This window comes from Aristolochia californica, unplaced genomic scaffold (assembly GCF_029961685.1).
Source record: "Aristolochia californica isolate CCGP_79_NKW_82.1479 unplaced genomic scaffold, dmAriCali1.0.hap1 SCAF_4, whole genome shotgun sequence".
Classification (NCBI taxonomy): domain Eukaryota; kingdom Viridiplantae; phylum Streptophyta; class Magnoliopsida; order Piperales; family Aristolochiaceae; genus Aristolochia; species Aristolochia californica.
This window is the reverse complement of record NW_027182103.1, coordinates 41,430,528-41,570,995: the sequence shown is the minus strand read 5'-3', so window position 1 is coordinate 41,570,995 and position 140,468 is coordinate 41,430,528. Positions and strand designations below refer to the sequence as shown.

The window sequence follows — 140,468 nt, the reverse complement described above, 5'->3', positions numbered from 1 at the left end:
AGACATTGGACTGTGATAAAACATCAATTCCCTGACTGCATGCCATGCATAGTATTGCCATTGTAGGAGAATTTACGTGGCTCAACTGAGTCAGAAAGAAAGCCGGACCAAGAAATCCAATTGACTGCATGATCTTGCGAACTGTTGTAATAGATAGCCCTTGACTCACAAGTGTATCTGCTATCCAACCACCAACATTTGTAGCCAATGTCAACCGAGGAAGTACATAGAAAAACCCAGATTCTGTAAGGTTGAACTTCAAAACCTGGTTGTAGTATGTTGGCATCCATGTGAGAAGAATGAAAGTGCCACAATTGTGGCAAAAGTGAGAGATCAGTAGGACCCATACCAGGGCCTTGGACAGAATTAATCTCCATGGAATAGCTTAGACAAGCTCCTGAGAAACATTACCAGAGATCATCAGTTCTCTTTCTTCTGGCTGAAATGATGGATCCTCTCGGGGTGAACTATATGCCTTACTTAGCCATGCTGCAAACCAAATAGTTCCAAGAGAGCCAAAAGAGTAAAAGACTGATGGCCAACCAAATTTATGAAGCAGAAATGGTGAAAATGCCAACCCTGTGACAGAACCAAGGTACATTCCACTGTAAGCTAGAGCCAGGGATCTGCTTCTCTCAGCTACAGGAACCCATTTTGACAGAATATTATTCCTAGCAGGCATGGCAACACCCTCACCGATTCCCATGAAGGCACGAGTGGCAAGTAGGAAAGACAAACCAAGCTTAGCAGCTATAGGTGTAAAAACTATTGCAATTGACCACCAAACAACTCCAAATCCCAGTACAAGCTTGCCATCGACTGTGTCTGCCCATATTCCTCCAGCAAGTTGAGTCAGAAGGTAACCCCAAAAGAAAGACAACTGGATCAGGTCAACAGTAGCAGGATTCCCATTAAACTCAGCCGGCATGGAAAGGATAGTGATGCACATGTTTACGTTGTTCATATGGCTGAGCAGAAATGCCGAGAAACAGAGAATCACAATCACCCATCGCTTCGGAAATTGTTCTCACCAAGGAAGATGTATAGTTGTGTAATTACGTGTCTGTTTGTAAAATTGCAAGTCTTTTTCAATGGGGCTTTTGACATAAGTGACACCAACTGGTCGGAATGGCAGTACCAAATCAACATGTAAGATGCTAGATTTACCTGCTAACTGGATTAGGAACTGAACATTTGTAGGCATCTCCATCTTATAGTAATCAAACTCATATTCAACCAACTGCAAAGCTCCAGTTATTAGTCTGTTACTTTGATAATCTATTTTGGGTGCAAGGGTGGTTGTGTGTAGGTACTCCACAGTTAGGGTATACATTGTGAGAATGGCAAAATACTCTGGATCTCAAGATTAAGTTGGCTAACAAAAATTGCAACACTCTCAGCATTAAGACCACAAAGGTTCAATGACAACTTCCCCACAACAACAGAATCAACTCTAGCATGGACCCTGGATAGAAGATGCAACACCATGCATTGAGTTGCTACACGATCATTGCCAAGAACAAAAGTACGATGTCTAAGCAATGTTTCTCGAATCCCTCTTATCAAATTGGGTTTTGGCTCAGTGACATGTGAGCCAATAAGGAAATCCTAAAGAGCAAACTTTCGATGTATTAAACAATGCAGCTGTGGAACTTTACTAGGAGGCAAATGAGCCAAAGCCTCATCACAAAGGCCATCCATGAGCTTATCTGAATCAATCTTATGAACAACAAGCTCTGATCAAAAGTGAATACTCCAACGAACTCAACAACATCATTCAGCTTTAAATCACTTTCCAAAGAATCATATATCTTAACAAGACATGAAAAAGACTTTGTATTAAAATTAGGTACCATGGAGATGTCTACAGCATGACCATGAGAACCATGGGATGCTTGAAGTACCAGGGAAGGAAATTCCTCTTCCCGCTTCTTCTTGTAGTATAATGATGTATCATCGAGAACTATTTGATTCCATGTCAACAGATGAGACATCAGCAAATTTGTTAGTCCTCCAAGTTGGACCATCCTTGAAGGTGCCAACATAGAACTCACTACCGAGCATGTCTTGGGCATAATTTGCAAAATCCTTATATGAGTGGGGTGTGTTTTCAACTTTATGCAAACGTATCGTTTCTGTATTGAAATCATGCTTGTGCTCCTTATTCAAGATGAGATGCAATTCAAGGCGAGCAGCAAAATGCGCACGACATAAATCGAAGAAATATTTTTTCCCGTCCCCACAACAGAAATTTCGCTGCTGTTGACCGGTATCCCAAAATAGAGGTTGTTTTTCCCCAATTTTTACACCCCAAATCGAGGAATTTGAAGACTCACCTGTGATAGTCGTACTGTGCATAACAGAGGTTGTGTTGGCCCCAACCTTTAGCTTCTTGCCGAAGCTCGTAGGTCCGAATTTCTCCTCCGTCTGGCGCCATCGTTGATTCACTTTGTAGTCGATCGGAAGTATATAAACCGGTGACTATTCGAACAACTGGGGAAGATAAGCTTGCCGAGAAGCATGATTGAGCACGTAATTTCTGAAGAATGTGGTTGTACTAGCGTGAAGGACATGAGGGGTGGAATCAAGCGACCCCGAGGCGAATCCCCATTCATGAGGTTCTTCGTCGCTGCTTTGGCACTCAAGCTTGCTTCGGATTCCCAGTGTTTGGGCTGCGATTTAGGCATATTTCGGAAGATAGGGTTCCCAGAATTTTCTTCTTCCTCAACCCTAGCGTCCCCCTCCATTTTCGGAAATGGTGTGACTGCCGTTGAATGCCCGGCTCCCCGTGTTCAGAGTTCCTGATTCTGGATTGCGTCGCTGGAATTCCCAACTCGACACAACCCAACTCTGCATCTTCCGGAATGGCGACCTCTTGTTAGGAATTTTTTTTTTTTACTCTACTAGAATTCCAAAAGCCTTTTTGCCCTATAAGCCGCTGCGTTTGAGGTGTCAGGCTCGGCGACTTGAGGTCGGCCGATGAACAACAACGACTGTTCCTTTACGTCAACCTTCCTCTCTCGGATAATTTGACTGATTTTTGTGCATACTATTGCGACCTTCCTCTCCCTAATTATTTGACGGAGTGTTGCGCATACTGCGACAACCTTCCTCTCATCAACAATCCACGAATCGCTCATTGTTCAACTCCGACACCAAATGTTACACACCTAGTTAATATTACCTAAAAGACCGGCCTATTAGGAGCGGAATGCATAAGTACTTAACCCCAGGATCAAAGTCACCCAAGGCGGGATCGGGTGTGTAACAGTACACCCCCGTTGGGGGGGGGAGTCGACGTCCACGACGGCCCAACGCTAGCGACACTGGCCCGACCCACTTTGGACCTACCAGTAATTTAATTCGGCCTCTAGGTTGCCCCTTCCGCTAGCACAAGGTGTTTCTGTCGGGATTCGAACTCGCAACGTAGGTCTGGCTCTGATACCAAATGTTATGGTCCCAAAATTCCACAATGTGATTCGCAGGGAAACTTGAAGAAGAGAACGAAGAGGAGAAGAATCGTAGGGGAAAACAAGGAGGAGTGGAGATGGATTGACGACGATGGATAACCCGACTCTAAGGGAGTCCGTAACCTACGGCTCTTGAAGGGAGTCCGCAACCTAGGGTTCCAGGGGAACGCCGACCCTGGTTTGTTGAGGAGAACACATATCCTTTATAACTTTTTGCTTATCCCTTTCATTCCATGACGTCCCTTAAATAGGCTAATGCTTTCAACCTTCCAGAGAGAATTACAATTTTGCCCCTTTATGGCATTTAACATGAAAATAAACTAAATGATTACATAAGTAATTCAGTCAGTGTAATTGACTCAGCCATGGTCTCCCAGCCTGACTCGGCTCACTATTTAGTCCATAACATCGTCCTTTGAGTGATAAACATTACCCTTGTTAGTGATTAATATAACTATTTTATTCGAAATCCTTTCTGGTTGTTTCAACTCTTGTTTATCACCCATATTTTTTATTTTTTAAGAATTTGTGTCTAGTTGAGTACTTATCCTTAAGACACGCTGATGGAGGAGATAATTATAACAATTTTTTTTTCAAGTTGGGATCACAGACACTATCTTCTAGCTTGAGGGGGATGATATAAGGAGAAGTATGAAGGATGAGGTAGGTGACAAAATCTATCATGAAGAATTCCATGTGTTATGGTAATCAAATTTTATGTGAGTATATAAGTTAGGGGGAGTACTCTATAATATTTTTTTCTTGAAGACCAAAAATATTTTTCATTGCAAACTGAAGTTATAAACTCCAGCTTGAAGAGGAGTGTTGAGAGCAGGAATAGAAGAGTCTTACATGACTCTCACATTAAGAAATTTCATAGAGCAACAATTCATATGGTGGAGTCTTACAAGAGTCTCAAGGAAGGAAGCCCCTTAGAAGTGTCTCAGTTAAAAGGTCTTTTAGTTATTTTAGCCTTCTATTCATGTTCAACTGCTTAATTACTCTAGGATTTATCTTTAAGTGTTAGAGTTTGGGTGTGAATAGGACATGGGTAGTTTAATTGAAATCTGATTCTACTTGTTTCCTCTATTGTAAATAAAGGTTCGTTGTACCGAGTTACAATCAAGTCAGTGAATTATTTTTTTTTTCCAAAAATTTTACACACGAGAACTATTTGGTCCAATTTTAGGAGTATAATGATGGTTACACAAAGTTGTTAAGTTTGCCTAGTTGATGATAATACATTTTCGTGGTTGCATATGTGAATTTGAGACTATTGGGCAACTTGTAATATTAGTAATTGAGAATCATTTGAGAGGGAAGTATCCAACAATCATGCTTATTGCATGTGGTTTTGCATATGTTGTAGTTGGATGAGCCCAAGGACATGATTACTCTTGCATATGCCGTAGTTGGATTGAGTTCAAGAACGTTTGGATGCGGTTCTTTCATCTACTACATCAATGGTTTATATGGGATCCAACTATCATTCTTATAAATAAAAGAAACATGATTACTCTTGCATATGCCATATTTGGATCAAGTTCAAGGACACTTAGATGTGGTTCTTTCATCTATTACACCAATGGGTTATTATGGGTGATTATCAGAAAGGTTTGTTGAAGATTGTCACTAAAGAGTTCCCAAAAGTATTTTACATGATACATTGTGCTCAAATTTTTACGACAAATTGAAGGACAAGATTGTTTTAGTGGGTTGCATGTGCTTATGGACTGACTGAGTTTAATCAACTAATCGACTACATCAATGTAAAAATGATCAGGCAAGTCGATAAACTGAAAAAATCTCAAAGAATCATTAGGCAAACATGGTGTTTTTTTTCTTAGATATGACGTTTTGATGACAAATATATCAGGGTTACAATGCAATCTTGAAAAAAGCTCAAGCATTATCAACATTGTTGTTGGTTGAAAGGACAAGGAAGAAAGTCATATGACCCCATATGCAACATTAGAGATGTGTCGATGTAAGAGTGCAAGGTGGACATCATCACTCACCCCCTTAAGCAAAGAAGCATGTCCCACAATCACATGACCATTCATAGTCATTGTAAGTCTATGTGATGTGTACACATGTTTTGGAAGCAAGATCACTAAAAAGCCAAGACTTGAAATTATATAAGTTGTTGTTTAGTGTTCCAGTTGTACATGTTGTCATAGATACATGTTATGGCCACAATTGACTATAGAGAGGCAAGTTTATACAATTATTGTGGATCACTCTACTTTACTGATAGATATAGGAAAACTTATTTCATATCATCTATCCAACTCTAGACTATACACAAAGGTCCCTACCCATATAACAAGTAATTGAAGTACTCCCTCACTATAGAGGCAAATGGGAAGACCTTATATTCTATGGGAGTTTGAGGTTTGGAGATCAAAGTGATGTGTAACAAATGCAAATAAAGAGGGTGTAACCGTTGTATATGTAAGAATCCTCCTATACCGCCTAATGTCATTGGTCGTTCAACTCGAAATTAACCATTGAGAATTCATAGGTACTATCCACTTTATATTTTATTGTATTGCATGCGTCTATTGGGTTGTGCACTAGCTTTTCTCTTCATGTACAAATCAGGCTTGTCGACGAATGTACCATTTTTCATATGACTTGTAGGACAAATAATGAATCGAAGCCCACAATTGTATGTGTGTTCAATGTAAATGAAAGCTTGTAAAGTACACTATAATACAACTAACAATAATATTTTGATACACATTTATTTGGAGAGTCTTTTGTGAATAATATAGGAAGAGTTATTTTTTTGTAATAAACTTGGGAAACTCTGATAGTAAAGAAAATAGAAAAAGGGGAATGATTTTTTTGTGAAGGGTACACAAATACCATTTTTAGGTTTTTTATTCAATGAGTATTCACATTGTGTTAAAAAAAAATTTAGTTTTTGTAAACGGGAATTAACGCCTTACGCTGAGTTAGTCATACCCCCGTCCGATCTATGATATATTGACTATTGTTTTATTAAGAGTAGTTTGAAAATTTCACTATTGTAATACGGTTGCCCTAACTTTCTCTTTAAATTGGGGGGTGCCACTATTAGGGTTTTATAATCTTAATCCGAGGAGTATCTCGAGTTGCAGCCTGAGAGGTTAGAGAAAAATACTTCAACTTTCATCATTGCTTATAGTAAAGAAGAAAAAAAACAAAAGGAAAGAAAAAGTCGCCTACCTCCAATGGGGACTTATATTTTATAACTAGGACATTGCACCTGCTAATATAGCTTATTAGTTTCTAGTAAAAATACAATGACAAGATAAACGTTAAAACTTCATCACCATGAAATAAACCAAGATTGGCAAATGCACTTTAGGTACAACGATGATAATTTAAAGCCGGAAATTTGGACCGCAAACACATCAAAATTCTCCAAAGATTCGAAGCCTAAAAATTTTAAAAACCTTCCATGAAGTGCATCAGTTTATGACAAAGAAAAAAAAAAGGGAAAAAATCAAGTTAAACAAATGTTCGCTGTTTAATGAAAGCTTGTTTCTAGCCTCAAATGACAATCCGATTAATTATGTTTCGTTGATTTCCGGTATGAGAAAAAACATGGCAAAGAACCGAGAGAGAGTGTACGAGAGGAAATTTAAGCAGACACAGACAATCCATAAGAACTAGGAAGAAGAGGATATTAGGGGCTTTATCGTCTCAAAATTACGACAGTGTCAATTTGGCATCTTTCATGGAAGAATCATTAATTTTAGCATTTAGTAATCGATAATCGGTAATTTTTTCTAAAATTATGTTCGACACTTACCTGCCTTTCGTCCTCAGCAGCTGATAAGATATTTCCCGCTTGCCAGCTTATAGCTCCTCTGCATTTCTATTAGGGCTGCCGGATGCTCACGACCCTTACAGATTCCTTGTTAGTTTTGTTGTCTCGAGCCTCATGTTGTTTTCCGTCTCTCCTTGCAACTGAGTATCGTTCGGAGCTCACTGTCCTGGAAAAATGGCTGCACTAAGTGCCGTTTCAATATGCCCCTGCAGTCTTTCATGTCGATCAAAAACTAGAAAGTTTTTCGTTTCATACTCCCTTGGAACTTCTACCAGTACAGGTTCTCATATTTTCTTCATTTTCTCTCATTCATTCTTTTCTAGTTTTCATTATTTTGTTAAAAATCAACATTCTGAGTTTGAATTTCCGTTAAAGGTTTCGGGGTTTGTCTTGGTATTGGGTGTAAAATGTTGTTAGTATGAAGCTAGAGTTACATGTTTATTGTGTTCGAGGGTCAACTTGTCCAGCCGCGGTTTCTGGTTACGTTTCTACTCATGTTGGCTTACATGTTTATGGGCTGCTAATTGAAGCATATTAGTTTCTGGGGAGTAAGAAAAGTATATTTTGTAAATCAGAGCTTATTAGTTATTGGGGGAGTAGGGAATGCATGTTTTGTTCATCAGAAATTAAAATTCCTGTTTTATCTCTTCTTATCAATATATCTCTTCTTATCAATTTAAAAGTTTTAATAAAATAATAAAAATATTACTGAGAAAGATTACTTTGATATATATTCCTGAAAAAATAACTTGGATGAGGTTTTGCGTCAGTGTCATTCATGCAGTGACCCAAATTTTTGTTGCATCAACAGCTGTTTCTAAACCATAATTTATGATCTTGCTGCTAGAACTGTTATAACTGGTATCGCTTTGCATTACTTTTAAGGGCTGTTTCAGTCATCTCGAAAGTGGCCATTGATATAGACATCCACAAACAAGTGTTGACTACCAAACGGTGTCCACTGGCTTAGACATCCTATGAACCAAATTTTGTGGAGAACTGGAACCTAAATCCATCCAGTGGATTTTTGAATGTTCAGTGTATTTATTGGGGGCATGGTTTCGAAGCTCACTTGGCATAGAAAGAGTTGAAGAAGAATCTTTTTGTTTGGGAGGGTGTCCTCTCTGCAAGAACCGTAGTTCATTATCATCATCTTTGTTAGTCAAGAAAATCATGAGCTTAATCTCTACTTCTGTTTCTAACTGTTTCTTTATGTATAGCATAACAGTGATCAAAATTGTTATAGGTAAACCTGGGTCAAAAGTACCTCGCAAACGATCTGGAAGATTGGAAGGTTCTGGAAAAAGTATGGAGGATTCAGTGAAACGTAAAATGGAGCAGTTTTATGAAGGATCAGATGGGCCACCACTTCGAGTTCTTCCTATTGGTGGGCTTGGAGAAATTGGGATGAATTGCATGCTTGTTGGACATAAAGATCGTTATATTCTGATAGATGCTGGTGTCATGTTTCCAGAGTGAGTCTTGATAATTGCTGGTGCAGTTTTGACATATAAATATAATTATAACTTTAGATCCTATGATGTATTCTCCGTTTATTTTGCATTTGCATTTGAAAAATCCAGCAAATTAATATTTCCCTTTAAGATAATTTCTTATATGAAGAGGTCATCAGATATTATAATGGAAAGCTCTGTGACTGATTTCATCTCTAATTTTTTATTTTTGAAAACATTTTAAATGGGATTTCCATCTTTTGTTGATCTTTCCTTGCATGTGTTTCAGCTATGATGAGCTTGGCGTCCAGAAAATTATACCTGATACAACATTCATCAAAAGATGGAGTCATAAAATTGAAGCAGTTATTATAACACATGGTCATGAAGATCACATCGGTGCGTTGCCTTGGGTAACGTTTTCTTTCCACTTGTTCTAACCATACTTCTTATTTTATGCTTACGAAGATTTCTATCAGTGAAATTAGTTTAATATGTGTTTGTCCTTTTTCTCATCTGTGAGCTGACATACAGATGCTGCTCTTGTATAGGTCATCCCTGCATTGGATTCTAATACTCCCATATTTGCCTCATCCTTCACCATGGAGGTACTGCTTTAGAAGTTGTTCTTTTCATTCTTTAGATAACAAAAAGCATCATCTTAAAAAAAGAAAAAGGAAATGACAAAGAAATTAGAAGGTTAAAGAACCCACTTGTTTATGAGGTCTATAATTACTGAATTGTCATTTGCGTTGGGAGTGCCCATTTATATCCTGGTATTCATTTTGGAAAGGTGACAATCCATTATCATTTTGTTACAGCTGATCAAAAAGCGGTTGAAGGAGTTTGGAATTTTTGTTCAGTCTAGGCTTAAGGTATTTAGAATCAGGAAGAAGTTCCTTGCTGGGCCATTTGAAGTTGAACCAATTAGAGTGACCCATTCTATTCCTGACTGCTGTGGATTGGTGCTTCGCTGCAGCGATGGTACAATTCTTCACACTGGGGACTGGAAGGTAAGTGATGCTTATATAATATTACTTTTATTGTTCTAATATAAATCTTATAACCTGCATCATGCCTGTTGTGTTGTTGCAGATCGATGAGTCACCATTGGATGGAAAAATGTTTGACCGTGAGGTATTAGAACAACTCTCAAAAGAAGGGGTTACATTGGTAAGTCTTGGGGATTGATCTTGTTATCTGTCTTCAATTTCTTTAGTTTACTCATGTCTAAGTAGGTTCCATGAGGAAGGATGAAACTCACACCTACAAGAATTTGTGTTTTGGGATATATTGAGACTAACATTAGCTTTCCAACTTTGGTGGAATATGATGGACATTCTCTCTTACATAAAATTTTACCGATTTTTTTATTGGGGATGGCTTATTTCACTTTTTAATTTGTGAACAAGTATGTAAGTTTTTTATTCTTGTTATTTTTCTTTAAGTTATGGTATTGTCTTTTTTGTATCAGTTAATTTCAATGAAGTCTTAGTAATTTTCTTTGCAGATGATGAGTGATTCAACAAATATACTTTCACCTGGAAGATCTGTTAGTGAAAAGGTTGTGGCTGATGCACTGTTGCATCATATTTCTGCTGTCAAAGGAAGGGTGATAACCACTCAGTTTGCATCCAACATACATCGTCTAGGAAGCGTTAAGGCTGCAGCTGATTTAACTGGCCGAAAGATGGTGAGTGCTTATTACTGATTTATCTATAAGCAATGATTTGGGTATTTGCTGAAGTTTCTTTATATCTTTTGCCAATTGTATTAGGTATTTGTTGGCATGTCACTACGAACATACTTGGATGCTGCTTGGAAGGACGGAAAGGCACCAATAGACCCATCTACTCTGGTATAACATGTTATACATCCATACTTGGAACTTTTCCTTTCATTTGTTACCATTTTTAGCCTCAGGATTTAGTTTCAGTCACTTTTCTACTTATTTTTTTATTGTTTGTGTTGACTAGAACAATGATTGTACGTAACGATATGATATGGGCCCCCAGGGCAGTGTTACATATTTTTTTGTTGTGTAGGTGAAAGTGGAAGATATTGATGCTTATGCCCCAAAAGATTTGCTGATAGTCACAACAGGCTCTCAGGTTAGTTAGTTTGAAGTGATTATCACATTTTTTGAGTCACTATTTGATTCTGTGGTATTGTGTCAGGCAGAACCACGTGCTGCTCTGAACCTCGCTTCATATGGTAGTAGTCATTCCCTTAAGCTGAGCAAGGAGGATGTCATTTTATATTCTGCGAAGGTAGTTTCTGATTGAATTTTGGTACCAATATTTTCTCTAGCTCGTCTGTTCCTGTGAAACATTTGGCCAATCTACCAGTCTCCGGTCAAAGTTGGTAACTGGCATTGTGTTCTTTTATCTTATAGGTGATTCCTGGAAATGAGAACCGGGTGATGAAAATGTTTAACCGCATTGCAGAGCTTGGCCCTACATTAGTAATGGGTAAGAATGAGGGGCTTCACACATCCGGTCATGCTTATCGTGGGGAACTGGTAAGTTGGCACTTTGTTTCTACACACTTTTACTTTTTGTATAAGACATCATTCTCAGAACCATTGCTTTTATATCTGAGGGCTTGTCATGGTCAGAAATATTGCAAATCTCTTACAAAGATTCCTCAGATAACAATCCCCTTATACTAATCTGTTCAGGAACACGTAAATTTTAGTTTCCTATAAGATGCCATTCAGAATAAATAATGCATTATTGATGATGATAGTGTACATTCAAAAATATGATGAGGACTTTCAAATTTTTTTTCATTGTACACATTTGATTCACTTGAAATACTTCAGGCAACATAAGAATACGTATTTTATTCGTGCCAATCATTGCATCATTTGAGCTGTTTTGAACTGAAACTGTTGGCAGTTGAATCATGCTGTAGATATATTTGCAAAACTTTTCTTGATTTATAAGCAATTTTCCTCATATCTTGAAAAAAAGAAAAACAAGTGCTTGATAGTATTTTCAAGTAAATCTTTTTTTTTTTAAACTTTCTTTTTCTCGTCTGAAATGCATTCGTTTTTGTATTGGATACTTTCCTTAAATTTAATTCTATTTTGAAGGAGGAGGTGCTTAAAATAGTGAAGCCACAACATTTTTTACCCATCCATGGTGAGCTTCTTTTCCTTAAAGAGCACGAACTACTTGGAAAGTCAACTGGCATCCGCCATACTACTGTAAGTTTTGCTTGTTGTGTTCTACTTGATTCAAATTGTATGCAGTGCCTTGATTGAATATATTTGGTGGTATCTCTCTTTTTTTATAAAAAATTTTCCCTGTTCTGTTAGTTTTCGTGTATTCATATGATAACAAATTTATGTCTTAGCTTCTTTTCAGTGTATTGATGTCGTTCTAGATGTACATAAAAGAAAAATATAGAATAAAATGAGTGATAATTGATTGCCTCAGCGTGTTAATTTACTCTCCAAACTGTTGCAGAGATTATGCCTTCTGATAATTTGTTATCCTATACTACCTGATAATTGACGCAAATTATCTGGACTTCATGTCACACATGCAGGTGATTAAGAATGGAGAAATGCTTGGAGTTTCACATCTGAGAAACAGAAGAGTTTTGTCAAATGGTTTTGCTGTTCTAGGAAAAGAAAGTTTACAAGTCAGTTACTCCAATTATCTTTCTTTATTTACTTTCAGACGGTCTTGTGAGAAACATTTCGTAACTTTTGAGTCAATGACAGCTAATGTACAGTGATGGTGATAAAGCATTTGGCACGTCTGCAGAACTTTGTCTAGATGAGAGATTGAGAATAGCAGCTGATGGAATTATTGTTGTCAGGTACATGCCTTGTGTATTTGGTTAAGTAAATTTTTTTCTTTTTATTACAAATTGATATTTGTCATTTCCTAACAGTATGGAAATTATGCGCCCTCAAAGTCTTAATGGTTCATCTGACACTCCCCTCAAAGGGAAAATAAAAATTACCACACGTTGCCTATGGCTGGACAAAGGGAAGCTTTTGGATGCGCTACATAAAGCTGCACATGCTGCTCTATCTAGCTGCCCTGTAAACTGCCCCTTGACACACATGGAGAGAACTGTGTCAGAAATGTTGAGGAAGTTGGTTAGGAAATATAGTAGTAAAAGACCTGAAGTCATTGCAGTTGCTATGGAGAACACAGCTAGTGTTCTTACTGATGAATTGAAGGGTAGAATACTTGGAAAGAGTGATGGTGATTCTAGGCTACGTGCTATAAATAAATTGGACAGTTCTCGCCAGATGAAGAAAAAATCAATGAAGAAGCATGAGGACCAGCCAGGAGAAGAATCTAGAGGTATAAACTCCACTTTGCTGCCAATGTTCTTCTAATGTTGAATTCTGAAGTTTGCTTGTGGAAATTTTCCATATAAAAATTAGAAATAATTTTTTATTGCAAAAAACAGAGTTCATTGCTATCTGAGCTTTACACAGCATTGCATATTCTGTTAGTCTCTCAGAGCAGAGTATAGATGCAAATTACATATGCATTCAGATTAAAAACAGGACTTTATGGTTATTGTTATTAATCTTATTATTATAATAATAATAATAATAATAATAATAATAATAATAACAACAACAACAACAACTACTATTATTATTCTTATTTTTGTTATTATCATTATCAAGAGTAATGTTTCAGGATTTTAATATTTTGAAATTTATTGTGAAAACAAATATGAAAACGTTGAAGTTACATATTTGAGAAACTATGAGAAGGAATAGAATTCTCAAAAAAAAAAAAAATCTTTTGAAAGTAAAATGTCTCAAAACTGCTTCTGAGTAAGTTTTTATGGTCTCCTCTGGCCGAAAATTGTGGATGATGTGTAAGATCCTATGAATACCATTCTTTAGCTGTATTTGTTCGTTTTGTATTTGCCTGAGGTAATTTGGGTCTGTTCTATCCTAAAATAGGAGGCTTATTTTGCATTTTTAAGTTTGGGATCTTCAAACCCAAAGTAGGTTTGGGACCTTCAAAACACAAAGTAGGTTTGGGACTTAGATCAAAGATACCCTCTCTCACGCCCAGGACCAGTACAACAGAAGCAAACAGGCCTGGACATAGGTCACATGGGCAGGTTATAAAGCACTTCTACTGACTACAACTTCCTGTATCTTCCAAATCCAATGTAATAGACATATAAATAGGTCTGCTAGGAACAGATGAACAGGGCGCATAACAGATAAAAATTGGGCATGGTGCAACCACAGTAAAGTGGTAGATAATTTGAGGAGGCTACTTCCCAACTAGTAAGTTCAGAATTTTCCAAACTGTCTGTAGGCGATAATTTTTGTATTTATCTTATACCACATATCTCTGCTGATGTGTATGCTATTCCGTGATCTTATTTTCTCTCTTTTTTTTTTCCTTTTTTCTTGAAATTTTTTTATATGCTTTTATTGAAATATGCTTGATAGCATCAGATTCTACAAGGATTGATTTCTTGATCTTACTTGAAATCTCTAATTGTTGCTTAGAGCAACCTAATTATGGTAGAAGCTTCTTTCTTTCATAATTAAGCCATATGTGCTCAATTTTTTCTGTACAGGTGGTCATTTTCAATTATTACCGGAGGAGGATGACACCACCACAAGTTCTCATGCAGAGGCTTCATCATCATTAGATTCATCAGAATCAGTTGATCTATGGGATCCTCTTAGAGCCCTCTCACTTGCTGGGTCAGCAAAAGGTGAAAATGGAACTGTCCTGGAAAAACATCTAGAACTCACTGCAAGTGAGAACGAGAGCAGCAGTGATGATGAAGTTGCTGAGTCACAAAAATCTCTGCAGACATCATCCAAATCTGTAAAGAGAAACAAGTGGAAGCCTGAAGAGGTGAAGAAGTTAATCGAGTTACGAGGTCAACTGGATAGTAGATTTCAGGTAGTGAAAGGCCGCATGGTTCTATGGGAAGAGATATCTGTGAAAATGCTCGAGTATGGGATAAATCGAAGTCCTGCCCAGTGCAAATCTTTGTGGGCTTCACTAATTCAAAAATATGAGGTTTGAGCTCTTGGATGGTTTCTCCTGTTTTTGCTGATAAAAAATATGATTGTTTCTCCTTCTGGTAGCTCTTTTTTCTGTATCTATGAACATTACTGAGTAATTATTGCTTCATTCATTTGTGATGGTGCAGGAGAGTAAAGCTGGCAAGAGAGGCAAGAAAGCCTGGCCTTATTTTGATGACATGAATAATGTCTTGGTTGGTCATCAGGAATTGTTGAAATGAACAGAAAGAAGAGTCACTGATGCTCCATATTTTTTCTTGATGAGTTCGTCCAGCTCTGAAGGCCAGTTCACAAGATGAATCAAAATCTGAATGCCCTCCTTCTATTATATGTTCATGGCAGGTTTGCACAAGCATAAGCTGTTAGCGTAAATCAGATAATCAAAACCTGGTTTGGAGATGGCAAACGGGGCGGCGCTGCAAGTGTCATGTCACAGTAGACTTAAACGTGATTTGTATTTTTTATGAAACGTTTTCTGATAGTATACTTATTTACTTTATAATTCTAATGCAGTTGGGGATTGACGATTTTACCGATTATTTACAAAGTCTCTTTTATTTTATTTTTTGCAATGGATGATTTAATTTGAAGATGCGTTGTAAATATAAATTAATCATATATTTTATGACTGATTCAGAGAACGGTCGTCCCTCCCTCTCGCTGTTGCCCAGACAAAAAATAAAAATTTCGGCGGGAGGAGTTACCGTTTCTCCGGGAGCTTTGGCAGGATGTTGAGCCGGGAGTTTCACCAGAGGAGCTCGAAGTTTAGCCGGGGAAGAAGATCGAAGAACGCAGGAACGGGAAAAAGTGAGAGAGAAAAAGAAGGCGCCGTGCTGGCAGTCAGGGCTGAGTTGGCCCGTTGACAGGTCCAGAGTGAAAGACGGCCTTTGACATTAGTGGTATTTTTAATCGTTTTCGCTATTTGGTTTGCCTGGACAAAAGTGAACAGAAAAGCGAAAACACATTGTGGGGCCCACTCCGAGGCACAAAGTGGCACGTTTGCTATTTAAGAGTGGAAAAGTAAGCTTACTGGCCAGAGTTAACGACCAGCAACTTAAACGGTGGCATTTTTTGTAGTTTATTTGTGAAACAGGGGCAATAGCTTTGAAGCTCATCACCGTGGTACGAGAGTAAACTATAAAGATCCCAACTCTCCTCTTTCCCAAACCCTCTTTCTCGCTCCCTTCAAACGAGTAACGCCCCTCGGCCCTCACCAGAGGAACCAAACCAGAAGCGTAGCAACTCCGCCGCCATGGCCGGACTCTGCCACTTGCGCAGGCCTGCGTCCTCTGCGGTTAGGAAGCTCCGCCTCGGCCTATCCCCTACCAGATCCTTCGGAGCCGCTGCTCTTCAGTACGATTACGAGTATGACTACGATTACGAAGAGGAGGAGCGTATGCGCGGGCCTTCCAAGGATCGGCCTCGGCTAGGGCCGAGGGCGGATGCCTGCGGGACCATTCCTGCCCGGGGCCTACAATGGGTTCTCATCGGCACTCCGGGAGCACAGAAACACGTCTGCGCTCAGAGGCTATCCAAGCTATTAGAAGTTCCGCATATTTCTATGGGGAGTCTCGTGCGCCAGGAGCTTAATCCTCGATCTTCTCTCTATAAGAAGGTATTTGTACACTCTCTCTATCTCTATTTCTACTTTTCTCTTGGTTCTTGAGTAGCTTCTAGTTCCACCTTTTCACCGCTGTCGTCTCTGATAACTTTCCTTAAAAAACTGTTTCGCTCTAATTGGTTGATTTTTTTTCGATTCTTGAGGAGCGAAATTGTTTTGAAATTACTCGCCATTTTTCACAATTTGCGTTTCATTTTTAACCCTTCCATTTTCTCTATCATCATTTTCAATTAATTGTTCCAGCATTTGGCATGAATACGGCGATGTTTACCTTTTAGGCTTCGACTAAAGCCTAATTGAAGAGACTTTGCCGCGTCGTCCTTGTTATTATCTGCCTCTTATTTTATTTCCCAAATTTATTTTATCTGTTTCTTTGGATTCATAGTGATGGTGATATCGTCTATGCAGTTCTTCTATAAAAGTTCTTTTAGCACTATTTACGCTTATTTCGGAAAGTTCTAATTTTCCTTTACTTATTTCCAACTTCTAACTGCATTTCCACTTTTTTTTCGGGGTTTCTCCTCTGACTCCGTTAACGGGCTACTCTTGTTTTATTTCTTTGGCATTTCTGGTTGCTTTCACCCTAATGGGCCGTGATCGTCCATGTCTTAGTCAACATGCCTAGTGCAGCCATCTTTTGCGCTCACCTGCATGACGTCTCTCAAAATTGAAGCCTGTAACCGTGTGATTACTAGTATTTATAATCCCCATTGTTCTTATGTCGATTAATTCTCTAAATGAAAATACCTGCGATTGGTTTATTTGCTGAATTTGTACGTGAGTTAGCGGTTTAGTGCATATCAACATGTCGTGATGACCAAAAATTTGTCAAATCACTGTTATCCTCCCATTTTGCCAGATTGCGAGTGCAGTCAATGAGGGGAAGCTTGTTCCAGAAGATGTAATCTTTGGACTGTTGTCCGAGAGGCTCGAAGAACGGCACTATAGAGGCGAAACGGGATTCATTCTGGATGGAATTCCTCGAACCAGGACTCAAGCTGTAAGTTATAAATCCGACATATTACGTTGATTCTGAGATGCGGTGTTGCTTTACGAGTCCACGCTGGCGACGGGAGTTGTGATTGCTTGTGTTGTTCTATTTGCAGGAGATACTTGATCAGATTGTTGATATCGATCTTGTTGTGAATTTTAAATGCGAGGAATGTATGTTTGGCGGTGGTGGTGTATGTTCGCTTTGTGGGCATTCTTTCAACATGGGTGCTCTCAACCCATCCTTACACCATTCTCACCTGAAACCTTCTGCTGTATTTTCGAAAGAGCAAGATGCTGTTAAGGAAAAGCTCAGAATCTACGCTGAAGAGGTATTTCCTCAAGGGGCAAACAGCAAATATTCTTCAAGGAGAAACTTTGTTAATTTGTTTTATATTGAAAAAGTCTACTCTGTTGCCATGAAATAGTCTATCCTCAGGAACCCGTGCATTTCAAATCCTTTCAGAAAGAACTGAAGGAGACGTCTAATCCCGTAATTGTTTTCTTTGCAGAGCAAGCCGTTGGAAGATTACTACAGGAAGCAAAGGAAACTGCTGGATTTCAAGGTGGCAGGGGCGCCCGGGGAAACCTGGCAAGGCCTGCTTCATGCGTTGCACCTCCAGCACATGGACGCCGGCACTACCTCGCAGAAGTTGACAGCGTAATGCGTCTACTCCCTCATGTTTTTGCATTATATTGTTGTTAGTGTAGGAGAACTGCTCAAGTCGCAAGGACGCGGTGGTTTTCTACTTGTAGTTTGCTGTATTCTTACGCATCGAAGGCCTATCGGTCTTCCGAGTTTCTGTTGCATGTAGGCGATTTTGAGGAACCTAGTTTTTGTAATGTGATTTCAGTAATGAAACGAGGTGGAGACAGATCTGTCTCTTCGTCTGTAATCGCTACTCTCGCCGCACTCTCTTTTGTGACTTCAAATATTATTTATTACATCTAAAGAAACTTTGGATTCACTACCCACACTTGGGTTGTTTCTTGAGTCGTCTCTCGTTCAGGGTAGTTCAAGTTCATATGGACCGACTTTTGGGTGTTTCTTTCCTGATCCAGTTAGTGAGCCTCACAAGCTTATCAAATTTACGTTTTATAAATTTCTTAAACAATAATTACTCTGGCCTGCTTTGTGCATTCAACTACCACAATCGGTCTCGTTGAATGGCAACAGGATACTAATATATACAATTTGATACGTCAACCTTGATGAACGCTGCGGTACCTGCACTTCCTATATGTTCAATTCTTATACAGGAGGTGGGAGTAAGTATCTAGCCAGTTAGGTCAAGCTGAATTTGCTCAAATTTCAGCACATAAATTGCAGATTCTATGAGCCAATGCTTTATAAAGAATTCTTTTTTTTTCCTCTCCTTCTCCTTTTGTTTTCCAGTATCAGAATGAAGCCCGAAGCTCTAGTATGGATGTGGTTAGTATGAAAGGAGGATTCAAACAATAAAGCCCTCTTCTTCATAATGCAAGTGGTAGATTCAATAATATTTGAGAAGATTGGCTTCACTCAAACAACAAAAGAAGCCTCGGATACCCCATATCGAGAGGGCTCAAGAGCTTCGGCTTCAGAATCTCATACGGTAATTCAAGCTCTTGCAACAAGAAGACGGAGTCCATCTCTAATTTCTTGAATTGTCAATTAATTGAAGGCCAATGGTGAAAAGGTCTCAAAATAGCATATCATAAAGAAAGCTTTACAACCACTCAGAGCTAGGATTCAAATATAATCATAATCGACATCACAGTTGAAGATTTTGTCTCAGCTCTCAGTTAACAAAGCTGATGGGTCTCTCTGTAAGTGCATCATGAGTAAAGCCTCTTGGTAAAAATAGAGTTGACAGTCGAGGAGGCGTTGTAGAGTCAGTCAGTTGCTATTTTAAGGTGATAGAAATAAGTCATCTAACTCAGCTCTCAGTTAACAAAGCTGATGGGTCTCTCTGTAAGTGCATCATGAGTAAAGCCTCTTGGTAAAAATAGAGTTGACAGTCGAGGAGGCGTTGTAGAGTCAGTCAGTTGCTATTTTAAGGTGATAGAAATAAGTCATCTAACTCAGCTCTCAGTTAACAAAGCTGATGGGTCTCTCTGTAAGTGCATCATGAGTAAAGCCTCTTGGTAAAAATAGAGTTGACAGTCGAGGAGGCGTTGTAGAGTCGGTCAGTTGCTATTTTAAGGTGATAGAAATAAGTCATCTAACTCAAGAAAGACCAAAGGCAAAAGAAGCATAGACAAGAGAGCATCTAAACTATTGAGGATTTATATTTGTTTTTCCTTTTCTTTTGCCAAACAAATACTTAAGACTTTAGGTCCATAACATATTAAATTTATACCTAAATAATCATTAATAAATTTATCAAGTTATATATGGCATATTATATATCATAATATTTTTTTGTATTTTTATTTTTTTTTGTATTTTTAAAATTTATTTCTAGCCTAGAAAGATCAGGGTCAACCCGGCCAGCTGACTAAGATGAATTGACTCAACTAGCCGACTCAGAATCTCATCTGTGCAGTCATGGTTCTTACACTAATAGGTTTTATTTTTATATTTCATTTTCTTCTATCAAACAAGTAATTAGACTTCGACCTTCAATACACTAAGTTTACGCCTCAGAAATAATTACAATATTTATTTACATATAACATATTATAATATCAAATTAAAGATATTTTCCTATTTTTGGCTATTTTTTATTTGTTAAGATTTCATTTCTGGCAGAATCGCCATGTAGAATGATAAGTGTGGATTCAAGCACACAACTCGAGCTGAGTCCACCTGACTCGCCCAATCCGACAGGTATCCCGAATTGGGTCCTGACCCCGAGTAGCAAAACCCTATTTTGGGGAAGGGATCTTCGTGCCCCAGTAGAACCAACATTCTCTACAATATTGGGCTTGTTAGCTGTTTGATGGAGCAGCCACGTAACAATTGGGAAGTAGATGTCACTTCTAGTTATGCCTCAGCTTTGGATCATGATACTTCTCTTGGCCCTTCAGTTAGCAACAAACGGTTGCCTTATCCACAATAGAAGCTAAATATATTATGGCTGTCTACTGTGCTAGATTCTTGCACTTTGAAGGACACTGGACACGAAGTTTAGAACCTTCGAAGAAGACTTACCAATGGAGATTTTTCAGAGGGGAGAGCCTAAGGAGAATGCAAAAGATAAAGCGATATCAAGATATGTACAGCTAGCCTATTCCCCATCTCTCCATAACTCTCGGAGGAGGTGAAATCGTACTGCATTGCTGCAGCTGTTTTGTGTTGCCTTCAGACTCCTTGGTGTTGATGTAGAAGACTGCCGACTATCAACAATTATGGATTTCAAGGGCATGTCTAATTCCTCTAGTTCATCATCGCTACTTGTCTGACCTCTATGGAGCAGAGAGACAACCGCGGTTGATGGGGGCAAATAGACAATTGGTGCTGCACTGCAAGGAAAATGTCTAATTGACTCGTCCTCGGCCTCGAGTTGATCCTCCTATAGTTTGAACATTGAACCATTTGCTTAAAGGAGATGAGAGAGGAAAGAGAGAGAGAGAGAGAGAGAAGGAAATGAGAGAGAGAGGACCTCTGAATCCAGTGCCTCAAGCAAATTTTCGGGGATAGGGTCTGGACAGAACTCGTCAGGGACAAAAGTATTGAGAACCCGCTTGAGCAAGAATGCACCAAATGTAGGACAAACCTTCCAGATAATTGACAAATTCAAATTTTACAATCAATTTTGACAGAAAATTTAGAAGTGACTACTAGTTAAATGATTAGCAAAGAGCACTTGAAAGGAGTAACTGTGGTGACAAACCTCTGTCCTGATGGAGCTGTCAAACAGCAGGTCCTTCGGGAGCATCAATAGGTCACTCAAGGCATTAAGGAGACGAAAAGATTTAAAAGTGGTTGATGGATCCTCTCTGTCGTCAGTTTCATTCTCACCATCAGGAAAGTCATCCGCATCCAATCCAAACAAGTCAGTCAGCCATCTCGACCAGTTGCCTACCTAGATGATTAAAGATGCAAGAGTGTGTCAATCCGATGCAAGTGCATAATACCTATTTAGTGTATACAAAGACTACTCCAGAATAAGAAGATGACAAGCATACAGCATTCTTCAGCTGTGCACCAGCACCGAAACTTGTTCTTCCTGCTGAAATAGGAAGAACCTTAGAATTGCTGATTGGATCAGAGACTGGGTCTGTTGGAATCTCATCATCTGATTCACGCAGAATTGCATTGAACATAGCAACATCCAACCTAGCCACACATTGTTCCATAACCTGGCATAGAATCCAAATATTCACATGGTCCACAAAGGTGCAAAACCAAAAACTTCATATATGAGATATGAATATTCTGACTCATACCAATTTAGCCAGCTCAGGCAAGCAGCCACATTCATGACCAGCAGCTCTAACTGGACAAATTCTTTCATAGGCATCCTTAAAAGCTCTCTTCCAGTGATTAATACAGAAAATGTCCTGCTGTTGATTACCTAAACTATTTTTCCTAGAAAAACCTTGCTTTGAAGGGAAACCTCTTTGTTGTTTACTTTCATCCCCAACCACTGACTGCATATGAGGAGTCAAAGACTGAAAAGGACAGGAAACAGGCACTTGAGATAAGAATTTCTAAGTAACATAAATGTTTTAAAAAAGCAACAGTTAAAAAGGTTAACCTGCCACCACACAGATTCAATGATTAGAGAGAACATCCATGTTTCAATCTTTTCCAGTGCACTGATAAAAGTTTGTGCATCTTCCCACTTCTCCAACTCTGGGGAAAAAAGTTTCTGGGCCTTCTTACAGGAAGTTGATTCCTTCCATGCCAGTGGGGAAGACTTCTCCTCTCTGCTCCTACCAATACCATTCTCTTTGGGATAAGATCCAACTGAAACTGGATGAGATGAGGCCCCTGTGACCTCAGTAATAATCGCTCTCAGAACAAGTGAATTTGACAACCAGAAAGTCAACCTACATCCCACAATTCAATCAGCTTATTTAAAATCAATTTGCCATTTGTTAGTGTAAATAGAGGAACAAATAAAAGTTTTTTTAGAAAAAGGTGTGAGGGATGCTGAAGAGAACAATCATCTCATATACATGGTACAGAATCAGAGAGTACATGGAGATGCACATAATGAATGTATACCTTGGGACATCATTTCCACATGCTTTTGCCACGAAAACTAAACCTGAGACAGCACTTTTAGCCGCACTGGCTCTCCTTTCTCTTGACAACTGTTTAGAAGCATGAATATACAACCTTGAAAGGTGCCGGGCTGGAGCATGCATCTTCTGAGTTGAGCTTCCATGCTCTGCAACTATAGAATAAATGCTGAGCTCAAGAGAAGCGACTTCTCTCAACTCTGCCTCCAGTGATTCTATCTTATGCTCTAATTTTTGGATTTTGGCATCAGGAGTGTTTTGCATCTCTCTCTGGATCCTGTTAAATTTATCTGCTCCAAGTCTCTTACCTGCCCAGTCACCTTTTGTCCTATCAGTTAACAAACTTCTAGAGTGATTGTATGCCTCTCCAGCCATATCAGTTCCATTTACTTTCGAAAAATTCATGTTCTTAAGTTGATCATTGCTGAAAGTATTGCTCTGTACATTGAGACTTCTACAGCTCAATGCAAGTGGATCACCACCGGACGTGGCTGTCCTTCTGAGTCGATTGATTGGTGTTACTTCATCTGTTTCTAGTGTCACATGAGAAAAATTATCAGGGGACCTACTGTTTAGTAATTTCTCCCCTGCATTTTTCATTTCACCATGACAGTCATCAAGTTTTTCTTCAATATCCATTTGATGCATACTACTATTCATAGCTGGTTGCACTCCATTTGATGATACATTATAGTAATGTGCAACATGAGGATCCCCGTTTGAGGTTTCAACTTCACCCTTGTCACTACTAGTTTCATTTTCTTCTGCTGCAGGGGATCTTTGGTTTTCCTTAGCTTTGCTACTGCTCCCATCAATCTTTCCGTCAAGCACTTGGATCAGACTACTGCTGCTAGCGTGGTAGGTGGGTAAGCTTCCCTCAGGAACTTTGCTTACAGATGAACCATCATTTGTTTGTTGCCTTGAATCAGATGATAAATCTAATGATGGTGGTGGAGATAAGTTCTGGTTAGCAGCAGCGGATGCTGGCCTCATCACTGTTTCTGTGATTTCCTGTTCTGGATTTAATTCACTTCCGTTTTTGTTGCCTGCTTTACTCTCAATTGCTCCAGTTGGATTCTGTGTAAGACAGAGAGGAACAAAGGAAAGTTGCTCATTAAGAAGCTGTAAACCGTTCAACTAATCTAGAAACGTAACTAATAAAGAGAAATATAACCAACGCAAGACACCCAGGTTGAATGGTGAAGATAGAGAAGTTTCAGACAGGTGAAAAATTGATTCCTTGATAAGATGCACAGGGGGTATGGATTTTCAGATTTTGGATATAGTTGTGAATTTGGTAAAGTATATAATCTAAAAACCACTTTCAAATGTTTGAGTATGCATTATTAAAAAGCAATATTAGAGTATGCAAATAATAGCAGCCTCATAGAGTAACCGTCGATGAGTAGTTCAGAAATAGAAGTAAAACCGAGGTTCCATTAGAATATACAAGCAGCAAAATGCGGTTGCATTTTAGACCCTTCAATAACCACGCCAAAGACCAGTAGGCCAACCCAACATAGCAAATTTACATCTTCAATGAGAAGCAATGGTTAATGCACAAATTGTCAGGTGAATATTCGCATGATTAATATAGCAGTCCATTGCAGCTTGTTAGTGTGATGGAGTTTCAAGGGTATTAGAGTAATTGAAATAAATGGCCATATTTGTAATTTTCATGTATCTCTGCAATCAGCAATTAATAAAAGAGAATTAGGGGAAATTCACCCCTAATCTGGACTGCATGATACAGCCTTTCCCTCTCACTTCTTGGCTTCTTCTCTCTATCTTGAGACCTGTCCTGAATGAAAATCTTCAAAGCTTTTGTTTGAGGAGTCATGCTCCTTTGTATCTATAAACCACCCATTACTTTCAATAAAAAAGTTACTGATTTTATTTTTCACAAGAAAAGGAGAAAAAAAATCATGCAGAGTGTTTGTTCTCCAAAGCACAGGCCACACCCAAAAGATATTCATGTTTAATACATAAACAAAAATAAAATCAAAAGCCAATTTCAATATGTAGAGCCCTTGTATGCAATGAACTTGAAAATAAATAAATAAATAATGTGCAATGATGAAGATAAATTAAGCAAAGGAACTACATACTCGTTCCTGGATCCTACTAACATCCACAGTATCACTTTTGGATGGGGAGCTTCCAGTAGCATCAAAAGCCGATGATGAGATAGTCAGAGATGAATGTGATGACACATCCTCATCTGTAAAAGACGCAATTTCAGCTTGCTCCTCAGCATACTCTTCATTCATCAAGGCAGAAACTGACTCCTTAGCTCCCTTGTCTAAATTTGATTCTTCTGATAGATTCTCTGGCAATGAAGAGCCGTTCCTAGTCTTCTCAAGTGGTAAGATTTTCCCAAAGAGAACAGGTAGAGTTGTGTTTCTGTAGCTTCTCTTGCAATTCATTGGAGAGCTAAAGCTTACAGGTTGTTTCAGGATACCATAATCAGCAAGATCAATCGTGACATTCCCTAACAGCTGTCCTTTTGCAATTTTATCACGACGTGGCTCATACAAGTTTAACTCTAGACAGTTCCTCTGATATGTTCTCGGCTCCCCTCTTCTTGCAGGTACCTCTCGAGACAATGTAATGGCAAGATTTATGGATTCATTGAATTCAATTTTCCCTTCTCCCACTACAGACCCGATAGTGGGAACAACAGGGCCCAAAGTGCCGGAATTCTTTTCTCCATTTTCCCATTGTAGGATTACAGTGCGAAGAGATCTCAAAGACTGTGAAGGCGGCCACGGTTTAATTTCATAAATGTGGATGGCATAGTCGATTTGGACAGAAGTACCCTTTCTATTCCTTGTTCTCAACCCAAGAACCATCACTGGAAATATGGAGAAATACCGGGGTGGATCTTCCAAAATGAAGTTGAATGAGCTTAACTAAACAGCATCTGCCACAACCAAGAAGCCATTGCAAAAAGTCTGAGGACTAAATAATAAAGCAAAATTGACGAAAACAGACGAATAAATAGTAAAGGAAAAGAAGAAGAAAAAACAAGCATAAAAAGAAATGGATAATAATTCATCGATCGTCATTACAACATAGAGGAGAATTTTAGAAACTTTACAGGAAAATAACGGCAAACTGCAAAATAGGGTTTTCATCCTTGGTAATCAAAATAATCAGACTACACCTTTTAGAAAACAGTAAGAGGTCACCGTATACGAAGTTAGAGAAGGACACAAAACTCCAATGGCATCATGTCACGATCACATTCGAATCTCTTTCGCCGGGGAAAAAGAGGTTCAACATGGAAGTGGCAGCTGATCGTTAGTTTAGCTCAATAAAAGTCACCATTTGGTACTGAAAAATCAATCTGCCCTCTGGAAGCCGTACTGAAGAGTTCATTTATGAGGGAGTTCAGAATGGACAATAAATACAGAAAACGGATAAAAACACAAAAGCAACTCAGGCATTCGGCGCGAACTAAAAAATAAAAGAAAAAAGTTACGAAAATGGACTCATCCAAAAACACAAAAATCAAATCACAAAATTATCAAAATGCAACAGAGTAAAGAAATCAGAATTTTAAGAAAACCAGCTCATCTCCTTCCAATCCGAAAGTTAACAACTCAGCAACAATAAGCCAAAACTGCCTCCAAAACCGCTCTGCAGACACTTGAACATCCAAACTCTAGAAACGTTTTCAAGATGAAGCAGAACCAGACGATACAACAAATCAGCATAAAAATGACTTACCAAAGAGGAATTTCAAAGCGAGGAGTCTTTGCAGATATCAAACGATAAATGCAACAAGCAAGGAGTAAGATTTGAGACGTCATCCATTTTCGCCATGGATTAGAAAAGTGAAGTTGTAAAGAGAGAGAGAGAGAGAGGTGAGGAGACTATCTGACAAAAGTGAACCACAGAAAGCAAATTTTAATCATTTTTAGAGAGAGAATTAGGGAAAGCTCACCAGCTGTGTGCGATATTAGTCTCCCTACAGTCCTCGTTGGAGTGAGTATAAGGACCAGAGAAAATGTGATGGCGACTCACTCAACTCTCGTGTAGTTCTGCGATCGCCTCTCGTCTTCGTCTTCTCTGAATTTGTAATCCGCATTTCTGCAGTAAATATCATGGCTAATTTTCCTTTCGTTGGAAGAATCGCCCGACATCACGTCTGCTTAGCCGATTTCCGTCAAACAGAGAACACTCGTCAGCCTTCAACGGTCCCGAGATCCTCGCCGCACACGTTCCATTTGTCGGCGCATTCCCAAGAAAAGCCTACTCTCGCGAGCCCCAAATCAAGTCGTTCGAAACATGGGCTCCTGGGCCGAGGGTGCTGATTTTGACAACTCGTAAACAGGTGGGATTGAACAGTGATGACGTGGAATATAAGAATGATTGCACGGGACCAAAGGTTGAAGCTCCAAAAGTAGGAGAAAAATATAAGAGAAAAGGAAAAGATAGTTGAGGAGTCCACATCGCCTCTTTGAAAATGATGGCAAAGGCGGAAACGGGAATCTTGTTCAGAAATCTAATCTTTTATTGAATCTTCATATTGATGATCATTTCTATGCAACTTTTCATTGCCGAGTTGGGAGTCCGATCTCTCTCAGAGCTGGTAAGCCGCTGCGCGATTGAATTCCACACTTCCATTCCCTTGTTTTGCTTTTGCTTGGAGGAACGATGAAGTCCCACCATCATTCCGGTGTACGGCCGGTGGAGAAAATCGGACAACTGAAAAGATGCTGCGCCTGTTACTGACTGGTTAGTTAGGTGGTGGGTCGATACACACCAGCCACGGTAATGAGATCAACCACCGGAAGAAGTCTAATATTGTGGAGGTTGGAATGTAAGAATCCGACGAAGAACTCAGAACTCGACCCACCACCAAGTAAAATAAAACTGGAATGAGAAGATAAGTACGAAGTATAAAGGAGAAGATGTCGACGGAGGGGGGCGTGGAATTTTGTCGAACAGTGGTGGGAGAGTGGGACGACATGAAGGACAGCTTGCTTTATTCCGGTGACTCGAACAAGAGTGATTGTATCCATGGTATTTACTCCTCGAATTGATTCGTGACTCGAACAAGTCCAATTCGATTTGGACTGGGCAAGTCGAGTCATTGCCGATAGTCCTGGACAATCGTTTGAATAGTGAAGGCCAAAGATGAAGAATCAAAAGCCAGACCATTCGAATGATACTACAAACAAAAGCGCTCGGAGTAGTCAAGAATAAGAATTCTATTTCTATTATGAATTATTATTCACATCGTCGACTTAAACAAACTATGTACAGAGAGTTTAAGAGTGATTAATGGGATTACAAAATCACATAATTACAGGGATTTACAGAATATGTAATGAGAAGAAAGAATATATTTCTACATAAGGGAAAAATCTCAACACTCCCCCTTAAGTTGGTATATAGATATCACTCATGCCTAACTTGTCGAGACAATTGTAAAAAGCTACGTAAGACACTACCTTGGTCAACACGTCGACAAGTTGATTTTGAGATCTAACATGAGGGACTACAATGATTTTTGCTTCTAGTTTTTCCTTGATAAAATGTATATCAACTTGAACGTGTTTAGTTCTATCATGCTGGATTGGTTTATGAGAAATATCACATACTGCCTTACTATTACAATATAATTTCATAAGACTTGTTTGCTCAATGTGTAGTTCTTGTGTGAGATTCTTAATCCATAATAATTCACATATTGCCTAGGTCATTCCCCTGTACTCGGCTTCAACTGACAATCTAGCCACCACCTCTTGTTTCTTACTTCTCCAAGTGACCAAATTTTCACTTACAAATGTAAAGTATCCAAATGTAGATCCTCGATCCTCTATTGACCCAGCCTAATCAGCATCGGTATAACCTTCAATTTTCAAGTCGCCTTATTTTTTAAATAAAATTTCTTTCCCTGGATATGATTTCAAGTAGAGCAAGATACGGTTGACGACATTCATATGTTATTCACTTGGAGAGTGCATAAATTGACTAACCACACATAGGCTAAATGTAGTCTGATATGTACAAGATACATTAACCTCTCGACTAGTCTATGATAAAGTTCCTTATTAGCAGGTACTTGATTTGAATGTGTTCCTAGTTTTAGATTTTCTTCCATGGGAGTACTGACTGGACTACATGTTGTCATACCAGTTTCCTTCAACAAGTCTAAAGCATATTTTCGTTGAGATGGAAAAATTCCTTCCTTCAATCTTGACACTTCAATACCAAAAAAATATTTTAGGTAGCCAAGATCTTTCATTTCAAACTCTCTGGCAAGATGACTTTGCAATGCTTTCTTTTTTTCTAGATCATTCCACATTCTCATATCATCAACATACACAATAAGAGCTATGATGGCTTCCTTGTTAGATTTCAAGAAGAGAGTATGATCTGAGTTGCTTTGTTTGTATCCAATAGATTTGATAAAATTAGTGAACCTTCCAAACCACGCCCTCAAGGACTGCTTTAAACCATATAGGGACTTTCTCAGTTTACATACTTGTTTGCATCATTTGGTTTACATAATACATCCAGGAGGTAATACCATATATACTTCTTCTTGGAGATCTCCATGCAAAAATGCATTTTTAATATTAAACTAATATAAGGGCCTGTGAAGATTCATAACCAGAGATAGTAGAATTTGAACCATATTGATTTTGACCACTGGTGTGAATGTCTCCATGTAATCAATCCCATAGGTTTGAGTATATCCTTTGGCAACAAACCTTGTTTTGAACCTTTCAATGATTCCATCGGCTTTATATTTAATGGTAAATACCCACCTGCATCCGACTGGTGTCTTTACTACAGGTAGGTTAACCACTTCCCATGTTGAATTCTTTTGGAGGGACCTCATTTATTCATTCATAGCTTCTTTCCACTTGGGATATTTCAAGGCATTATGCACACTATTAGGAATAGATATAGCATATAATTAATTCACATATACTTCATTTGCCTTTGACAATCTATGATAAGACACAAAATTATGCATGGGATACTGAGATTTCAAGGTGAGAAGAGGTTCATAATTAACTCTAAGTTTTCCTTTTGTGGTTCGATGAGGTAGCACTCTTAGTTAAGTATACTGCAAAAATTCTAAAACTGCAACAAAAGCCTGTGAATTTTTTTTCTCTTTTTTGCTCCCTTATGTGTAGTCCTCGTTCTCTTACTTCAACTAGGTCTCTCTCGTTTTCCCTTTGGCTTCTCATAGCGTTTACATATTAAAAGGTTATTTGGTTTCTTTTGTAGTCATATGTTCGTTGCCTTGCTCAGCAGACAACTTCATTGATCTGATAATCTTCTCAATGGTGTTGACAAGGGCCTCCGGTATTTTCTGAAGTCTGTATTGTGTTTTTCAGCCATGTTTCTTGTACCTGTTTTTGTTGTTTTATCACATACATCCATGGAATAGTCATTGAAAATCATTAGCACTTCAACTTTCTCGCTGTATTGAACTTGGATTATTGTAACACTTCTCAAACAGAAGGACAAACACTCGGTGGACAAGGAAATTATGGATAGGAAATCAACATTTTCTACTGAGATAGTCATTCTCTATAACATTTTGATCCCTTGTTCTTATCTGGGTTTTTCAGTTTATGAGATATGGATGCTCAAAGTCATCTCTCTTGTATCTGCACTCCCCACGATAACTTGGGTTCTGATTAGCATTTTCACAATCTATTGCGAGAACAAAAGCTGGCCTCTAGTCCTCAAGTACTGGTGGTTCCTCTACTGTACTCTTGATACATTCTACATAGTCATTTTCTTACTCACCCATTTAAAATGGATTTCATTTCCAATCTCTTTCCATGTCCCAAAATTCTGCAACTTTGCCTCTCCTGTTTTCGATCTTTCTGTGCTTCAACCTTTTAAGTATGAATAGGAGAAGGAATCTCCAAGAAGTCACTAGCCTGTTACTCCAGACAGACAATGAAGACACCAGCAAAAATGCTTTTGACAATGCTGGAATTTGGAGTAGACTTACCTTCCGGTGGTTGAATCCACTGTTCAAAGTAGGTCAAAGGAGAAGCTAGAACTCAGCCATGTCCCCTTAGTTCCCAAACCATAAACTGTGCATAGTTCATTCTCTTCGTTACAAGATGTTATTCTCAAACAGAAAACTGAAGTTTCCTCCCTTCCTGATGCTCTGATCCAGTCCTGAAACCTTTGGTCATAAATGAAATTTTTGCAGGGACAAACACTCTTTCATCCTATTTGGGCCCTTTCCTAATAAATAACTTTGTGAACTTTTTATCTAGAAAAGATAATAGTTTGAGCTATTATTACGGTTACTTGCTTGCTTTCTTATATTTCGTTTCTAAGACAGTTGAATCACTTTCTCAAAGGCAGTGGTATTTTGGGACTCACCAATTGGTTATCAAAGTCTGACCAACTCTCATGGTTGCAATTTACACAAAGACTGTGTCAATATGTTGAGCAGCAGCAAAATCATAAACCTACTGAATGTGGATGTGGAGAGGATAGGAGACTTCCTCTGGTACATCCATGGCATTTGGCTGCTTCATGTTCAAGTTTATCTAGCTCTGATTATACTCTTAAGAAATCTTGGTGGTGTTGCACCACCTGCTGCCCTTTCACCATTGTTCTAGTCATGGTGAGCAATATCCCACTGGTCAATCTGCAAGAAAACCTTCATTCGAAGATCATGGAAGCAAAGGATTCCAGAATCAAAGCCACTTCAGAGACCCTAAAGTCCATGAGAATTTTGAAATTGCACTCATGGGAGACAACATATCTGAACAAGCTCCTCAAATTAAGAGAAATAGAAAGAAATTGGCTGAGAAGATTCCTTTACTCTTACTCAGCTATTGCTTTTCTATTTTGGGCTTCTCCAACACTACTTTCAGCTATTGCTTTTCTAGTGTCGTGCTTTCAGCCTTAGCTACTTTCCGAATTCTAAGAGAACCCATCTATAATCTTCCAGAACTGATCTCGATGATTACTGATCTCGATGATTGCTCAAACAAAAGTTTCAATTGAACGGGTATAAGAATTCATTAGAGAAAAAGATCAAAAAATGTTTGCAAAGCTGTAATGAGTTGGTTGTAAATTGATTAACGTGATTGTAGGAAACGGATTGTTTCCTTGATTTTAGGATCTAAATTGATCCTAAAATCAGTATGTAATGTATTATAAATTACCTCCTAAACGGAGAAGAATACATCGTCGGAAAATCATTCTTTGAATCTCTGTTATTATTTTTTGGTTCTCTCTGTTTTACATGGTATCAGAGCAGGAGAATTATACTCTTTTTTCCATCGCTGAAAGTCGGAGCTCAGTGCTCCCGTAATCGCCGAAGGAGGAAGCCGGAGAAAGAAAAAATCGTCGGAGTTGCAAAACTCTGTTTTTTTCTGCAACTCCGTATTCCGGCTGTCCCGAAGCCAAAAGGACATCGTCGACGACTGACGACGATCACTGAAGACCGAAGAGAACCACTGACGACGGTTCCACCTTCCCGTTATTACTGCCGATCACCACTGTCGCTGAGGGAAGCCAAATTGCCGAAAGAGAACAGAGTTCTCTTACGACGGTCCTGTAGCCGAAATCATGTCGCCGACGAGTGCCGACGAGCGCCGACGAGCGCCGACGAGTGCCGACGAGCGCCGACGAGCGCCGACGATGGCACCACCACCCTGTTGTCGCTACCAACCACCATCGTTGTCGAAGGAAGCCGACGCTCGGTTGCCGTTGCCGAAGACGAATGTAATTTTTTTTTTTTTTGAAACTTAGGAACTACTGTTCCTTTATTTTCCTGCTGACCAAACCGACCCAGACCGACGGGTCAACCGAATCGAACTGAACCGGGCTAAACTCGAACCGGATCGGACCAGCACTGGACCGGACCAGAATTGAATCAGCCCAGATCGTACCGAATCAGACCAGATCGAATCGGACTGGATTAGAAAAAAAATTCAGATCGATGGCCACCACTACAGGCGCATCCATCGAACTTATCCCATCACCACAGATTATAGTCTACCAAGACAATTCTGCGTTTCCAACTGGAATTATCCTCGATGAGACCAAATATTCATTATGGTCCCAACTCATAGAGATGCGAATTGGCACATGTAACAAAGCTGGATACCTCACCAGCGAAACAAAAAAACCAGCATCTGGCGATGCCAATCTTGGAGCATGGATTACTGAAAATCAAAGAGTCAAAAGTTGGCTTATTGACTCCATGAGTCCATTGCTCATGCAGCGATTTATTCGCCTCTCCACTGCCAAGGAGATATGGGAAGCAGTATCAAAAACGTTTTATGATGGATCGGATGAAACTTGTATATTTGAGCTGAACCAGAGATCTTTTTCTACCAAACAAAATGGTAGACCGTTATCCACGTACTACAATGAACTGGTTGCTATTTTCCAGGAGATTGATCATAGATATATATCTCAGGAAGGAACAGTCGAAGGGCTAATCCAGTTGCACTCTGCAATGGCTAGGCTTCGGGTTCATATTTTTCTCAGTGGGCTTGACTCCGAGTTTGATCAAGTTCGTGGAGAAATTTTGCGAAAAGACCCCAAACTTGATTCGGAGAGTACATATGCATATGTCAGACGCGAATATCAATAGAGACAGACAATGGGGAGCTATCGTCCAGTCTCAGAGAACTCGGTGATGTTGGTCAACCAAAATCGACAAGGATCATCAAGCAGCCGGAACCCTCAATCGTTTGGCAAAAGTAACAATCGTGTATGTATTCACTGCAGGAAAAAAAGACATTCACAACACCGGTGTTATGAGATTATTGGCTATCCGGAGTGGTGGGATTTCTCGAAAAGTCCCCGTAACAAGATTGTTGGGAAAACTATGGTGGCATCCATGGAAGATAATCAGGAGCTACCTACTGCAAATGTTGTCCATTTAGGTATTCTCGATAATGCATTAGTATTTTCTGTACATTCTAAGAATAGACCTTGGATTATTGATACAGGTGCATTCGATCACATGACAAGGGATCCCAGTCAGTTACAATCAATCCTACCTTCTCCACAATCTGTTATTTCAACAACCAATGGTAGTACTTCTCCTATTACTAGGGAAGGATTTGTTATATTATCCCATAATCTGACATTAGATATTGTCCTTGTGGTTCCCTCTCTTGAATATAAACTTTTGTCTGTTAGCCAAATTACTTCCACTCTTGCTTGTACTGTCACTTTTTGGCCCTCATTTTGTGTCTTTTAGGACATTCTAACCCGAAAGATTCTTGGTTATGGTGTTAGACGGGGCAAACTCTACTATTTGGAGTTGACAGAGAACGGGGGATCGAAAATCAGTCAGAAAAATCAAGCTAGCAGTGAAGATAATGCTCAAACAACTGTATGGTTATGACACCGACGATTAGGCCACCTTTCCTTTGGTTATCTTAAGAAATTGCGACCTCAAATTTTTTCAGGTTTGACTGATGTGCATTTTCATTGTGACACATGTGAATTGGCTAAAAGCCACCGTATTGCTTATTTACCGAGTTTGAATAAAAGTTTCGAACCTTTTGAGGTTATTCATTCTGATGTTTGGGGTCCAGCCAAGGTTCCCTCTATTTCTAGAGCTCGTTACTTTGTGACATTTATTGATGAATGCACTACAATGACTTGGGTATCTCTGCTTATCCAAAAGAATGATGTGTGTCTAGCATTTCAGAAATTCCATACAATATACATACTCAATACCAAAAGCAGATTCGTGTTTTGCAATCTAACAATGGTATTGAGTTTGTTAATGCTTCTCTCGAAAATTTTCTGACCACTCATGGAATTCGTCATCAGACTTCTTGCACCTATACTCCCCAACAGAATGGATTGGCAGAAAGAAAGAATAGACAACTTTTGGAAGTAGTGCTTGCCTCTCTCTTTGGCATGAACATGCCTCGATTTTATTGGGGCGAAGCTATCACATCTGCTGCCTACCTCATCAATCGAACACCTTCTAGAGTACTTGATTTTCAAACTCCTCTACACAAGCTGCAATCCCTGATTTCAATTCTCCATCTTTCGAATCTTGAACCCCGAATTTTTGGGTGTACCGCTTATGTTCATATCCCAAAGATCTTGCGAAATAAACTTGATCCATGTGCCAAGCAATGTGTATTTGTTGGCTACTCTGAATTTCAAAAAGGATATCGGTGTTATGATCCATACACCAACAAGCGCCATGTGACTCTAGATGTCTCCTTCCATGAATCAGTCCCTTATTATTCAGGGGGAGTTTCTTGGACATCTCTTCAGTGGGAGAGTTCAAATGAAGAGAATGTTCCACATGAAACTAACGGAGGTGTTGAGTTTATTGAGTTAGAAGCGGTGAATGTATTTTTCAAGTGTCATGATGTGCAACAAGACTGTGATTCAGTAATTTCACCTGAAGAATGTTCCTCCTCAGGTAAATACGAATCCTGTGTTTGATGAGTCTAATGAAACATGTCTTCCTACAGAAAACATAACCCCTAGATATCCACAAAGATTGAATAGGGGAGTTCCAAAAAGCAGTATGAACCTGATCTTGAAGCCAAAACCAAATACTCAATCAATAACTATGTCCTCCCATAGGTTGACTAAATCGTATGCATTTACTGTTGATCAATTATCCAGGGTTTCTATTCCTAGTAATGTGCAGGATGCATTAGCTGATCCAAAATGGAAAAAAACAATGAACGAAGAGATGGAGGCTCTACAAAAAAATGCCACTTGGGAACTTGTTCCCCAACCTAAAAGAGTAAAAACAATTGGATGTCGATTGGGTGTTCACATTGAAACTCACACTGGATGGACACATTGACAGATATAAAGTTCGGCTAGTTGCAAAGGGATATACGCAAAGGTATGGGATAGACTATTAGGATACTTTTGCACTAGTAGCTAAGATCAATACAATTCGTATTCTTATATCTATAACAGCAAATCGAGATTGGCCTATGCAACAATTTGACATTAAAAATGCCTTCCTCAATGGAGACTTAGAAGAAGAAGTCTACATGGAACTACCACCAGGCGTAAAAAGTGGTTTTTTGTCTCAAGGTGAAGTTTGTAAATTGAAGAAATCATTGTATGGGCTGAAACAGTCACCTAGAGCATGGTTTGGGAGATTCTCGGCTACAATGAAGGAGTTTGGTTATAAACAAAGTAACTCAGATCATACTTTGTTTATAAAACACAAAGAAGGAAAGGTAACAACATTAATTGTATATGTTGATGATATGGTTGTGACAGGAGATGACCCAAGTGAAATGCAAGCTTTACAGGAGTATTTAGCTACAAAATTCGAAATGAAGGATCTCGGATAACTTAAATATTTTTGGGGAATTGAAGTTGCAATATCGAAACATGGAGTCTTCCTTTCACAGTGAAAATATGTGTTGGATCTTCTAGCCGAAACCGGAATGCTTGACTGTAAACCAATAGAGACGCCCATGGAAATGCATCATAAACTCGGAATTCTTCCATATCAAATTCCAGCAGACAAAGGGCGTTATCAGCGATTAGTTGGAAGATTAATCTACATATCACACACAAGGCCCGATGTAGCATATGCAGTAAGCGTTGTGAGCCAGTTCATGCATGCACCAAGTGAAGGACATATGGAAGCAGTCTATCGGATCTTGAGATACTTAAAGAGTGCTCTAGGAAAAGGTTTGTTATTCTCAAAAAATGGTATCTCTAGTATTGAAGGGTATATAGATTCTAATTGGGCAGGTGATCAGACAACCAGAAGATCCATGTCGGGTTACTTTACTTTTGTGGAAGGGAATCTGGTCACTTGGAAAAGTAAAAAATAGAAGGTAGTATCACGATCAAGTGCTGGAGCTGAATTTCGAGACATGGCTCATGGTGTATGCGAGTTGTTATGGATAAAGAATATACTGAGGGATTTAGGGATGGAATACTCCAAACCGATGAATCTCCACTGTGATAACAAGGCAGCCATAGTCATTGCACAGAATCCGGTTCAACATGATCGCACTAAAAATGTTGAAGTTGATCGTCATTTCATCAAGGAGAACCTCGATGCAAAAATCATACAATTCTCCTTCATTCAATCTGAGAGTCAGCTAACTGATATGCTCACGAAGGCGGTATCAGGGAAGGCCTTTCATGGTATAATTGACAAGTTGGGCATGACCGATATCTATACACCAACTTGAGGGGGAGTGTTTGCAAAGCTGTAATGAGCTGGTTGTAAATTGATTAACGTGATTGTAGGAAACGGATTGTTTCCTTGATCTTGTAATTTATTCCTTGATTTTAGGATCTAAATTGATCCTAAAATCAATATGTTATGTATTATAAATTACCTCATAAACGGAGAAGAATACATCGTCGAAAAATCATTCTTTGAATCTCTGTTTTACAGAAAAGGTTGGCATGCAATTTCACTTCAGACATGCCTGATGTGACAGTTGACATTGAAGTTTGGGAGTATGAATTTCGGATTGAACATGAATAATCTGTGTTGATTCCTTTGACATGATACAAGAAAATCTAGATGATCAGAATAAAACCACCCAAAAATATTGGTCTAGTCCGCTTCCTGCCATTGGGTTGACCCAGATTGGGTCTCTGATTTCGGTCCGGTCTGTTCCCCTTCCTGCCATTGGATTGACCCGGTTTGGGTCTCTGATTATGGTCCGGTCCATTTTTTATTCACTAGTTGACCCGATTTGGGCCTTTGATCGTGGTTTGGTCCAAGTCTGGGTCGCTCGACAGAATAGACAAAATACGGACCTAAGTTAAGCAGAAGCAAAAAAAAAATTCTTCATACCTTCATCTTCTTCCTTGAGACGGTGCGGCTTCTTCTTCGCCGGTCGGGCTGGTGGTGCGATCTACTGGAAGGTCGAGCGGTGGCTCGGTTACAATAGTTGGCGATGTTCGAAAATTTCGCCAGACTTCTCTGACAACGGTTTTGTTCACAACGACGACAGACAGAGGGTGACTAGAGAAGAATTTTCTTCTTTGTTGGGCTGGTAGTGTTGTTTGCTGGAAGGCCGAGCGATGACTCGACTGTTCACAACGATATTCGGAAATCCTGACGGACTTCTCTAATGGCGGCTTTGTTCATCGTGATGACAGAGAAGAATACGGTGTTCAAGGTGAAACAGAGAGTTGCTGCTCTATTCTTCGATGACTGGAAGGAGAAGAAAAGAATTCTCACGGTGACGACGGATAAGAATATGGGAGCATAGAGAGCTGTTGCTATGATCTTCAGTGACTGGAAGGAGAAAAAAAAATTCTTTCTCTAATACCAAGTCGAGAATAAAACTTCAATTTCTGTCATATTTTCTTATTCACATCGTCTAACTTAAATAGTTGTTTTACAGATTGTGATAATCCATACACGGAAAGATTGAGAGAGATTACAGTGATTACAAGAACACATGGATTTGTCAGATTATAAGAATAAGGAAAGAAAATCAATCTATATATGGGAAAAAATCTCAAAAAATTTCAGTTCAAACAAACCCACAATTAAGATCACCAAACAGAGAAAAATCAGGAAAGGTCAGAAAGTTGCAATATGCGGGTCTATAGGATTTGGCAAATCAAGTTTTCTTTTGTAGCATTACTGGTGAGATTCTAAGAATTATTGGGCAAGAAATAAAGGTTTATGGATCGAGAGCTTATGTTCCACAAAGTGCTTGGATTAAAACCGGATTTGTTAGAGAAAATGTCTTATTTGGTGAGAAAATTGATGAAATCTTCAATGAGAAAGTTCTCAAAGGTTGTGCTTTCGATAAGGACATTGGAATGTGGCCGATGGAGATATGACAATGGTGGGAGAAAGAGGCATAAATCTGAGTGGAGGGCAGAAGCAACGAATTCAGTTGGCCAAGGCGGTCTACAGTAACTCAAATGTCTTTTTTATTGGATGATCCATTTAGTGTTGTTGATGCACAAACTAGAGCACATCTCTTCAAGGTAATATGATAGTTCACATTAGTTAATGATGGTCCACATATTATATATTGAAGCTAGGTCTGTATTTTTTGCAATCGAGGAAAAACTAAGGTGTAGTCAACCAATTAGGTTATTTTTTTTGGAGTACAAGAATGCCTATCACGATTATTGGTGAATAAGATTGTTATCTATGTCACTCATCAGCTTGAATTCCTGGATTTTTCAAATCTTGTATTGGTAAAGTTATTGCCTTGACACTATAAATGTCTCATTTCACCATGTAAATATATAGTTTTAAATGGTTATAGACTTATGGCTTCAAAGTTCTCTTTTTATGAATACTGGCTGAATTGAATTGAATATGTTTCTCAGTGACTAGTTGAGTTTCCCAATGATTCAAGCAAGTCTTTGGTGGTTTTTTGTTAGCTTCTATAAGAAGTCACTGAGCAATCCCTGAGTAATACTGACTAGGTATAAGTGGCTTTCACTGCTAGTTTCATATTTTGTATAAGAGAGCTACATCCTTTCCTCATGTCATGTGTAGGTAATGAGAGATGGTACAATTGTCCAATCTGGCAAGTACGAAGATCTGATCAAAGATACCAATGGTGAACTTGTCAGACAAATGGCATCATACAATCAATCTCTCAACCAAGTGACCTCACCGAAGAAAAATAACTTACTGAAATCTCCTTCACTTCAAGTTCAAGAATCAGAGTTGATCGAAGAAAAGCCTTGCACCATTGGCAATATCAATAATCTTTTAGAGAAAATCTGTGAAGAAGACACGAAAATAGGACGAGTAAAATGGAGTGTCTATTCAACTTTAATCAGTTCTGCCTATAAAGGACTTCTTGTTCCAATTATTCTTCTTTGCCAAGTCCTATTCCAAAGACTCCAAATAGGCAGCAATTACTGGATTGCTTGGGGGAGTGAGAAGGAAGGTAGAATGAGCAAAGAGAGCTTGATTAGTGTCTTTGTTTTGTTATATGTTGGTAATTCAATATTCATATTAGGAAGAACAGTTTTGCTTTCTACAGTTAGTCTTGAAACTGCACAAAGGCTCTTTTTCCAGTATGATTACATCTATTTTTGTTCTCCTATGTCATAATTTGATTCTACACCTTCTAGTTAAATTCTCAATAAGACATCTACTGATAAGTGCATTGTCGACACAAACATTCCATACAGGTTGGCAGGATTAGCATTTGTGCTAATACAACTATTGGCTATAGTTATTCTTATGTCCCAAGTGACTCGGTAGGTCTTCCTTCTGTTTGACATTATTCTAGCCATTTCCATTTGGTATCAGAACCTTTATGCATGCCTTAAAATTTTCCTAAAACACAGTACAAAGATCACTATGTACAAAGCTTAATCTGCGATCTCATGAACATTGGTATTTGTCAGTCATTTCAAATGTGTCAATTTATCTCTATTGGCCTTCTCATGTCTATAGTTGATGGTCATCTTGGTGTAGTTGTTGTTATTGTAGGCATACTTGTTGTTATCTCTATTGTTAATAGAGAATTTGTTATTATATTATATTTCTCTAATTTGTATCCACCTAAAGCAGTCGAATGATTTCAAATGTTTTGAACCATTTGCCTCTTCCTTTTTTATGGGGGGATGACCTATGATCTCTCTTGGATCTCCTCAAAAACTCTATGACCAACTTGAAGAATGCCAAAAATTTGTCTTTGACTAACTGAGTAGGGGAATCATACTCCAAAATTTTGCCTTCATCAAGCACTATAACAAGATCATTGTCAATTAAGGTAGGTATACAGTGGGCGACAGTGACTACAATGCAATTACTAGTGTTGAATTTATGGAAAAGAGAAATACTTCATTGACTTATTCATAATCAGAGTACATGAACCTCTATTTGTAGTAGAGGAAAGTAGTAGAATCCAATTACAATTAAACTACCTTTGTCCCAATTACACCCAAACTCTAACACTTAAAGATAAGTCCTAACATAATTAAATAACCCAATATAAATAGAAGACTAACATGACTAAAACACCTTTAAACTGAAACTCTACTATGAGACCCGTATCCATAATAATTCCGGCTCTGTAAGACTTTTTATTGTGTAAGACTCTTCATGCCACCTCACGTGATCATGGTGGGTCCCACTAGCTCGTGGTCATGGTGGGTCTATATCTTATGGGTTTGGGCCTATCTTCCAACACTCTTGAATTTGTGGATCTTCTTTGGTCGTGTGGACTTGGACCCATCTACTAACAACTAGTCTCTACTCGTATAGTCTTTTGAATCACATTATCTGTTTTTGTGTCCACAGATATTGGTGCTTCAGGGGGAGGATGATAACAGCGATAACCTTTCTGATGTTTAGCATAACCAACAAAGACACACTTGAGAGCTTGGGGTTCCAATTTATCTCTCAATGGCTTATGGAGATGAACAAAGGTTACACACCCAAAAACTCTAGGTGGCTGATTCGGCACAGTAGGTGAACTTATGGTTTCATGAAGAACACTTAAGGGAATCTGAAATTGTAACGTACTCGAGGGTATTCAGCTGATAAGATAAATTGCAGTTATGATGGCTTCACCCCAGTAACTAGCCGACATATTAGCTTCAAACAAGGAAGCACAAACAACCTCAAGAAGGTAGCGGTTCTTTCCCTCTGCAACCCCATTTTGTTGAGGGGTATACGGACAAGTAGTTTGATGAGTAATACCATGATCATGTAAATGTTCTTTCAGACCTTGATTAACAAATTCTCTACCATTGTCATTGCAGAGAGTTTGTATTGTAGAATGGTACTAAGTGGTTATCATTCTGTGAAATTATTTGAACAACGAATTAACTTCACTTTTTTATTTCATTAAGCAAATCCAAGTCATACAGGTGTGATCATCAATAAAGGAAATAAACCACCGTTTATCACTAAAAGAGGCTATATTTGTTGGACCCCATACATCAGAGTAGATAATCATAAAGGGTGTTGAACTCCTATTTATGCTTATTTGAAATGGAACATGATAGCTTTTAGCCAATTCACATACATCACACTTAAAATATGAAACATATAATCTAGCAAACAGTTTTGGAAACAATTTCTTTAAATAATCAGATGAGTGACCCAACCATTTATGCCATAACCAAATTTTAGAATCTACAGATTTATTCACGAAGAATGCTTGAGCTAACTGATGAGAACTATCTGGTTTTAGATCATGGTAATAGAGCTTCCCCCTTCTAGTACCGTAATTAATTATTTTTTGAGTTCAAATGTCCTTAAAAACACAAAGGTTAGGCCAAAAAATCACAATACAATGCAGAGTGTGAGTTATTTGAGCCACTGATAATAAATTATGATTGAGGGTTTGGAACAACTAATACAGAATCAAGACTATGATTTTTAGTGAGTACCATTTTTTGTACATACTATATGTTATTTAGATGGTTTCATAATTTTAACATGATGATTGTCAAAGGTCATATGATCAATAACACCAGAATCAATTATCCATTCACTATTTCTACTAGGAGTGGAAGTATTAAGAACCTTACTAGATGTAACAATTAAAACTGATGCATCCTCAGTCATGTGAGAGGTGAAAGGTTCTGCTACTGCAACGGAAACATGATTATTTGGTTTAGAGTTTTGTTTACGAGGCGATTTTGTAGGATCCCACCAATTTGGATACCCAATAAGTTCATCATGTAAGAGGTGAAGGGTTCTGCTACTGCAATGGAAACATGATTATTTGGTTTAGAGTTTTGTTTATGAGGCGATTTTGTAGGATCCCACCAATCTGGATACCCAATAAGTTCATAGCATCTTGTCTTTGTATGCCTAGTCTCACCACAGTGAGTACAAATACGCTCTTGTTTTACTGCTCCAATCTCATAGTTGCGATTCTAAGATCCTGATGCTCGATTTTGATCACTGGTAGGACCAGTTGGTCGAATTGTTTTAGGCTTAGCTCGATGTACCACTATTGCAAATGACTCAACACGATCAACTTCACCATTTAAAGTGGTTATGCGAATGGAGTCATGACGTACGTAAGCATAGGCTTCTTCAAGATCTAATATCGGGTCCTTTCTGAGAATTTCACCTTGGATTTGTTTGAATTCTGCATCCAATCCGTTTAAGAAAATGTGTACACGCAATATTTCAATGGATTTTCTATCGACGATAATATCATCAGGATCTTCCATTATAATCTTATCAAGATGATCAAGTTATTGGAAAATTTTCACAAGATCACCATAATATGTCGACAGAGGGTGACCAGTCTGTTTGGTGGAGAAATCTCTCTGATTTAATGAAAAAAGTTTTGATTCATATTACCCATCGTAGAAAGCTTTCGCCAAAGCATTCTATATTTCGCATGCGGTGGACAATCGACTATAGCGCTTAATAATATTTGGTGACATAGAGGTTAGCAACACTCCTTCACCTTTTGATTTTCAGCATACCACTTCGTATAGGAAGCATCAGTTTCTTGTGGGATTGGTGTTTTTCCTATAATATATTCAATCTTCTCACGTTCTGTAATTTGCATGTCCATCATCTGGGACCATACATCACAGTTAACTTCCATAAGAATAACGTTGGTTGTAAAACCAGAGTTTTCGAATTGAATATGAATAATTGGTGTTGATTCCTTCACTATGATGTAGGGAGATTGATATTGATCATAATAAATTAAAACACCTAAAGAACTGGTCTTGTTTGCTTCCTGCAGCTGAGTTGACCCAATTTGGGTCTCTAATTCTAGTCAGGTCTGCTACTGGGTTGACCCAGTTTTGAATCTCTGATTCTGATCCGGTCCGAGAACTGGTCCGATTTGCCTTTGGGTTGACCCAATTTTTTTTAGTTTTGGTCCGGTCAGAGTCCAGATCTGGAAATTTGGTCTGGTCCATTGGTGACCCGATTTTGGGTCTCGGTCCGGTCCGAGTCCAAATCGTGCTTGGTAGAAAAATAAAGGAACAGTAGTTCCTAAGTTAAGATAAAAATTAAAACGATCACCTTCGTCTTCTCTGTCGACGACGATTGTGTAGGTCGCTGGAAGGTGGTTTGGTGGCGGCTTTCGAGAGTCCCGCGAGAGTTCAGGGTGGTGGCGATTATGTGTTACGGTGACAATCGAGAGGAAAGAAAAAAAATGATTGCACCTTCTTCTTCTCGCGTCGGCGAAGGTGATTCGACTACAGTTCGTCTTGTTGGAGTTCGGGTGGCGGCGGTGATGAATACGAGAGCACTGAACAATGCTGTTTACAGGAACAAACTATTGCTCTATTCTTCGGTGATTGGAACTTCTCTGTCAGCCAGAGCAAAGAACAGAGAGTTGCTGCTCTGTTTTTTTTCTTCAGCGACTTCCGCTGACGAAGGAGATGAATACGGAAATGAATACAGGAGCACTGACTCTGATCTTCAACGGTTGGAAGGAGAAAAGAATTACCCCCTCTGATACCAAGTCGAGAATAAGACTTCAATTTCTATGATGAATTGTTATTCACATCGTCAACTTAAATAGCCATTTTACAAACTATACATGGAGAGTTTAAGAGTGATTAACGGGATTACAAAATCACATAATTACAGGATTTTACAGAATATATACTGAGAAGGAAATAATATATTTCTTCGTAAGGGAAGAAATCTCAACAGGATCAGCAAACACAATTGTCTCAATGTGTTCGAACAATGGCAACAAGAATTTTGATTTCTTTGTTCCAGTGACTTTGAGTCGTTTTAGTTGATGTATTTGAAATTTGTTCCACCTCCAGAAGCTTTAATGATATTTCTTTCTTATACTATTGTTGCCCACTCCCTGATTTCTTTCGATTTGGATTCTCTCACACAAAACTATAAATTTTATTTTCTATAAAAGAGAGGTACAATATTTTGTTGGAATACATTTGGACGGTAGTGAAGATGTTCAGCCAATTCATAGTTGTATAAAGTGAGTGCAAATTTGGTAAACTTTTCTGCAATTCTTTCTATGTAGTCCATATTTAGTAGAAAATTTGCTATAATTCATCTGAATTTGGCATCTTGATCTATTTAAGGCAAACTTTTGGTTTTTATCAGTAAAATCTAGGTGTCACACACAAAATATTATGAGACTTCTAAGATATGTAATTACTAAATCAAGATTCATCTTTCCTTTGTTAGGACATCGCAAAAGTTTCCTTACATCTTTTGCTCGATCGATATGAGGAAAGTATCTACAACATGCACTTGCTTCTTATCTCTTGCTTGAGGCACATGTTTAGAACTAGTTTAGTTTTCTAATTATATCTCTCAAATGTGGATCATATTCACCAACTTGGAATGAATTCTATTCTGTCATTGGCTACTAATCAATTGGTTCAATATGGCTAGCTCTCACCTCGGGTCCAACACTCAGTAATTAGTTCAATGTTTTGAAAAGTTAAAGGATCTTCTCTCAGTTCAGCAACAATAATTGATTACACTAGGCTCGTTATTTGCTAATTGTTGTCACTTTGATATAACTTGGACTCAGCTAGTTCAAAGAGCTGAGTTCTATAATAGCTCGTAAACACCGCAAAGGCAAGAAGAGTGTCTATGTAGAGGAGTTTGAATTACTCTAGAAGATAAAGCATATGATGGTGTTTATCGGCATGAAGACTGTTTATAAAGAGGAATTTGAATTACTTTAGATGATAAAGCACATGATGGCTGCCTGCCAATCAAACCTCCCCAAACAAGACTTTTACTCCCTTTATTGCGGCTACTACTATAATGGTTTAGGCTACTTTTCCATTTTGGATAATTGACTCTGGGTCTTTGAACACTTGACATAAACATATATAAACACAAGTCTTCTAGCCATTGGGAGGAAGATCGATCACTCATTGGGAGGGTGGTGATTCGTCCCTATTGACACTAGAAAAAGGGAGGAGAGGGTAGCTGATCCCATCGCCTTCCCATATGATTGTGGGAAATCCCACTCCTATCATAGAAAATGCAGAGGGGGAAGGGATCAAAGCTCTCCTCTCCCCCTTCTATGGCCAATGAGGGAAAGGCCTCTACCCTCCCTTTCTGCTGAACATAACTTCTCTGGTCCATATGTAAATGAAGATTGGGGGAAAATCTTCCCTCAAATTACCTTATATTTTTTAAAGTGATCACTGATGCTAGATCAATCGGAGGTTGAACTCGATTTAGCCAGGTTAAACAGAACCCAATCACCTGCCGTTGCAAATAAAACGAGCAATAGAACATATTTCAAATAGTCCTTTACATGTTTCACAACATGTAAGTTTGAACAACTGAAAAAAAATACTAAAAAGAGATAGAGACAGATCTGATTTTTGTCAAACCCATCGTCTACCTCCAGAAAAGCTTCCAAAAGATCCCGCAGGTGCGAAAGTGTTATTTGAATTTGGTTTAGCTTCTGAACATGCTTCCCTGCGTATGCTGTTCAGATCGCATGATTATTTGTTTATGCATTTATCTTCTTTATTCTAAATTTTTACTAACACAAATCCAGGTTAGTCAAAGTAGCAGTGGCATTTCGTATCATCTTGCATTACAAAAGCGAATTTTGTCAACAGAACCATTCCTACTATTAAATTTCCCTGTTGCAGTATATTGAATTATCATTCAGAAAAATTTCAGTTCAGTTGCTCTTCGGAGCTGTCAATGTAATCTTTGATTTAGAGTTTCATCAGAAGATTAAAGCTGTCACCACTCCGGCATTAAAAGATGTTTCAGGACTCTGGGGCATTTAGTAGAACGACTCCTAGGCTCGTCCTCGTGATATCATTAACGTGCCGATTCTGACTCGCGGTTCTTCTTCCATACCTGATTCTGGGTTCAGTGTTTCTGGCTCACTTCAACTGAAAAAGACAAAGATTTCCACTGTTCAATCTGATAATCAATCTTCGTGACTGTCTGACCTCCCTGAAGAACCCATTTTCAATGCGGAAGAGGCCAGGGAGTGTTTGGAAAAAACACAAATCACGGAAGGACTCCTTTTTCCTTTCTCCCGGACATACCCACCAGTCTCTCTCTCTTTCCTCTCTTTCTCTCTCTTTCTTTTCGCTTTGTAACGAATTACTACGCCCCTTTTTATCTCATCGACTTCTACCAGGTTGAATTGAAGCAGACGCAGAGCCGTGAAAGTTTTGACAAGAAAGGGGCGAGATCCACGACAGAGGTGTAAGCGAGAAACGCGTCGCACTCCTTGCATGAATTCAATGGTAAACTTAAATCCAAACAAAACAAAGATAAAAATCGAGAGAGATCGTATGTGGTACTCCATGCATGAATTCGAACGCCAGATGGAATATCCTTCTAGTAAGAACACGGAGACGATGCCACAGAGCCTCCCCTCTCTTTCACGATCTTCCGTTTCATTTTCTTTAATTTTCTCTTTTTCAACCCTCTAAAATCCAAAGACTCCAGACAAGAAACCTCGCCTTCAGCTGGATTTACAGAGTTTGCCGAGACAAAAACATTACCCTCACTGAATTTACGCGAGAAAAACAGGACATTTGATCTTGGCATCTTGCAGTCTGCGAAAGTTACCGATTAATTAATTGATCACAAATTTATTGGTTTCTAAAGTGGGAGAATGGTATTAAAATTTAAAATTATATATATATATATTATTTGAGAGAAAATAGTTTATTCTAATTTACTAAATTATTTTCCATCCTTAAATTTTTTAGCTTCTGATTAAAAATATAGAATGTAATATCTTTTTCCAAATAAGGGTATGTTAGTAATTTCACTACTGCAGTTGTGATGTGGCTCTTATTATTCACCCTTCCCTTCAGTCGCTCTGCCCCCTCCAGCAGTTGCGACTCTAACAACGCCGCTGGCCTCTTTTGCCTTCCGTTCCTCATATTTTTCTCTTTTGTGTTTTCTACTCACGCCTCGACGCTATCAGTTTGTTTTCTTGTTTTCTGTGGTGAAGAACAGGAGTAATGGCTCTCAAAACTCCTCTCACCTTTCAATCTCAGAAGCTCCCCTTTTTGGTTTTCCATTCGAGAACTAATATGAGATCTCCGAGGATTTACATGGCTTCGACGCTCAGCACCGAATCCAAGTGAGTGATCTTTTTCTCTTGTATGTTCTTGAACAGGGAATTTGATTCCTTTAGTCGGGTTGGCATTGATTTTGTTTTGTTGGCTGCTGTTCTGGGTCATTTGTTGAATTTGCATATCGTGTTTGTGTTGTTTATTGTTCTTTTTGTAATCTGCAATGGTTTTGAAGGTGGGTTTTGTTTTTTTTATCAAACGTGATGCTTTTCTTTTTCTCCTTTTCAAAATTAATGTAGGTTTGGGCTGCATGTTCTGGATTTACTGCAAAATGTCCTAATATGGGTTGATTTGATTTGGTTTTTTTGGAGTTTCATTAATTTTTTTCTGCGTATTTTTATTGTCTTAACTTTGTTTATTTTTTTATTTTTATCTTAGCTTTGTTCTTCTTGGTTTTTTGTTTTTTCTTCTGTCAAGTGTTTAGAGAGATTTTTATGGTGCCTTGGGGAGCTTTGTTTGTTTGATGGCTAAATATAACTTTTTTTTAAAAAAAATGGTTTGATTATTCGGTGCCATTTTTCTAATCTTGGTTGATTCTGCTTGGTTGTGATCCTTTTATATTTATTATAGAGAGATTTGGCTGATGCGGGTATGTGGTTTTTGTGTTTCTTGCTTTCGTGGAGGTTTGTTTGATTAGGTATATGATTTTTTGTGTTTCTTATGTTTCGGAGGTTATATTTTGTTGGGACAACCAGAGAATGAGTGAACATTACGTCAATTTTTTTATTTCCCTCACTTTTAATGCTTATTTCTCTCACGTTATCTGTTACTTTTTTCTTAGTCTCTGTCTCTTGCTTGTTCGTTAAACTAGTTTAATTTATTTAATTATGCAATGAAGATGATCGGTGGATGGACTTTTTTTTTTATATGGATTTTTGACGTTTCTAAGCGAACATTTATCGCGAACATTTATCCTTCATTGGCTTACAGATTTATAATATATATTTTTTTTTATCTTCCCTTCTGGTCAGTTTCCTGTAATAGTGGTTTTATCCATTTGGTGGTTGCTCGCGGCTCATGGTTCTTGTTTTACTTTTCTTTGTTTTCAATAGATTCCTTTGCCGTTTATATTGCTCATGGGCCACCTCGTAATTTTTTTTAATAAATAGTAAATAGGATTCAGTCAATAACCGCAGGAAGGTACAGGGAAATGCATGAACTCTTGTACATTTGATAATTTGGTCTTCCCAGAATTTGTTGGGAATTGGTTTGACTTGTTTACTTTTTAAACTCTTCGCCAGAGGAAGATACTATTTGTTTCCTTGAAGGAGTAGCTACGTGGGCTTAACTTTCCTTGCTATATGGCCTGGATTTGCTTGTGAAGTGAGTTATTCATGTTTCAAAGGGGTTTGTGGTTGTCCTGTTGATATGTGCTAGGCTTTATAGGTTTGGTGCCTTAGGATGATCCAGATATTCAAGCTGAATTTGGTAGAGTCCATTTTTCTGCTTTCCTTTTTGTTGTATAGGTAGTGTAAATTAAGTATAAAAAATATGAAAGGGAGTATTGCTAGCTCTAGCAATGGACTACAGCAGACACAAAGAAAAGTAGGAGATAGAATATATATTTCAGAGGAAAACAAGAAGAAACTTATACTGTTTATTGGTCATCTTTGTTGTACATTTAACCTATATTTAAAAATAATATTTTCAAATGAAACGAAGAGAAATTTGAAGTGTAATTCATATTGCATGGTTAATCACTGCACTAATTGGTTTTGGATTTGGTTGTGTGGTGGTCAGGTTAGCTTTTGTTTTTATCTAGATTGGAGTGTCACGATGGTTATTGTCTATGTATAGCTACATCATTGCCCAAAATTGATTTTATGTCGAACTTCGAAGTTGATGATGTCACTTATCGGAAACTGTTAGAATTCGATTATGATGTGGAATTCTTTTTTTTGGTTGAAACCATGTTGGTTTCTAGAATTAATACCTCTTTTGGTTGATTTTGCAATCTGTTAACTATTTTTTTGGAGTTAATAGCATTGCTAAAAGTTAATCTTTCATAGCCTGGGGCTGAATTGTTGTGCTTAGCAAAGCAATATTGTCAGGTGAAATAATGGGTATACGTAGAAGTGCAATATGTATTATGCAATTGTTCTGATGGCACTTCATAAAAAAAAAAAAAAAAATCTGTCAATTACATTTCATCTAGCATTTCCACTATTTGAGCTTGATATGGGAGCGTTTGAGCTTGATATGGGAGCGCTCAAGATGAAAGACAACTCACCCAGAAGCTTTGAAAAGTGAGCCTCAAGATTCTTTTGGTTGGAGATTCCGTAATTGTGTTTGTAGGTTTTAGTTCTAAAATGTTGTATAACTGTATAAAAATCTCTTGTAAGAAACATTCAAATAATACCTAAGGCTGTTTGGTCTAGTGGTATTCTCTTTACATCAGGTGCGTCAGGTCGCGAGTTCGAATCGCATCACGCCCCTCTCAAAAAAAAAAAAAAAAAACATTCAAATAGTTCTCTTTATGAGGAAGATATGGTTGCACTACTCATTAGTTTAAAATTTGGCTGTTTATTGGTGGACCGTTTCTGAGTTTCAATCCAATCCTCTCATGTTCCCCATTGGAGCCACCACTAATGAGGATCCTATGGTAGTAAGCTGTATACATGTTTTAATCAATTGTTGAAGGATCATGTCATGTATAACAACTTAATAAAATTAATAAGGTTGGTCTCTAATTTCTTGCTGCTTCATCATATAGATGCATATACTTCTTATTTAAATGTCTAACTGGTCCAATGGGTGGTTTTTTTAAATGCCCAATCTCTGAATGCATATTTCGTGTTTTCTTCGTAGGGAAGCAACAAATGTGAACAAATCCTTCAGTCCTCGTCGTGAGGTCCACGAACAGATTACCCATTCGATGTCACCACAAAAGATAGAAATATTTAAGTCCTTGGAAGGTTGGGCTGAAGAAACTATCCTACCTCTTCTTAAACCCGTCGAGCAAAGTTGGCAGCCACAGGATTTCTTGCCAGACCCTGCCTCAGAAGGGTTTATGGATCAGGTTCAGGAGCTGAGAGTGAGGTCAAGGGAGCTTCCAGATGACTATTTTGTGTGCTTGGTTGGAGATATGATAACTGAAGAAGCGCTTCCAACTTACCAGACCATGTTGAACACACTTGATGGGATCCGTGATGAAACTGGAGCAAGCCTCACACCTTGGGGAATCTGGACGAGGGCTTGGACTGCTGAAGAAAACAGGCATGGTGACCTTCTGAACAAGTATCTCTACCTGTCTGGTAGAGTAGATATGAAGCAAATAGAGAAGACAATTCAGTATCTGATTGGATCAGGAATGGTAAGAACATCAGGACTTGTTGCTGCTTGGTTTAATTTCTTATTGATTTACCATTACCTTCTTACTGGTATTATTCTCCGAAAATATTTGGGTATGGCACTTCTTACTGGTATTGTTATTCTTACTGATATCTTCTACTTTTATGTGTTTACTCCTTCTTCCTGGAGAACATCCAGTGCTTGAATTTATGTTATGGTTTTTGGTTGTTTAATTGATCATTGTAACGTTGAGATTCAATTTTGTGTTTTTGTGTTGTTAGGATCCAAAAACAGAGAACAACCCCTATCTTGGATTCGTATACACATCTTTCCAAGAGAGGGCAACTTCTATTTCCCATGGGAACACTGGCCGTCTTTCCAAGGAGTATGGGGACATACAGCTAGCGAAAGTCTGTGGGATCATTGCTGCTGATGAGAAACGCCATGAAAGAGCCTACACGACAATCATGGAGAAGCTCTTTGAGGTCGATCCAGATGAAGCAATGGTGGCATTTGCTGACATGATGAAGAAGAACATTTCAATGCCGGCCCACCTCATGTACGATGGCAGAGATGATAATCTCTTTGATAACTTCTCGGCAGTGGCCCAGCGGCTTGGAGTTTATACCGGCAGAGACTATGCAGACATTCTTGAGTTTCTTTTGGTGAGGTGGAATGTGGAGAAGGTAACAGGTTTGTCTGCAGAAGGTCGAAAAGCTCAAGAATATGTTTGTAATCTGGTGCCAAGGATCCGGAGGATCGTTGAGAGGACGGAGGCAAAAGTAAGGGGGAAGGAGGCAGCAGTCATTCCTTTCAGCTGGATTTTTGACAGACAAGTGAGGTTGTAAGCCCCGTTGTTTATCTTTTTGACTAGGCATTTAAAGATCCATCTGAATATCCATCCCCATTGAAGATTTTCTCTTGAAGCAGCCAATTGGTATGGTAGATAGTGGGTCTTCTATTTATGCATGTCTAGTCTTTCATTAGGTTTATTTTTCCTCTTTTTTGAGTGAGTGTAATGCCCCACAGTAAGGAGACTTTTATGTCAGAATGGGTTGCAGAAGTTGGTGTAATATGCAGGCTTACCATAATCTATCGTTCATCTCGTTTATCTATATCACTGGAGACAACATGCACCCTGTCTTATAAATCTTAAGACCGTTTTGAAGCCAAAGGATACATGGAATAGGAATCTATCCATCTGATACGGAATCTATATTGCATAAATTTCAATTGATAAACCAAATTTTAGGACTCTTCACAGCCATGTATGAGCTGACGACAATATTTCTGGGGTTCCATTGCCCTTGTGAATCTAGAAGCGTTGAGGACCAAAGATACCTTGCAACCCTTATAGCCATTTTCAACTTCTTTCAGTTTGCTAAAATGTTGGAGGTTAGCACCCAATCTCTAATAACCTTTGGCAATTAAAGAGATAAAAGTATATACTTATTACAAGTGCTCGTAAGAACTATAACGATCCTGTATCACTCTTCCCTTGATTAATACTATCTTATGTGTATGATCACCAATAGTACAACACCCCAATCAAATCATCACACTCACTTGAAAGAAAAAAAAAAAAGCAATTGGTTACTTCACAAATGTAAAAGAAAGAACTCACACTCACTTAAACTGGAATGGTTTGCTCCCTACTGCAGCAGGCATTGACACGATTGAATCCACACTCAAATTTCCGATCGAATGCATGGGTTTGTGTGTTCCACCCATCACATTCGTGCCGGAATCCTTCCCGGAGAACAACGAGCCTTTGCTCCATCTGATGGAACCGATGCTTTGGCCCAGTGCAAATGTCATCCGTTTCTTGGAGTCACTTCTCGGTGTCGACACCGATCTCTCGTTCAGGTTGCTATGGGCCCTCACCTTCGCCTTTGCCGACTCTGTTGGCACCATGTAGTTGGGCAATGTGAAGGGCGGGCAGCTCGTCAAGCTCTCGTCGTCTCTCAATGGTGTCCTCGGCGAGAACTCAGTCCCGCCGACTTTGTCACCGATGACATTCTTCAACGGTCTGGATCTCGGCATCGGAGACGATCTCAGTGATTTCGGCGTCCCGAACTCAATATACTCCAGGCCTGGTTTGGGAGTTTTTTGCTGGGTGGGGGTCCGGCTCGGAGTATGGGCCTTGGACGGAGTAGGCATGGCACGTACTGGAGTGTCCGCCGGTGCAGCAGTTGGCACGTGCCTCTCCACCCAGTTCCACCACCAGGGGTACCCCCCGGACCTGATCTCCATTAATGCAGCGTGGGCCGTTTTAGGAGAGGCCTTCCACAGCTGAAATTCATACGCATGTGTTAGAGAAAAGAAAGTGATCATGGATGCCGTCGATCACAGGAGCATACCTGGTGAGAGTAAGCATAAGCCAATTGCCTCTCTCTCTTGGTGACAGCTTCCACCTTCCTCTGCAGCCTCGCCTCCATTTCCTCTTTCGTCAGAATGCTGTCATCCCACTCTTGGTCCTGATCTTCCTTCTCGGACTGCAACAGAAGTTAGCAAGCCTTTTCAGTAGAGATGAAAGAAGATAACAGAAGAGAGAAAGTATCGGTTTCTTACATGAGGAGTTACACCCCTATTGCCCAAGTTACTGTCCCGATCCTTGTCACTCTTTTGTAGATTCTGGCGTTGCTGAGCCTGGCTTTCCATCATCTGTTCCCTCCGAGAATGAATTTGAGTCTGAACTCTAACAAGCAGTTGCATGCATTTCATGGCGTTCGTTGTCTGCCGCTTCACGCTCTGCCCTCTCATCACTCCCTGAAGCCTCACCAGACCCTTCAGGGCTCTGTAGCTCCTCCTGGCCTGTTCCATACTTTAACCATTAAAATCATCCACAAACAGAAACATAATAGCTACGCTTTTGTAAAAAAAAATAAAAAATCTCTTTATTCTTACCGAGTAACCCCTATACGCAGTTTGGATCCTGATGGCTGCGAGTACGTGGTGGAGATTAGGATTAGGTCCGAGACTGTAACTCGCTAGCTTGGGCTGATAAACCTTAAGGGGAGTAACGACTGGCTTCTCTGCCACTTTTCCGGTCAAGTCACGCTGGCTTTGGGGCTCCCTCGATGAGAAAGATGGCGTTCTTTGGTGGTCCCTCGAGGGCAGGTCACGCACCGTTTCGTTCTCCCTCTCTGCATCTCCAAGTATCTTCTCAATGCTGCTTGGTTCTCTGTAGAGAGGGATGAAGGAATTGGATTCTCCATGCTTTGATTTTCTTATTCCCCACTTCTTTCTATCCTTTAACGTTCTCTTATCCGCGCCCTGTGATCACAATACGGCAACAAATTATGAAAACTGTAATCTGCATGGTTTATGAACTGGTGAAATATTTGAAGGTTTCTGCTCCGACTTACATGGCCCAATTTCTCTCTGGAATTGGGTGCGAAAACCCTTTTTATTGCAGAAAACCAACTTCCTTTCTTACCCATGATCCGAGCATTACTATATCAAACCTGAAATATGTAACATAGGAGACGAGTTCGATCAATCGGAGAATCAGACTAAATTCAGCCTTTTGTTTTTCCCTTCAAGATTACTAGCTTGTATGAGAACTTGATCGATCTGATCAAAACATCCGTCTAATACATAGGAATGATAAATTCTAAAGGAAACTAAGAAACACAAGGGAAAAAACTATGTAGTACCTTTTCTCAGAGCTTCGAATTTCTACAGAAGCGAATTCTTCAGAAATAGGAGAAACGGTTCAGTTTGATGATCCGGTGAATCTGTCTGGATACCCAGAAATCAAATTATATCTTCTTGGATGGTTAATCAATGGACTCCAATAAAATTGCTTCCATGATAATCCACAACAAAGAAGAAAAACAGTTGGACAAACGAATCAGCACCCAAATCCCAATGTTTTTTTTCTAGCAAGATTGGCCATGGTTTTCATTAACCTCAACTAATAAAAATCTCGTTGAACAGAACTTCAGTTCAGGTTCATACGAACCATCGTAAACTTTTATCTTAATTACCAACACAAGATAAAAAAAATTCCCAAGTCATCAAAGAAAAAAAAAGAAGACAAACATCTAACACCCAGAAGCAAAAAAATGAAGAAACAGAGAAAATCTACAGGAGAAGCAGTAGTACCTCAGGCAATCAGGAAGCTTCCAAGTTTCAACAGTCTCACTTCCTTCACAAACGGGAGAGGAAGGAGAGCTGAACGAATCTTCTTATCTTCCCATCTCCCCTCCATCTCCATTACCAACCCAACAACAACTTTCCTCCTCCATTACCTCAATGTCCTGCCGTCTTTAGTTCCTCTCCACTACCCTCCCCTGCATCTAGTTCTTCCTTGCAAGGATTAAGATTACTTTTCCCTCATTCCCCTTTTTACCTTTAGTTTGGAGGATATATAAAATTCCTTTGGTGCCGACTGCTCCCAATGATGAATAGGGTGGCCACTTTCTCACTCTAGACCCAACCAACTTTACTTGACATGAAAGCCTTCTTAGACAGGAATCATACTTTGAAAACAGTTAGGTTGATCCCCATTGCTTAAAATATTAGTATAAATGTTAGGAAGAACAATATTAAAGTGGTAGACATATTAGATTGGCATGGTTTCTGTCTGTGTGGATATCATAATGAAACTCCTTTTTCTTATATGTTTTCTTTTGTGTGTGCCATCATATCCTTTTAAGAGTAACTGAAGGCACGTAAGAGTTGCAGGTGTTTGTCTCAGAGGAGGAGGAGGAGGAGGAGGAGGGAAGAGACAGAGAGAGAGAGAGAAAGAGAGATTATATATGTTTGAAGTATTGCTTATACGCCACTCAAAAAGAGCACTTCAAAGGGGAACTTACCGATCAAGTGTAGTGGTTAACCTATCTTAGTTCTGTCCACTCCAAATTCCAGGGGTTGTTAGTAACTACTCTCCGGTATCTTTTAGTTCTAATTCTGATACAGCTTCAATCAAATACAGATTTCAGATTGCCAAATCGATTTATATTAATCAATCATGGGATTGTGGGACTGAACAGTGGAGTGCAATTACTGGCGATCTGAAAACGAGTAAGATGGAAATAAATGAGATTTTCTCGACAATAAGAACGCTTCAACTAATGTGATGGGACCTGTTTGGCTTTTCCTCGGAATGGCAATGCATGATAGATTAGGGCGGATTAGAATATATTTCTCTACCTTCCTCGAGTGACATTTCAGATTTTTGGTTCAAGTGTTGCCTTCTTGCCCTTGCTCTTCCCCGGTTAACAATTAAGCTTCTTTTCCAATGTTATAAAATCGTCCTTCACACTAGTCTTCACGACTTTTTTTGCCAAAAAAAAAAAAACATGGATGATGTAGGTTTTTGCCAATGAGAAATCAATTTTGCTATGAATATAAAAATATTTTCAATGAACATATTTTTTATTTTAACAAAATTTCTACAAAAATATTTTTTTTTTATTTTTTATAGAAATAATTTTCAGCCAAAAATATTTCTATATAATTATTTCAGTAATATAATACATATCTCTTATCGTGTGCCTAAACGAATGACTTCAAGTCACATGAATGTCGAATAGACTGTTCCTTTCATTCTTCGAGTTTTGCTTCGATATTCTATTTGTTTTATTATAAACATAGTCTCACATTCACATGTATTACATTTGAGATTTTTGAACTATATGCATGGTGGTTCTAGTGGTTTGAGGATCTAGAGCATGCAAAGAGGAAGCCCTTTCACGGGGTTTCCGTCGAGGATTGGTGGTGGCTATGCAAGGAGGTCTACTTGTTGCTAGAATTGGTCACTAAAACAACTTAACCTAGATTTTTTTTTTTTTTTACATACGCCAAATAACTTAAAACATAATCAATATTGAACTTGACGACTATATATTGCATCTAAAATAAGTAAAAGTAGAGGAAAATAATGTTACCTTGTTGAATTTATGAAAAAATGAAATACTTCATTGATATCAATAACTTGTTATAATTAGAGTACATGAACCTCTATTTATAATAGAGGAAGGTAGTAGAGTCCAATTACAATAAAACTACCTTTGTCCCAATTACACCCAAACCTGATCTTACCCCTTGCAATGGCTTTGATGTATGCTCAAGTAGAATATTGATCTTGACCATCAGGTTTTTTTCATTATCTTGTTGAACACTGTGAATGATTTTAGAGGACAAGTTCTAACCGTAGCCTTTTGTCTCCTCAATGATGGTATTTTATTGCTCCAGTCAAACACATTTTGATTAACCACGTTTTGCACAATATGCTACGAAATCCATGTTTAGGGTCATCTATGTAGAAAACTTATTGCACTTGATCTATGTGAATGGGTCATTAGTACACTATTTGCAAGAAGTTTTGATACTTGTGAACCATTCATCTATCTTGATGTTGTGCTTTGTGTTATTTACAATGAACTGGTTGTATTTGAACATATATATAAAATTCTTTTCCAAGTAATACAACTCTATTATATCAATCACCACTCGATAGTTTCAATATAATTAGCTTCATAGTACCCCTTGACTACGACACCACTAGTTTGAGTTCTATGGTGTGCTTCTAGCTGCTTATGATAGATTTATATGTCATTTATTATACAATTTGATTTATAATGATGACTGATGAATCCAATACCAAGGCTATATATTTTACTGTGGTCGACTTTGGTATTCTAAAATATTAACTTGTGATAGAAAAAATAATCTATATGATCAAACTAATGAGGGATTACAAAAATATTCTTTGTATTCACTATTCTTCATAGATGTTACAATAATAAATATGCATCTTGAATCAATAAAATGCGTGCAAAAGTGCAGAAGCCGTAATAAATTATTTATATGAGATATTTTTCAATCTCATCATAGTTATTTAGTACAACCTAAAGCATTTTCTTGTATTCGATTGGGTCAAGGTCTAACTCTCTACTACCGCTCAACTTGCAAACTGTGTGAAAAAAAACAATTTTTTTTCCTTGACAAACTCAAAATCTTCATTATAATTTTGATCACTTAGATTGAACCTTGTTTTCTCTCCGTCTAAGCACATTGAATAAAATGTTAGAGCTTCATTATCACTATTCACCTTTGTGATGGATCCTTCAAGTCGAACTTTCTTTCAAATTGTGTTCTTTAACTTATGAAGAAACTTATTCAATACAATGTGTTAAGTAAAATACAACACAAGGCTACACGAATTATTAACTAGTATGATGAAGTTATTTTTATTACCTCTCTATTGGGTGCATCCACTAATATTACATACGATTACAAATTTTTGCCTCTTGAGGTAGGCAAATCGCTTGATATACCATAACATCAAATAATGCAAGTGGATAATCTTTTTCCAACTTATATAAAATAAATCATCTTTGAGCAATTGTTGAAAGAATAAACCCAACGCATTATTAGAGACACCACCTTCTTTGGTAAATACCTACGCAATAAGATAAGGAGCAACTATTGTAACACCACAGACCAATCATATCTCTTCATGTCAGATATATGAGAGGTTGCAAGATTTACGCATCGTGCTATATACAAATCATACGAAAACCATGAACATAATGGATGAAAGGCAAATGAAATGGGTAATAGAAAATCATTTACCCTTTGTTCATTACCCATTGCTATCCCTAATCTCGATTATTAGCCTAAGCATTAAAAGAGAACCAAACACTCTTACTCTCACATCTTTTAAATGAGTTAGCATCTTATCATGAAATTTTAGGAGATAGTTGCCATGGAGATGTCTAGCATTTTGCCTATAGTTTCATTATTCTTCATTAAAAGAAGAAGAGAGAAGAAGCTAAGGTAAGGTATCATAATTTTTTGTAGAGGCCTTTACTGAGTTATCTGTTTTTCATTTTTCTACTAAATAGTAACCAAAAAACTAATTTTTATTTAGTATTTTTTTTTTTTTTGTAGATCTAAGTAGAGGAGGTCCAGATCTTCAATATACTAAAAACTCCAATGTATGATTCTTCCAAAAAGTCCAAATCTAGGCATAAGAAGTTTCCCTTTAAAAGTTGCATGTTATAGGGAATCATAATTGGATAAGAGTTTGTTAATCAAATCCCCCCCAAAAAAACACCTTTCCTCTATGTTTTTTTTATTGATTTATGCCCATACATCTTTAAGGAATGATAGTATTGACCTCAAGTTTTAGCTTTGATTTAAAGTTTTTTCAGTTGATATTATGCTAAGTTCAATTAAAGATCCTTTTTATCCATTACGATTATAAAATTAAGATTAATTATAATTATTGTATATCATAAATTCATAACTCAAAATAAATAAATATATTAATTGATTAAACTTAATAACAATATCATATTTATTAAAATAAAAATTATAATTGAATTTTTTTTACAACTAATACAAAATAAAATTGCAATAAATTATTAATTCATAAGTATATTCTATAATAACTTAATATTTACATAAAATATATTCTATATTAAATTAATATTATACTTTTTTTCCATAATTTTTTCAATTAGTTATGAATAGGGGTAGCATCTAGCCGAGCCAAGCCGAGCCCGTACCTGCCTATGTTCGAGCCAAACTTGATTTAAATATTTCAAGTCGAGCCTCGTCTCGAGCCTAAAATTGTTATCGAGCTCGAGCCCAACGAGTTCGAGCCGAGCTCGAGCCTCAACATACATTTAAAACTTTTCAAGAAATATATATCGAATAAAATATATATAAAATTATGCATACATTTTACATAAAATTGGGCATAATCTCTACATAAAATTTGGCATAACCTCTACTTAAAATTGAGTATAATCTATATATATAATACTTGTAAAAAACTCGGCATGGCCTCTACTTAAAATTTGGCATAATCAATATACATAATACTTGCATAAACACTCCATACATTTAAAAAATTTCAAAAAATATATATCGAATAAAATGTAAATAAAATTATGCATACATTTTACATAAAATTAGGCATAACCTCTACTTAAAATTGAGTATAATCTATATATATAATACTTGTATAAAATTCGGCATGACCTCTACTTAAAATTGGGCATAATCAATTTACATAATACCTGCATAAACACTCCATAAACACTCCATAAAATTGTCTATACATTCCATAAACACTCCATGAAATTGTTTATACACACCATAAAATAGTCTAAACACTCCATACACTGCATAACATTATAAATAAACTCCATACAATAATCAAACACAACAAAATTAAATAAAATATCACTATCAATTTACAATCACCCAAATAAAAACTATAAATCCTTTAAATAAAATCCTATTACTATTAGAGACTTACTAGAAAATTACAAGAAATATTTTAAATTTTTCTTAGGAAAGTTAAATGGACCTCTTATTGCCTTTTCTAAGGAAATAAATAAAAATTAATAATTAATCTAATATATTATTATACTTATTGATAAATTTTTAATCACATAAAATGTCAAACACAAAATTGCTATGAAAATTGCCTCATGCTCAAAGTATTATATCATCAACTGTCAAATACTTATTCAAAAATTTTCTAACCTATCTTGGCAAGAAAATCTTACTTAGAAAATTATATGATTTTTTAAAAAGAATTTATAATTAGAAAAATATTTTGAAAAAACATGAGGCACTAATGGTTCCTATATTTCTACTAAAAATATCTTTTCAACATTTATTGAAAAAAACACTAATAGTCTCTAGAAACGTATTTTTACTGAAATATCTTTTCAATTTCTTTAAGAGCCATGAGGAAGGGACAAAGAGTTTTTTTTTTCCTTGTTTATGATCTCGCCTGTAGGGGTGGCTTTGAATAAATTATATATAAAATTATGCATATATTTTAAAAAAATATAATGATAGGGGAGGTTCAGAATTGAATTTCAATAATGGATTAAAATGCACCAATATTAATCTTTTTTACTCCAATTGTTGTCTAGCTTGTTTTTTAATTTTTAAATCCACCCAGATGAAAATTTATATTTTAGGAAAAACTAAAAATATTTTTCTTATGATACATATTCCCAAAAAAAACCTTAAATAAAATCGTATTACTATTAGTGACTTATTAAAAAATTACAAGAAATATTTTAAAATTTTCTTAGGAAAGTTAAATGGACCTTTTATTGTCTCTTCTAGGGAAATAAATAAAAATTAATAATCAATCTAATATATTATTATACTTATCGATAAATTTTTAATTAAATAAAATATCAAACACAAAATTACAATGAAAATTGCTTCATGCTAAAAGTATTACAACATCAATTGTTAAATACTTATTTAAAAATTTTCTATATAGTTTTCTACCCATCTTGGTACGAAAATCTTACTTAGAAAATTATATGATTTTTAATAAAAAATTTCAATTAGAAAATGTTTTAAAAAAATGAGATAGTAATATTTTATAGAAAATTATTTCTATAAAATTTATTTTTAATTTATTCGAGAGGAAAAAGTTTTTTTTTTTTTAACTTTATGATCTCACATGTGCGAAATCGCACGTGCAAGATCATCTTCGCACTGGGGAGGGGGGAGATTATTTCTCCCCTAATTTCTCCCCTGAAGTTAGGTTCTGGTTTTTCACCGAGACGACGCGGAGGGAAGGGGTTTACGACACCGGGGAGGACCTGTCGTCGGGGATGACGGCAGCGACGGAGGCGGTGGTGACGGAAGTGGCGGCGACGAAAACAAAGGCGACAACGAAGAGAGGAAGAAATGGAACGGACGACCACAAAGGCGGTCGGCGAGCAGCTATAACGGCGGTAGAGACGGCTGGCAAACAGCTGCGATCGGCGGTAGAGGCGGCGACAACAGCCGACGGGAGGGGCTCGGCGGTGACGAGGGGAGGAAAAAATTTTCCCCCCCTCGCTCTCGATCCCCCTCTCGATCCCAATTCTGATTCCGATTCCGATTCCAATTTCGACTCACCTCGAGTCGGCTCGTGAGCCGACGATCCGAACCTGGCTTCTGCCGAGCTCGGCTCGTTAAGGGAAACGAGCCAATTTCGGTGCTCGAACTCGGCTCGAGCTCGGTAGATAACGAATTGAACCGAGCCGATATCGAGTCGAACCCAAGCTGCTCGCGAGCCGGCTCGGTTCGAAGCCACCCCTAGTTATGAATAAAATGAACTCGAAATGTTGTTTGGATATTCTTGACCACGTGTTTGAGGAAATGCTCGAGAGGAAGTTCTTTGACATGTGCCCTTTAACTCTTTATTTTTTTAGTTATTTACTTTGTAAGTTTGCGTATTGGTTGTTCGTATTTATACTTGCTTGCCAAATATATAGTCTGTTTTTTATATACTCTTTTTCAAATACCTAAAATTGAATTGAATCACCCCAACGGTTCACATTTCGACAAAACCCAAAATTAATCAGGTCAAAACCCAAGTTTATAAATTCAACCAAGTTGACTTGGCTTAGTCAATTGAGAGGTATGTGCCATGGCAAGATAACATTTCTCCTAATGTGACATAGAGTAAGAGAGAGGATGGCCAATTGTTAATACTTTTAATGAAATAGGGTCTTTTCTTTAGTTGATTTAATTTGCCAAATAAATTATTTTTAAAGGCACTATGCTTTGAGGAGAAGGGATAGTAGTTGGCCCTCCTCTTGCCTTGCCTTCCCTTCCAAGGGCCAAGGAGCGTTTGGTAACAAAAATGCTTCACAATAAGATAAGAAGATCGGAATTTGAGTATAAATTAAAAATTATTCTTTGAATGGAAAAGCTGAAAAGCTTCTTCAACCTCTGTTGGTTCCTCTTTCTTCTTGTACATTTCTCTTCTAACTTGTTGGCTCTCAGATACGCTCTTTCTTCCTTTCTCCTCTTTCTTCCATTGCTCCTCTTTCTTCCATTGCTCCTCTTTCTTTTCCCATTATTAGAATTTATATCTCTTTTATTTCCTTTTTATCTCTCATATTTCTCTCTTTCTTCCTTGCACATATTCCTCAATACAGAATCAAACCAGTTTTTTATTTAACAGAGGACAAATGTGAAATTTTCTCTGGTTTTCTGGACTGCATCTCAGCATGAAACGAAATCAAAGGAGTTGATGCATTTTGAATAACGGAAACCATGGAATTCAGCGAATTGCTGGAGCTTCTCCCTTTTCTTGCTCAAAAGAAGTCGAGTTGAACCGATTTTGTTTCGAGCTATCGCCACTTTGACAATCCCACCACAAAAAAAAAAAAAAAAAATGAACATGAGAAAAAAAATGCAAAACAGGAAAACCCCATTGAAGCAAACAGATGGAAGGAGAAGTTGAATACTTCAAATGTTTTCTTCCAACTCTCCCCAGGAAAGAAAACAAATTGGAAGTTTAATTTTCCTGGGCCATTACCATTCTACTTAGAGGACTAGGACCTAGCTTCTTCCTTCTCATCATGCTTCTCCTCCTGATAACTTCAATCTGGTTCCTCCTCCTTACTTGCATCATGGCTTCTTCCTCCACCACAAATCTTCTCATCAAAACGTCATCAGTTAGTGACTTACCCCTGAATAGTCGTCTTCCCTCTACTGAAGGTCTCCCAATGGGGAGCTTCTCTTGAGGCGCCACAAACGATTTTGATCTCGGATAGCTATAGCTTCTCCTTGGGGGAATGTCGGCTCTGAAAATCTCTGTGTATGAAGAGATTGGGGCGCAGAGACAAACTCTGGTGAACGAAGTGGCCACCTTCTGGGAAGTGGACTTCGCTAGCTTTGATCTGTTTATGTTTGTTGAAATTCCATTGGTCTTTGAGATGGGTTTCCATAAATTTGCAGCTTCCATTGCTCTCTGGTACCAAGGTTTCCTGTAAAAACGTGAATCGGAGCTTCAATGTGAACTCAAAAACTTTTTTTGCTGTCCAGGTGTTCGTTCTCATTCAGCTGCATTCGTTAAGCATTTGAACAGGTAAAAGCTTCAAGAACCTGGAGATGGTTGTATGTTTAGGGTAGACTTGTTTGTGTTTCAGCATGTTCTCTATGTCAAAAATTCAAAACCAGAAAGAGAAACGTTGAGTCTTGAATCCAGAGGTATAGAGATAGAGAGATGCATACCTTGTCTGTGAGTTCTTTGGATCTTGCATGAACAAGAAATGGTGGAGCATCAGAGAAGTGGAGGATGAGGGTGATGGGGTTCATTTGGATACAGGACTGCTTTTTGCTTGAAATTGTGAGTTGGAGATAGGATTAGAGGTGTCCCTTTTCCTTTTTTTTTTTTTTTTTTTTTTGGGTTCTTTGCCTCCCTTGCCACTTTATTTATTATAACTTACTTTTGCTTTGACAGGATTCCTTTTACATTGCAGGGAGAAAGAAAGAGAAGGGAGAGCTGAAAAAGAAATGTAAACTCTGAATTAAATTTGAACTTCATTCAAAAGCAAAGTGTTGCTTTAGCATGTACTAATAAAAGCATGCTACTAAACATAAGTGGGTGAATTTGCATTGCAATTCCTCCGTCTTCTCCGTGTGTTTCTTGCTGTAATGATATACTTTCCATGTCACATAAGAGCAAGGTAAAAAAAGCAGCTTCCCATTTGAACAACCAGAAAACCCACCAGCAATGTTAACTGCCCTCACCTCTCCAACTCTTTCAATTGCTACTTTCTGGTACATAGGAAGTGGGAACAGCCTGGGACTCCAGATACTCCAGCCATTTTGTTCTGACGAATATGGGTTTTACATGAATGTGTAGAAGATGAAGAAAAGGGAAGTGATTGCCATATCTTCATTGATGTGGAGAACGGTATCTATAGACAGATTTACAGAGACTCCTAAGTGCTTACAAAGACTAACTCTTCAGCTACATATGGTAGCTGGATACAGTGTTTACATCGGAGTCATCTTATCTTAGTTTATCTTTATCTCAGTCAGAATGATAAGGAAACAGCTGAAGCTATGATTGACCAACGTTTTTCCCAAACAAATTTGAGGAGTGGTGTTTGTAATTTGAACATGGTAGAATGGAGAAAATGTTGGAGGAGGATAAAAAATTTTGCAAGAAGAAATTAAAAATGAAGATGGGTTGATAGGCATCATGATTTCATATGTTGGTGGTGTATTATCCAAAGGCTGAAAAGGAGGTGGAAAGAGAAAAGGTCAATGATGATTAGGGTTTTCTGTGCTGTATGTGATCTCCCAAAACCATTATTAAAACCCCACGCCAGCCCTCATCAGCCTAATGACAATCCCTGATAGGAGACGTTTACCATTTCTTCTCCAATAAAACCTCCATTGGGATATCTCTTTTTGATAAGTGAAGAGTGTAGAAAGAAGAGAAAGGGGATGGAGATGGCCATAAAAATACTCTTCTGGGTCAAAAGGTGAGAAGAGGAAACATTTGGGGGCTATTGAGTCCCCTTTTGCCTCCATCATGTAGACCGTATTAATCATTTTGTCCATTGAAGATGCCTACTCTCTTTGAGTAAATCACGTGCACCCTTGTCCCACGTGGCACTTCTCCCATATGACATGTGGCATAAGTGGAAAACTCACAAATGTGTATGATTCTAGGCTCTAATATTTTGTTAATGAAATCATAGGAGTACCTTTCTTGTAAACCTCTTAAATTGATGTAATATTTAATGTTTGTCATTAGATTAATTCATTTCCAATTAAAATTTAGTTACCAAACATTTGCACTTAGTTTTTTGAAAGGTTTTGCATAAACATTAGTTTTTTGAAAGGTTTTTGCATAAACCTCTCTCTCTCTCTCTCTCTCTCTCATCTATGTGATCTCTCTCTCCTTTATATTGAGATTTTTTCCCTCCCTCCATGCAATCTCCCTTAACCATTGTTTATGATTTCTCTCTTTTAGACCTGAAATTGCTCATGCAAAGTTATGCCATCCAACTCAAGCATGATCAAATTAGCTTTGGATGATCCCCTCTTTGACTCAAAAAGCTCTCTTTCCTACCAAAGTCTATTTTCATCCCTTGTACTTCTTCTTCTAGTCGACTACATCTTTCACAATGGAAACAACAGTTGTCGGCACTCTGTTTTCAGATACTCTTATTCCCCTGCTTTTGATTGATAACACTCATAGAAAAAGAGATCAAGTCTTGTTATAATGAGATAGATTAACTTGCCTACCAGTATTTGTAACCTTCTAATATCTACATTTTCACGAGATCTGACACATAACTTCATATTAGTATCCATTGGGGTATCCGCAAGTTAACACACAACATAATTGGCTCTTTCAATAAATCAAACAAATACTTTCTTTGAGACAAAATAATTCCATACTTAGGGTATAACTCTTCAATTTCAAGGAAGTATTTAAGCAACCCCAAATCCTTTACTTGAAACTCTCTACATATCCCAATTTCATTTAGACTACTTTCTGATCAAAATAATGTCATCTACATACACTGTCATAAGTATTACTCCTTTGTCAGTATGCTTTATTAGTATAGAATGATCCACAACACATCTAGTAAACCAATACCGAACCACCACTTTATTAAATTTATTACCATGCTCGGGGTGACTACTTTAATCAATATGAAGATTTCTTCAATTTGCATACCAACTCTCCATCAACCACAAAACCAAGTGGTTAATCAATATACACCTCTTCTTGGAGATCTCCATTAAAAAGGACATTCTGGACATCTAGCTAATGGAGAAACCATTTAAAATTGGCAACTAGGGAGATAAGAATATGTATTGAATTAAGTTTTGCTAGTGGAAAAATATTTTCTTGTAATCAATATCATAATACTGAGTATACCATTTTGCTATCAATGTGGCATTTAGCTTGACAATAGTACCATTCACATTGTATTTAACAGTAAATACCCACTTTTTTTATGCTCTAGAAGAGTAAGTTCCGATATCTAATTTTCAAATAGGATTGTCATCTCTTCCTCCATGGCTGTTTTCAACCCTCAATGCTTGAGACCCTCCTCATATGGCTGAGAAAGTAGCGCAAGGGAAAGGGTTACAAGAAACAACAACAACTAGGGGACAACCCATGAGCTGAGTATTGAAGTAGTTTGAGTGATATTCTATGTAATTATGAGAGCGAGTGGCATAAGTTATAATTAGTAGTTAATTTAAGTGTGTTTTTTTATTCTTATGTATTAGGGCATCCATGCCCCCACCTATATAAATAAGAAAGAGAGGGGGAGGAGCTCTTTCATGTGCTCTCTCTTAACCCCTAAAGTCTCTCTCCTCAACTCGTGTTTTTGCCTTCTCCTTCTCATCTTCTCTTTTCTTCTTTTTTTTTATTCTTTTTTTTTCTTCTTCTTCTTCTTCTCAAACCATGTTATCCATGGATTAAACCCTAGATTTCAACAATTACATAAAATTTGATAGTGGATGAGGGTAGAAGTTGATTGAGTACAAGATTTGGAAGCTTTAGGAAGAACTATGGGTTTGTTATCAAAAGGACCAAACATAACTAGAGAGGATATAGGGATACTAACCTAAGATAGATCTATAGATATCTTAGAAGGGTCATTAACCAACGTAACAGAAGTCTTAAAGGTAGAATTTTGTAGCAATTGAAGTGATTCATCTTGTGGGGGATCTTCCAATGACACTATTAAGCATACTTGTAGAAGAAAGAAAACCAACAGGATAATAGTTGATAGGATAGAATAGTTAATCTTCAATGACTACAATATTTACCAACATAAATGCTTTTTACAAAGTAGTGTTGTAACATACATATCCTCTTTGAGTTCTAGAATGTCCCAAAAATATACATTTAAAAGTGTAAAGAAAAACTTATTTTTCCTTGGTGACATGTCATGAACAAAACATATGCAACCAAACACCTTGGGAGAAAGGCATTATTATCAGAAAAAAAAAGTACAAAGTATGGAGTAATGTTATGGATAATAGTGGAGGACATATGTGTAATAAGATAATAAATGATCAGAACAACATGAAGGCCAATACAATTATTGCACATTCATACAATGTAGTAGGGCACATATAACTTCAATCAAATATTTACTTTTCTTCTCACAGTACAATGTTGTTGTGGTGAGTAGATACATGATGTTTGATGAATAATGTCATTCTTACTGCAAAACAACTTGAAATAAAAGACATGTATTCTTTTGAATTATCAGATTGAAGCACTTTAAGTTTAGAGTTAAATTAGGCTGAAATCATAACACAAAAAGATTAAAAAAAATGGGTACACTTCAAATCTATCTTGAATAGAAAACAAACATATAACTTGAATACAATCATCTACAAATATGGTGCAGTATTTTGAATCTATTATTGGAGACTTGCATTGGGCCCTAAATATTAGAGTGCAATAAGGAAAAAGAAAATTTGCTAACATTTTCATAATGAAAAGGAAAAGAATTTTTGTGGTGTTTACTTAAACGACAAACTTCACAAGGTAAGCTCAAAATTGCTTTTAATGAAGGCACTAAAGATAGTAACAAACACAAAGAAGGTTGCACTAATCTATTATGCCATTGGAGAGCCTGTTATTGTGAAATTGCTAGAAATGTGATTACTGGGTTATCCAAAAAGTAAGATCTCCTTGTTCATGACCTCCGCCAATCAACTTCTTGGTTTACAAATCCTGAAAGATATAATAAGTAGGAAGAAATTTAATCAACAATTAAGTTTTTTAGTCAATTGGCTAACAAACGTAAGACTCGAAGGAAACTTAGCACCAAAAAAAATATTAGAAAGTGACAATGATGGTGTAAGAGAAAAGAAACCAATGCCTTGAACTGTGAATCATCAAGTATTGACACAAATCTATTAATGGAGCAAGGTGATAAAAATGATAAAAGGCCAATTTTCCTAGTCATGTGTTTAGAAGCCCCTGAGTTAATAATCCAAGGAGAAGAAGTAACAAGAGAAGAAGAGAAAATATACATGTAGTAGATATGACAACAATATTAGAGGAAGTGGCACCAATAGAGCGCAACATACTTTTGAATTTTGAAGGACTTTATGGTTGTCTATAAAAATTTGTTTATCTTTGGAGGATTTGGTTATCCCCTCAGTTTTAGGTGTAATTCAGTAGTGGCATAATTTGTAGTTGCCCATTTTGATTTTTCATGCAGTTTCTAACAAGTCTCTACTCCTATTCAATGTAAATTAGAATTCTCATGCAAGTTTCATGCAAACTCCTTTACATTCTAGGAAACTCATTTACATGCCAACGTGAGTTCCACATGAGGAAGACTTTGAACAAACACCGATAACAACTTGGATAGGATCAAAAGGAGATTTCAATAACTCCATATTCTTCAAATAATCAAGGTTTGGAAGGAGAAACACAAAACACACACACACAAAATTGAGCTAACCATGAAGTGCAATTTTCCATATATGGAGATGTGATTTTCCAATAAAAAAATAATCAAGTGGACAACCACGGAGGATTTCAGATCAATGGCATTGGTTTATGCAAACAAAAACAAAAAACAGCTTTGGATGATAGTGCAAAGATCTATCCTTGAGTGAAAAATAGGAAAAGTTGATTAAAAATATAGAGAACAATAAGCATGCATGTGAAGGGATGAATGTTTATGCATTATGGCCTTGAATTCTAAGCTAAAAGCAAGAATCCAACAAGCAATTCAAAGCATTGAAAGATAGACCAAAGTCACCAAGTCATAAACATTCTTCATTCTCAAACAAACAAACAAACCAAGAAAATTTGAACACTTTTTTGCATTCATAAAAAAGAAGGCTCGTTGAACCACAACGCCATGTAATTTTTATCAAACATGAATAACAAAACTTGAAACCCTAGGACCCATATTGTGATATCATGTTAGATTCTAGGGTTATGTGAATTAGTTATGAAGGTTCTCTTAGTTAAATACGTGAGAGCAGAAGAAGAAAGAAAGATGTAGAGGTGATGAAAGAAGAAGAGAAGAGAAGAGCTTTATATATTAAACCTTAAAACTCATTACCTTTTCGTCAAAATATGTTGTAAATATAATAAAATAAAAATATTTTTTAAGATTGGCAGGACTTTGAGTCCAAACTCCTTTTCCTTGCCTTTTTCTATTTCATCTATTACCTGGCTTTAGTAAATTCAGACACAAAGATAAAACTGTTTTAAGAAAATGAGATAGCTTAAACTCCAACCAAACTTGGTCAAAACGAACCGGCCCTAGAGATGGTGGGTCACTAATCAGGTAAGTTAAAAGATTTCTTGGACCAAGTGGTATTATAGAATATAGGACACAAAATTCGATATATTATCTTATGTATTATTTAATATACAGTTGTCTATTATGATAAAAATATATATTTATAATTTTTTTATAAATTTAATGTAATATTAGATGTGATAAACTTCTCATAGTTAACGAAATAATGTTAATTTATGAGGTTATATTATAATCTAGGATGCGCGGTTGGACCCGCGCGTAACGCCTAGGAGGTCGTTAGCGTAGTTACCGTTGAACTCCTCTTGAAGAGGAAGTACCTCAAAAACCCTTCTTCGGTCAACCCCCCTGAGATGAAATCATACTCTCTCTCTTTTCACTAGAGAGGGCATATATGTCATTTGCTTCACTGCCCTCGGTTTCGGTTTTCCGACCTCTTCCTGCCTGTCGTCCAGTAAATCTTCAATCGTGGAATGCAGTCGGACAACGGTAGCATTTTTTATTACATGAAGCAGGAAATTTGAGAAGCAACGATGCCTGTAAGTCGTTTATGGGCTTGTTTTCGGTGTCTGATATTTTTTATCCTAGATAGTGGCAATAATGGAATTAAGCTCTCCGTATAAATTGCAATTTCAGCTTCTCGACGTTAATGTCGCCGTTTTCGTTGTCATCTCCCTCCAACCAAACTCATTTGACTGACTCTTGTTTTTCCTCTCGGAAGATGCTATCTCGTTCCATGCCTGATGCATTTTTCAAAGATGGCGTCGGAAACCCAATGCGCATTCTGAAACCCTAAATTCTGGACTACCCGATTTTACTTCCGGGAATTTTCTATAGGATGACCGAGATTTCGTTCGGTTTTCTCGTTCCATCATGGTGGGAGATCGAGATCACGGTCGCGGCTTCCGTGTTCGTGATCATCGTGTTCTCATTCCTTTCGAAGTTTTCAGCAGGAGGCAAGGGAAGTGGCGAAGATGGTTCCATGGGTGAGGAACAACTTATAATACGCGACTCTGATGTGAAAGACAAGGTCCGTTTTCGTATTTTCTCTGGATACTTTACAATATCATGGGTTTGGATGCTTAGTTTCGGAAGTTTCATTCTCGAATTGTTGCTCTTGTGACTGAAAATTATTTGTTGGAACGAATTTTAGTCTTCACCGAGATTTCGTTCCATCGGGGATATATTTTAACCAAGAACTACCTAGATAGAATCACGGATTCTGGTGCTCTACCTAGTTTGACAATTTTTTCAGACGCTCAAGCCCAACAGTTTGAGGAGCTCGTGGTGTATTTATTATCAAACCGCATAAAGTTCATCAAAGTGACCGGATGTGCCAAACCAAACAAAAGCGAAATATGAGAAACATCTTTCTCTTTTCCTACGGAATGAATCTGGAGTGCAGTGCTGGTTAAGGGATAACTTATTAACTAAAAGAACTATATCTTTTGTTTAGACCAGTCTTACACTAGGGGATCGATGAGAATGCATCACGAGAATGAATGCTAGATGGCCGGAGTGCTATGTGATTGGTGCAATCCTAGAATTGTAGACGACAACTGCCAGACACCAGGTCATGCTTTCTGGAGTAAAAAATAAGAATATTAAACAACCATTTGGAGCAGCATTTTAAGATGAGAATTTGAGAGATTGCTATCGGATTGTTTGGACATGTTCCACATGGACTGTAATACACAATGAGAAGGATTTTTTTTTTTTATGATGGCTAATGGTGGGAGACAAAAATGACATGGATGGAAGTTGGGAGGACATGAAGGAAATCAACCAAATAATGGAGCTTGCAAATAATTGAGCATAATGAAGGTGGAAATCCACCCAAATCTAGTTGCCATGGCACTGATAAAAAATTTAATGGAAACAGTCTTCTTTTTTTTTTTTAAATGAATGGGTGACACTCTGATAATAATGAGATGTTTAGATGACATCAGTTGGTTTTGCGTGGCATGGGAATTTTGATAATTGATACAGCTTCAGGTTGGTTCTAGAGCGTATTTTTTTTGCATATGGATGCCATTCTTGCCATTATATCGTGCTTAGCTGGAACTTATATTTGGGTGATAGTTTCTGAGCTGTTATATTTTGTTAACTAAATAGTGATTATTATAGCCAGAAAGAAGTATTTGGTGGATCAAGATTGTTCATCGTATCTGCTGATGATAGACTCTCATCATTTCTGAGATATTAAATTTTCTACAACTTTAATGAGTTTAATCCATGCATTATTTATTTCTCTTATGGAGTAATATTTTCATTTGTTTTTTGACGTGCAGTTCTGCACTTATTTTGTAGATGAGTCAGATAAAAGGAGACTCACAAAGTTCTTCAGCATATGTGATCAAGGTATTAGTTTTTTATCATCTGAAATTAGAGTACAGATTTTTTCTTGCATGGCCTTGTGAATGAAAGCCCTATCCGTTTACGTTCATTATGGATATGGAGATTTTTGCTACTCTCCTTAGATCAATTTTATGTTTTGTGAATGAAATGAGATGTGGACATTTATGAACTCTCTCATTTCAGGTGGAACTATTAGCTGCCAAGAATTTGATTGGTGCAAACATAAATGGCACTTCTGATCCATATGCTATCATTACTTGTGGTGCACAGAAACGCTTTAGGTGATTATAGACTCTCTCTCTCTCTCTCTCTCTTGCTGATGTGGTTAACCATGAATCTTTTCTCACAATTCGTAATGTGCTTTATTTATGGTGTCTTGCATCTCTTTAGATATGTTGAGGAGTATTTTTAAATTTTTTCTAAAGGAAAATTTTTTTCTTTCTGAAAACATGGCATCAAAATTTTCCAATCATAGTCTGGCTTCTATCTGTTAAAACATGATGATGTCATCGATATTGCTTCCTACTAATAAACTTTATACAGTAAAATTCTTTATGATATGGATGGATGCATTGCAATTTAGGAAACCGTTTCATCTGCTCATGGTTCTTGATCCATAATGGCCAGATAAGATATGTACATGACTATTAGATTTCCTACAAGCCATTTGTATAGTGATCCTTGCTCAAGTGTTTAAAGAGAGTTGAAGATATCGGGTCCACTGGACCTAAGCAATCTTGTTATACTTTTAGCAATCAAAACTACTATTAAATTTGGTGAATCATTTGTTTTGCCTGATATTTATATGCTTACTACTTTTTTATCTCTTTATTTTTTTGTGAATTTTTATGCCTTACAAGAAAATTTATGGGTGCAAAATTATCATCATTGAGTTTTGCTCACACATTTTTTGTTTATGCCGATCCAGCTCTATGGTTCCAGGGTCTAGAAATCCAATGTGGGGAGAGGAGTTCAACTTTTTCGTTGATGAGCTTCCCGTTGAGGTATGGCTGAGAGGGTTCTTGCTGTCATATGTTAAATGCACATGTGTTTCTGTATAAAAAGTGAAGAGGAAATTGTGTTCATATTGATGACTGCCATATTGAGATATGTTAATGTGGAAATGTGGCCTATTCAAATGTGTAATCAGGTTTTTATGCATTTGATGAATATTAAATTTTAAGAAATTTAAATTTGAGAATAAAAATCTCATTGATGCTTGAATGAGTACTTGAAAGTTCAGTACCCTTGATCTAGTTTAATTTGGGTCTTATTGAAGTACTCATAGCGATTGCAATTTCAGTGGACATCATTCATCTTTCAGGACAGTAAGGCCATGTTCACCTCATTCTTATTTTTACAGAAGCTTTTATGACCCTAATTTTTTTGGCATTTGTGCGGCTTGGACTTTTGGCTATATGGTCCATGGGAGGGTTTTTATTGTAAGGTGTCGGGTTCGATTCTCACTATGGTAAGGGAGTTAAACATTAAAAAAAAAAAAAAAAACTAGCATATGTAAATTTTCTGTGTTACTTCTATCACTATTATTGAAGTTTGCTATATATATCAAAATAACAACAGGGGCACATAGTTTTTTTTATTGGGTGAACTGATCACCTAGTTTTTTGCTTTATCTTAGAGATTTCAGGATTCACTTCAGTGTGAATTTGAGTTTTTTTAGCTTATTTTGTAGATTAATGTGACAATATATGATTGGGATATAATATGGAAAAGCACAGTACTTGGTTCTGTTACTGTTCCAGTTAAAGGTGAAGGTCAAACTGGAGCAGACTGGTATACTTTGGATAGCACATCAGGGCAGGTAACATGCTTTACCAAATTCAGTGCATTTTATATGTAGAATTTTTTTTTAAGTGGTTTGTTTTGTGATATAATTTTTTATTTCTTGTCTTTCAGGTGTGTCTTCATATTAAATCAGTTAAACTCCCTGCAAGTTCAAGGTAGTTGAATACTTTGTGTTTTTTCTTTCACTTATTTTGAGAAATGATTAAAACTAATTGTTGGATAGGGCCTGGTTCTATCCCAAAATGACTAGCCACTTAGGAGTCCTATTGCTCAATCTAATAATCCATTAACTTTTCTTCCCATTTCTCAATGTGGTACTTTTTCCTACCCAACACTCCCCTCGTCTGAACATAATGAGCCCAAGACATGGGCACTAACTCCCAATGGAGCACATAACATACAAACTCTCACCTCATGAAGCCCACAACATAGATAACATAGGGAGCATAAACTAAGTTTGGGCCCACGCACACATCTTGCTCTGATACCACTGTTGGTTTTAGCCTAGTTCCATCCCAAAATGACCAGCCACCTAGGAGGCCTATTACTGAACCTTATAAACTAAAAATTTTTCTTCTCATTGGTCAAAGTGGTATTTTTTCCTACATTGCATTCCTTCTCAAGTCCAAGCTTTGACATAACGGACCTAAGACATGGGCACTAACTCCCAATGGAGCAAACAACATATAGACTCTCACTTCATGAAGCCCACACACACATCCTGTTGTGATATTACTATTGGATTGAGCCCATTTCCATCCTAAAATGACTAGGCACTTAGGAGGCCTATTGCTCAACCTTATAAGCCATTGATTTTTCTTCTCATTTCTAATGTGATATTTTTTTTCTACTCAACACTAATCATGGTTTTTGAGAGTCATGAAGAGATTTCATTGAAAGGGAGAAAGTAAATTACAAAAGATTACAAAAAGAGAACCAGCCAAACAAACTAAATTTGGTGACATGGAAAAGTATTCCCCAAGCCTTCGAGATAAAAAATAACAAAGAAGAAGCCAAAAGCAAAGAAACAAACAATCAACTATGTGCTTTAGGATTGGTATCATTGTCAACAAGATGCGCTATGTAATTGTTGGTTACCATATTACTAATATTACTGAACTATTTAGAACTCTTGGTTAAAGAAATACCAATCTCCATTTTTATGTACTTTTTCCAGGTTTACCACTAGTCTTTGGTTTTGATCCATGCTATTGCATTGTGCTACAAATGTTTGTAAAACACTAGGCAAGAGAAAATAACAAATGCAAGTACTAAGGTTCACATAGGTTGTATCAATAGACTAGAGAAGGAAGATATTGCTATCACCCATGATTTGGGCATATTTTATTGGAGAGAATATTGCGCATGAACAAGAGGAAGGTTTTGCATATGCTACAAATTTGTGAGAAGTAGGGGAAATTTGAAGAAAGGTTGAAGAATGGATCTATCAAATGATAGTCAGAAAGGAAGAAAACATTAATGTTGCTGCCAAAAAATTTAAATAAGGCTTGATTATGTTGATTATGGTCAGACTTTGACGGCAAATATACTGTTTTATTTGATGGACATGTTATTTATTTTTTTACCAGATACTAATTTTAAATTTAATCATGGATAGATGAAGTCCAGTACTGGAGATTTTTCTCATCAAGCAAAATGTATAATGCATTGACCTACTTAACAGTAACATTTTTACGTTGCTTGTTAATGGATTGATGCAGGGCTTTGAACGGGAATGCAAGGAGAAGAATGCCTGCCGACAAGCAAGGACCCACAGTGGTTCATCAAATACCCGGGCCTTTACAAACAATTTTCAGTCTTCACCCTGATGAGGTCACTACTGTTAAATTGTTACTCTTACATCAAAATTTTATTTTTGAAGTTACAGTTTTTATTATATGTACTTGCTGATTTAATGACTAATTGTTTCAGGTGGTTGACCATAGTTATTCGTGTGCATTAGAGAGGTCATTCTTATACCACGGGCGCATGTATGTCTCTGCATGGCATATTTGCTTCCATTCCAATGTTTTTTCAAAACAAATGAAGGTACTTTTGTTTTTCATTATTTAAAATCTCATTAGCTGTGTTTCTTTTGTTTGGTTCAACTTGATGTTTATGATTTGTAATTTTTTTGAAAGTGTGATACCATGTCATCAATCAATTGTTAAAGTGCTCTTGTCTATTATATCCTTATAAGATATTCTGAGTTTTATTTGTTTACTGTGTTGCTTGAAATTGATGGTCCATACTCCATTAGGCTTCACACCTAAGTAGCTTGATTTTCATGTGCTTTGCTGGATACTTTCTATTCCCTGACAGTCTTTCTGATTTTTTTATACAACTGGCCTTTGCTAACCATGTGAGTATAAAGTCTGCCCACTAAAGATGAACATAGTGAATCCTCCTGATGTCGTGATCAACTCTGTCAACTTGCTCTATTTCAAAGACAAAATAAAATCTATCCAATAATTCTGGTTTCTATGGTGGAAAGTCATGAATAAGTGATTTATGAGGAAAGTAGGACTTAAATGGCTATGTCAATATTATGTTCTCCCTGGTTTTAATGTTATGGTTTCATTTATGAAAGAGCTAGTTTGGTTCTCTCATCTTTCTGTGCAGAAGTTATGCGAACATCAATGAGTAGACCAAATATTTCAAGCAATTTGTTTTTATTTGCTTCTCCTTGAGTAATGTAAAGTTATTGGTTTTTATTTTTATTTGATAGGTAGTAATTCCATTTGAAGATATTCACGAGGTACGTATTTGGGATTTGCCTCATCCAATTTTTTTTAGTGGGTTAGGAACGTAATTGTTATTCCAATGCAGATTAAAAGGAGTCAACACGCATTCATTAACCCTGCCATTACTATAATACTTCGCATGGGTTGTGGTGGACATGGAGTACCCCCTTTGGGAAGTCCAGATGGTTAGTCAATGTTACCATGGTAGTTTTCCTTTTTCTTCTTTGAGTAGAAAATGACTTTTTATCTTTTGTTTTGGTGAGAAATGTCCTCAAAATTCTGTTTTATTGCACCATGTTTTGAGGATTATCGAATGGAACATATTACTATAATTTTCTTTCAGAATATTACGATTCTAATGGTATTGTGGTCTGCATGTTCACATTTTCAAGCAATAAAATTTCACTTCTAGTGTACTCATTGGAGTTGCTGACGGAACAAATTAATGATATATTAATTGTACACAAATAGCTTAACTTTTTTTAAAATAGATAAAATTTTGTTCTTTTGTATGACAAGTGTGAAAAAGTATTTTCAATATATTATGTCGACCACATTAAGACTCGTAGATCAAAGAATTAGGTGGAATAGTGTCATTTCTCCAAAAAAAAAAAAAAAAAAAAAAACAGAGTGATTAGGAAAATAATTGAAATAAGGAAAATATGGAAAAGTATAAGAAGGTGGCAGTTTTCAAAGTACACTGCTTATGGATTGTAATGGAAAAGAGTGGGGATGGGGGTTGCAGCGCGGAGTGGGAGGGGTTCTACTGTAAGGGCATTGGTTCAAGTCTTAATGGCATGGAGGGAGCACCAGAGCCAAAACTATTCTTCAACCTTCTCCATATTGACATGCATAGTTTCTCTTTAGCTTGATTCTTGTTTCGGTAACCAACATGACATTCATTAGATGTTTTCATCAACCTCGTAGTTTATATAATGCTTGTTGAATGAGCTATTTATATGCTCTATGTCATCATTTACATTTGTATAACTGACAAATATATTTTTATTTGTTTGGTGTAGCTGTATAAAATTTAGCATTAATCTGGTCTGTATTAAGAGACAAGAAGTTACATGCTCCTTTTGAAAGACACATGAGCTTTATAGTTGCTTTTATTTCTATTTTTTTTATTTTAAGAAAGGTGAAGATTCATTTAAAGGCCCAAGGGCAAAGAACTAACAAATAAAGCTTAAGAGGGAGCCTCCATTGCAATGAGAGATTGGAGGGAGACTTGTTGTTTAGCAAGCAAGTCAGCTACATGCTTAGCTGATCTCGGAATGAAATTTCAAATACAAGGAAAAGAGCTGGAATTATCTAAAATCTCATGAAATTATGGATGTACTCCACTCAACTTGTTTGGATTTGGCACTATGTTCTGAGATCAACAAAGGGTGATTTCCTTAGCTAAACAAGGTGTTTTCCTTCAATCTTTTGCTGTAATGGCATCTCTCTTGTTTATTTTGTTGTAATTTGGTTCATTGGCTTTGCCTTGATCAAACTCGCCTTTCTAAAAAAAATAAAAAATAACAAATCTAAAAGATCATGGAAGATTTAGACGCCAAGGGGGTTCCAAAGGTTTGAAGCACTAGTCAATTATCACTTTGGAGTCTCCTTCAATCCAGAGTCGCCCATCGCAAGAGGTTTTAAAAATGAGAAGGCTATGATGAAGACCTTGAATTTCAGCCGTGGTGGAATCTGCAACCCTCAAGAGACTAGATGTGGCAAGGATCCATCATGGGAATGGAAGACACTACCAAAACCAGGGGGCTTGGGTTGCCCAAAGCACGACCATCAAAGTTGAGTTTAATCATGCCACTAGGAAGCGGTTTTCGTTCAGAATTCTCCTTTCTCTAAAGTACTGACTTGTGCAATAATTTTCCAATTGTTGCAAGGGAGCCCTCCTTAGAGACTTTCAAACATGGGGGACAGTGCTGATCCACGTCATGATGGAACTAGTTATTTTCTCAATAGTGCTATCAAGAGAGCTGGTACCACCTCTAAATATTCTCATTGTTCCTTTCCAGCTAGAGCCCCCACAGGATATGAGTAAGGCAGGTCGAGATTAGCTGATGCGGCACGGGAATGTGGTGTGTTGCTGCAGTGAGGGAGAATGGAGAAAATAGAAGGAGAAGAAGAAGAAAGAAGGAAGAGAGGGGAAGTAGGGAGTCGAGAGCAGGGAGGCGTAAGGAAGAACAGTAGGGGAAAACTTCAATCTATTCAATCATTTGATTTCAAAACATTACAAGTTTAAATAGAAAATAAAAACCCTAGTTGACATTTCAAAATAACCAAAATACCCCTGAAGACAAAAATGCCCTTAAACAAATAAAAATAATTACATCTAAGGACAATACAAAATATTGATAACAAATTACAAAATAACACCTAGTCAGTCCTAAATGATTCACTACCAATCACAACGTGGAGGGGGAAGGGAGAACAGTTGGGAAAAACTTCAATCTATTCAATCATTTGATTCTAAAACATTACAAGTTTAAATAGAAAATAAAAACACTAGTGGACATTTCAAAATAACCAAAATGCCCCTGATGACAAAAATGCCCATAAACAAATAAAAATAATTACATCTAAGGACAATACATAGATAATAAAATTACAAAATAACTCCTAATCAGTCCTAAATGATTCACTACCAACCACAGCATGGTGGCTCTTGTCATGGACTGATGTCTTCCGGTATAGACTTGTGTAATAGGCGATACACGGTGGTGCCATTAGCACCGTGCCAAACTCAGGAATTCAGGTTCCAGCTCCAAGACCACAATTCCGTAAGGTTTCTAGGGAGACATAGATTTCAACCAAGTTTTCTGAAGAAATGGTTCCAAACTTGCCAGGAGAAGTGCAGTGAAGGAGATGGTGGCTGATCCTCTCATTGCCATTGTCACAAAAACAGCATTGAAAATTAGGGACATCATGCCCTTCCTCCACAGGTTATCCGCAGTAGATATCTTATTCCGGATTGCACTCTAAAGAAAGAATTCATTTTTGGTAGTTGGGAAAGCTTCCATGCAATGCTAGTTTTATGCTGCTGGTTCCCATTCCAGTGCATCAGATTACTGTATCCCGAAGTGACAGTGAATTATCTACTGTTAGAGATTGCTCAGACCATCCTATCTTTTGAGAGACTTCTAATTCTCATACCATTCAGGTCAGAGCTGAGATTTCTGCCCTTATCATTTTCGTCATCTCTAAGTCCTCTTTTTGGAGGTGAAGGTCCCAATTGATCTGCTCTCCATCCAGGCTGCTGGTATCTTGGCTGGTCATTGATTGGTTCATGGTGATGCTGTAGGTGAGTGACTTGATGAGCATATGTGGTCTTTTTCCAATCCACCAATCTTCCTAGATTTAATAGGCTTCCCCTTCACAGCACAGAATCTTATCCCTTTGGCTAACTTTGGCAGAAGGGCGAAAAGGGCATGCCAAAGGGGGGAAAGCTTCTGCCATACTCCCCCATCCAGACACCAGAAACTCCTATCCAAAGCTAGCTTCTTAGAAACAATCCTACCCCAAGTAAGCTCCTTGTCATCATTGAATCTCCAAAACCACTTGAGGAGCAGTTTGTGATTCATTTCCTTGATTGGTCCAACTCCCCACCCAACTCTTGTGCTTGCAAACATCCTTCTAGCCAATGCATCTTCTGACCCTTTTGAGAGAAATCTCTTCTTAAGGTTGTCAATGCACCTGATCATGCGAGCTGGGCTGGGATGAGTAATAGATTTTTTTTGAAAAGGTGATGATTTTATCGAGAACAAAGTAAAAACAACAAAAATATTAAGGAAGCGCTCCCTTACAACAAAAGATTGCAAGGAAGTTCCTAATTTAGCACAAGAATCAACAACAGAATTCGTTCTTTGGGAACATGAGACCAAGTACAAGAAATAGAAGATACAATTTTAGCATTGTCCAAAAAATATCCCAACGTTGCCACGGGGGTCCGAAGGGGTAGAGCATAAGCCAATCACAACTCCTGAGTCACCTTCAATAACAAGGGGCTCACGGAATCGGTCGCGGAAGAGAATAAGACCATGTAGGAGACTAGAGAGCTCAACGGTTGTGGAATCAGTCACACCAAGAGGCCCGGGATAGGATAGAAGAGTGGTCCCATCCTCATTGAGAAACACACCACTGTAACCCGGACGCCCAGGACAACCAAGGGCGCTACCATCAAAATTGAGCTTAATGGCCCCGACGAGGGTGGGAGGGGGGGTTGGCTAGTCATCATGGCAATCGTGCTTCAGTTAGCGCTGAGAGAAACGTTCAAGAGATTATCGAACTCCCTTTGGGTATGGAGCCAAGTAGAAATAAGATCAGTGGTAGCGCAAATGACCTCCTCAATAGTGTTGGATTTGCAGTTGAACCGACAATTAGAATACTAACAATACATGAGTTGTCTACCTGCCTTCGAGAGGTGTTGCCCTTTCAATGTTGAAAGCCATTTCTCAAGCTTCTTTACCACAGAGTTCCAAAGCAATTTGTTGGGTTTGCTAGAGAAGAGGGGCAAACCTAGGTAGATTGCGAGAAGTTTGGAGCAGGAAAGACCAAGATGTTCAGCCATCATTAAGTTGGTTATTCTCCAAGTTGAAATCGAATAGGGTGGTCTTGGCCCAATTAACTTTCTGCATTGTGGTGATCTCAAATAGACCAAGCAGAGCCTTGAGCTCTAAGGATCCGACATAAGAACAAATAGTATCATTTGTGAATTAGAGTGAAGGGATGTCCATCTTAGCCGTCTCAGATACTGGAAGCAGCCATCTAGTTTATTGGGCTGCAATGATCATGGAAATGACACATTCACCACCACGTTAGAGTGCAAAGGGAGAGGGTCTCTCTGTCAAATTCCCCCTTGATCCCTTAAATATATCCGCACACACACTCGTTGAGAAGCAGGGAGTACGAAGCTAAGGACAGACAACTTCAAATCCAGAACTGCCACCTATCACCGAACCCTATCTGCTCGATGATAGAATCCACCAAATCCCTGTTGATGTGATCAAAGGCCTTTTGAAGGCCTAATTTTAGAAACACACTTGACCTCCCTATTTTTTTGAGGTGGTCAATAATTTCATGAACACTCAACCAAAGTGCTTCTTCGCTTTATAAATGCACTTTGTCCTTAGTGAATGACCAAAAGTTGTGTGACCTTCATATGATTAGCAAGGATTCAAGCAACCACCTTGTATGGGCCAAATATAAGGCTAATAAGTCTGAAGTCTTTGGGGGTTTCCTCTTGGTTCTTCTTGTGCACTAGAAGGATGCGTCCATAGTATGGCATTTACTTCCATTAGTGAAGAAGCTCCAAACCATAGTGCTTGTAAAATTTCCCATTCAATCTATTGGCCTAGGAGCTTTATCATTGGGCATCATTGTAGCCACTGCATCAATTTCTTTGCTAGATAAGGCGCACTCAATTAATTCTGCTAGGGCAGCAGAGATTTTTCTGAAATACACATTCTGGATCCCTAGGTCAATGGTCCTCTCCTCCTAGTATAGGGCTGAAAAGAAACTGATGATGTCCACCAATACAGAGAGAGAGAGAGACAGAGACAGAGACAGAGAAGCAATTTGGTTAGATCTGCATCTAGCAGAGGCAACAATATGAAAGAACTTTGTGTTGTCGTCACCCTTCTCTAGCTACTTGAAGCAAGCCCCCTGTTTCCAGAGGATCCTCTCATTGTAGGTATTTTTTTAAAGTTCATTTACAGGCTCATTTCTACTGCTAAAGGTAGAGAGCTCTACATTCCTCTTCCTCATCGAGTGCAACAATTTGATAGAGGGCAGTTCAGTGGGCAGCAGCAGCAGTGAGGGACTGTTTGAACCAAGATTGATCTTCAATTTCTGGGCTTTAAGATTGAGACTGAAGTGCCTTCTCGATCCCTTTGTAGTATTGATGCTAGATTACCAGTGACTAACAAGTTAGTCAAATCCTTAGATTGCCAGATATTCTCAAATCTAAAGCATTGGATTCCCATTTTCCAAACTTTGTATCTAATAGAATTGGCCAATGATTCATCGGTGCCTTGTTTCATACCTTTCTAGTGGAGACCCCATAGAGCCCAAGCCAATCAATGGTGACAAGAAAATAATCTAGCTTAGAAAGAATGGGTCTCTGCTAACCATTAATCCATGTAAATGCCTACCTCGAGAGCGATACTTCCTTCAGTTCATTACTTCTAATGTTGAGGTGATTCAAGTAGAGTGGGGGCGATACTTCCTTCAGTTCATTACTTCTAATGATGAGGCGATTCAAGTAGAGGGGAGGGGGGTGTTACAGTTTCTTATAGTGTTGAAATCTCCTGCCAATAGCCCTGGGAGAGGTCACTGCTGAATGACATCAGTTAATTCATCCCAGTAGGCGACCCTTTGCATATATTTGTTAGGCCCACAAATCTCCGCAAGGTAACACTTGTTTCCTGGATCATGATCAAATGACTTGACATAGATTGAATGCTCTCCCACCTCAACCTCCAAGACATCTATAATATTGCTATCCCGCATCAGAATGATACCCCCTGCATGTTTTTTGGCATTAATTGCTCACCAATCTAAAGTTGGGAACTGCTCAAGGTCTCTGACTATAGAATAAGGCATGCTCTGGATTTTTGTTTCTTGTAGAACAACTATCTTTGCTTTATAATCCTGAAGAAGGTCTCTAATGACAACTTGTGTTCTAATACATCTAACTCGCATTATGTTCCATGATACAAAGATCATTTTTTACCCCCTGAAATTGTCCTTGATAGATAAACCCCGTCAACTGTGCAAGCTCCATCATACTTGTCTTTCTTAGATTGGAGTTCTTTGACGAGTTGTATGGATGCTCCCTTGGAAGGCCAATACTAGATGGTTTGATTGGTTCTTTGTTGTTGCATTCTGCCTGGTTAGGTAATCCAACACAAGGGTTTGAGTTGGGGCGACCTATGCCTCTCTTTTGCATGGTGGTTATTGATTTAGTGGCAGGTTGATTTAGTAGGTGGCCTATTGGCCTCCCTGTCTTCTCCGTTTTGTTCTATTCTGTGAGCCCATGTCCTCTGTGAATGATAATTTCTCAAAGACAATTTTAAGCCAGAACTTCTTGCTACCAACATCCATGTTGAGAAATAGGAACCTAACCCAAACTTGTTTTGAAACATATGAATATCCTTGTTGGTGCACTTGGTTGCACGTTTGCATGTTGAGTGTAACCATTTTTCCAAGGGAAGACCACCTCTGCCTTAACTCCACCGACAAACTTATGATCTATATCCACTATCCTAGAGAGTTAGTGGAGGGGGATAGGCAACCATTCGTGAATCTCTGTGATTGGAAATTGGATGGTAGGTTGCACTTTTCTTAGTGGAGGGGGGTTATCTGCTTGAAACTCCATACTTCTCTATTAGCCATGTACAAAACTCATTACTTCCCATTGAGTCGTTTGCCCAACAGTTCGCCAACTTGGGCCTTGGTAGAACAAATGGAAGCTTTTGCACAAGCAGGTGTTTGGGGAGGAACGACACCCATGGAATTGGTGTTTTGAGTGGCTTCTATCCGGGAAAGCGAGGGAAAATCCTCTCTAGTTGTTTTCAATGTGGGTTGAGGGTTGGAGGTCGTTGGTGGGGCTAGAGTAGATTGAGAGTCAATGAACAAGGTTCATCCAAAACCAAGGGTGGTGTCTTGGGAATGTAGAGTCGTACCATAGTCTTAGCTCTTCTATATTATAGGATCTTACATTCCCTCCCATTAATGTGTTGAAAGGCCAATAAATAATAGACGATCTCACCTAACCAAAGCTCCTTGCTTCAAATCATGCTTGCTTTTGTCCTGGAAGGTGGCTTGCAATTGCTTGACGAAATTAGCACAAGCTATCTTCGGGATGTTGGTGAAGGATGCTTTTTCTCCTTTTTTTAGTGTGATCTTGATCGTTGGATGTCCCTGCATAGAGCTTTCCTTAAAGGTGAGAAGGAGTATCCATTTTTTGCTTATGGCAGCAACTTTTCCGGATCTTTTTTCTCCTTTCCTTCTTTGCTCCACTGTCTTCCACCGGTCATTGTGGTCTCCGTTCATCGTCCGCCCATTGCATCCTGGTGTTGCTTGCTGAAGACTGCGGACCTCTTCGTCTCTTTGCCATCCTTGCCGCTTCTTGTCGCTCTCTTTCCTTTCAGGGTTCAAACCACAGCTTTACAGTTAATTGATGTGCTAGCACATTTTTTGTTTTATCTTTTTTTTTCTCACTCCCTTTCTCATCATTTTTTTATGTTTCTTCTCGTCAACTGTTTGAGTAAGAACTAGTAACAATTCTTAAGTGGAATTAGCCATGTTGTATTAGAGATCATCTCATGATAACATAATATGTCCTGTACTTCTATTGAATTTTTCTAGAAATGTATATAGATATGTTAGAAGCAATGATCTTTAATGCTCTTTTAGTTTTTGTATCTAAAAGCTAGTGTTAGAATTACTAATAAATGACATTATCAAAATATACTTAATTCTAGCTGCTCTTTTCATTTTTTTCAGGTAGAGTGAGATATAAATTTGCATCTTTTTGGAACAGAAATCATGCATTAAGGAATTTACAACGTGCAGCGAAGAATTTTCACACAATGGAGGAGGCAGAGAAAAAGGTTTGTTTTCTCATTCAGGACTTATCATTGTGCTATGTACTACTCTTGCTACCAAACATCAGAAACAGCTTTTTTTAAACTGGTGTTGGACTTCCATAAGGCAAGTTTGATCAATTGTTCTGACCAGTTGAATCAATTTCTGTATCTTTTGAAACGTAGGAGAAAGAGCAATCTGCATTGCGTGCTCATAGTAGCTCTATTAGAGGTGGTAAAAAGCAGGCTAAAGTTCCTGAGGACTCTAATATTCTCAAGACTGAAAAGTTCCAGCCCTTCATTAAAGAAGAAGTTCTAGTTCCAATTGTAAATGTACTTATGCATCAGCCTTTCTTCTTACAGTTCTATAATTACCTTTGAAATTTTTCTTGAATAATATAAGGAGACCTGTTGATTTTTCTCTGTAGGATGTCTTTCCCTGCGCAGCTGAACTGTTCCTTAATGTTCTATTGAGTGACGACTCAAAATTTTTACATGAGTATCGCTCAGCAAGAAAGGACACAAACCTAAATGTAAGTTGGACAAGAAGCTTATGATTCTTTCATATTTAATATTGCAAGACAATGACTTTTGTTTCCGCATTGTCTTTAGGTTGGTCAGTGGCACATTGCAGATGAATATGAGGGTCAGGTTAGAGAAATTACCTTTAGAACTCTATGTAATAGTCCCATGTGTCCTCCAGACTCTGCCATGACTGAGTGGCAACATTTTGTACTATCACCCAATAAATCTACTCTGGTATGTACCTATTCAACATGGAACTTGTTACCTTCATCTGCCGATGAGCAACAAAACTTAAAACTTATGCTTCTTTTCAGGTATTTGAAACAGTGCAACAGGCACATGATGTTCCATTTGGGTCTTACTTTGAGGTATCTTGCATTTTTTTTATGAGTCTAAGTCTTGGAAATATTAGTATTTTTAAGTCTCTCTCTCTCTCAGTTTATCCATTTATTAATGAGGTCCAGTTTGTTAAATTCTATTTTATGTATTTTCAGTTACTAATTCTTTTTTGATACTGTAATTTAAGGGTTAAAAGTTGCTTTTGTTTTTCAACAAGTTTATCTAGTTTATGTTTACCCTTGGCGTGGATGCTTGAAACATGGATTGCAAAAAAGTTGACTACCCTGCTTCATGCCCAAATACACTGTTTGCTACCTTGACTTTTGTCACATCTTCGCCACAGTAATGAATTACTTCCATTACAGCTTCCAGTTATTTGCATATCCTTCCCTCCCTCTCCCTTGTATGATTAGATTGAATGGATCAGCTGATTTTGGGCTGTAGGCTTGAATCATACCTCGTGTTTAGAACCAGTTTCAAATGGTAGTTGATGCTTCAGAAGAAAATAATGACGGTGCCAAGGGGCACCTGTAATAAGATATATCAGACAATGGGATGCAATTGACCAATTTGATCTTGGAGGCTACCATGGTTGGGTTCCACCTGAAACAAGCTGTCTTAACCTGATTTTTATGTTGGCATTGAATTATTCATTCATAAGCAAAAAGTCAATGATCAAATATAGTAGTATATTTGGATAGCTTTGCTGTTTCCTTCAGTTTGATTATGTTTAACCTCAGGATTTCCAAACTTACCCCTATTTAATGCTATCATTTTTGGAATGGGTATGGGTTTACATTATAGGGGGTGATAAAATTTGACCCAACCTGTTAGGCCAACCTAATTGTACCTGATATGTTGCCACTCTTAAATTGTATGAGTGAAATGGTGAATTCTGAGCTGTTTTAGCGAAAAAGGTTGTAAAAGAGGACAGTAGACCACAGTAGACCATTAAAGTGGTCGGTTCCTGTTTGGAGTTCTCTGTATGTGTCCATTTTTTAGTATGGTTCAGTCAACTAAATTAAATTTACTACTTTAAGTAGACTGATCAAAACAATGCTATTGCTATTATAGGTTCATTGTCGATGGACGTTGGAGACAAACTCAGAATCCTCCTGTACTTTGGATGTAAAAGTGGGTGAGTGACAATATTTCTTTTCTTTTGGTCTCATTACAATAATCAATTTTGAGTTGGGACTATTGGACTTTCAAATCAATCTTTATTACAATTACAGGTTAATTATTCTCACCCCCTCTGAAAAATATGGAAACTAAACTCAACTTCACAAATTTTGCATTATTGTCATCTCCCTAAATTTAAAGTCATTATTCTTGCTCCTTTCTACTAATTTTTTCTGACAAAAAACTAGTGGTTTTACCTTATTTTTATAAAATGAGAGTGGAGTAGTAGCCTCTTCCCCTCTCTCCATCCCTATGTCATATAGGGGGGGAAGGGAAGGGTTGATTCCCTTCCTTTTCTTTTTTCTTAAAATGAAAATAAATAAAAAGGTAATAATTTTTATTAGACTGATTGAAAAAATAAGGGTTAAACCATCATTTTTTAGTATAAAACAAGTACAAGAGACAGAGAGTAACGGACCTTTGAAATTTAGGAGGCTGAGAGTAATTTCCACATTTTTCTGGGGGTGAGGATCATTAACCAAAAAATAATTTAGAAATATGAAAGCTACGTAGCCTCGTAGATAGTTTTCCCCCTATCAGTCTAAGCTTAGTGGCAGGGAAAGAAAAGCAACATTTGGTCGTAGTTACAACTAAAGAGTGAAATCATCTTTCCATTTCTTAGGGTGGCTTACTCATTTTCTTCCTTCAAACCTCTTTCTTGCATTTCGTTCCTGTGATAATTATCTTAGTGATCATGCCCTGTGCCCTAAAATTCTCACTGCTTCTTTTGAGCACAATATGCAGTTCTACAAAAACTGATCAGGAGAATCTTTTTTTAGTTGATGATAATTTTTCAATGTATTTCCTTACTGTTAGTAGACTACAAAATGATTTTAGAAAGTCCTCAAGTCGACCGATATTTTTTTGGTAGGTGTGCATTTCAAGAAATGGTGCGTGATGCAATCTAAGATAAAGAGTGGAGCTGTGAATGAGGTATGTGTGTAGACTAAACTTTCTAGGGAAAAAAGAAAAAGAGCTTAAGTTTTAACATGTCAGTCTAAGTGAATGGATTGTTCACCTCCAATGCCTCAGTCCAAGAAGGAAGCAGAGCAGATGTTGGAGATGGCCCGCTCCTATCTAAAGTCACAGACTTCTATTAAAGAGACGGTACTAGATGAAGCATTGACCGCTCCGGTACAGCCACCCTCTAGCTGATCGTCCGACATTCAGTTTTCCAACCCTTCCTCTTGGAGTTTGTTTCTACTGATTACTCAATTTTCACAGGAGGTGCCCATTCGAAGTTGTTTGTTGTAAAAAATGGAATGTATGTGAAAATTTTGATCTGTAGCATATCCATGTTTTACATTTAGTGTAAGAGTCCACCTTGTCAACTATGAGGGCTTTTCACATCTCCTTTCTCATTCTTGTTATAGTAAAACAGAAGGAGAAATAAAAAATAACAAAAAAATTATCAGTCAGGAGAAGGAGAAAATAAAGTGAGCAGAAGGAGAAGATTTAGTTGTCACCCCTTTGTGCAACATTGCGGGTTGTGGGGACGAATGCCCTCTCTTCTGGAAGTGAATAAAATCAGGCCAACCTTTCCTAAAGCATAAATTTGACTTCAAACTCATCCAAGATTCAAAATATAATGAGCCTCCAAGTCATAACCTTGTTTCAAAGCCATCTTCACAAAAACTAGGTGACAGCCATGGTAAACTCCTACTTCTTCAGCTGCTCACGACTTGCTTCTAATACAACCTTTGGTTGTTCTGACGCCATTTTCTCCCCATTGGATAGACAAGTTGTTTCTTGTGTTAGAAAGTAGACTTACTAGGCTTTTTGTCAAGATATAATTGTTAATATCAAAATCAGCTCTAGACGGTGAAAAACTTTAATTTGTCGACACTTTTGATACCGCACATGACCTCCTACTTGCTACACCTTCATTGATTTTGATGCAATTTTAGAAAAAGAGAATTTGTTCAGATTGTTATTGTGTTAGAAAGTAGACTCACAACTACTTCCATTGATGTGCATTTTGTAGGTTTAAAAATTATAGATTGAAGGAACGAAATGCAGGCATAGTTGATTCTGATACCAATTTTTAGGATCCTTCCTAAATTGAGAAAGGAACACAAGAAAATGTTTCACACACATGAAAAAAAAAATAGGGTTTAACATCTTCAAACATTCCTCCCATTTTCATCTCTTCAATTTATAGTAGAATAAGATTTCTTTGAGAGAAATCCTATTCTAAGTCCTACTTGTCTGTCTTTAACTCTCAACTTTTGTTCAAATTCTAATTTGATTATTAGCATAAACTCTTACAAATTTATATGCCAACTTTTATCTAACTCCAAATAAGCCGCTTTAACTTACAAAGGCAATTAATAAATCATAATCACACAAGGATTTATAGTGATTCACAACTCAAATTCTAAGTTACTATGTCCATTTCCAAGGTGTTTGCATCTCAAGGTTCAATCCCCTTTGATGCTCAACCATTGATAGGAAAACAGTTCACCCTTTTCATCCACCCCTTTTGATTAGAAATATCAAAACAAGGTAAAAAAAAAAAATCAGCATAAAATCAAAAGGCCTTGAGTATCTAAGCAATCTCAAAAAACTACATTGAAACAGACAAGACGAAGATTCAACGCAAGCTAAAGAGAGTAAATAGCTCAAGATTGAAACCTGAAGCGCCCTGGGCCATTTGAATAGGGTGCAGTCGATGTTTCCCTTGTGCCAATTCTCAATCTTTTTCCTCCCCCTGGAAGAACTGCACTCTGAAATCAACGACTTGATGGAGAAGTTTATAACTGATTTTGTAACTATATATGAAGGTAATTCAATGGTTTTTTTTTTGTTTAAGCGTATGTATGTTTGAGACATTATATACTTGTAGTAACTTATGTGGACTAATTCATTTTCAATGTATCTGGATTCTTTGTTAAATTCACTTCCTCTTTTAACACTACAAACTAACACAATGTTAAGTATCAGTAACAAAAATGCGGTTCAGGCCCCAAACCACTGGCCTGGAACATGCTACTTGGTCCACTCAGATTAGAGACATGATCCATAGCAAAAACGAAAAACGACGCCATTCCAATAAACAACATTTCTTCTTAGTCTCAGATTCTTTGTTAAAGACTTTGGGAGGGCATGCAACAAGAGGATAGTCTCTTACTGGCCAAACCTTGAGTCATACAGCAAGAAAAAGCATCCACCTGCAATGAAGCACCAATAACACAGATCCGCATTGAACCTGCCACCCATAGTAACTCTCTACCACGTCCCATGGAAGATACAGAACCTCCTAGACTGAAAGAAATGATATGCAAAAAATATAAAGAAAGGTGTAATGTGCGGATTATTTACATTTTACCTCTGTAAGAAAACAATATAGTATTACATTTACATCTTTGCTTTCTTCAACTACTGTTACAAACCCTTACACCAATGCCTTCTCTTTTATTGAACCGTTCACTACCTGTCTGTACATACTAGGGTGGCCAGGCACCTGTCCCCTCAACAGACATTGCAAATTCAACGAGTACATACAGTTGTGTATATATAGACATGATTGGATTGGGGTTTCCCTTTCTCGTTTCTCCACTTTCTAGAATGTGCAAAGACCAAGCCTCATTAGAGAAATCCAAAAGCCAAACACATTTTCTTCGAAGATATGGAACCTTCAAGTTGTCTTGCAGGCTTATGACGCAGCTAATAAACAATTGCTACTGGCAGAGCTACCTACCGCACAAGGTAAATCACGAACACTAATCTTCACACTATGGGACCCAGCAGACTCTAGTACCTCGACACATTCCTGCAGATCAGAGTCGCTCACCAACATCACCCATTCATCTTCATCATCCAGGTACTTGAGTTGGAACGATCCACTTGGCAATCTAAACCGTTTGCCAATCTCCTCAAATAATTGAAGGCAACCCAAATTTACCCTAAACTTGAACCTCACAGTGTCTTCATTGTAAGTGGCTTTAATAGATACTAAGCATCCATCATCTCTAGTACACAGTTCTCTATTTGATTGTTCGTGTCTAGTGAAGCTCGGGGAGCTTGATGCACTTTTGTTCATCATGGAGCCGGAGCCATTGGATGAATCTGTCATACCTGATGATGTCGCCCGATGGTGCTCTACAACTCCATCATCTGCATCTAGCCCGACATCCATGTCAGCAGGTACCATGGAGCTTGAGCTTCCTGTCATGACATGATGTTCAGAGCTTTCAAGGATACTAGAACCCCATCTGCTAGAACCCTCCATAAGTAAAAGTTGTTCGGCATCTTTACAGTGGATCCACTGTTTGCCTTCATGGTTAAGCCGGCTTGAAACTCTATCATCAACAGAACCAAACTTAGATGTATTGCAGAATTGTGCTGAAAGCCCTCCTACCTTGTCATTTGACGATCCAGGTCTTGCAACAGATTCCCTATCATATCCACTTATAGAGTAGTCTTCCCCTTCAAACTTCACTGGAATTATGTCTGGAGCTGTCAGACATTCTTGATTCCTCTCTGTTGAATTTTTTTGGCAGGATGAGATATTATTGCTTGCTTCATGGGATGGAGAAATGGAGGTTGTTGCCACAAGACTTCCGGTCATAGGATCATACTTCAATGCTCCTTCCACACCTTGCACAGATTCCATGACTGTTTGAATCTTCCTCAATGACCTATTGACCTTGTTTATCTTACGAGATGGCCACCTTGAGATCCCATGTTGTCGGCATATTCTTTTCAGAGTAGTTGGACAAACTGAAAACTCAAGAAAACTCAGGATTTATAACAAAATCTTTGTAATGAGAAAGTAAAGTGGGAAAATATTAAAGGCAACCATGGGAGTCTAACTTCCTAGAAAGATGCATCAATTGATTTATAAGAATATATAAAATAATAAAAAGGTTGTATTTGAGGATGACTCGAACCTCCAATACTTTTCGCAGCATCCTTGAGACTGCCTGAAAAATACTGTTGAAGAACACTTAAGCTGATGTTCTTTTCAGCTGTACTTCGCTTTTTATCAAGTTGTCTCTTTGGACCGGATGAAGCCTGAAACAAATACAGATGAAAAAATCTATCAACTAAAGTCATCCAATTGTCATCCAACATACATTTTTCTACAGTTGATATGTCACTGGGAAAGATAGAGAGAGAGAGAGAGAGAGAGAGAGAGAGAGAGACCATCTAACTATAGAGTGCAACCTTTCCTAGAGAACTTCTTAGCATTCAAACACATAACGAAAGAAAGAACATAATGATCTTGTAACAATATGATGGACACCACCTCTGTTTCAAAATGACACAGAGGACAGAAGTTTTAGTTTTTGAGAAGAAACTGAAGTTGAATCTTTCACCTTACTGGTAAGCTTGTTAATCTTCAACATGCACAGAGTTGAAGGTAACAAACTCCTCCCAATTTTCTCATATTTTCCACTTAGATCCTCTTTAAGTAATTTTTCCACAAAATGAATCACCACCAAAAAATGCATTTCTGAATTCAATACCTGCTCATGGGATGTCTACTTGGAACCTTTTGGTAGAAAGTAGCCCACTTACCTAGGGGTGGCATCTAGCCGAGCCGAGCCCGAACTTGCCTATGTTCGAGCCGAGCTTGATTTAAATATTTCGAACTCGAGCTCGAGCCTAAAATTGTTATCAAGCTCGAGCCTAATAATTTTAACCGATTTCGAGCCGAGTTTGAGCTTCAACATTCATTTAAAACTTTTCGAAAAATACAAGTCTCGAGTTCGTGCTCCAACATACATTTAAAACTTTTCAAAAAATACATGTCAAATAAATTATACATAAAATTATGCATACATTTTACATAAAATTGGGAATGACCCCAACTTAAAATTGGGCATAAGGGTGGCATCGAATCCAGCTGAGTCCGAACCTTGTTCAAGCCGAGCTTGATTTAAATATTTTGAACTCGAGCTCGACCGACCCTACCCTCGAACCTAAAATTGTAATCGAACTCGAGCCTAATAATTTTAACCGAGTTCAAGCTTAACCTATATTTAATACTCTATATAAAATATATGTCAAATAAATTATATATAAAACTATGCATACATTTTTTAAAAAAATAACAATAGGGGAGGTTCAGGATTGAATTTCAATAATGGATTAGAACGTACCAATATTAATCTTTTTTACTACAAATGTTGTCTAACTTATTTTGTAATTTTTGAATATGGCCATAAATTTACTATAGCCTCCTTAGTGCCCCTAGTTGAAAATTTATATTCTAGATGTTTTTCCTATGATAGATATTTCCAAAAAAAACCTTTAAATAAAATCCTATTACTATTAGTGACTTGTTAGAAAATTACAAGAAATATTTTAAAATTTTCTTAGGAAAGTTATATGGACCTCTTATTGCCTCTTTTTGGAAAATAAATAAAAATTAATAATCAATCTAATATATTACTATACTTATCAATAAATTTTTAATCAAATAAAATGTCAAACACATAATTGCTATGAAAATTGCCTCATGCTAAAAGTATTACAGCAAACTGTCAAATACTTATTCAAAAATTTTCTATATGGTTTTCTAGCCCATCTTGGCAGGAAAATCTTACTTAGAAAATTATATGATTTTTTTAATAAGCATTTTCAATTAGAAAAATGTTTACAAAAAACATGAGACACTAATAGTCCCTAGAAACTTATTTCTACTAAAATGTATTTTCAATTTCTTCAAGAGCCATGAGGAGGAGAGTTTAAAAAAAAAACAAAAAAAAAATCACTTTATGATCTCGCACGAGCGAAAGTCACACACGCGAAATCATCTTCGCATGCGGGGGGGGGGGGGTGTTTGGTTTTCCGCCAAGACGAGGAACGAAGCCGAGGGAAAAGCTTCCAGCGGCGCCGGCGATAACGGCTGCGACAGAAAGGCAAAAGTCGACGGCAACAGAGGCAGCCCGAGGGGCTCGGCGATGACGAGGTGAGGAAGAATTTTCCCCCCTTGCTCCGCTCCCGAATCCCGCCTCTCGTTAAATTAACGAGCCAGCTCGCGAGATTTCAAGCCGAACCCCAATTTGGTCGAGCTCGGCTCGAGATTCGGGTATACCAAATCAAACCGAGCCGCTCGCGAGCCGGCTCATTTCAAAGCAACCCCTACACTTACCTTCCTTTTCTAACTCCAAAAAGAAGGCCTCACACACACAACTCCAGGAATAAGTGGTATGGTCATTCCAATGCCCCTATATCCTGTTCCTCCTCTCCAACCTTTCCTTGCTCCCAAACCCCCTCCCAAAAAAATTGAAATAAAACCTCTCCATCAGCAATTGTTGTGCCAATGATCATCATTTTTTAATTTTTTGAATGATGAGAAATAGACTCCTTTCTAGCAAGAGAATATGCAGCTCATCAAACTCCACTCTAGCAAGAGAATAAGCTAAACAATAGCATATCAAGAGATCCGAAGCCTATTAACTAGGTCTTGACTTCCCTCCTAAAGGAACACAACCAATCGCCTTCCACCTTCAAAGGGCTGGAAAATTTTCTCTAAAGGTTCTCAAAACACAAGGCAATGGTTTCAGCTCCACCTTTGTAGGGTTAATTGTAGCCTTGTGAAAATATGGAATTATCATGAGGACAAAATGCACACCAGATTGCCATGGACCTGGGAGCTTAATAGAGCCAACATGCAGTGTGATCCGATGAGAAATTAGGGAGCACAAAGATTGACCCCCATGTACCTGGGAGCTTAATAGAGCCAACATGAAGTGGGATCTAAGGAGAACTTGGAGAGCATAGAGATTAACGACTTGCCTCCAATTTCCACAGATCAAGACATGGAATTCCATATTCCTTCAAAAGACAAACTCACGAAAAAAATCTGATAAATCGCTCTTTCCATAAGCTTTCCAAGAAAAGAAGCACTATCAAATAAAATTCTTTGGTTTCTCCTTTTCCGGAGACAAATGAAATATAGCTGGGGAAACTTGGATAAAATTCTTAACAAATTAGCGAAAAGCCTAGAGATGAAATGAAGGTCTTTGGAAAAGGTTGGAAGAAGCGCAAATATAAGTCAAGCCATCCCCCTCAAATGAAAGGGGCAATGAAAAATGAGGAGATCAGTTATTTCCAACATGCCAAAACCTTCAAGCTTGTTTGGTTCAGTGCCTACGTCTCCAGCCAAGCCAGTCAATTGTGAGAATACCACTCTTAGTCAAGCACCAACCGAAGGAAAAACAAAAAAGGGAGGCTCCTAAGCTTTTGAGTGAAAAATGAAGGATGACGAGGCTGGGCAAGGAGATTGAGAAGGTCAACTTCTCCAAAAGTTGAGGTCACATCTTTTCTATATATACACAAATACTTTTTGAACGTTGACAACACACACACACACAGTGAGACTTGAAAGCCCAAATCTTTCCAAAAATAAAAAGGTCATAATCCAATTGTTTCAACAAAACTACATTGGTCTCTGGCAATTATAACAAGGTCCAAGATTAACTCCAGCAACCAGAGAATTATCCACACAGCATTTATTCCAAAACTTACTCTAGAGCCATACTCAACAAAGAACAACATCCCAACTAGATAATTAACCTTTAATCTATTTATGAGCCATAGGGAAGAACAGGTGCACAATATCAGCAGCCCACCTTTCTTCGTCTTGAAGATGATATTGCCATGTACAATGTGCTTCAATGAAAGGGCTTTAATTAGTAGGTTAGCCGTACTAAAGTGCTTTTAATCATATCCTCGGAAAAGTGGTAAGAATAGGAGAGCAACAAAGTATTGTTATTTTATTTTATTTTTTATATTGGTTACAAAAATAAAACATACCCAACCAAAGACTTCATATGAATAACCCCTAATCAATTTCATGAACAAGTTCATTTCAAGATTTCAGCACATCCCACTAACTTCAACTAGAATTAGATATATGAATGCCAGGGAAAAACAGTACAATAAAGTTGAGGAAAGTTGAAACTAAAACTTTTCATTGGTATAAACATTTAGGCACTAGAAACCTAAAATTTACAGTTAAATTATCACTGCTGAAAAAACCAGGCATGAATGGTTTGAGCAACCTCCTAACTGTCTTGGAGACACTCGTAGAAAAAACATCCGACATATGACTTGGAGCACAAATGAAGCCCTGTATAATTTAAAATGTAATTGCCAAAGTAGAAGCCTTGACTATTATGAATTACAGACAAAAACCTTCATGTATCTTTTGTGTTGGTTGACCAATGGATCTCAAACAAAAAAAAAAACCCTTTCCCTGATAACACAAGACCAAGAAAATCAGAAGACAACATCTAGCTTACTAATTTTTTCGCATTGTAATGAAAAGCACTATCCTGATATGGTGCCTCTTGTAGCAACATTGCAACGTTGATGCACTTAGCTACTCAGAATAAAGTAAATTTACCTCCTACTAGGTCTAACCAAATTTTCTACAATCTTCTAGAACAAGTTAATTTTCTTGACTTCCACAAGAAAATATGCACATTGATGAGGAGGTCAGAACAGAGGATTTAGTCATCTCAATAAAACCATATGATGTTAGATGAATACAAAGGGAAAACCTAGTTAGGCAGACATATACACTGGTGTTTCTTGGAAACTATCGAGGTAGATTTTTCTAATGAATAGATAGATGTCAAAGAGGTGAATATTGGAATCTCTGTTTTATCCTAACAAACATACAAACAATGAAACATATTAAGACTAATATCTTTAGAGAAATGTAGAAGTCTATGAGGTGTAAGTTGCAATATTGATGCCCAAAGCAAAGGTAAAGTGAAAAGAAACCAGGAATACATTTAAAGAGTACTTAAGATTGTAAAGTACTAATAACTAGCATAAACAGAATTAGAAAGTGTGTTGTCACAGGTGCAAGTAGAAAATCTAATACAGACAGGCCACCACATCTCTAGTTTCTAAAAAGAGAGAGACTACCCATTAGCACATAAACATTGTACACCTTTAAACTTTGGGGGTGTGGGGAGTAGGGAAGGCCATTGTGACACTCCTTGGATTCATCATTAGCATTGTATCTAATACCTGTGTATTAGTAGAACTATGTGAAAGTTGTATATAGCATGGAACAACCAAAGAAGTAACACATAAAGTCAACCCCATAACACCAAACATGCACAAAATAGGAAAATGACAAGGTAAGCACCTGCTCAGGCTGCATATTGATTTCTCCGACATCATTTCCTGGTCTTTTGATTTGCGAAGCCACCTTCGCACTTGGATTCAGTTCTTTAGTCGATAAAATTTGTTGCAAATTTTTTTCAAACACATCCGTCAGATCTAGATTCATTTCTACCTGTTGAATGCTTATTTTGGATTCTTCAGCCTCGCTTAGTTCGGTATGTGAAACTGTCCGCAAACTCCTACAAATTCTTTGCATTGTACTTGAGAGATTGTTTAATAACAATTGCTGCTCGGCACTCCCTTTGCAACTGAGGGGCAGAAAGAACTCTAATATGTAGTCATCATCGCCAGTGTAGGTGCTCCTCAGCCTAATTGCTACAGCAGCATTTAGACCAAACTTACGGGCATGATGTGCTAAGGGATATTCCAATATATCGTACCCTTTCACATCTGAACAGAAAAATGGATGATTGGATTCAAGGGCTTTTCCTGATATGCCTTGCCCTTTTTCGAGGTGATGTTCAATGCATGCATGCACAAAACCATGCATGTTTTCATCATTAACATAGCATGCTGACTCCTGAATACACAGTAACATTTTCTTCCATGGTAAAGCACCATGCTCTATCCCACTCTTTCTAATGAATCCATTACATACCATGTCCGGATATTCACATGGTATCCATGTTAGTGCCAGTGGTAGCCTATGTGCATGACAAACAGCTCTCAAAACATCCATTATTTCCACAAAGGCTGCTTTCTGAGTATTTGAGGAGCTCTGCACATTCATGAAATCACGTTATAAGTTAAGAAATCCTAACTTGTGAGAAAAAAAACCATAAGCAAAATAAATGGTCAACCACCATCCTTACTATGAGTCAATTCAGAAAATTAAGTAAAAAGGGATACCTTCAACTGTGGGTGAACTCGAGCATCAACAGTTCTCAAGTCAACAGCCTGCAAAGTGCAAAATATTCAAGAGATAAGACTATTGCAAATAATTGCCTAACCAACATCCCAAAAAGTTAATAAATAGAATGCATATGGTTATAAGTACCAGATTATCATTTTCTTCTAAGGGATCATGAAATGATGTAGGAGACGAATCAGAGAAAGACCTTGGTATTCCAAAAGTAACCACTTCAATTTTCAAATTTACTAGCAACATTGTCTTTTTAAATGGCCTATTATTTTAACAAAAAGTAATGTATATGGCAGAAGGGTAAAATTTTCAGCAATATAATGGTACATTAAGAAGTTATTACCAAAAAAAATAAAAAAAATCAGTCTGCTAGAAAACATCACTCAAATAATCGAATCCAATAAGCTTTTGAAACCATATGGAACCTTTCTATTCGTGCACCAAATTGGACATTCACTGGTACTGTTAGCTTTTTAGTAGTCAAACTAGAACTACAAAAAGGGAATAAGTTTTTTTAAAACTAGTATGAAAGCATGAGTCAAAAATAAATGCTCTTCTCATTGCTATAAAAAATGCACATATAAAGACCAAAGCAAACAAACTCACCTGAATAGCACGGCAAACAATGTCCATCTCTTGATCAAAATTAGGTTTCTCCTTTGTCGTTACCAGCTCTAGCACCGCGCAACATGACTGATCACAAGGATCAAAAACTGGCACAGCAAGAGATCCACGAACTTCATAATTAAGTGCATAATTAGCCCTCAAATACTCAGCTTTACTATAATATATCACATTTGAAGTCCACTCGGGCATTTTAGATATAAAAACACGTCCAGGAAGCCCAGGGAAAGAACTAGACTTCTCTTTAGCAGAAAAGGTAAAAGCCCTAGAAACTTCACGATAACCAGCTAACACTTGATCTAGTAAATAAGGTTGTTCGTAAGTGCTTAACACAAACTCATTTCCTTGTTTGATAGGAACCCAAACTTGGGCAAGAATTCCCGCACTAGATGTTTCCTTAAACAAAGATAGTGCCCTCAGCATCCTCTCAGAAAGAGACCAGCCAGGAGACCTAGAAATGGAAAGTTTTGCTTTATCAACTTCACAAGGTGGAGACAAAGAGTTAGTGACTCCGTTCATACTTGAATCATCCTTGTTTGGAGCATCAGAAGGCAAACCAAATTGGAAACTGTTGTTTCGAGATATCAATTTAACAACGCAACTTGAGGAGCTTCCAACTGCATTTCCATTCAAACTATCCGTATTTTGGGAGATAAAGTTTGATGGAGCAACAGGCCCATAATTACAGAATGAGGGAAGAATCTGGTCTGCAGTCAAATCGTTGTAATTATCAAAATCCATTAAATCAGTAAGATTAAAAGGATCCTCCTGACCCATGCCACTACTCAAACATCCAAAATTATCCATCTGAGCACGGAGAAAAGCCCAATAACACCCTCCCTTTCCTCTACTTGAGGAAGAGTTTTCCATCACAACAATCAAAGCGCCAAACACACTCTTGATTGAGAGAACAACATGGTTCAATAGACAAGCTCCAGAGGCAGCTATTAAGTTGGACTACTCCAATAAAGAACACAGGAACCCACAACAGAACATGAACAGAAAACCCCAATTTTGGCCATCAAAACAGCAATGAGTGTGAGATTCCAGCAAACTCCATATATATAGGGCAGGAGCACCAGCATGAGACATACAAATGATGAGATACACTGCACTAACCTCGGATTCATGTAACCAGGCAACAAAACCCACCAGCGGAGGAAAATAATAAATCTCAAGCTTGCCAAAACCCGCCAAAATGCATGAATACCCTTTGGATCTCACAAAAACACCCAAAACTTAGATTCATGAAACCCAATAACACCAAACTCTGACCATTACTAAATCCAGCGATTTCCAGCAGCATAACTGCAACAGTTGAGTAGCAGATTCTCACACCTTTCTAATAGTGGAAGATCGTCATCGTCAATTAATTGCAAGTAACAGTTTCCTGCACTAGGGCCTGAAAAACTATCAAGGGATAGGATTAGGATTTAGATCTCTCATATCCCTTGCAACAACAAAATAAAACAAAAAAACAAAAAAAGAGAAAATCTCTTCCAAAATTGAATCACACGATGACCGAAAGCATCATTACCATTATACCCCTCCAAGACATCACAAATAAAAATAGAAATGTTCTCAACTTGACAAGCTGTTAACTGAAGGTGGGCCACACACCTTTCAAACTGACATAACATAATAATTTATTTACTAGACAAGTAAGGGCATTTTAATAATTTCACAACCGATGGAATACCGGAAACTTTTTTGCTGAAAAATGTGAATCTAGGTGTATAAACAGATCGTATTTGGTCCAGATATTGAAATTTCGGATCCAATTTGTTTTTGGATATCCAGATATCCAAAATCTGAATATTCGGGAAACTATCCGAACTAGGATATCCAAATCCCATCAATTCCGATAATATCCAGATCCAAAATCTTGTAATGAAAAGCATAATAAATTTTGGAGAAGCATCCAAAAGCTATGCTTTTCTAATTAGTAGAACTTCATTAACTAAATGTTGAAGAGAAATACTGTAGAAAATTAAATAATATTTTGTTGGTGATGTTCAGAAAGTTGGTGGGATTTCTTTGATCCCTTATTTTTTGTTATATGAGTGAAAAAATAAAATAAAATGGTAAAGAGAATAAATTCCCAAGGCAGAAGATTCAGAGGGTTGTGCTCAACTTCTCAATTTGCAACCAAAAAAAAAAATAAATACTTAGAGAGTAAAGAGAAGAAATAGATGAAGGAAAAAGCTTGGGCGAAACAAAAAAAATTGTTAGTTATGTTTAATTAGGGCGAATGGGCAACAGGTTTGAAATATCAACAAAACATTACACGTAGGAGAAATGTTGTGTTAATCAAGGAGGTGCTTCCAAAGCAATTGAAAATAATTTTTTGAGACCAAATGAAAAAATGAATAACGGAAAACAATCACGAGAAGAGTGTTTGAGGATTGACAATGAAAGTGGTTTATCTCTCTCCAGCTTCCTAATCCATTACCTAGAAGCAAACAGAAGACAAGAACGAACCACAAGAAAATAAAAGGATTTTGTTCAAAAATTAGCAAATAAAAGGTATAAGCAAAATTTCATTTTTCACTCTCTGGAGAAAGAACCCACTGCAAACTGAACAAAGAAGAAAGAGTAATGGGATGATAACTCAATTCAACGACTCCAATCAAAGCAATTAAGAAAAAAAATTAAAGGAACTGCGATTAAGGGTGGCCATTTACTTACCTTAAAAGGGGACAAGAGAATGAAAAATTCACCGTCTTATAGAGATTTGGAGGAACTCATAACGATTCTGGCTGACTGCGAACACGAGGCGAACAAAGAGGAAGGCGAAAATGCAGAGAAGAAAACGAAGAAGAAGCAGAGGCGATGCAGAAGAAATTTCTCGTACAGCTAGAGAATGTAATTCGGCGGCGAGGTGAAGTCATCGTTGAGCCGCGAGGTAGAGCCAGTGGCGACGTGGAGCGCTGTTAGGGTTAGGCAGATAGAATCGAAAACGGTGTGAAATGGGTTGGGGTTATGGGGATCTTGCGGAATGGGGGTATTTCGTTAATTGGATTGAGGTTTTCGGATCCTGATATCCGAAAGGATCCGAAATATCTGAAGTTTCGGATTTTATCCGATTTTTCAGATCAGAACCAGATCGGATCTGTAGCAAACCTAACGGGTGAAACGTGGGGAGGCAACGGCGGCTAGGTGTGCAACTGGATCTGGAATATAAGTTTGGGCATTAGATTCTCACTCGAGTTGTCAATCATTTAATTTTCTTTTTTTATTGCCTTTTATGTCAATTTTTGTCTGGACACCACCCCTCACTCGCGAGTCGCAACCCTGGTTACACCCCTCCTAAAAAATCTGTTCTATCAGATTGAATAATATATTTTTATAAAATAATATTTAAAAAATCTAAAAAATACTAAAATTCCTATAAATATTTTTTAAATGGGCTTAAAAATAAAAAATATATATATATTTGAGTCACACTCATTTTGCAATGTTAATTAGTTGGATTTTGTTTGGATTAAGGGAAATATTTTTAGGAGTAATTGTGTATAATATAATCTAATTCTAATACAAAACAATACCTTAATTGAAAGTGAATTTAATATAGCACTAATGTTAGTTTCATGTGTGAGTGTGTCACTTGCCCATATATGTACATGGTTGACATTAAACACTCTATCACTAACATGTTACCCGATTATAAAAACTAGTTTAGTATGTCTTAAAGCCACAGAGAAGCCTAAAGGTGAAAATAATAGGTTAAAAGATGCATACAACCACAAACATAGTGAAAAACAATTTGTAAGCACTCACTAAAACAACAATACATATAAAATATACCAATAGTCAAATATTTTTCTTGCAAGTGCATTAAACTCTTTCAACCATATGTACCCAACTAAAGCAATTCCATTCTTCATTGGCTCCTAGATATAGAATACTTGGAATTGAGCAATTACTTGCCTCTAAACTTTAAGAGATTTTGTATTTAACCTACAACCCATACTCGAGCAGTAAAAGAAGAAAATGTGAAGTACTGTTGAAGTTCCAATGACAACCTCATTTCTTTAAAGTTTTCCCTGGGGAGCCTTGTCGCAGGGATGATACTTCAAATGCTAATGTTCCCTTACATCCACTTCATTGACAAACAATACATCATCCCCCCTTAAGTAATCATAACAAATACCAATTTCGTTTTCGAGTTTTTTCACTTCATTTACCAAATTTCTCACCAGCTTGAGTAGGCCCAAAAGGTTAAATCGGTGGGTCAAGAACAATGTCTACAATACTTCATGTTTGCATAAACCACATAATGGCAAGAAGAGTTGGGTTTTTTGCTTTAGTCGAGGTAGAGATCATCTTTTGGAATTTGTAAATAATTGAAAAAAAATTGTGAAGCTTTTGGCCTTCCTTGTCCACCCTTTCACTTGGAACTATACAACTAAAGGGAATAAGAACTAACCCGGGCAAGCTAATTAAACCACATATACATGTAAAAACTGTATAATGCAGAGGAAAATAGGGGAAACAACTTTATGAAGGTTGTAGTCTTCAAATCTATTGGACATAAATTTAGGTTTTTAACCTGCAAATTTTATACATATATTAGATGGATTCACATAAAAAAATTTCTTTTACGTTGGTTTCACATAGTGTCATACAACGTTATATTTGGCCATTCAAGTTGGCATGTATAATCACCAAATAATATCTTGCTTACCTTTTTTTATTCCCTTCTCTGAAAAATGCTCTTTCAAATTCTTTCTCTTGTTGTCGCTTCTCCTACTCTTCAATCTTCCTCATCTTTTTGGAAAGCTTTTATTTGTTTTTAGCTTTTGGTTGAAAGTTTTTATTTGCTTTTAACATGAATTCAATGTCCACTTGACATCATGATCATTGTATATAGACGAATAAACAATTTAGAGTGGACTAGAATGATAGAAAACCATTCAATTTTTTTTAATAAGAAAATCATAAGTTTGAAGAAGTACCTAAACACCCCATGTGCATGCCTAGTTCAAACCTTCGACCAATAAAACATGGAAAGGTTTCCTCGGGGCCTTGCAGAAAAGATGATACTTCAAACACTGATTTTCCCTTGAACATCCACTCCATTGACAAGCAATACCCCATCCCCCTTTTAAGTATACAAAGAGTTCATACTGATATTTTTTTATTGCATATATGCAAAATATGTCTCCGTTACTAAGGTAATATACTGTATCGAACAAATAAAAAAAGCATATATATCCATTAAAATTCTAGTAGACAGACAAAATCGCACCCATGCTTTGAATCATATCACTACAAATACCAATTTTTTCAGTACGCCCTTTCCTCATCCTTCACCCTAAGTGTGTTTGCAAAGTTGCAAGTCGATAAAATTGGAATGTTTCATTGAGAATAAACAAACAAATAATGGCTAAGAATTTTTATTCCAAAAATATTAGCACAAATGCGTAATGTAAGTTTCTAATTTAATCACTCAAGTAATATCAGATGCAACCTTACTTGGGCAATCAAATGCAAAACTTTCTCCATTAAGTGATGGAAAGCAAAGACACTAAATGAGAGAGGGAGACAAATGACATAGATTAATAAAAATCAAAAGAGATAAAGAGAGAAATCTATTTTAAAGATGAACACAAGTAACATATGTGTAGAAAAGATTAAAGAAATAAATATTAGAAATATTTTATTAAACAAATAAGTGCAATGTCAGTAAAGGGTGGTTGTCTTGGCATCACAAGACATAATAGGATCGTTAAATCCAAGATATATCGAATTGTAACCCTCTATCTTATACTAAATAGTTAGCAAAATTATAGTTTTTTGTCCAAAATTAAACTAATAAAAATTAGGCATAACGTATTTGAACATTGTCTCGATACCTCAATAATAAGAGACACATGGAGGTAAACATCATTTCCTCAGTCCATTGGTTAACATATAGTGTCGATTAGTCCCGACTAAATTCATGATCAAATCAAGTTGGGTTCAAGGTGAGTGAGGAGAGATTCACTCAGAATAAAAAAAAGGAGTAGGTTTGATCCTTGATCCAACATGCCCATCATATGTCCTTAGTTGATGACTTAGTCACTAATCACTAGTTCACCAAAGTAGTTGTGTAATGTGAGTGGACTCAAATACTTAGGTTAAATAGAACATGTTGGAGCACTTGTAAGTAGTTTGATTCATGTGTCAATAAAACAATCATACTTGGAGCCTACACAAAATCTTAAAATGGACAATTTATTTTATTTTTAAGAAAAAAATTAATCAATATGAGAAAAAGCCAGCGTCGGAGACTATATTAGGCCGGGTGCGCACTGTTAACCCTCGACAGGAAACAGGTACCTGCCCCACTTCAAGTGGAATGAACTGTACTCTTACTTTTTGCATGGCCCACTTCACATAGAGCTGGCTTCCGTTGGATCAATCATTATATTAGCACTAAGTGAAAAGATTAAGCGTGAGGAGCTTTAAGCCATGTCTTCATAAATGATAATTTGATTTAAGCCGTGCTCCACGAATGAACGACTAGGATCGCTCGAGGGATTTCGTTCGCGCGTACGCACCTGCGCAGTGTAGTGGCTGAGATGACTAATAAATACGGGTTACTCAGGATCCCTGGCTAGGTCTATGAACAGAAAAATAAAATAAGATATAATACACAAATATAAAAAAAAAAAAAAAAAAAAAAAAAAAACACTAAGGAAAACCGTTCTCCGTTAATGGCGACGGAGATCTCAAAATGCTACCTGAAATTCCCAATTCTTGAAATCGCTTCCCATGCACGGTACTTTCGTATTTTCTTTGTTTAGCACAATCATCAGTTACGAATCTATAACTTTGACCGACGATACTATGATCCGACAGACCACGTATTAGATTCTGTTACTTTTTTGTTCCTTCTTTAGTTTTGTGATGAGTGTTGATCATTTCGCTTCCACTTAGGACTTGGGAGGGCTGTTGCAATTTGTTGCCATCTGGAGGTTTTGTGTTTTCATTTCTTTCACCGTTGGTTTGCTAAGACATGCTTTAGTCGAATTTAATGTCATTACGATTCTGATTTTCTAGGGTTAGTCTTTGTTGGTTGTTCTTTCGGCCCCATACTGCATTTTTAAAAATTTAAGAAAGTTGGGGTGGTTATTTTGATATTATTTAGCTGTTTGATTAGTTAATTGGTTGAATTGTTCCAGAAAGTGAGAAGTGAGGGTGCCGATGTCTTTTGAGGAAGAAGATAATCGATGGATTTGTGGGAGAGTAGGTGCCGTGCATTTGCAGCGTGTGAGTTCCATTGTCCGAGATATTCGGGAACCGTGCCTTCATCACACTCCTGCCAAGGTCAGTAGGCGAAGTTCCAAATCTTGCCATGCTAACTTTTTCTTTGATCCTTTTTCAGTTTTGAGCTTACCAACGAAAGGAAAAGGTTTCACCTTTTCTTTAAGGTGCACGGGAGCAGTGGATTCTAGATATGAGGGTCGCATTTATGCTTATTGAAGTTGGGAATTCTTGTCAATGTCAACTAGCAAAGAGAGGGTTTTCTTGAGTTAGCGTGCTGAAATTTATGATTAATGACATTTACTGTCTTTGATGGCATAGCTAAACATGCCCTTGGAGACTCTGGTTTTTGGGGACTTTTGCAGCTTTTTTTTAGTTCTGTGCTATATCTGTATGTATGCCTTTGACAAGTGGGGTTACTGTATGTGGTTCCAATCTTGTTCTGTGTTAATCATGTTATGTTGGTTGTTCATATGTTTTTGAGCATCTAACTACCTTCGAATCCTTTCTTTGTATTTAAGTTTCTTCTTTTCTATCTGCAGGGAAACAAAATGCTGAAGCCTGATAAGTGGCAAACTGTTTTTGACAGTGATGGGAGAATATTGGGTTTTAAAAAGGCACTTAAGCTGATCATTCTCGGGGTAAGTTGATCAACTCATTGTCTTATTTGCTTTGTATTATCTTACAAGTTGATATTCCACCGAATTGACACCTGCAGACCACCTTGGAACTACTACACTTCTTTTGCGCTTTCAGGCAATATAGACAAGCATCAGCTGTTGAGAAGTCAAGATAAACTTGGACATTACACACATTTCCAATGCAAAACTTTTTATTATTATCTTGAACAAATTCTCCTTTTAGGGGGTTTGTATGTGTCAAATATTTACATATCTGCCCCTGCAGAAAAATCAGCATTATCTTCTTGACATAGTTCTGAATGGTTAAATCTAGCGAGAATACACAGCTTCTTTCGGTTGAGTTCCCAACTTATACTGTGGCTGCTTCTTGATTTATTTCATCATGCTTGTCCATTGACAATAAAGAACAACTGACATCGGAATAACTATTCTGCTTGTCTTTTCCTGCATCTTAAAAAGTTCCATCAACCTTATCTGTACTCCTTTTTGTAATCATGAGGCTTAATGATGCCAAAGCTCATGCTGTTTGCGAGAACCATGTGTAGTCCGTTGTACATTTTTTTCCCTTGTTGCATCTCCTTGACCCAAATTGTGGGAGAACCCTTGATGGGTTCGGTAATATGACAGAGAAATTGAAAGATTCCTTTTGCATTTAAGAGACATGTTTGCCATGACACCTTTTTATTTGTTTCACATTTCCTTTTCTTATTTTAGTTCTGAAAAGACACTGTTTCTCCTTGAATGCCTTCAAGAAGAACTGCTATTACAACTGTTCTGCTGCTCTATTCCTTGAATTTCCAGGGACCAGTTTAGTGTTGAGGCTTTTGTTAGTTTGTTAAGTTCCTCTATCAAATATCACAACCAAAGCTTTGTAAAGGAACTGTTATGAAAACCTTTTTGCTACTGTTATCTAAAAGCCCATCAAAGCATTTTGAAAGCTGATGATTTTGTCTGCTTAGTACAACAACACATCTTTCAATTCATAGGGTATTTTGCCATTTGCTTGTATGATCAGGGTGTGGATCCATCTATAAGAGCAGAGGTTTGGGAATTTCTTCTTGGTTGTTATGCTTTGGGCACTACTTCTGAGTATAGAAGGCAGCTGCGGATGGCACGCAGGTATCCTTTTATTACTATCTTTTAGTCTTGCTGGTTTTTCGTCTTTTTCTTGCGTACTAAATCTCATTGTTGCCTTGATCTTCCTGGGGAAAGAGAAAACTATGAACTCATCAAAATATGTAAAACATTTTTAATACACTAGCATTTTTACACTTATTTTGTTTCCTGATAACCAATGTTTCATTATCAAACAAACTGAAATGTATACGTTACATTTGATCCATAAAAGATATCTTTAAAAAGACAAAACTGTAAGGTACAGGATATCCCATGAATATTTTGACTCCTCAATATACATTTACAAAATCTTTGATTCATGTCCTTAACAAGAAAGCCATATGATAGAAATATAAACATTTGGAGCTTTTGTCATCTGATATTAATTAATTACCATTCATACCTTGTGTTGCTTAACAATCCAAAAGAAAAAGAACTAAAAAACTGAATGCTTTTGCTGTTTTATTTATTTCATTACTCATCTTATATATGAGAATATTTTGTTGCTTCCTTGCATGATTTCTTTTTAAGTTTATGTTATTTATGAATGGAAGGCATTGATGTGCAGGATGAATGATTAGTTCTGTTTAGCTGATAGCTTAATGGTACCCTGTCACTCCTCTTGGCCTCGTTTCTCTATCTTGATTCTTGTGCACATTGGTTTCATAATATCTTTAAAAAAATTTGTCAACATTTTTTCTTAAGAATACCAAAATGTGAAGCAAGTAATTATTTGCAAGAAATAGAATTGGTACCAAGTAATGAACTTTTTTCTCAACTAGACTTTTCTGATAATCCAAAAAACTGTGCAATAAAATACCTAAAAACTGAAGAATACTGTTTCTCAAAAAAAATAAAAAAATAGTAGTATAATGAGGTCATAAACTTTTGTATGTTATGCTTTTGTCACAACTACTGATGTGCAACTATGAGATCTCCCAATGCAGGGAGCGCTATATGGATTTAATAAGCCAATGTCAAAAGGTGCATTCAAGCATTGGCACTGGTAATCTTGCCTATGTGGTGGGGTCCAAAGTGATGGATATGAGGACTTTATCTAAAGAAAATGGCAGCAGGGAAGCTGAAGGTGAAAATGGCCAAGCTTCTCATGGTACTGCAGATGAAGTTGATCAATATGGTCATCTAAACAATAATCGTGTTGATAAATATTCTGTCTGTCAAAGGGAAAGCTCCACAGATTCCCATGACCTTGCCAGTGTTAGAGGAAGCACTGATGGCGTAGTGTATGACACCTTTTCTTCAAATCCAGAGAGCTTCTTTGACTTTCCACCTCTACCTGTCACTAACTTGTTTCAAAAGGGTGGTAGGGATGAGTTAGGGGATGCAGTGGGTCATGATAGATGTTCTACAGAACACACCTTTAGAGTGGTGGATGGAGCCATGCATAGTTTTCAAATTAATAATAATGTTGATCTAATAATTGAGTCAAATGGCTCACTATCTGCTGATCTTCCACATGCGAGTAATGGGGAGATTGAAATGCATAGTTCCAACATTGAAGAACATGTACTGGAGTCAACAAATTTGGGTTATGAAACTGAAATGGTGGATACTTTAAGAATATCAGGTGAACCAGATGCAGCCATTCCGAAGCAATCCACATCTAATGGAGTGGCAGCTGTGGGAGATAAAGTTGCTGAATGGCTATGGACACTTCACCGAATTGGTAACCTTTTGTACTTCTCCTCATATCTTTCTAATATGAAAATATTGAATATAAGTCTGTTGTTAAAATCACTTTTTTGTTTTGTAGTCTTAATAGTTAATACTGTGTCATTTCAGTTGTTGATGTGGTAAGAACAGATAGTCACCTTGAGTTTTATAGTGACTCCAAGAATATGGCACGGATGTCTGATATTCTTGCTGTTTATGCATGGGTTGATCCTGCTACTGGATATTGCCAAGGTTGTACCTTATTTTCTTTTCAGTTTCTTATTACATTGTTGTCTAGCTGGGGATGCCCTTCCTTGGTTTATTTCTTAAATGCAAGCACATTAAATACAATGAATTTTGTGTATGGAAAGAGATGACATTTATTATTAATCATTTGTAGGCATGAGCGATTTGCTCTCCCCTTTTGTTGTCCTCTATGAGGATAATGCTGATGCATTCTGGTGCTTTGAAATGCTTCTGCGAAGAATGGTATTCAATTTACTGTTCAAAATTTGTTCTTTGCTTCTCTCCTTCCTGCTTGGCTCTTTTGCAGGCTAGTGATATTTTACTAAATGCTTTGTTTTCATCTTATATTCCAGCGTGAGAATTTTCAGATGGAAGGACCAACTGGTGTGATGAAACAGTTGCAAGCACTGTGGAAGATATTGGAACTGACTGATCTTGACATATTCACACATTTATCGCTGATACATGCTGAAAGCCTTCATTTTGCTTTTCGGATGCTGTTGGTGCTTTTCCGCCGCGAATTGTCCTTCACTGAGGCGCTCTGCATGTGGGAGGTTCGTCTACCTTGTTGTTAGTGTTGAAAAACCTTTTATGCTTTCTGCCAAGTTTATAGCTATTCGAAGATCTAGGCATCAATATCACCAATTAATAATTTATTTTAATGTATTATGTATTGTGTATCGTTATTATTATTTTGAAAGATAATAATAATAATAATAATAATAATATTATTATTATTCACCCAGTAGAATTAACTGTTCCACTACATTTCATGATCTTAAAGGACCTTCCAAAAACTAAATATTACTTTATTTAGAAAACCATCAGATGTCTTTCTTTGTAATGTCATGGGAGTTGTTAGAGTAGTAGAGCTATCGTATTTAGTGAGGAAGTCTACACTAGTTATCTCTCTGGGTACTGATGTATGCTTCCATGTTATTTGAACAGTATTGTTTTTTTACATGCTTTGCTTTTTCTATGTACAAATTAGTTTTGCCATGTTCTTATATGCACAATTGCAACGTTATGTTCGTAAAGTTGAGACTTGGAAGATAAATTGAGCAAAAAAGCCCCCTGATCTCAAACCCACATATCTCAGCAATACTTTAACTATCTTTCGAAAAAAATATTGCACTTTTGATCCCTTTTTCTCATCACATAATCTGTCTGTACAGTGCAACGATGTGCTTCATTGGTTGCTTCATTGCTCAATGTATATATTGTGCTTCATTGGTTGCTTCATTGCTCCATGTATATATTGACTTGGTTCACTGGGTGCTCATAAGTTTGTGATTCTATTTATTTATTTATGTCTCTAATGTGAGGGTAGTTAGTTAACGACAATAACATTTTGTGCTGTGAGGACTGGTGATGTGTAGAACCAACTATCCAGGAAAAATATGATCTAGCGAATTGAGAAGATAGTTCCGTAAACATACTTCTTTGAGGAAGTGGAAAGACGCTTTCTGCACTCAAGTTGTTACCTATTGGAAAATGAAGGACAAAGGAATCTATTAGCTATTTCCAATGTAGAAAGTTCATGGTTTATTATTTGAAAACTCTTTTAAGTTTGAGTCAGTGTCTAAACTAGTCATGGTAAAAGTTCTGAGTGGAAAATTAATGAGGTACTTTGTTAGAAGCAAATGCTTATCTATGATATACTGTCTAAATAATGTTAGTAGTAGCATCCACGTTTGCCACAACTTGTGTCATCTACTATTTCTTTTTTCTTTTGACGGTGAGAAAGAGATGCAATTAAAGAGGGGGAAAGGTACATCTCCTGGAGGAGAAAATACATAAGCTAAAGAACACCAGAAATCACAAATTACTGAACCGATTAATGTCAAGGCAAGGCTGCCTCCAAAAAGGAGTTGTTGGAAACACCACTCTTATCAGGGTTTGCAAGTTGTGTCGAATGAAACTAGAAGAGCTTGATGTAATCATGACCAGTAACTCATTGGATTTCAAGTTCTTATTCATCTACTGCTTATTTTCATCTGCATTTCTTCAAACTTTCTCTCCTCGAGTTAAAATTGTTGCAAGCTTATTGGGTCATTTTTTTTTTAATATTTGGAAGATTAAAGGTGTATAATTGTTGTTAGATGAGAGTTTTTAAGCTAGGTACTTAATTCTTACCTTTCTTCTTAATTTTCTTCCAGTGCAAATTTCATGGAGAGTAATGATGATCCTTTCTTACAGCTCTGCTTTCTCGTCTTCAGATGATGTGGGCTGCTGATTTTAATGAAACTGCAGCTCAGGAACTGGAGGCTAACTGTCTAGAGTCATTGGTTGTAGAACTGCCAAGGGATTCTGTTGTAGCTGGACAAATGGTAGAAAGTGTTGATGATGGCAGAAGAAGCATGAAGGGTGCACAATGCGAAAATGGCAGTACACAGAACTCAGAGTGTGATAATGATATAACAAAATCGGCTTCAAGTTATCCCTTTTGTGGATTGACAAGTGCAAGCTTCTGGGCTAGGAGCCGATTGTCATATTACGCATCGGCTTCATCAACTAAGAATAGTGATGATGAACTGACAGTCTTCTGTGTAGCTGCAATCCTCATCCTAAACCGTCAAAGGATTCTTAGAGCAACTCATTCACTTGATGACCTCATAAAGGTAGGTTCATTCCTTCCCTTCCTTCCCCTCCCCTCTCCTTATATGGAACCTCTTACAGATGTTCTGGAATAAGTTAGTATTTGGAATCAATTAAAATGGCTTCCCTTAAGGAGTTCCATTTGTATTCATGATTCCCAGAAGAAAGAAAATTGTTCCATTTTGCTTTATATGAGTTTGATTTTTTGGTGAGCTCAGGCGGACATTTTGTTTTTCACTCAGATCAGTTCTATGATCTGAGTTGCTGGGAGTTTCATGTGGTTTCCTCAAATAGTTGTCAAGCTGCTAACATATTGTTCAATCTCTTGCAGATGTTCAATGACAAGATGCTGAAAATCAATGTGAAACGATGCATAAGAATGGCCATCAAACTACGGAAGAAGTACTTCTACAAGGTAAAACTTTCTAGAATTGATTAGTCTATTGTGACCCTTAAATATATGCAAAGGCCAATATGTAGTGATTTATTAGCGTACATTATGGATAAGGTTCCATTCCGTACCAAAGATGCAGTTTAGGAATTTGACCGGTAGAATGAATCTGATAGTGACATCAGAAAATTATGCTGACACTTGTGTAAGTCCCATCTTAAAAAATATTGAAGATTTTTGTGGTCGAGACTCAAGGTGGTCAGCCAAAAGCATGTTTCTGACATAATCATTTGTTGATTATGTTTTCTATTTTTTTTTTTTATCATCTCTTGGAATTCTTGAAATCAGCTCTACTATTTGATCATGTTGTTAGCTTATCGTTACTTCTGAACAGTGATTCTTATCTTGACTAATATGAAGCATCTTGTTGGTTTCACTATGCTTTCTTTCACTCCCATAGGTTCCTTAGTACTAGATTATGTTAATTAATAAAATGATTCTATTGGATGAGAAAAACTAATCGCACATGATTCAAGGGGGAAATAAAAGAAAACATATCTGTTTGTAGAGCAAAGCAGCTGACCTCAGGCCTTTTGGACCTCTTGAAAACAATGTTTAATGCATTTGAGACGAAACAATGTGTAATTGACAGTACAACTGTTACTTTAAATAGTTATGAATTACGTTACCTTAGTCTCTGTTTTAAAGTGGTCTTTTGTTATGTTACTGTTTCTTGGGAAGTTTGACTTGAAAATTTTGTATACTTGGACCAGCTTACGAGGCAAGGAACCGTTGGGAATTCAGAGCAATTGCTGAGTGAAAAAGTATAGAGATTCTCAAGCTCCTTCCTTACCACGAGGAAGGAACACTCGTCATTAAAAAATTCCTCAATACTGGGAAATCGATTATTGGTATTTCACTTCTTCTGATATAGTAGTATCTGTCAATTAATTTGGAAGGAGTTGCAAACAGGAATGAATTCTTAGCTTGTCTAGGGACATGTCATCTGGGCCTTTACCTTTCAGGACGTACCAAAGGTAAGCAATTGGTTCTCCTTGTACTCTTTTTTATCATTTTTATTCTTTATTCAAAATCCCTTTCAAAGTAGGAAAGAGTAAATCCGTGGGCTACTTGTGTCTAAATTTCTGAACTTTCAGTTGTCTAGTTGATTTTTAAAATTTTTTTTTTAAATATTTTATGGATCATTTGTAAGAGAAGGGATATTGGTATAATAACATTGCCAGTGAATGTTGATGCAGGTAATTCAAGCCTCTGAAGCCTTAAAAAGTGCTGACAAATTACTATTTAATGGCCTGGAATTTACTCAGGCCTTCATGAGGATACCACCACTACCACGTCTTATTAAAGCAGGAAAGGAAAAAGCAAGTTACAGCCTCCTTAAATGTCTTCCTTTGAAGCGAGAAGTGCTGCAGAGATTTTGCTAGCTTCTGTATCTGTGAATATTGCATATATATTTTTTAGATTAAAGAAAAAAAAAAGATGAAAAGGAAAGGAAAGATCAATGTAATAGTTCTTGTCTTTATCATATTCGTGCCAAATGAATCTCCCGACTCTGGGTCCATCCGATTGAGACGTGAGAAAAGAAACGGGAGACATTTTGTTTGGCACCAGAAAGGTCGCTTTTGTTCCCTGGGATATATAATAGTAGAAGAAAAGTCGTAGCTTACAGGAAGGTCGAGCTACTCAAAGCTAAACGTTTTTAAGCAACCTCAGCAGAAAAAGAAGCTTAAGAGAGGCATTGCAAGACATATTAAACAAGTAACTACATCAAAACCAAGAAGAATAGCGAGTTAATGCCAACTACTACAATATTTCTAATTTCAAATACCAAAAGTGTAACAATTAACCTACCTTAGTTGTCATGTACATGGAACATATTAAAAAAATTGCGTGATGCTTAAAGTTAGACCACCCTTTACATCATCCAATACTTTAATGGTTCCCCACATGATATAGGTTAAGAGTGGCCTTATGAATTATTTATTTGTTTCCACTTGAGTGGCTTTGTTGGAGGGCTTATTATAATTCATAATGCTGCATGATGGAAATATTTCTTATATTAGAAGGGTTTTTATGTTGTTCAAGAGAGTAATTTGTGATTGATACATTGTTTAAACAAAAGAAAAAAAACACTTTTAATTGGACCGACGATAAAATTCTCATTCCTTGTCCACCCTTTCCGATATTTTATCTACCACGGTAATTGGCAATTCTATCTGGAAAGTAAAAATTTTACTTACTCCTAATATCGGAAAGGGTTTAGAGTTTAGGGTTTAGGATATGCCCCTTTGAAAAAAAGACAAGAATGTGTAGATAATGATTTAATCTCTTCGTGTTTTAAGTGACCAATTTACCCTTTTAAAGACTTGTAGCATATTTTATGTAATTTAAAAATTCAAATTACATTTAAAAGCTTATAGTAACTAATGACATGAATGGGTGAATAATTGACATATTGGAAAGTTAGGGCTACTTATAAAAACAACTTAAATTTATTTATTTTTCTACTATTTTATAGGTTAAAATAATTAAATAATAGATGAAGGCTAGAAAAGTAATTCTAGACAAACATTGGATGCTAACAAACAACTAAAAGCCCCCAATTTTTGTGATGCTCTCTTCAATTTTAGAATTTGTCATGGTGGCACTAACAAGAGGTGGCATTTTGATTTTTGCCAAAGGCCCAAAATGCTGTAACCAAATGGGTAATTTGAGTATTTCAATTATTCGCCATTTCCAGTCTCATAAAGAGGCCTTTTAAGGAATCGTTTTTCGTGAAAAAAAACTCTGCCCTTTGTCGAACTCAGGTTGCAGAACAAATTTTTTATATTATGGAAAAGAAAAAAAAAACTTCTCACTTCAAAATCTCGTTCTCCGTACATTTTCCTTGCGTTGCCTCCTTCCTTCCCCGTTTCTCTCTGTTCACCCTTTTGAACTTTTAGAGGAAATCCCAACCAATCACCAGATATTTGTCTTTATTCTTTCAATGATTGAATCTTTGTCAAATCTGAGAGCTCCCTTCAGTCTCACACACACTCCAAATTCTTCAATTCAATTTCCCGGGCTTTTTCTCTCTCATATTTTCATGGCTGCTAGACCAGAATTGACGGGAAAAGGCGATATTTTCTGAGATTCTTCATCTCCTCTCTCTCTGCTTTGATGGCTGCCAGTGCAAACCCTTCCAACAATCAGGAAGGGACCCACGCTTCCTCCTCTTTCAATGGTGTCCTTGCCAACAATAACAACGGCAATTCAGGAACCGCTGTGGATAGTTCGGGACCCGCTCAGGCGTTGAAGCATAACCCCGGTCTCTCTGTGGAGTGGTCAGCTGAGGAGCAGTCAATTTTGGAAGATGGATTGAACAAGTGAGTCTTCTTTCTACCATCTGGGCCGGGATTCTTCCATGCGTACTTTTATGTTTTGCTTACATTTACAACCATGGATGAGTTCTATTTTTCTGGCTTTGGATGTTTCAGTTGCCTTCTGTTTGATATTAGCTCTTTTAGTTGTTTTCTATTCGAACTTTTATAGACGATTCATTAACGTATTCTCGTAGTAGGTTTCTAGCTTCCTTAGGTTCTTGCAATTAACTGCGAATTTTGTTTCTTTTTTCCCGTGTCTTTACTTTTTTTTTTTTTTTTTTAAATTATCTTAACTGTTCGACCGAATACCCCTTAGATTGCGTTTGTTGTTTATGATTGTATATTTTTAGATGTTTTGGTTCTTTTTGGTTCAAGCTAGCTACAAAATTTGATTTGCTGCACTAGTGGTTTTCAGGTGTTTTCCGCTTTACGAGCTTCTGTTTTACCAGTTTTATAATTAGGTTCATTGAATATATAATCTTATCTGTTGGTTATGACTGTCTTACCTGCTTTAGGAGTCCAGAGTGCACATCCTAGTTATTTGAGCCTCTGAAGAGTTATCTGAGATCTTTGTCAGCTTTTCTTTTTACTTTGGAATGTTATCTTTTTCTGTTTGAACAACCATCTTATATTTCCTTTTCAATTTGTGGTTTATTTGTGTTATACCCTCGTATGTGCTTCAGTGTTTAGTTTTCCTCATTGCTGTAGGTAATGCTATTTGATATTCTAGGCTATTGTTTTTAAATGGCCGTTCTCAGGGCTGGCTCTCTAATTCCATTCTCAATTCTTCTTTTTCACGTGTTAGGATTTCAACATTTAACCTTCTTAGGTAGAATTTGAGGTTCATTTTGTACTTTTTTGGCTGCAATATAGTTCTAATTTAGTGTACATTGGCCAGCAACTGAGTGAGTGGCCAAGCAAACTTTAGTTTGGTGCACCATTTTCCTGTCTAATCTTTGTGTAGCTTTTACTTTTGGCTACTTATACAAATTTTCCTATTATCCTTGACAGAAATTTTGCATTTTTGTTATGTGTGTGAACTACTTTTACAACAGAAAACATTTTTCTTGTTGCTTCACCACCAAAGCTGATTTTGTGTCATAATTTTGGTTATTTTATTGAATTATTGATACTCCAAGTATTTTCTTTATTTTCCTATATTTGGGCCTAAAAAAGAAAGACTGGCCCATGCAAATTAAAGACACTTTAAAGACCCATTTTTCCATTAGAATACTTCTGATGCAAATTTATCATCCGTTTGACCCAATTTTGTGTGCTTGCCTTGCAGACAGGATGGATTTGTGGGTTCATCCCATTATTAGTAACACACAGAAAAATAAAAATCCAATGTTTTATTTTTTTGTGAAATAAAAAATCTGATGTTGTTGGTTAATGAAAAGATGCTGAGAAGTCTTAATTATCTTAAACTACAAACGTAACAGTAAAAAGAAGTAGAATTACCGATCTCATGCTGTAATGCGATTTAGTCACGCCCCTATATGAAGCTCATATTTTATCAGATATGGGGAAAGTACGTTGATGTTTCAAAATGACTTCTAAAAGGGGTTTTTAATCAAAAGTAAATCATTTGTTCATTAATTCCTTCTGGAGTCATCTCTAAAGAGAGTGAGGGATGCGTAAGTGTGTTTTTATTCTTAGTTAGATATGATATTTAATGGATTAGGCTATTGGCACAATGCCCTCTTTGGAGTGCTTTATATTAGACTTTGGGTCTAACGCTCATCCCAAAATGACTAACCAAATTAGAATGTCTCTTTCCCAACTAATAAAATCAAGATTTTTTTACTCATTTTTCCATGTGGGACAATTCTTTCCAACACTCCCCCTCATGCGTGAGCCTTTTTTTTTTCTTGTTCCTACTAACGTGGACAATCTGTGGTGGAAGCCCATGCTTAAGCTCTTGCTCTGATTCCATGTTACAAGTTGGGTCCAACGCTCATCCCAAAATGACTAAGCCAAGTTAGAATGTCTTTTTCCCAACTAAAAAACCCAATATCTTTTTACTCATTTTTCCATGTGGGACAATTCTTTCCAACACGTTCTTAACATATGGTTTTGAATTCAAGTCTTACTAGGGACAGGTGTATCATGTTTATCTGTGTCAGTTTGTGTACACAATATTTAGAAGAAAAGTACCTTTTCTAATTGTCGTTTACTTCTATGGGCAATCATAATACACTTTTATCTATTAATGAGGAATAGTTATTGGTATAGTTTTTGCTGCCAGACTAAAAGTACCTTCCCCCCATGTTATGTGTGAGCAGTTCTCTCTGTCTTGTTTTAGTTGTCTGAGAGTGAGAGAAGTGATTGTAGAAGAATAGTGCCACATTGGTTTCGGCCTGCAAAGAACTTTGTGTTTGTTAGCTGGGAGAGTAGTCTTTTTAACTTTGGCTAGCCATTTTGGAAGGAACTGTTCAGCTTTGACAGGTATTTTGAGTAGGCAAAAAGGAATATGTATTGAAATCAGTCTGAGCAGGCTGCAGCTTTTTTCGAATTCAGCCATGAGATCTAGGTCTGCTGGCTTGAATTTTATCTTTTCCCTTCTCATACTTTTTCCTGATTCTGTCCATTTGTATCTGACTTCTATTTCAACTATTCCTCTTTTTATTTATGAAACATTGAAAAATAATCGATAGTGGAAATACTTTTAAAATTTGATGAACAAGATTACAACTTTCCAAAAATTGCAGCTCAAGAAATGAAAATGTGAAGGTACAGTGACCCATTGTTTCAACTTGAATCCATGTTTCTGTGCTCTTGTAAGTTTTCTTTGAGATTATGTCTAATAAAACTTTAAACTCCTCCAATCAGTTAAAAATTTAGGCTGCAAAAAACAATTTTCCGGACAGTGGTCCATCTCCGTGTTTCTTTAATTTATTTTTGAGATAGTAGAACATGATATTCTGGGTTCTTGTAGACTTTTATTTAAATGCCAGAGTTCTTTGGTGTTATGCCTATTGCTTGCAACGAAAGAGTCAGGAAGTAATATGATGATGGGAAATCAATGCACCAAATCAATGGCTTAAGCAATGTAAAACAAAGAAATGATAAACTCATCTCCTATATCTGTTGGGGGTGTACATGCTATGTTCACTTTCAACTGAAGTTTGGATGGAAGTTGTAACACTTCCTCATGCATGTATCAGCACTACTCAAACACACTTGAGAGACTAGAGGGCAGAAGTTTCACATTTTTTTCATCAAATAGTATCGGAAATGAGTCTATTATGTATCATCAATTGTCTCATTATCAGCATCCAAACCAAAAATGAAGACATTTTCTGAACCAGCATTTCTTTGTTTGGTATGTTATGAGGTCTGTCCAGCTACACTTTAAGTTGGTTTTGTCAAGCACTATAGAAATAGTTCATTAGATGAACCAACTCAATAGGACTCTAGCTATAAGAAGAAAATGCTGGCCTGATGTGATCCAAGGACTTCTACTCTGAAGCATTATTGGTGCTGTTGGGATGTCGTGCTGTTTTTTACAACCTTATTGAGGGCTCCTTGGTTATCTGTGATTAGGCCGCCTTAGGAGCTGGGCTCTTACAAGCTCGCAATCTTGAGTACTCGAGTATATCATGCATCGATATGGGCACCTAGGTATTGGAAAGAGGCATAAACTGTGAAGCAAGGAAAGAGATGATTTTTTTTTTTTCAGAAAAAAAATGTTGATTGACAAACTCTACTGGTCTCATCTTGTAGATTCTTAACTTTTACCTCCTTTGGTTATTTTACTTTTTTCATATTCTTTTTTGAATGCTGCATACAAATGCACAGGGTACCCTTAATCCTGGTGAGACTTAAACCCAAGACCTCACACTAGAACCCCTTATGTGACTATTGAGCTATAGGCTCAATTTACCAATTCATAGTACAATATTTGCCTTCCTTAGCTGATAAACTGAGGAAAATAAGGGGAAACGACGTGGGAAATGTTATTTAGTTATGCACAAATGGCCTGTGGAAAACAGGGAAGAAAGTTTTGTTCATGGGATGATCTGGGCAATGCTTCGGATTTTGGATCCTTCAATTAAAGGAACCCAAACCCACATGTATTGTCAACCATTGATTTTCCATTCTGGATTTCACGCATGAATCTTATTTTACATTCTAACATTCACATAGAAGAAAATTAGGAAAAAGACGAAAGCTAACACGAGGGCTTTATCTGTCAAGACTTGATCTATTTTTGCCCATTTAGGTTTAATCAACTAAATTTGCATTTAAATTGATATATTGGTGGTTCTGACAAGTCTGGTTCACAATAATGTTATTTTATTTAATGTCCAAACAACAAGAGGGAACAAAGGGTTGGCACATAATTTCTTTTGTATATTATGTATCTTGAATTTGTGGTTTTGTGAATATTTGAATGCTTAAATTCCTGACCTGTTAAAATGATGCTAGATAACTTAAAATAAATACTTTCTAGTTTTTGGTTTGCTATTCAGATGCAGAAAGCAGTTTGTGTTAGTTACCAGTTCTATTCAAAGATCATACCACAATTGCTTTTAAAAACATATTATTTTTTTATATAAATTTTTTAGGTATGCTTTGGAGACGACCATTGTTCGCTATGCCAAAATTGCTATGCAGTTGCATGAGAAGACAGTTCGAGATGTTGCTCTGAGGTGCAGATGGATGAATGTAAGTATTATAGGTTATACCACTTTCTGACTGTATTAAAGATAAAAAGTTGAGTTTTTTTACTTCCCACCATTTTTTCAGGTACTATTTCTTCAGAAAATAGCAGTAAACTGTAAAAGTTTACATTTTTTCATGAAAAAAGGAAAAGCAGAACAATATCTAGTGCTGGGCAGCTTAACCTAGGAACTCCTATCCCTTGAACAGCTTACCAATTATGTGTTGTCTTTAGACATGGCTGGCGGGCATTTTTACCTAGTCCTAAGTAGACGAGGCATTAGTCACATACCAGCCAAACCTTTCCAATTTTTTCCTAAATCTATTTTTCTCATAGGAACAAAAGTACTGGTAATTCATAATTGAGCTTTTCAGTTTCTTTCACAGAAAAATTATTATGAGCTTACATTATCTCCTGAAGTGCATATAATTTTCTCTAGATTCTAGAACATTCTTAATAGCTTATTTAGGTCCCATTGTAAGGCAAAGAAAAGTCTATATTCCACATGCGGTTGTAGGGCGAATAAAAGGACTTCGGAAGTGACCTCTTTAGACTGAACACAACTTCTGATACTGTCAGTAGAGGGAAGTAATTTAATGTTCCGCTCTTACATTTCATTTTGGTTGATTTCTTTGATGAGCTGAACAAGGCGATTTGTGCTTAATTCTTTCTTTCTTTACAGCTAAGGTTTGGACCCTTTTCTCAGAAAAAGTATAGAGAACCTTTGTTGAAGTAAGAAATTGAATTTTTGTGTTTGACTTTTGGTTGAAAGTCCAGAAAAAGGTAGAGTTCTAAAGTCTTTCCACAGAAGTTGTGAATTCAGGGGCTGGGGATTTCCTAATCTAAAACATATCAAGTAACTCAAATGCTTCATTAGGATTTCAAAACGCTGCAAGAGGGAGGTGTAAGGGGCCCATAAACAGTCATTGTCATTTCTTTAAAAACCCTTCGAGTTTTAGAGGTGTCACACTTGATCAGTTTTAGAACTTCTGCTAGACAAAGATTAATATCTCCAGTGAAAGTATTTGTATGCTGAATAAATATCTGAGTATGTGTCTTTAGTATCTATTGTTCTGCTACCCTGCAGTTTTATTTTAACTTTAAACAATATTTAAGCAGATGTGGTTGTAGATTTTTGAGTTATTGCCGATGAAAATGCATTTGCAAGTTGATTAGCATACTGAGTATCTATTATTTCAAACAATAACTATTAGGCTGTTCATGGCATGATGGCTGAAAAAGTGATTGACTTTGTTTCAAGGAGTTTCACTTGATATATCATTTCTGCAGAAGAAAGAGATTGGGAAGCGAAGGAAAGATGATAATGTGAGGAAAAATAAAGAAAAGAAGGTGAGTTATGCCTGATATCTTGGTGGGTTGCAGGGTTTAAGTACTTACAATAGGTGTCCTTAAATCTCTATTTTGCATCTTAGTATCAGAAACACAAAAATGTTAATTTTCAGCGTTATCTTGTTTTTCTCTCATTCTTTCAACTCTTGTCCCTCTTGGCTTATTTGATTTCCTTTGTTCTTCAAATAGAGATTTGACTGTGTATTGTGTGAGTTCTCAGGAAAAAGTTACAGATCCATCTTCAAAGCCATCTTCTCACTTGGTGATGAGACCCAATGCCCCTCCATATTCTATGCCAATGCCCCTGATGGACGATGATGAAATTTCATACAAAGGTTTGCTTCTTATTTACCTATATGTAACAAAGCTTAAGGTTCTCTCTGTTTTTAAGTGTTCATTTTTTCATAATTTATAATTTTTTGATTGTCTTATCTGTAGCTACTAAATTGGGGGGGGGGGGGGGGGAGGAAATGTGGGAAAAGGGCAAAAGCATATCATAGGAGACATGAAATGGGTAGAAAATCAGGAAAAAAAACTCGATGACATGTGTTGGGAAAGAACAAGAGACCTTTTGACAAACCTCTGTACAACATTAAGAAAAGATGGTTACTGAACCTTCCAATTTCTAGAGTCTATTGAAATACGATAGAATCAGAATGGAAATATTTGAATCTTTAAGGCTGGTGGGGGTGGATTTGCTTGATTTTATTGTGGGTGACTCATTCCCTTTAGATGCGGGATGAGTTTTTATTTTGGGCTGCATCTGACCCTTCTTTTGTATTTTTTTGTACTCTTTCTCTTTAAAGAGTATTTCTCACTTTATTCAAAAAATAAATGGAAATGTTTGAGGAATGCATAGGAAACTAGATTTTTCAGCTGGTGTTTTTAGTAAAATGGAACTAATAGGAAGGCAAATAATAACTTAGCTCCTGTTAGTACACAAGGGGTGTTGGGAAGGACAGTGAAGTCTCCAAAGAAAGTACTCAAAACACGTTAATGTACATGAAAGTTCAAGTCAAATCTACAGTACCTAGAAAATTGCCATGTTCATGCATAAAGAGATAAGGGTGTGAAGTTTCACTTTTTTTGGAGAAAGTTTAAGTGAGATGAGGTGGCACTCATCCTTGACCTCAACCTTAGATCTGTGTATGTTTATAACAAAAGGCGCAACAGAAAGATTTGGGGAGAGTAGATCTTTGGTGATCTACTTTCTCTATGCACTAAACCTCACCTTCAATAGTTTCTTAATTAGGGCAATCTGTGTTATTTTCTATTGTGTTGAAGTCATTTCATATTTCAAATCCCAACAATATTTTTAGTATTTGTAGCTGTCCAATCTGGTTTCACCACAAAATCCTCAAACGGTATTTTGATGGAGGTACCCTTGGCTGATGCGGGACAAGGCACGGTTGTAATTGACGTATGCAAATGTCAGTTAATTGTTGGAATTAGAAAGAGAAAGGAAGAAAATAGAGAAAAAGTAAGAAACATTGGGAATAAGAAATAGGAGAATTGAGAAGAATAATTTAGAAGAAGAAGAATAAAGAAGGAAGAAGAAGAAGAAGAAGAAGAAAGGAGAGGGAGAGAGGGAGAGGCCAGAAACAGGGGATTTTATTAATTCATCTTCAAAGCTACTTTCAACATCTTGTTACAGCCTATAAATAACTAAAATTGAAATTTAAAATTCAAAATAGATAAGATCACTATCCGATCAAATCCAGTAAAATCAGGAAAGATAAACTAAAAATAAAAGGAATTCGAAAAATGATTTGAACCGTAATTGGTGGGTCCACTGGGGCTCAATGGGCATACTGGTGTCCCCACCATGGGCACTTATATTTTCATTTTCTCACCACTGATTAGCAACTTTGCCGTTATTCAAAATTGGTCATGTTCATGATTCCCTCTAAATTTTGCTTTGTGAAAGAATTCCCAGATCAAACAACTTGTTGTTTTGCTGAACATAACTTAAATTTCCTGACATATTTTTTATGCCCCTGTTTCTAGAAGATTTATTTTTACTCCATTTCCAAGGTATTTCTTTTATGTTCTAAGAAAGTCTTTTTCTATTTCCAAAAAGGTAGTGGATGTGTTTCAAGAAATGGTTCTAGTGTTTTTATGGTAGACACCACCATGTGTTTTGAAACAGTTTTAGAAAGCAGTTTCCTGTTTGAAGAGGTTTTGCCCTATTCCTTGAATTTTCTAATAAAATATCATGCTTCTGTTTCAGAAAAACTTTTCCCTTTTACTTTTCCTTCTGATTTATCTCAATTGAACTTTATACCAAAATATTAGGGATGTGAATGCAATAACATTATCTCTTTTGTCATCATTATTTCAATAATATAGTTTCCTTCAAAACTGTTGAAGGAAATAGAAGCCGTGCTTGCAGTCAAAATTCAAGTTGAAGAAGTCAAGTCCGGGTCTATCCCAAAATAACAACCAAGTTAGGAGAGGTCGCCTCCTAACTAATTGGCTCAAGATCATTTAAACCCATTACTAGTGTCGGACTATTCAGCTGCAACCAATTGGTTTTACATTTTCAAATAACTGGCTTGGGGCATGCACACATATATGAACCCTAGGCCTTTGAAACAAGAGACTTTCCTTTCTCCTTCCCAAACTCTTCCTCACATTTAGGCCTAAATGTACAATTTGTCCTGAAATGTAGAGAAGCTTTGGGCTTTGATTTTTTTTTTGGTAAGAAAGTAGAAATCTACTTCTGGTCCATCCTAAAGTTACTAACCAAGTTATGAGGCCACTTCCAAAATAAGCATAGGATCATTCAAATGCAGAATCAGTATGCGACAATTCACCCAGTGCCAATCTGTTTTACTCCCCCAAACAACTAGTTTGAGATGTGTATCTACAAGCCCTTGACATGTTCAGGCCTTCCCAACAAGAGAGGTTTTTACTATCCTAGAGAGGAAAATTTTCTTTTTACATTTTTCCTTTTCTTTTCACTCTTTTTATTTTCTCCTTGAGCATGGGTGGTGCTCGAGAAGTTTTTCCTAGGAGTGGCGAAGAAGCAAATGTACGTGTATCATTCATTCAGTCTGCCAAATACGGGGTCCCTCCTGTTTATTCTGTATGAATATCAAACTGCTTCGATAATTCTATGCTCCTTAATGAATTGAAGATCTCCACCCAAGCAAGTCCTTGAGAGGCATAGGAGTCCAAAATTAATTAGTTAATTGGATCATAAAGACAAACTTTCAAGGAAACTTGTGTACATTTTGTAAAAGCAAAAGTGTTTTCCTGAAATGTGTTAGCTTTAATGAGTTTTCACATAATTCAATACCAAAAAATTGAGTTGTAGTTATGCAAAACTGAGAGAGCACCTTCCAGCTGAGCTATTGACCCTCTGATTGATGACCTCTCCATGACATTCGTAAACATTGAGTTGTAGTCATTGTCGCACTTCTGAAAGCTCCTTGACTTGTTCCCACTTTGCCTTCATAACACGTGAATTCTCAATCTCCTTCAGTGATAATCTGGTAACCTGCAGGTGAAGCTTTCAAGCCTTTTGTCTTCTTTTCCTAAAATACATTCCTAAAGTAGACCTGTGAGTTTATGCATATGATATTTGTGTAGGAAACCTGGATCTGTCAGATGAAATTTCATGGACTAGGTTCTGAGTCTGGGCAGCTCTATATATGTATAATAAGTGCAGCCTGTGTTGGATGTGCTTGATCATTTTGTTTCTAGCATCTTCCATGATGACACTGAGGCCCTGAATTTGTGTTTCATGTTCTGCAACTCATGGTCTTATCATGTCCGCTCCAACAAATCATCCACTCACTTCATTATCTCACTTGAACAGATTTCCATCTTGCATGAAAGATAACTGTCATTTTGTGATTATTTTCTTCTTCACCACCCTCTCTGTTTGTTTTTTACGTCAAGAAAATTTGCCTATTAATGCATTGTATATGTTCTTTTCTATTTTGTGTTATTACACAAAATACATAATTTCTTTGGAGTAATATTCCATTTGCAGCAATTGGTGGTCCAACTGGACAACTTCTGGATCAAAATGCACAAGTCTTCAGTCAGATTTCTGCAAATCTTGCAAACATGCAGGTGAAACATTGATTCTATCTACTTTCCCTCTCTTTCAGTTTTTCTATTATTAAAGTCTAAAAGAATAAAATACCTTGGGAAACATTTTGTAATAAAAAATTAAAATCCAATCTTTGCAGTAAAGAATTAGCCAATTATCACCGGTAAGACTAGAGAATGGATATCAAAAAGGCAGGAACCTTTTTATACCATTTCAGATTTCTGTTCTGAATGGTGTATTCAAGTGTTGTTGGGAGCTTGTGCTGTACATCATCTCCCTGTTTGTGGCATTATACCCTTGATTGATCCCGTTTCAGTATCTTGCAGCGACTTTTTGCTTCTGATCTTGCATAGACAATAACCAGACTAATATGTTTTTTTTATGTAGATACATGAAAACATCAGTCTCTTCTGCCAAACTCGTGATAATATTCTCACCATCCTAAATGAGTATGGCTTCATTCCTTGCTGTATTTTTGTATTCTATACACCACCTATTTCCATTTATGCATTACTGATGACAGTTCCATTGCAGCCTGAATGACATGCCGGGAATAATGAGGCAGATGCCACCACTCCCTGTGAAGGTCAATGAAGAGCTGGCAAACTCCATTCTTCCTAGGTCCTCTATACCCATGCAATCCTGAACTTCACACTGTTGGAGAGCTCCTCCAGGGCACATGGTCACTTGGTGCTGCCGAATGCTCACATCAAATCAGGAAGAACAAATAAAATTTGTCGATAAAATTAACAACCAGGAATAATTAGATCCTCAGCTCCCCATTTTGGTCAGTTGAATCATGTGTATCAGTTAGCCTAATTTGTTACATTTAAGTACATATTGATGACCTGGTTTGTGCAGTATAGAAAGAAACTCTAGGATCAGTTTTTTTGTTTTTTTCTTCCCTCTGATGGAAAGATTTCTGATGTAGCTGTTAGTGTAAGGTGACAGATAATTTCATTAATCTGACTGAAACAATTTGTTTAAGTGTTTGCTGTATATATCCCGTTTCTACTTGTTTCTCCTCCCACAATTTCTTCTTCTTCTTCTTTGTGTTTTTTTGTTTTTGTTTGTGGTAAGAAGGCACCGCTCCCATTGTAGAAAAGGACTGTACAGGATAAGAATATACGTCACGTAGTCCGGCCAAAGATGCACATTCGTAAATCAAACCAATAGTTCCTTGAAACATCTTTAAAATGGTTTGAGAATCACTCTTAATAGTTGCGATGCCTCCATATGGTCTATACAATGGACAAAAATGTTGTCCTAACTCTTACAAAGTTAACAAAATTGGAATAGGAAAAAATCAGGAGCTCGACATGAAGAGTGAGAAGTCTACCAAGTTTCAGAACGAGTAGCCAAGCTAAAAGAAATGAGGTAGAGTTGGACAGTTAAACCAGAGATGAAGTGGTGACTCTACAACCATCATATTATTGTTTCCAAGCTCTTATAATATCCTCAAAAGTACCAGTATATTTCTGCATTAGAATTTTTTTTCATAAACTTTCATTTCAATTAATAGCCTAGTATTTATTTGGACTAATCTTACCGGTTAAATTAAGTGTAACCGGATCCAATCCTTCTACTAAGTATAGAGATTGAAAACCAATACACATACATTTAAGAAAAACCGAAGCTCGTCTTCTCCTCTATGTACAATTTGAACAAAGAGGGGTGTTGTATAGACTATATAGTGGAGGGGGGCCACTGCCCTCCTTAAGAGGGGTGTTGGCGTTCCTACTTTTATTTTCCTAAATTAAATAGTTGGGGAGGGTTGAAATAGAGGGCTGATCCAATACGAAACGCCTTTTGGTGCGAAATGGCTATCTCAGACATCCAATCAATGACTATCTCAGTTGTCCGATCAATGACTATCTCAATTGTTCGATCATGATCAAACGGTTGAGATAGTCGTTTCGTATGTTTAGCACCAAATGGCTTTTCGTATTGGATAAGCCCTGGGTTGAAACATGCTTAAAGTAACAAGATTAGTGTCATGTCCTTAGGGCCTTATTTATTTCGGGGAAAAACAAATGTTGTATACAAAAGAAGAAAGAGGTCACCATCTTATTGTCGAAGAATAATTAAGAAGGGATTGTGTACAATCATACAAGGTAATGCAGTTTAATTCACACTCCATCGAGTCATTCACCGAGTCTAAAGAATTTATAGATCAAGTACCAAGCGGTTATGAGATCCTACTTTCCTTATCAATAATTGCTCCATTATACTTTGCCCCTTTTTTCAAAATTATTTCAGTTCAAAATTTTAGAAGGGTAACACTCAATTATCCTATTTTGTATTTGTAAATATAAAAAAATTTATCACACAATTAGAACCCTAATTGATGGTCAAAGTTATGTGCACTGATGAATAGTAGAGATCATGAAGTATTCTTAATGGTTGAAGTCTTTACCTTCATTGACAACAAACAATTGGCTAAAACCAAATATTTTGACCAATGGTTGAGTTTAAATCAATACAAATGTCAACTTTGTATAAAACTGTAAATGCAAAGAATAACAAAGTTAAGTATTAGTTCAAATAGTAAAACAACATTGGAAGTCTACAATTCAACGGATAATCAACCATGGGTTAAACATCTTGGCGTAATATGACATGAGTTCAAAATCCACATTTACTAGTCAATTCATAGTCAATTACCATTCAAAGTTTGAAACTTTGGCCAATAATACAAATTTGGATCGACAATTGCAAGAGTCAGCTACGGGTCAACCCTTAGTCAATGTGATCAAATAAAAGTCAACTTAAAAGTGAAAGGAGTTGACTAATCAAGATGAGATCACTACCAAAGGCAAATTAAACACATAATAAATCATCTATTAAAGTCTTTTGATAAAAAATAGTGGTCAAAATTATCTTGATATAAGGTGGCACATAAACTATACATAGTAGGCAACATATGGCACCAACATGAGTTCTACGAAATCTGACATGTGGCATAATCAAAAGATAGACTTGGCTTCACCATATGTGGCAATCCTATGAAAATTAGGTTTGGCCTTGCCTCTGGTTGTTATTTCATGAAGAGAAGACTTACCTTCACCCTATGCCACAATTGCCACCGCACCTATGAAGAAGAAATTTGACAAAGAGATTGAGGGAGAGAAAGGGGAAGGTGGTTGAACCACCTAACCCCTGCAAATAGAGAGCTCCCCTAGGGTTGAGGAGAATTTGGAGAGCCTTTGAAAGAGAGAGGTAAATTCCAAGAAGAATTGTCACTTTGCTAAAATTTTGTAAAGAAAATTAAGTTCTAAAAATAGTCAGAAAGAACCTTCATCCTGCTCAAAATTTTCCTTAGAGATGCAACAAGTAGATTACTATTATCGTCACTTTGCCATGCTTCAAATCCACAGCACATAAGTATGAGATTCAAAAGCCATAATCTTGTAAGGAAAATTAAGTTCTAAAAATAGTCAGAAAGAATTGGAAGTTCATCTTCATTTTCTGATTCAAATTCATTTTATTCATCTACATGAACTTCATCTTTGAACTAGGTGTTAATGTGGATAAGTTCATGTGCACTGGAAAACAGTTTCTAGTGTTAATGCCCCAAAATGAGAAAAATATGGAAAATAAGAGAATTAGTAACTTGTAATGGATGTTTTTCTTCCCTCTAATGCGATTCCAGTTGAATTTGAGAATGAGAGGTTTAAATTTTTAAGAAAAAGAAAAACTAACTAAAAAGCTCAGGTCAGAAATTGTTGATGCGAGACCGTTTTTTCACCTTCTTCCTTCACAATTCTTATGGCTACATATAAATTCAATAAAACAAATCAATAGATATCTTTCTAATAAGAAAAAAAATGGTCAAATTGACTTCATCTACAAAGTCATTTCAAACTTGTTTAAGAGACTTACTAGAAATAAGACCACATATCACTTGTAATTTTCTTTTCTTTTATTGATTGTACTAAGGACACGCCTACTTGTGGACCGACTACTTTGTGCATCACTAGAACTTCTCTCCTTTCTCTTCAACCAGACTGGCTACCAAGCATAGAAGTATCCTTTTTGTCACTTGTTCAGAACTTTTTGAGAATTTAGAAGCTCAATTATATGATAACAAGAGTAGGGTTGAGTGGAGTATAAGCTGGGTTAGGTCTAATAAAAGGGTAGCTTTTAAATATTCTTAGACAATGTATATCCAAATGTATCCAATTAGATGTCTTATTTTAATTCAAATACAACTATATCCTAAAAAAATTAAAAAAAATACAATATCTAGTCATTAAAATTTAAAAATAAATAAAATTTCAATATATGAATTTTTATAATAAAAGAATGACCTAACCACTCATTTTCAAAAAATTTCTTTTCATTAATTTATTATCTACAATCCTAAAATTAATTAAATGCCTAAATTCTAGGAAGAATTTCTTTTCCAAAGTTAGGCCCTTCACCTAATTTCTCTTTCCACAGTGTATTTTGTCCCCTCTCTATCAAGGCTTTCTGGGCCTAATAAAGTCTATCTCAATTAATCCTAATTAACTCGTCATTTATAACGAATTGTGCCTGAGACTCAGAAGTGAAGTCTTCCATAAAAATTCAGAACCCTTCATAGTCCATTAACAAACATCTCCTTGTGATTCGGATACATTAATCGCAATCTCAAACAGTTTTTAAGATACATCACGTAGAATTTGAATTTTTCTTTTGTTGCTTTTTTTAGTTTTTACTTGATCACGGAGGGTTTTTCTGAGTCATGGCGGCTTGAGATTTGAGAACGATAGACGCCCCCAGAGACTCCCGTAGCCTGCACGTAGAACTGTGTTAATTCATGAAGTTTACGACATTTTTCCTTGTTAAATAATCTGAAGACTTGCGTCGATGCAGTGAATGCATCAGCCCACACGTAAGAATTGCGACTGTGGATGGTTATTGTCCAATTGTTAAATAAACTGTCAAAAGTTGAAAAGCAAAAGTCATCGCGGCTGCTTTACATGGAAGAAAGAAAGAAAATCGAAGAAAAAAACCCCGAAAAGGTGTTTTCTTCCCGGAAGTTGCTCTTCAAAAAGTGCATGAATGAAGGCATATAACATTCTTTCTCTTGCTGCTTGCTTTATTAATTTTCAAATATTTTGATACATTGACAGTCGTTTCTGAATGACAGTCGTTTTTGATACATTGACCTGCCGTGTTCTGAAAGGCCTGGGTCTGTTTCTTCCTGCTCATTTTTTGCGGTCTTCCTTTACTGTAGATCATGAGCGTTGAAAAACTAAGAAGCCTGGCTGCCGGAACATGTCCACTTCTGTATATTGAATGTTTATGTTGTGGGTCGTTTCTGGCATCTTTCCTTTTGATTGTTCTGTGTTTTGAATACGTCGAAGATCAGACCCAGAGCCAAACTTACCTCCTCTGTGAATACGATTAAGATCATCTTCTTTCTACCCTTTACAGCGCTGATGATAGCACGAGCAGAAGAGGCATTAAGATATAGCTACTGGGAAACGAAGACTTCTCTGAATAGTTTCAATTAACTACTGGTCTTAAAGAAAGAAAAATACACTTGGAATATCTCAGTTGTCTCTCTTTTCGCTGACGGATGTTCACACCAGAAAAAAACTAAAAACCCAAGGACATGACGACTGGAGTAGAGACTAAAGGGTCGAAGAAGCCTGGCTGCCGGAACATGTCCACTTCTGTATATTGAATGTTTATGTTGTAGGTCGTTTCTGGCATCTTTCCTTTTGATTGTTCTGCGTTTTGAATACGTCGAAGATCAGACCCAGAGCCAAACTTGCCTCCTCTGTGAATACGATTAAGATCATCTTCTTTCTACCCGTTACAGCATTGATGATAGCACGAGCTGAAGAAGGCATTAAAATATAGCTATTGGGAAACGAAGACTTCTCTGAGTAGTTTCAATTAACTACTGGTTCTAAAGAGAGAAAAATACACTTGGAATATCTCAGTTGTCTCTCTTTTCGCTGACGGGTTTTCACACCAGAAAAAAACTAAAAACCCAAGGACATGACGACTGGAGTCGAGACTCAAGGGTCGTTCAGTGGACTTCCTATTTGTTCTTTTTTTGACCGAGTGGTTCTGGTTCAAGCGCATCCCCTAACCTTCTCTGATAAATAAATTAGTTCTTTAATGGTGACTATGGATTAAGTCGGAGTCGGGAGGCGCAGGCAATTGTATATAAAGTTTCTAGAAAGTCTTACGAGAGAGTTTCGACACGGGTCTGCCTCGTATCATCCTTCAAAGCTTCCGCTGATCAAACTCTCTGACATTAGAAATTCACGATTCTGAATTTCTGGTTTTTGCTTTGAGAAATTTCAGCAGGCTTCGAGGGGTGTAAATTTCCGAAGCTTTCTTATTTGAGTCTGTTCTAAAAGCTCTTATATCAGCGTTAGCGTGTGGCCTGGTTTAAAGCCTTCCAAACGTCAAACCGGAGAGCTTACAGAAGGAGACGTTCTGTTGAATTAGGAAAGCTTCAGTTTCGTTCGAATATCGCCTTTACGATTCAAGGGTTTCTGCAACCGGAGCTTTCTGCAAGAGGCCGTAAGGAACTGCTCAGGTGAAAGAACAGCAAGCTTTCAAAAGAGATTACATTAACGCGGGTAATCAACCATTAAATGACCTGCGAAGAGAAGATTTCAGAGCTCAAAAGGATAGATAGGCATAGCTTTGCATGTTGGTGATTCTACAAGTTCTCTCAAAATATATATGCGCATGAGCTTCTGCAGTTCAGGAAGAAGAAAACTGCAAGAGAAGCTTGTGATTCCTGGTAAGCTCTGGAGTCGATTATAATCTTGCGTTTCTGAAAAAAAATTCTGTTAATCATAACAACTTAATCCAATGAGATTCAAATTCTTTTTCTTATACGAGCCATCTAATCCATCATTTTGAACTCTTTAAACCTGTTCGAGAGTGCTGTTTATAATACTAGCAGGGGCAATCTAGTCGGTTAACTGGCCTTTTTTACAGGTAATAAGATGGGTCTCTCAAGAAAACCAACGTTCTCTTGTCTTGTTATGGTGATTTTGGCCTTATATATCAGCCAAATTACTGCTTGTACCTCTGATGGGGGCTTGAAGCCATTATCAGACTTCGAGACAGGTAATTGGGCTTTTTTATTTATATTTTTCTGTTCCTATAAGAAAATTATTAGCATTTTTCTGTAAATTTACAGTTTCCGTTTTAAAATATTATTTTAGGAAGGAAATTGTTGCAAGAAGGTAATGTTTCTGATCCAGTAAAGCTTGAAGATGACACAGCGAGGGTGGATCCTCTTGATAACTTGAACAAGTATAGAGGAGGCTACGACATTTCAAACAAGCACTATTGGAGTGTAAATTCTCTCTCTTTCTCACACTACTCTTAATTTTTCTTGTTCAGATGTATTTAGATTGATTTTGAAAGTTCTTTCTTATTTTTGTAAATTTTTATGTCTATTTCCGAAAAAAATTCTTAATTGTCCATTTTTCTGGTTTTTATGATCATCGAGAAGCAGAAACTGACCAAAAAATAGAAGAATAGGAATCTTTGTTCAAAAATGATTTTCAATCATTTTCCAATAGACTCTGATATGTTTCAGTACGAGACAGAATCAGAATAATGAATGAGAAAAAAAATTGATTTTCCTCTTGTTTCCAGTCTACCATCTTCACAGGGATATATGGGTACAGCATTGGAGTAGCTTGGCTTCTCTGCGGATTAGGTTTCGCCGTCTTCCTGCTGACAACCTCTCTCTGCTTTCATTCTAAAGGAAAGAAAAGTTTCAAGAGACCAAACTGCTCCACCCACTTCTATTTCTGGCACATCCTCTTGGGAGTTCTCTTCACAGTCCTTGCCATGTGAGTTCACGTCACATTTTCACCTGAATATTAATATGATCACAGCCTGCGCCATGTGTTCATGTAATATAATCTTCTGTTGCAGAACTGCGACTGGTGTAGTTCTGGGTGGAAGCTCGAGGTTCCACTCGAGGGGAAGAACTGTGAAAAACATTGTCTTGGACACTGCATATGATGCGTCTGAGACTATATATAATGTGACGACGGTCATCAGAACCATGCCGGAGAGATTGGTCCTCTTCGATGCCTCAGGCCGCCTGAATTCAACCGCGGATAGGCTTGACAGAGAAGCTGCTAATATACAGAGACAGGCGAATAAGAACAGGCGCTGGGTTAACTTGGGCCTCACCATAATGTGAGTTTCTTCCTTCAGTCTCTAAATTTCAGAACTTTCTCTGCTTTTCTGGAAAATCTCCGGCATATTCTATTGCTAGAGACAATGCAACCATGCTGTTGATTCTATAGTTTTTGCTTCTTGCAGGTATGTCTCGACTACTGTTATCATTTCCCTGAATCTGATTGTTGTTCTTGCTTTGCCGAGTAAGTATCTGTTCACAATAGTCTCACTTGGATTCAGTATTAAAAGATTATTGAGATGAATAAGAATCCAACTTTAACAGTATTGATTCTAACAAGTGTGTAACATTTTTGTAACTGCAGTTTTCGGATTTCTTCGGAAGAACAAATTATTTTATCTGTAAGTGGATTAGTCTCTTCTAGTTCATCAAAGTGGTATAATTTGATCAAATTCATCTGCACATTGAGGTGAATTCTCATATTTTTTCATGTTTACAGGCTCATTACTCTGTGCTGGGTTTTAACGGCGCTCTGCTGGATGTATTTCGGAGCATACTTCTTCCTCGAAAAGTAAGAACAATTGTTGTTTTTTCATGGGGAAATTGCATGAAAGATGTGAAAATTTTCTCACTGAGACAAAACTGAAAATGATATTTCAGGTTTGCTGGCGACACATGCACGGCTGTAGAGGATTACCGGACGGATCCCAGCAACAGCAGCTTGAGCTCGATCCTCCCCTGCGACGACCTGGTTTCCGCCCAACCTGCTCTACAGGATATCAAAGCAGAGATTTATGATCTCATAAATCAGGTATAGAAAATTTTCAGCCTGGAGAAGTCAATCCCTAGTGATTTTTCATTTCAGAAGTAATATACGGATTAGTTTCCCAATTGACCACACTCTCTCATGGCTTCGCACTGGATTGAATCTGCAGGTGAATTCCAACTTGTCGGCTCAACCAGAATCCTCTTTACTGCGTCAGTTTCGCATCTGCAACCCTTTCTCTGGTTCACCCGATTACATCTACCAGCCGGAGAATTGCCCGGCCAATACAATCCGAATCGGAGATATTCCCCAGGTAACATCTGCTTACTCCCGTTCCATTAATCTTCCTGCCTCGTACTGATTCATTCCTCTCGTAACTGATCAAACCACGGTCCATTTCTCTTTCCCCCTCCTATGAAGATCATCAACAGCTTTACCTGTTCAGGCAACGAATCCGGGACTTGCATTCCTGCCGACACATACGATGAAGTCTTGGCCTACACTACCGCGGTACAAAATTTGCTCGACGCGTTTCCCGGCATGGAAAGCTTGGTCAATTGTCAACTGGTTAACGATGCGATTAACGAGATCCTCTTCAATCAGTGCAAGCCGGTGAAGAAGTTCGTTCGGATGGTCTGGGTGGCACTGGTAGCATTATCCACAATTATGGTGATTCTGATTCTGATTTGGACGACAAAAGCTTACCATGACAGACTAAAGTACTCCGATGGATCCGTGAAACCTCAGTCTGCAACAACCGATACCTCCGATGAGTCTGAGATGAGCACATTAGACGCAGAGACATTGAAAGCTAAACCCCATGTCTAGAGAAAAGAAGAGTGTTCACACTGGATCAAATGAAACGAGAGAGATTTTTCAGCCAAGAGGAGAGGGTCGATCCCGAAGGAGAGCCCACCTTGGCAATTTTTCTATTTTTTATTCTTTTACATACAAGATAGAAAAAGGAAAAAGCTTGTTTCGCCATGAATCAATAGAGTATGTTCTCTTATCTAAATTCACCTGCTCCATCAATGGACTATGAGATGCAAAGAAGCTGACAGTGAAAGATGAATGATCTCATAACACGTCCTCGGGTGTTTTTTGCTTTTGGATTAGTTCCCATAGGATGATTCCATCTGCCTGTTAGTAAATATGACATGACTTCATGCACTTGTCAAGCTTTCACAACAGCAATTTGTTTTCTTTTTTCGTTTCCTTCTCTTCCGTTCTCCTGTTCTCTTCCAAGATTCACATTCAGGAGAGAGACTAGAGATGATCACCATTAGATGCAATATAGTACAGCACCAGCAAGTAAGAACGGAGTGAAACTAAAGCATCAGAAACCAAACTTCGGAGCTTTATACGCATAAGTTAGCCTTCATCCTGCTACAGGAGATCCTCAAAAGGCACAAAAACCATATTCCTTGTAAATAAATACAACCACGTTCAGAATCATTTCTAATTATAAAAATTGGCCATAAGAAATGAATTCGCACAGCCTGATAGGCTTTTTAGTGCCTTGAGAATAATATATCATTTCAAAAGGCCAGCAGAAGTAATAAAGATTTTGAGAAAACATGGTGAGACACTTCAAAAAGCAGATGGATCAAATACTTTCATCCCCATATTACTTGTTTATGAAATCACTTCAGTGTATGTTTTACCTTTACCCTTTTTCTGCAGGAAAAAAAAAGGGGTTAGATAAACCTTTTTCACAGGTTATTCTAGCAAATGGTAAACAAACTATTTTATCCAATGGCCAACTCTCATTTAGTAGATAACATTCTAATTATGTTAAGCCAGGTATTGATGCAGGAAGAATACGTGATGGCGTGAATTTTAATTGTCGTATGCGAAAGAAGAACGTCAACATCTTGTTACAGCCTTTAAATAACTAAAATTAAAACTTAAAATACAAAATAGATAAGATCACTATCTGATCAAATCTAATAAAATCAGAAAAGATAAACTAAAAATTTGAATTGAAATTTAAAATTCAAAATAAATAAGATCACTATTTGATCAAATCAAGTAAAATCAGGAAAGATAAAATAAAAATAATTTTAACCATAATTGGTGGGTTCATTGGGGCCCAATGAGCATACTGGCATCCCCACCAGCTACTCAAGTCATGATTTTGATCATAAACGATGGCCTAGATTATGCCTGGTAAAATGGGCCCCATAATCAAAAGAAAAGGTCACATATGGCCTCATCTAAAAGTGACATGTGGCACCACATGGAAAAAAACCATGGGATAAGAGGTGGAATAAGAGTAGCCACATGATTCTACTTATGACTTAGAGTTGACACATGGAATGTTCTCATTAAGAGAAAAAGGAGTAAAAGCACACATGGCATACCTCTATCTAATAAAAGTAAAGGATAAGAGGAGAAAAGGGGGGAATTGGTTGAACTACTTACCCCTTGGCTCATAAATAGAGGACAATTCTCTAGGAAAAGGGACAACTACGTGGAAGTAGAGAAACTATTCAAGAGTCACTAGAGCTCCAGATCCAAGAAAACACCAAAGAATTTGCCAAAATAGTGACAGAGTTAGCAATAAGAAAATAAATTTTGACACAAATTCTATCAAAATTCCATTTTGGACCTTGCAACAATAAACATTCGCAACTCCGTGATACCTCCTTAGACCATCACATTATGGCCAACAACAAGTTCAAATAGTAGCTATTCAAGGAGACCCAATTTTGTAGTTGTTTCAACTACGAAACCAACAAAATACAGTTCGTGGATAGTGAATAAGATGACCAAACTAGAGATAGGACTCTTCCATTACTTAATTCTTTGTAGAATCTTCGTTAATGTACTTCTGGAAAAATGTCGACATACAAAGTGGTCGATCAGCAAAGAAGCATGACCATAAGTACAAAAGAAGGGTACATGGTCTTACATGCGAACTTGATCCTTTGATTCAATCTCTATGGACAATCTTTGCCGGTTCTACAGTTAATCTAACCGTTGGATTAGGGTCTGCTTGATCAGCTAGCAATTTGAACTTATAGTTGGCTGTTGTGTGATGTGTGACAAGGAGACTTAATCTCATGTACCTTTAACAATCTAAGAAGGTATCACAAAGTTTTGGTAGAAGTCTTTTTGTTGCAAACTCTATAATGTTGTCTCGATAAAGTTGCAACAGAATTTTCAACTTGTTTCGAGTTCTATGAAGATTTTTGTAGAGTTTCTGGCATTTCTAAAATTTGGTTGAATGACAAAGTTTCTCTTCTTTTGAATCTCTAGCCTTAGCAATTTCAGCAAAGTTTCTTCTTTTAAAAAATCTTCCATTTTCCCAGAGAGCAGACCTCTATTTATAGGCTAAGGGTGGGTAGTTCAACTGATCCCCCCTTTTTCTCCTCCTTATCCTTTTCTAAGTCTAGTTAGATAGAGGTGTATCGTGTATTCTTTTACTCAAGTCTTCTCCTCATGAGAGCATATTACATGTCAACTCAAGTCATGAATAGAATCAGGCCACCTTTATTTCACTTCTTATATGTGTTTCTTCTCTATGATGCTACATGTCATTCCTAAACATGACACGTGTCACTGCTTTTGAATGGTGAAACCCATTTCCACTAATTATAATTCAGGCCATTGATCATGATCAAAATCATGATTTGATTGTCCAATTTATCTTCAATGATGATCCCATATTTTTGGTTCAATGGTGGCCATTGATAGGATTCTATAATCTTGATCGCTATTTTTTCATACAAATGCCCCCTTCAAGGCTTTGTTCATCTGAAGGATGGATAAGGCTTGGAGCCCAATGCTTTAGATTTGACAGGACCCACTATTATTAACTTGTCATTAGTCATGTTGAATAGTCACAACCGTTGCATCCCTAATATCCTCAATTTTTTAATAATTCGAGTGATGGGGCTATGTGCCCATTGCATAACCCTATACAAGACCTTTCAATGACAATGACTTTTGCTATGATTCCAAGAGTGTGCTTGGAGATGGGCCCATGTACAAGGGATAGCAAACATAAGAACTTTTAATCTCCATTGAGTTCGAGACATATATCAATTAGAGATCGAACGGGGGCCGCCATAACTTTTATTGAACCCTTCTTGACTCACACTCAGAGATGAACCTTATTATATTTGTCCAAATTAACCTTTGGATGTTGATCAGAAACCAGAAATGATAGCAAGCCGACCAATGCGGTACTCTCAATGAACACTTGTTTCAATAAAATGTAAATTTCCATGTTCCAAGCATAAGTTTGTCTCCAACAATTGTCCAAATTGATAAGGATCAAGGCTCAGCAAATTTGGTTTTGAGAAACCTAGCCGACATGGGGCTTCATTACGCTTGCTTGGGATTTCAATCAAAATTTAAAAAATGTGTTAGGCTTATTTATTCATCCGTGTATTGGTTATGCTGAACCACCATATTATATAATTTTTTATTTGGCCAAACACTAACGAAGGCTAAGAATCTGAGATTGAACTCTTCTCTAAATTTCCGAAGCGAATTCTTGAGCTTCTTGAACTCTATCTTCTTAACTGGTTTCAATGTTTACTCTGTACAAGCTCATCATCTTGTTCCTTTTGGTTTCTCTTCTGTCTTGTTTCCTGCTCTCTATCTGCCAAACAATATTTCTCTTTTGGTTGTTGTTCAATTCATGACCGTAAACAGCCTCCATTTCATCCTTCATTCATAACTTCTTGAATAATTCAGCATCCTTTCATCCTCAAGACATGCTGATTTCGGTGTAGATAGATGAGTTGATGGAACTCAATTTTCCACTTTCTCTGGCTTTATACTTTTTTTTTTGTTTTTTTTGAAAATGATAGTTTTATACTATACGATGAGAGACTGAACACCTGCGTTCAGTCTCAGCCTTTTAGAAGATCTTCCTTTGCAGGTGTTGCACAACCAGAGGCAGGTGATGTTTTCTAGTTGTTAAGGAATAGTCCCACATAGATTAGTGAGTACAAAGATCTTGAGTTTATTATTTGGTAAAAGAGGTTTCCTAAGTTGGCTAGTTATTTTGGGATAGAGCCTTCGACCCAACTTAACATGGTATCAGAGCAGGTACTCATATGTGGGCCTGCACCTAAACTATCTACTTGTAGAGCCACA

General features: G+C 37.3%; 10 protein-coding genes, 1 long non-coding RNA gene and 3 pseudogenes across 21 annotated transcripts; 9 read left to right on the top strand and 5 right to left on the bottom strand.

The window, feature by feature from the left end:
- Window positions 1–949, bottom strand: part of LOC137963348 (probable anion transporter 1, chloroplastic) — a 1,082-nt pseudogene extending 133 nt beyond the window's left edge.
- A 6,385-nt stretch (window positions 950–7,334) lies between these two features.
- Window positions 7,335–15,355, top strand: LOC137962289 (ribonuclease J-like). 3 transcript variants are annotated; one of them, XM_068809069.1, is made up of 17 exons: window positions 7,335–7,570; window positions 8,537–8,765; window positions 9,034–9,157; window positions 9,296–9,352; window positions 9,566–9,757; window positions 9,840–9,917; window positions 10,255–10,437; window positions 10,522–10,602; window positions 10,790–10,855; window positions 10,922–11,014; window positions 11,140–11,265; window positions 11,842–11,955; window positions 12,300–12,395; window positions 12,478–12,575; window positions 12,651–13,072; window positions 14,328–14,782; window positions 14,916–15,355. In XM_068809069.1, exons 1-17 carry the CDS (start codon window positions 7,465–7,467, stop codon window positions 15,006–15,008), a joined length of 2,613 nt encoding a protein of 870 aa, XP_068665170.1. In that variant the 5' UTR covers window positions 7,335–7,464; the 3' UTR covers window positions 15,009–15,355. The 3 variants fall into 3 exon arrangements, with proteins under 3 accessions (XP_068665170.1, XP_068665171.1, XP_068665172.1); XM_068809070.1 differs by lacking the exons at window positions 7,335–7,570; window positions 8,537–8,765 and having other exon boundaries at window positions 9,040–9,143; XM_068809071.1 differs by lacking the exons at window positions 7,335–7,570; window positions 8,537–8,765 and having other exon boundaries at window positions 9,125–9,143; window positions 9,279–9,352.
- A 594-nt stretch (window positions 15,356–15,949) lies between these two features.
- LOC137962290 (probable adenylate kinase 7, mitochondrial) lies at window positions 15,950–18,355 on the top strand. The gene is made up of 4 exons (XM_068809072.1): window positions 15,950–16,402; window positions 17,268–17,408; window positions 17,515–17,730; window positions 17,911–18,355. Exons 1-4 carry the CDS (start codon window positions 16,040–16,042, stop codon window positions 18,061–18,063), a joined length of 873 nt encoding a protein of 290 aa, XP_068665173.1. The 5' UTR covers window positions 15,950–16,039; the 3' UTR covers window positions 18,064–18,355.
- A 1,505-nt stretch (window positions 18,356–19,860) lies between these two features.
- On the bottom strand, window positions 19,861–26,914 carry LOC137962585 (uncharacterized). 3 transcript variants are annotated; one of them, XM_068809542.1, is made up of 10 exons: window positions 26,523–26,914; window positions 26,306–26,331; window positions 24,682–25,496; window positions 22,557–23,650; window positions 22,084–22,378; window positions 21,773–21,997; window positions 21,512–21,685; window positions 21,217–21,408; window positions 20,986–21,099; window positions 19,861–20,895 (listed from the first exon to the last, which is right to left on the bottom strand). In XM_068809542.1, the coding sequence occupies exons 3-10, from the start codon at window positions 25,423–25,425 to the stop codon at window positions 20,611–20,613; spliced, it is 3,123 nt and encodes a 1,040-aa protein (XP_068665643.1). In that variant the 5' UTR covers window positions 25,426–25,496; window positions 26,306–26,331; window positions 26,523–26,914; the 3' UTR covers window positions 19,861–20,610. The 3 variants fall into 3 exon arrangements, with proteins under 3 accessions (XP_068665643.1, XP_068665642.1, XP_068665641.1); XM_068809541.1 differs by lacking the exon at window positions 26,306–26,331 and having other exon boundaries at window positions 26,523–26,913; XM_068809540.1 differs by lacking the exon at window positions 26,523–26,914 and having other exon boundaries at window positions 26,306–26,511.
- A 3,178-nt stretch (window positions 26,915–30,092) lies between these two features.
- LOC137963347 (ABC transporter C family member 5-like) lies at window positions 30,093–31,637 on the top strand (annotated as a pseudogene).
- Window positions 31,638–37,977: 6,340 nt separating this feature from the next.
- On the top strand, window positions 37,978–39,875 carry LOC137963346 (ABC transporter C family member 3-like; annotated as a pseudogene).
- Window positions 39,876–47,315: 7,440 nt separating this feature from the next.
- LOC137962499 (stearoyl-[acyl-carrier-protein] 9-desaturase, chloroplastic-like) lies at window positions 47,316–51,986 on the top strand. The gene is made up of 3 exons (XM_068809400.1): window positions 47,316–47,562; window positions 50,363–50,867; window positions 51,127–51,986. The coding sequence occupies exons 1-3, from the start codon at window positions 47,441–47,443 to the stop codon at window positions 51,691–51,693; spliced, it is 1,194 nt and encodes a 397-aa protein (XP_068665501.1). The 5' UTR covers window positions 47,316–47,440; the 3' UTR covers window positions 51,694–51,986.
- A 324-nt stretch (window positions 51,987–52,310) lies between these two features.
- On the bottom strand, window positions 52,311–55,201 carry LOC137962530 (protein IQ-DOMAIN 13-like). Of its 2 annotated transcripts, none has more exons than XM_068809437.1 (7): window positions 54,956–55,201; window positions 54,505–54,589; window positions 54,214–54,312; window positions 53,753–54,121; window positions 53,417–53,659; window positions 53,206–53,340; window positions 52,311–53,137 (listed from the first exon to the last, which is right to left on the bottom strand). In XM_068809437.1, exons 3-7 carry the CDS (start codon window positions 54,286–54,288, stop codon window positions 52,472–52,474), a joined length of 1,488 nt encoding a protein of 495 aa, XP_068665538.1. In that variant the 5' UTR covers window positions 54,289–54,312; window positions 54,505–54,589; window positions 54,956–55,201; the 3' UTR covers window positions 52,311–52,471. The 2 variants fall into 2 exon arrangements, with proteins under 2 accessions (XP_068665538.1, XP_068665539.1); XM_068809438.1 differs by having other exon boundaries at window positions 54,505–54,585.
- A 7,698-nt stretch (window positions 55,202–62,899) lies between these two features.
- On the bottom strand, window positions 62,900–64,081 carry LOC137963874 (uncharacterized). The gene is made up of 2 exons (XR_011115250.1): window positions 63,857–64,081; window positions 62,900–63,609 (listed from the first exon to the last, which is right to left on the bottom strand). It is a non-coding gene; the product is annotated as an uncharacterized lncRNA (long non-coding RNA).
- Window positions 64,082–70,400: 6,319 nt separating this feature from the next.
- LOC137962717 (BAG-associated GRAM protein 1) lies at window positions 70,401–88,997 on the top strand. Of its 4 annotated transcripts, XM_068809744.1 has the most exons (19): window positions 70,401–70,442; window positions 70,625–70,933; window positions 72,214–72,264; window positions 72,445–72,542; window positions 73,190–73,265; window positions 73,955–74,083; window positions 74,179–74,222; window positions 75,789–75,900; window positions 76,000–76,116; window positions 76,796–76,825; window positions 76,897–76,996; window positions 85,326–85,432; window positions 85,592–85,738; window positions 85,834–85,938; window positions 86,018–86,164; window positions 86,245–86,298; window positions 87,344–87,407; window positions 88,323–88,384; window positions 88,484–88,997. In XM_068809744.1, the coding sequence occupies exons 2-19, from the start codon at window positions 70,742–70,744 to the stop codon at window positions 88,604–88,606; spliced, it is 1,758 nt and encodes a 585-aa protein (XP_068665845.1). In that variant the 5' UTR covers window positions 70,401–70,442; window positions 70,625–70,741; the 3' UTR covers window positions 88,607–88,997. The 4 variants fall into 4 exon arrangements, with proteins under 4 accessions (XP_068665845.1, XP_068665844.1, XP_068665846.1 ...); XM_068809743.1 differs by lacking the exon at window positions 70,401–70,442 and having other exon boundaries at window positions 70,481–70,933; XM_068809745.1 differs by lacking the exon at window positions 70,401–70,442 and having other exon boundaries at window positions 70,481–70,933; window positions 87,344–87,403; window positions 88,484–88,572.
- A 1,632-nt stretch (window positions 88,998–90,629) lies between these two features.
- Window positions 90,630–102,161, bottom strand: LOC137962637 (protein NLP9-like). 2 transcript variants are annotated; one of them, XM_068809631.1, is made up of 6 exons: window positions 101,781–102,161; window positions 99,075–100,502; window positions 98,456–98,503; window positions 97,569–98,324; window positions 92,344–92,467; window positions 90,630–92,173 (listed from the first exon to the last, which is right to left on the bottom strand). In XM_068809631.1, exons 2-6 carry the CDS (start codon window positions 99,960–99,962, stop codon window positions 91,107–91,109), a joined length of 2,883 nt encoding a protein of 960 aa, XP_068665732.1. In that variant the 5' UTR covers window positions 99,963–100,502; window positions 101,781–102,161; the 3' UTR covers window positions 90,630–91,106. The 2 variants fall into 2 exon arrangements, with proteins under 2 accessions (XP_068665732.1, XP_068665734.1); XM_068809633.1 differs by having other exon boundaries at window positions 99,075–100,494.
- A 3,592-nt stretch (window positions 102,162–105,753) lies between these two features.
- On the top strand, window positions 105,754–114,769 carry LOC137962237 (rab GTPase-activating protein 22-like). Of its 2 annotated transcripts, none has more exons than XM_068808991.1 (12): window positions 105,754–105,858; window positions 106,262–106,406; window positions 106,886–106,984; window positions 108,000–108,103; window positions 109,048–109,787; window positions 109,904–110,026; window positions 110,175–110,263; window positions 110,374–110,574; window positions 112,240–112,641; window positions 112,950–113,033; window positions 113,783–114,046; window positions 114,269–114,769. In XM_068808991.1, the coding sequence occupies exons 2-11, from the start codon at window positions 106,284–106,286 to the stop codon at window positions 113,837–113,839; spliced, it is 2,022 nt and encodes a 673-aa protein (XP_068665092.1). In that variant the 5' UTR covers window positions 105,754–105,858; window positions 106,262–106,283; the 3' UTR covers window positions 113,840–114,046; window positions 114,269–114,769. The 2 variants fall into 2 exon arrangements, with proteins under 2 accessions (XP_068665092.1, XP_068665093.1); XM_068808992.1 differs by having other exon boundaries at window positions 105,754–106,054.
- A 1,079-nt stretch (window positions 114,770–115,848) lies between these two features.
- LOC137963640 (uncharacterized) lies at window positions 115,849–127,476 on the top strand. The gene is made up of 7 exons (XM_068810793.1): window positions 115,849–116,395; window positions 120,964–121,063; window positions 122,349–122,408; window positions 122,629–122,743; window positions 126,409–126,491; window positions 126,859–126,920; window positions 127,006–127,476. The coding sequence occupies exons 1-7, from the start codon at window positions 116,190–116,192 to the stop codon at window positions 127,115–127,117; spliced, it is 738 nt and encodes a 245-aa protein (XP_068666894.1). The 5' UTR covers window positions 115,849–116,189; the 3' UTR covers window positions 127,118–127,476.
- Window positions 127,477–132,073: 4,597 nt separating this feature from the next.
- Window positions 132,074–136,184, top strand: LOC137963345 (uncharacterized). The gene is made up of 11 exons (XM_068810481.1): window positions 132,074–132,136; window positions 132,852–133,015; window positions 133,499–133,557; window positions 133,656–133,746; window positions 134,380–134,649; window positions 134,776–134,834; window positions 134,955–134,991; window positions 135,090–135,161; window positions 135,251–135,401; window positions 135,526–135,669; window positions 135,777–136,184. Exons 1-11 carry the CDS (start codon window positions 132,074–132,076, stop codon window positions 136,182–136,184), a joined length of 1,518 nt encoding a protein of 505 aa, XP_068666582.1.
- The last annotated feature ends 4,284 nt before the right edge of the window (window positions 136,185–140,468 follow it).

What these genes read in the sequence shown, in the direction of transcription:
- LOC137963640 (XM_068810793.1), top strand. Translation starts at nt 116,190, where the DNA reads ATGGCTGCCAGTGCAAACCCTTCCAACAATCAGGAAGGGACCCACGCT. An exon ending in GGAAAAATAAAGAAAAGAAG is followed by an intron (nt 122,409 to 122,628) that starts GTGAGTTATGCC and finishes GTGAGTTCTCAG; the next exon opens with GAAAAAGTTACAGATCCATC. An exon ending in TGATGAAATTTCATACAAAG is followed by an intron (nt 122,744 to 126,408) that starts GTTTGCTTCTTA and finishes TTCCATTTGCAG; the next exon opens with CAATTGGTGGTCCAACTGGA.
- LOC137962290 (XM_068809072.1), top strand. Translation starts at nt 16,040, where the DNA reads ATGGCCGGACTCTGCCACTTGCGCAGGCCTGCGTCCTCTGCGGTTAGG. An exon ending in CTCGAACCAGGACTCAAGCT is followed by an intron (nt 17,409 to 17,514) that starts GTAAGTTATAAA and finishes TTCTATTTGCAG; the next exon opens with GAGATACTTGATCAGATTGT. An exon ending in TCAGAATCTACGCTGAAGAG is followed by an intron (nt 17,731 to 17,910) that starts GTATTTCCTCAA and finishes TTTTCTTTGCAG; the next exon opens with AGCAAGCCGTTGGAAGATTA.
- LOC137962499 (XM_068809400.1), top strand. Translation starts at nt 47,441, where the DNA reads ATGGCTCTCAAAACTCCTCTCACCTTTCAATCTCAGAAGCTCCCCTTT. An exon ending in ACGCTCAGCACCGAATCCAA is followed by an intron (nt 47,563 to 50,362) that starts GTGAGTGATCTT and finishes TTTTCTTCGTAG; the next exon opens with GGAAGCAACAAATGTGAACA. An exon ending in ATCTGATTGGATCAGGAATG is followed by an intron (nt 50,868 to 51,126) that starts GTAAGAACATCA and finishes TTGTGTTGTTAG; the next exon opens with GATCCAAAAACAGAGAACAA.
- LOC137963345 (XM_068810481.1), top strand. Translation starts at nt 132,074, where the DNA reads ATGACGACTGGAGTAGAGACTAAAGGGTCGAAGAAGCCTGGCTGCCGG. An exon ending in CCTCTTGATAACTTGAACAA is followed by an intron (nt 133,747 to 134,379) that starts GTATAGAGGAGG and finishes CTTCTGTTGCAG; the next exon opens with AACTGCGACTGGTGTAGTTC. An exon ending in TTTATGATCTCATAAATCAG is followed by an intron (nt 135,402 to 135,525) that starts GTATAGAAAATT and finishes TTGAATCTGCAG; the next exon opens with GTGAATTCCAACTTGTCGGC.
- LOC137962289 (XM_068809069.1), top strand. Translation starts at nt 7,465, where the DNA reads ATGGCTGCACTAAGTGCCGTTTCAATATGCCCCTGCAGTCTTTCATGT. An exon ending in ACATCGGTGCGTTGCCTTGG is followed by an intron (nt 9,158 to 9,295) that starts GTAACGTTTTCT and finishes GCTCTTGTATAG; the next exon opens with GTCATCCCTGCATTGGATTC. An exon ending in ATGCTTATCGTGGGGAACTG is followed by an intron (nt 11,266 to 11,841) that starts GTAAGTTGGCAC and finishes TCTATTTTGAAG; the next exon opens with GAGGAGGTGCTTAAAATAGT.
- LOC137962717 (XM_068809744.1), top strand. Translation starts at nt 70,742, where the DNA reads ATGACCGAGATTTCGTTCGGTTTTCTCGTTCCATCATGGTGGGAGATC. An exon ending in TGGATAGCACATCAGGGCAG is followed by an intron (nt 74,084 to 74,178) that starts GTAACATGCTTT and finishes CTTGTCTTTCAG; the next exon opens with GTGTGTCTTCATATTAAATC. An exon ending in AAACTCCCTGCAAGTTCAAG is followed by an intron (nt 74,223 to 75,788) that starts GTAGTTGAATAC and finishes GGATTGATGCAG; the next exon opens with GGCTTTGAACGGGAATGCAA.
- LOC137962530 (XM_068809437.1), bottom strand. Translation starts at nt 54,288, where the DNA reads ATGGGTAAGAAAGGAAGTTGGTTTTCTGCAATAAAAAGGGTTTTCGCA. An exon ending in CCAGAGAGAAATTGGGCCAT is followed by an intron (nt 54,122 to 54,213) that starts GTAAGTCGGAGC and finishes TTGTGATCACAG; the next exon opens with GGCGCGGATAAGAGAACGTT. An exon ending in CTGCGTATAGGGGTTACTCG is followed by an intron (nt 53,660 to 53,752) that starts GTAAGAATAAAG and finishes AGTATGGAACAG; the next exon opens with GCCAGGAGGAGCTACAGAGC.
- LOC137962237 (XM_068808991.1), top strand. Translation starts at nt 106,284, where the DNA reads ATGTCTTTTGAGGAAGAAGATAATCGATGGATTTGTGGGAGAGTAGGT. An exon ending in TTCATCACACTCCTGCCAAG is followed by an intron (nt 106,407 to 106,885) that starts GTCAGTAGGCGA and finishes TTCTATCTGCAG; the next exon opens with GGAAACAAAATGCTGAAGCC. An exon ending in AGGCGCTCTGCATGTGGGAG is followed by an intron (nt 110,575 to 112,239) that starts GTTCGTCTACCT and finishes TCTCGTCTTCAG; the next exon opens with ATGATGTGGGCTGCTGATTT.
- LOC137962637 (XM_068809631.1), bottom strand. Translation starts at nt 99,962, where the DNA reads ATGGAAAACTCTTCCTCAAGTAGAGGAAAGGGAGGGTGTTATTGGGCT. An exon ending in TCAATATGCAGCCTGAGCAG is followed by an intron (nt 92,468 to 97,568) that starts GTGCTTACCTTG and finishes TATTTGTTTCAG; the next exon opens with GCTTCATCCGGTCCAAAGAG. An exon ending in TGCTGCGAAAAGTATTGGAG is followed by an intron (nt 92,174 to 92,343) that starts GTTCGAGTCATC and finishes TTGAGTTTTCAG; the next exon opens with TTTGTCCAACTACTCTGAAA.
- LOC137962585 (XM_068809542.1), bottom strand. Translation starts at nt 25,425, where the DNA reads ATGGTTCTTGGGTTGAGAACAAGGAATAGAAAGGGTACTTCTGTCCAA. An exon ending in TTGAATCTGTGTGGTGGCAG is followed by an intron (nt 21,998 to 22,083) that starts GTTAACCTTTTT and finishes TGTCCTTTTCAG; the next exon opens with TCTTTGACTCCTCATATGCA. An exon ending in ACAGCTCCATCAGGACAGAG is followed by an intron (nt 21,100 to 21,216) that starts GTTTGTCACCAC and finishes ATTATCTGGAAG; the next exon opens with GTTTGTCCTACATTTGGTGC.